The 144179-nt window shown below is 42.6% G+C and overlaps 6 protein-coding genes and 1 pseudogene across 7 annotated transcripts; 1 reads left to right on the top strand and 6 right to left on the bottom strand.

Annotated features, from left to right (window-relative positions):
- Nucleotides 1–25982: 25982 nt before the first annotated feature.
- LOC311000221 (frizzled-8-like) lies at nt 25983–28159 on the top strand. Its single transcript, XM_083990876.1, has one exon. It carries the CDS (start codon nt 26220–26222, stop codon nt 28038–28040), a length of 1821 nt encoding a protein of 606 aa, XP_083847002.1. The 5' UTR covers nt 25983–26219; the 3' UTR covers nt 28041–28159.
- A 7719-nt stretch (nt 28160–35878) lies between these two features.
- Nucleotides 35879–37214, bottom strand: LOC311000328 (gap junction delta-4 protein-like; the record flags this gene model as incomplete). Its single annotated transcript, XM_083991010.1, has 2 exons — nt 35879–36999; nt 37151–37214. 2 exons carry the CDS (start codon nt 37212–37214, stop codon nt 35879–35881), a joined length of 1185 nt encoding a protein of 394 aa, XP_083847136.1.
- Nucleotides 37215–39220: 2006 nt separating this feature from the next.
- On the bottom strand, nt 39221–58489 carry LOC311000923 (cyclin-Y-like). The gene is made up of 11 exons (XM_083991828.1): nt 58334–58489; nt 45887–45961; nt 45209–45226; nt 44909–44943; nt 44542–44636; nt 44410–44445; nt 43509–43566; nt 43101–43220; nt 42467–42633; nt 41322–41484; nt 39221–40456 (listed from the first exon to the last, which is right to left on the bottom strand). The coding sequence occupies exons 1-11, from the start codon at nt 58485–58487 to the stop codon at nt 40340–40342; spliced, it is 1038 nt and encodes a 345-aa protein (XP_083847954.1). The 5' UTR covers nt 58488–58489; the 3' UTR covers nt 39221–40339.
- A 2704-nt stretch (nt 58490–61193) lies between these two features.
- On the bottom strand, nt 61194–88029 carry LOC311000103 (uncharacterized protein; the record flags this gene model as incomplete). Its single annotated transcript, XM_083990738.1, is given in 5 exon segments — nt 61194–62915; nt 70634–71833; nt 81177–81774; nt 86289–87973; nt 87979–88029. Coding segments are annotated over 5 exon segments (5256 nt in total).
- A 1836-nt stretch (nt 88030–89865) lies between these two features.
- On the bottom strand, nt 89866–91524 carry LOC311000649 (tripartite motif-containing protein 16-like; the record flags this gene model as incomplete). Its single annotated transcript, XM_083991389.1, has 1 exon — nt 89866–91524. The coding sequence occupies one exon, from the start codon at nt 91522–91524 to the stop codon at nt 89866–89868; it is 1659 nt and encodes a 552-aa protein (XP_083847515.1).
- A 1845-nt stretch (nt 91525–93369) lies between these two features.
- Nucleotides 93370–98551, bottom strand: LOC311000104 (uncharacterized protein; the record flags this gene model as incomplete). The annotated part of the gene is given in 4 exon segments (XM_083990739.1): nt 93370–93742; nt 93744–95032; nt 96813–98495; nt 98501–98551. Coding segments are annotated over 4 exon segments (3396 nt in total).
- Nucleotides 98552–100321: 1770 nt separating this feature from the next.
- Nucleotides 100322–108674, bottom strand: LOC311000105 (annotated as a pseudogene). The gene is made up of 4 exons: nt 107052–108674; nt 103496–105333; nt 102135–102141; nt 100322–102063 (listed from the first exon to the last, which is right to left on the bottom strand). The product of its transcript is annotated as an uncharacterized misc_RNA (transcript).
- Nucleotides 108675–144179: the final 35505 nt, after the last annotated feature.

Raw genomic sequence — 144179 nt, forward strand, 5'->3', positions numbered from 1 at the left:
GCTGAGCAGTGCACAGTACAGCACATTGCATTCTGGGAGTGAGAGCCTGACATTGTGAACATTAAACACAGAGAACTGACTGCTGTGATTGAAATGCTGCTAATGCTGGACACATCAGATGCTGCTCCACCTGTAAAAACCTCCTCCTTCGAGCCGGAGTTGAACCAGCGACCTAAGGATGTCAGCATTGCTCAGCTCTCCTACAGTCCTCCGCTCTACCAACTGAGCTATCGAAGGTGTGTTCATACTGTCACGTTCTGTATTGTAGGAAGTACCAGCTTGTTTTTAATTTATCTATCAGGAAGCGGTTCTCTCAATGTAATTGAGTGAAAGAGCTTCTGAAATCATGGAGACACACCTGTGTTTGTGTTTGTGCGTTGTGGGGACATCAGTCGTTTAAGTCAATATGAGGACAATCGACTTTATGGGGTCAAAAGCACTATGACCTTCAATGGCCAGTTTAGGTTGAGGTTAGGAGGTGTGTTACAGGTATAACTCCAGTTGTGGGGACCTAAGTCTATTTACACAGTCACATTGTGGGGACTGTGTTCACTTTATGGGGACCCATGTCCAGGTGAAGTGGTTCCAACAACCTCACCTGTAAAAACCTCCTCCTTCGAGCCGGAGTTGAACCAGCGACCTAAGGATGTCAGCACTGCTCTGCTCTCCTACAGTCCTCCGCTCTACCAACTGAGCTATCGAAGGTGTTCAGTCACTGATGTAAAATCTACACCTCCACCTGTGAACGTCTCCTCTTCCTTCGAGCCAGAGCTCATGTCCATGACTGTGCCAGAGGAGAACATCCAAGTTTATTACAGATCTCCAGTTTGATCATGGTTTAAAGTAAATATAAAAAGATTGTGTTGTATTGTTGTCCTCATCTTTAATATAGAGCTTCAACAGCATGTTCATTGCTCAGCAGTCCACAGTACAGCAAATGAGGAAATCCCTTCGATAGCTCAGTTGGTAGAGCGGAGGACTGTAGGAGAGTAGAGCAGTGCTGAAATCCTTAGGTCGCTGGTTCAACTCCGGCTCGAAGGAGGAGGTTTTTACGGGTGCGGTTGTTACAGAGAACACCTTCCAGATAAAGTAAAAAAGTCTCTCTGCCCATACAGAACTTCTCCATAGTTAGCAGTCAGCTCTTGTGACTAATTTCCCATGTGATGTTCTTACTGATCTATTACTTCATCATGGATTTTGCAAAATATCCAAAAAAGGATTTATGGAAATATTCATCATTACAATTATTCAGTTACGTGGGATACAATGTTAGTCATCCTTAAAGCAGAAGTAAGCGATCCGGTCATTTTGGCTAACTTCTTGTCAGCCGATGGAGTTAGCAGTCCCCGCCCTCGTCCCTACGTCACCACATTCACGCGCATCCCTTGGCTGCACACACAGAGAGGACCGCCCCTTTATGCCGTTCTCTCTCCTCATTGGATAAAGGTTGTAGGATACAAGGAAAGTTTTCTCCTCAGCTTACAGCAGAGCAGAGTGACTGACAGACCCGTGTTTCAGACCAAACACTCTATATAAGTGATTGCTGTCGGAAGATATAACTACGTATTTAAGACTTATATTAACAAAAACATTCCGCTAACTTCTGCTTTAACAATAAAGCTTGTACTGGAGCAGGACACATTAGCCTCTGTATCCCTTCGATAGCTCAGTTGGTAGAGCGGAGGACTGTAGGAGAGCAAAGCAGTGCTGACATCCTTAGGTCGCTGGTTCAACTCCGGCTCGAAGGAGGAGGTTTTTACAGGTGAGGTTGTTGTTGTTGGACCTACATCAACTGGACATGGGTCCCCATAAAGTGAACACAGTCCCCACAATGTGACTGTGTAAATAGACTTAGGTCCCCACAACTGGAGTTATACCAGGGCCAAAAACACACCTCCTAACCTCAACCTAAACTGGCCATTGAAGGTCATAGTGCTTTTGACCCCATAAAGTAAATTGTCCTCATATTGACTTAAACAACTAAGTCCCCACAACGCACACACACAAACACAGTGTCTCCATGATTTCAGAAGCTCTTTCACTCAATTGCATTAAGAGAACAGCTTCCTGATAGATAAATAAACAACAAGCTGATACTTCCTACAATGCAGAACATGACAGTGCAAACATCCCTTCGATAGCTCAGTTGGTAGAGCGGAGGACTGTAGGAGAGCAGAGCAGAGCTGACATCCTTAGGTCGCTGGTTCAACTCCGGCTCGAAGGAGGAGGTTTTTACTTCTGTCACTGTCAGGATAACGGTGAATAAAACAGAAACAAGCTGTTGTATCCTCAGTACTCATGATTTTAACGACAAAAGAGACACATTTCTCTTCCAGAATCTTCTTTTGAATTGAAACAACACTCGCTCCCTCTCAATCACACACACACACACACATACACACTCTGCCTCGGCCCCATGGTCCTTTCAGTGAGTGCGGCCTCTCAGCTACTGACTGAACCCCCTTTGTTCGGCGGTGACCCTCTTAAGCGCAGGTTGAAGCCTGCAGCCATTCCACTTTGGATTTGGACCCTATCGCGTGTCACACGGCTAAGTCGACCAGGACCGGGCCTCTTCACTCAAACGCACGGCAACAAGTGTCTATTCACATCACAATGAAAGCTGCAGCAGGGTTTAAGCTAAAATAACTGGATCAGCGACGCTGCGAGCGGCCAGAGGTGAAGCTGCATCACCCCAGTTACAGATGCAGTAAAAAACAAACAAAAAAAACATTTTAGTAAAGTCAAAGACAAAACTACACAGAGAAACACAGAAAAAAAAGCTGCTTCTATTCAATTATTGCCAACTACAGTACCTGTCCATCCAATGACTGCCAATGGTTAAACACCAATTCTACTAAATCTAGTTACATTCAAATAGGTCCAAGTGGTAGGCCTAACTATGACAGAGATTTCCACTAAATAGTCCCAATACAACAAATGTGTTGTCAAGTAATCTGAGTACAGCTTTGCAACAGAAGAGTCTGGGTACTTAAAGGGATATTTCAACATTTTGGCAAATTCGCCTATTGCCATAATCCCTATAGTCATAGGAGTAGGTTCATTGCCTTTACTGTAATTGTCGGTGCATGCAGTTTTTAGATCGGCGGGGCAGAGACGTAAGCTCTCACCTTTCCCTCATCAAAGTAATCAAATACACAATCCAACAACTCCAAAACGCTCTGGTGGACAAGTTGTGACCTGCACATTCACCACGCTATAAAAGAATCATGTAACATTACAAGACGAGACCAGTCTAAAAAATTATATCCACAAAACCAAAACCAATGGAAATGTAATACAGTTTGAAAAGAATGAAAATGATGATTGGTCATCATCAAAAGACTAGCTAAGTTATATCTTTTTAAAGAATGGTGTTCTTGTATCAAGCATTTGCATGTATTACTGAAACAATTTAGAGGTTCTAATATGTGTCCCATACGACAGTGCTGGGTGTGGTGGGGGTGGGTTAGCTTTTTTAATATCGGGACTTTAGAAGTCAGGAGCTAATGTTTTGTTTCTGAAAATAAAAATTATGTGCAATTCAGTTTCCTTTTCTTTTATCGTCATATGTAAAGTATGACATCCCTGCAGCATACATATTCTAATATCCCATGTTCTCCTGAAAAAGGTGTATATAACCAACTCGTACAGTATATCGGCCTGTGTTTCATTCACTAACATTATTGATGATATAATCTAATAAAATTGACACTTGCAAAAAGAACCCAGCAAAATTAGCTCAATATCACTGCTGTTGAAATGATGTTGCATGAAGCAACACATTATCTCCTAGATCATTTGCGCTGGAAACACGTGAAAGTACAAATAAGAAGAAGATAACTTTTTTTACAGTAAAATTTTTCTTCTTTTTCTTTTTAAGAGCGAGTATCAAAGACCTGTTCAGATGGTTTATTTTTGGAGCTGCCTTCGACGTCTGCCGTCATATGACTGTCAGCCTGTTGCTGCTGGAACAACAACCTCTGACACCTACAAAGTGGAACGTGTCTTTGTCAGTTTCAAGTGGCTCTCTGTTGGTTTCATCAGCTTAATCAGGTCCAACTGTGACTGAGATTGACAGGTCATATGTCAAAAGTGAATGTTTCACAAAGAGGTGCAGATTTCCTGGAGTTGCTTTTCAAACCTTTACTTATTTATCCTGGAAAACTTCTCTAATCCCTCGTGCTTTTCTTTTTTTTTTTCATTTCCTTGATTTCACTCTTTCAGCTCCACACGCTGAGATCAGGGAGCAGCTCAACGCCACGGAGAAAATGTCAAAAGTAAATCAAGTAACAAATGATATCTACAGTACCTACATTATGTATGTTAATGTTGTTTAATGCATGTTCTGCATTAAATCAGTGGTTATCGCGCAAACTAATGCTTCATTGTGTCCGTGTGAATTTATGTAAATTAACTGTTTTTCTATTAAAGATGCACTTGATATATTTCACACATCAAAGTCAGAGTAGGATGTTTTAGTCTTTTAAGATTTGGGAAGACTTGGGAAAAACAGGACCCAAAATCCTCAAGCAAAATCTTATTCTGGTATTTGGGGAAAACCAAGATGCAAAAAATTTACATTTGAGGTGAGAATCATCAGATGATATTATCATCATCACTGTGGTTAAAAAACATACAAACAAAAAAACATTGTTATGCATAAATTGTGATTTTGTGACTTGTGTGTGATTGTGACTTCATACTTTGTTCATTTCACTTAAATCACAAATAGTCTTCCTGAAGCTGAACAGACTGTCTTAACAAAGTTTCTTCAGGGTTTTAGTACCAAAAAAAACTAAAATTCATATTTGCAAAATATTATTATATGCTGAATCAAATTACCCCTCCTTCCCAAAAAAAATTGGAACATGTTGAACCAGCAAATTTTACATACAGAAAACCATAAAAATTAAAATCTGTTACTTATTTTTCATGAGTTGGCTGAACAGTATTTACATTTGAGAGGATTTTGTTTCTTCTCTTCCCTTCTGCAGAATGTAGCCGGAGCTAACGGGTCTTTACTTTGACTTTCATGTGGCTGGTGGAGGTTTAGAAAGCGGAGCCAGAGGCTGCCGGGTTAGAAACTCTTCTCATCTGTTTTCTCCTGCTCCTGGTGACAAACATAAAACTCCACCACCGGTCAGATTTAATTAAATGAACTATAAAATCACTGTATTAAAATGAGTCCATCAGAGTAATCAGGACGTATAGGAGAAGTAGAAATTAGAAAGTGGAGTTTAAATAGAAAACCTAGAGTTTTTTTGCAGGGTGCTTTGATCTGGGATCAGAAGTTGCGACTACTCTCCACTCACATATTCTGATTCAAAGCAGTGAACTTCCAACAGCAGCAGCAGCAGCAGCAGCTTCCATCCCAGAGCCTCAGGCTGGAGTTCATGTCTGCAGCTGGAGGGACGAGTCGTTTGAAAGCACAGACCCTGAACGTCTCTCTATTAATATAAAATAATCTGTTTTCTCATTGTTGTGACTTAAATTCACAAAAAAAATATGAAATTACATGAGAAATCAGTGGATCACGACGATGCATTGTTCTCAATAATGGGAGTGTCTTGCCATGGTATCATTCAATGGTTAGATTTAGGAAAGGATTGTGATTTCAGTCAAATTATGCACTTTCGAAACACACATTATTTTGAACTCTGTTATTGTCTTGGTTTGGTTTTAATCTCAAAGTTCACCTCATTTGTTTATTGTGCAAAAACAATTTGCAATATTTTAGCAAGTTGGTTAAGGCTTTAAGGAATAAAAGGGAGTGCAACACAAGGTTACAACGATAGAGACAATAAAAACTGATGGTTTCACAAGGGAATCGAACATCGGTCTCCCATATCATATTATATTAATATCATATCATATTAATCTGTACACTACAGCCTCTTACTGATGTGGACTTTGTCTCTTTGCATGAATAAAAGCAGAACCCAGGAAGTGACACACCTGAATGGAATGCAGCCGTTTTTTTTTTTATTTGTTTTGTATTTGTAACAAATCAACTTGTTCTTTTCGTTTCCCACACAAATCATTTCCTCTGATGCAAAATGTGTCCGATTGTTATCTAGTTTGCAGTGACTAATGCAGATTTCACATTATTTCCTTCCTGTGTGTTTTCATTCGTTCGTTGGTGGTTACTACTACACGGTGCAGTGTAGTAAACACCATGAGAAAACATTAACAGCGTCAGCGTGATGAATGATCACTGGTGGGTAATCATTATCCAGAGAACTACTGTCGAGTCAGGTTTGTGCAGGAGGAGGCCGCGCTGCAGAATTGTTTTATTTGTGCAATAACTTTTACTTTTACAATCACTTTTTAATGTATTTACTGTCTGTGACTGACTTGACTGGTCCTGTACAGGTGAAACCCGTGATTTTTTTAAAAAAAGAATCACGAGGATGTTGACAGCAACCAAGAAAAACAAAAAGGGCCCCGGAGCCAGTTTAAGGATCAAGTCTCGCTGTGACTGGAAGTGATGTCCTCTAAACGACAGATGCCGTCGTCCTCCACATGACAAAATGTTGCTGTCACTCACATGTCACTCTGTGTCGCTTTGGCTCCGGGAGTCTCCTCACAACAGCAGCAGCAGCAGCTCAGTAAACACTTTGTGAGATACTTTCTTTTCAAACGCTGATGTTGAAAAGATGCTGAAGAGCGTGACTGACACTTTAAGTCTTAGGAGGAAAAAAAAAAAAAAAAGAAACCCCAACAAAAATATATTTAAAATAAATACAAAAGTCAAGTGTTTCAGATGAGATTTTCTACATGTTGGAAATGTTAAAAAACTGGATTTCTGGCATTGCAGAGGATGAAGAATTAATCGCCTCATTTAAAGCAGCAGTGAAGGTGTGAAGTAGTCCAGGACAGATTGCCCTCTGGTAATCATTATCCAGCGTTTTAAATCTTTTAAATCCCAGACTGCAGCTCAGCCATTAGCTTCACTGAGAGTGCCGGCTGTACAACCGGCGTAAAACATTTACCAGGCCGCGCCGAGCGACTCCTGCAGCCGCCGCTGTCCAGCCAATTATAATCAGATCCTGTCACAGCTCAATCACAGATCAGATAGATTAGATTTGAATCCTTTATGAGGATTTTTATTTTTTTTTTGCTTTGTCTTTAAATACTATGACACAAAATCTCTCCTGGTTGAGCCGTCACTTAAAAACACAGGTTGTTCTACATTAAAAAGAACGATAATAACAATATGTATGGTGATATATTTTAGTGGGTCACCTGACGTCTTGCTGACACAAACAATTCACACTTTCTGTGTTTGATTGTGAGAGTGCATGAAACAAATATGGCCTCATAAATGTGCGTTTATTGTGGTTCACACCTCCACACACACTGTGGCCTCGCTGCAGGTTCTGACATTTTATCGTACATGATTCAAACCAGACCGAAAAGATGTGTTAATGTATAGTCAGGGTATGTTTTATTAACACTGCTCTCAGCTGTAAATGTACATATGTAGTGCTTTTCCCTAGTGCACAAGACTGAAACTGTGCCAACAGACTCGCCTGATGAAACTGCACCGTACAAAGGTCATAAGACTATGCCATTGTTCTGGCTTTAATACAGGGCCAAAGGTCACACTGGATCAATGCAGCTCTGGTTTTCATTGAAAGCAGAGAAAGTTGTCATGTTGTGGACAGTTTAAACTCTGGTTTAACTTTCGAATGAGACACAGGAAACAAATGACAGAGTGTCTTTCTGTTGATAAAAACATTTAATCTCTGAGGCAGGTGAGTCTCTCTATGTATCACATAGCACTGTGATGTTGAGGCGTTGGCCTGGAAAGCCAATGGGGAGTCCCACAGGTTCAAATTCTGCTCACAGTGAGTCAGTTCGAAATGCTCAAAGTCTATATTTACTCTTTCCTGACAACATTTGGTGATACGCCAGTGTCGTCTCCCAGGAGAAGGACAATGACACATAAAGTAGCGCATGCTAACACAGCACAATTCAACCTTGTTTTTTGTTTGTATTAATGTTGTATTAATGTTATGTTTGTATTAAAGCTCCATACAGTATAAAGGTAGACATTTGTGTTAAAGCTCCATATGGTATAAAGGTAGATGTTTGTATTAAAGCTCCATACAGTATAAAGGTAGATGTTTGTATTAAAGCTCCATACAGTATAAAGGTAGATGTTTGTATTAAAGCTCTATACAGTATAAAGGTAGATGTTTGTATTAGAGCTCCATACAGTATAAAGGTAGATGTTTGTATTAAAGCTCCATACAGTATAAAGGTAGATGTTTGTGTTAAAGCTCCATATGGTATAAAGGTACGATGTTTGTATTAAAGCTCTATACAGTATAAAGGTAGACGTTTGTGTTAAAGCTCCATACAGTATAAAGGTAGACGTCCATGTGTAGTGTGATTATAAAGCAGCTGTGAAAGTATCAAAGCCTCAGTCCACAGAGAAATGCACACAGCCTGTATTCAGAAACTGAGCCTTAAAACCAGCCATCAGGACTTCCTGTCACTTTGTGATGTCACAGCAAAGCAGCCACCCAAAGCCCCGCCCCCTCACCACCTGGACCCACCATCTCACCCTTGCAGGATTTAGTTTCTCTGAGTGTTTTATTGTGGAATTTATCTGTTTTTATTGGATCGCTCAGATTTCAGTTGGCCAATCAGAAGAGAGGCGCCTCCTTCTCTTCTGATTGGCTGACACCGAGCTGTTGTTAGTACTAGCAGAGCTCCAGAGAGAAGCTGAGAGAGGAGGTGGAAAACTACGCTGAGATGGTTTTTGGTTCTTAAAACTACAAATATCTCTGCGTCTGGATCACCACACAGGAGAGGTGTAAATAAAGAGGCCTTTTAAAGGGATAAACCATCAACTTTTCCTCTCGCCCACACCCTGATGACAGTGGAGCTGTAAAAACAGAACAATGAAATGTACTATAAATCAACCATTTGTAATGTTAACCTGGTCTCACTGAGGAACACAACACAGTGACACAACAACCACGTCTTCATCATTCAATGTGCAGGAAACCAGGTAGATTGAAAGGTAGACACCCTCTATTCACACACTAATTTCCTCTTTCTTTCTCTCTTTCATCCTTACCCCCCCACCTCACCCCTTCCACCCTCTTCACTGTCCACTTTTCCCACCTCCTCCTCCTCCTCCATCCTTCCCTCTGCCCTCCTCCCTCCCGCCTCTTTCTCTCTCCCTCTCCTTCATTTGGCTGAAGCTAAATGTCTTGTGTGAGATAACATCACAGTAGGAAATTCCGCCTGTGTTGCCAGACTGCTCAGTTTTCTCCCCAGGGCTGGCAACAATGTGCGTCCTTCATAAGTGCCTCTGCAGCGCTCAGGATCTCCACTCATCCCCTGTGAGCCCGGTCAAAAGACCCGCCGGCGAAACCCAATGCCGCGCTCCCAACTCCACGCCAGAGCCACAGCAGCTAGCCAGCGGGATTACTGCAAAGACACCGAAAAAGTCCGACACATACACTCACACGACCACAATAATGTCCAGAGACCATTATCAGTCTGTGAGTCGGCGCTCACAAATCTGTGTCTCCAACTGTTTGTGGTTTTCTTCCAGATTCTCTTTGGAAAAAACTGGACCGAATAGACTTGAGCTGGTTCCAGACGTATCTCCTCCATCTTGAGAATGATCTTTCAATTATGTTATTTTAAAGACTTGACTTCCTGGGGTGTCAGGTCTCCTGCTAGCCTCCAGCCACTTGGACCGATGAAGACATAATCCAACACATGAAAACCAAACATGTCATTTTTACAATCTGTTTTTTTAAAAGATTAAACAAACTAGATACAACATGGATTAAAGTATGTTTAATGTTGGATTGCCACTGTATTTGTGCAAAGCTAAGCTAACTAGCATCTTGTATAGTATCAGACATGTAGTTCTTTTGCATAGAAACACAGCCCATAGCTACAAATATGACTCTCATTATTGTCATTTTGATTTTTCCAATCATAGAACCAGGTGTTTTACTTCAGTTCAAAGAGTGTTGCTGCTAGCTAGCAGCTAGCTAGCTAACACCCTTGAACACCTCCTCACACTTTGCAGCTTTGCATGGACAAATAACGTTTCTGATTGGTCAGAATACAGAAAGACAATAGGACTTTCATATTTTTTTATTAGAAGTTATGTCTCATAATTAAAATGTTAACATGATTTTAAACTCGTCTATCTGCTCTGGGCATCCTCACGATGCACGATGGTTGGTTCAGACAAACTCTTGCTAATGCGTCGCACCGACACATCTTTCTGTAGTGTCATTCATCCAGCAGCTAAATAAATAAACAGTCAGAGGAGTCACAAAAAGTTTAAAAAATTGTTTTTGAGACACTTGCCTGCAGAGGTGAAATCCCCAGAGACAAATTGTTTGTTTTGTTAAGACTCTGGAGTATTAAAGCCCACAGCGTTTCTGACAATCGCACAGGAGCTGCAGATGCTCTCTGAGACGTGGAGGTGCTGTACCCTGTCAGGCTTCAGCTGTGTGCTCAGTGAGTAAAAAAGACTTATGGCTATATGCTCTGAGTCTTTGCATTACAACATACAGTATACAGACAGAGTAATGGTCAGTTTACCGTCCAGATGTCTCCTTCAGCGTCTGTCGACCGTGACGCTCACAGCCTACATCATTTTAACAGGCCGTGTCAAACAGTATTTATCTGTTTCCTGCAATGTAAACACTGATTTAAATCCCTAAGTCTTTATATAGCACCGCATCGCTGGAGCGCCACAACACACAGCGTTACCGCGGTAACTAAACAGTTACCTTGCTCCAGCCCGCCGAGATTAGTGGGTTGTTGTTCGGGCAGGACGAAAGCGTTTGCGTGCCGTACGGTATAAAAGGGCTATGATACAGTATGTATTTAGGGCTGTGTCTCTAAATTTGGAGCGTCTGCGCCATGAGCGCTCGGAGAGAGAAGGAGTGTCTCGCTGTGTCAACGTCTGGGACCTTTTCGCAGCCGAGTTCAGGGGCCAAACTGTTCGCTGCACCCTGCCAGAAAAACATGTCCGCCGAGACGCATCAAGACTCCCCAATCCACTCAGATGCAGAGCGGGTTGCTGGTGCACAGCATGTGATTGACAGGGTCATTCCGCCAAAAGAGTGCCATTTGCTCATTGTAACTCTTAAAAATTAAACTTAATTTTTCATTCCATTTCAGTATATACTTTTTTTAATATAGGCCTACACATTTACTCACTCAAAATGAGTAGGCTACTGGTCAATCTCAGGTTACTTTATTTAATTTATTGCTGCTTTTATCATTGTATCTTTGAAGTATGAGTAACAGCAATGAGGGTGACAGCAATGAGTTTTTAGCATAAAATCAGCGATTGTGTGAAATCTAGCCAAATAGCATCTATACTAATAGCTTGACCACACAGAGCACATTCTTAGGATTTAACTGAATATTTTACTTTTGATATCAACAAACACTGAGATAATTTATGTAACAGGAATGAGTTTTGAGAGTGACCGTCCCTGCTACAATATCATTCAATTTCAGGAAGAATAAGTTACAGAATTTAATTTTGGTCTTCCCATGACTTTCAGAAGATCCAAATGATGTCACTTCCAGCAGAACATGTCACTGGTGGAATGTACCAACATTTTTAGAGTGTAGAATGTGTTTGGGTAACAGCACTGAGTGAAAACCTGGGGACAGGACTAAAATGTGAATTTTAACCAAAATATAATTAAGTTTTTATTTAAAAAATGTTATATAAGTGTAGATATAATGTGAAGTCACACTAATATGCAAAAAAAAATGAGATTTTAGAAGGATTTTTAGTCATTATGCATTGTGGTGAACAATAGCGTTTGGCTGTGGGGACAGGCAACAAAGGCTATGTTTCAGTGTTTTGACAGCCTTTTTATAGTAATTAAAAATTATATATCTTTAATTTCTACAGTGATTCATGTGTATGGTGCTTTGTTTATTAATTAAATGTAATTTATATTATATTATTACATGTTTTTATATATTTAATATGCTGGGGACAGAAATGGTACTCTTTTGGTGGAATCGGAACGCGGAGGAATTATCAATCATTAGAAAATTCAGCAGGAAATCCATTATTCTTCTTTAAACAAGTGTCATTTCTCCAGCATCTAAATCATGTCTTTCAGTAGCTTTTGAAACAAATTGAATAAAAACAATTTTAACCGCCCTCATTTGCAGACAGAGTCCCATCAGTCAGCGCTGCGGCCTGGCGTTTTTATGGCCGTCTGAGCGTTGGCGGCCCCCTCGCCTCGGGTTGGTTAGCCTTTGACAGCGCTATCTCGCAAATGAGGGTCCTCGCGGCTGCAACGCCGGTCGGCCGCCGCGCTAAACGCACCTGTTTGTCAGACTTATTTGAGGTGAGATAAGGTTAATTGCGCTCTTTATCATCGCTAAGTGACATTAGCTGGAGTTTGTACAGCACTTCCTGCTTCAGGAATGTCATTCAGGAGATGCAGAGCTCTGAGGTGAGATAAGTGAGTGGTCATAAACACATGCTGCATGTTCGCCTCTGATATGATATGATTCACTATATGCTATATGTCTCTTCTCTCCCTCCTCACACCCACCAGGTTTTTTTTTTTCTTTACAGCGTCTGATCTCCGCCTCCTCCTCCTCCTCCTCCTCTTTCCTCACCACATCGACCCACGCTCACCCCAATAATTCACTCCTGTCTGTCTGGGGTATAGGCGGGGGTGCTCTCAGTTTACTGTGAGCCTGTCGTGTGTGTGTGTGTGTGTGTGTGTCTGTGGCGATTTGGGTTGACAATGGGCGTGGGTGGAGGCTTCTGCCAGGTTTCGTCTGGGTCAAGGTCAACTCATCACCTTCCTGTGGAATGTGTCGATCCCTCAGGTACAAATGCTCGTACGTCCAGCAGCTTCAGAGCAGCAGCAGCAGCAGCACTTTGCATTTTGTTCACCGTCAGAAGGTGAAATAAGGGAGATTCTTTCAATTCGCTGCACGGTTAAAAGAAAAAAAGTGAAGATATGTAACTTTAAAAATGAGTAAACTAGTGATAGATTTGATTTTATTGAGATGTTGAGTCGCTTAAAGCAGAAGTAAGTGATCCGGTCGTTTTCGCTAATGCTGCGTTCCAGGCAGGCTTTTGAAATCATAAATTACAGCTTCAAGTCACAACTTACGACTTTGTAGCGTTCCAGGCAACCCACTCGTGTTTTTCCGACCTGTTTTACTGGTGAAAGTCACTATAACGGTCACTCGTAACTTCCGACCCGTGAAATCGTACCAGTACGTCTTTTTGTACAGTCTATGTACCAGATCGAACTGGTACGACTTCACAAAAAAAACGAGTTTCCTTGAACGCACCATAACAGTCCTCGTCCCTACGTCGCCACATTCACGGCGTCCCTTGGCTGCACACACAGCCCTGCATGCCGTTCTCTCTCCTCATTGGATAAAAACTGTAGGATACGATAAATGTTTTCTCCTCGACTCAGAGCAGAGCAGAGGGACTGACAGACCCGTGATTCAGTCCAAACACTCTATGTAAGTGATTGCTGTCGGAAGATATAACTATTTAAGACTTATATTAACACAAATATATCACTTACTTCTGCTTTAATGGTGGTGGCATGTCTCCTTTTGCACATGTGTTGTCAAAATTACACTTTTTAGAAAGTTTAAGGTCACATGTATTTTTAATTAGATGCAGGATTTTCAATTATTAAACTGGATGAAGTCAGAGCAAAAAGCTGTGCAGAGACTTCCATTCTCCACCAAACAGCTTTGGAGAGAAACTGAGGAACTCTTCACTGGTTTTTTGCCTGTTTTGATCACCTGGTCCAGTTGTTATGGAGAGCAGCATCACTAAGTGGCGCAGACAGTACAATAGGAGGAGGAACAACAACTCCCATGATGCCACAGTGCTTCATCATGATGTCACCAACCTCATCTTTTGTGGCAGAAAAATCACATATTGTTCCTTTAAAGCGACAGTAAAATACTGTAATACAACTCTAATCAGTTCAACATTTTGGCAAATTGGCCCATTGCCATAATCCCTATAGTCAGTAGGTTTGTTACCTTTACAGTATTTGTCGGTGCAAGCTATTTTTAGAACGGCGGAGCAGAGCCGTGAGCTGCTCAGAGCTACGCTACGGAGGCTAATGGGATTTCTTGGTTTCACTCATCAAACTCATCAAATACACAATCCAACAACTCCAAAACGCTCTGGTGGACAAGTTGTGACCTGCACATTCACCACGCTATGAGATAATAACAGAACGTTACCAGACAGAGTTGTTTTAGAGGCAAATTTATGCAAAACCGCTGATGTGCGTTGCCCTCACGGACAGTTTTTCAGCAAGCAGTCTCTGCATTTCCCTCTAAAACAACTCTGTCTGGTAACGTTCGTAACGCGTTGGATTGTGGATTTCATGAGTTTGATGAGGGAAACCAATTTGCCAAAATGTTGAACTATCCCTTTAATATAATATATGAGGCCACACACATTTGCATGCACTGATATAGTTGCACAAACACAGTAAATGCAGAGGAAACTGTTACTTAAGGAGCTAACATGAGTGGGGGGGGGGGGTGCGTGTGCATGTGCGTGTGTTTGTAAGTGAGAGAGATAGACAGAGACTGGTTGTGTGCATGACTTACTGTTTACCCTCTGTGCAGATGTGTGTGGGTTGTCTCTCTCCCTGAGTGTGTGTGTGTGTGTGTGGCTGAGTGTTTATTAACTTGTCTGTACAAATGTGTATATTAGTCAGATTTTTACCAAATGAGTAAAACGAGGCCACTTAAACCCTCCAGGAAATCAGCCGAGTCCTCAGACTCACACGCTGCGTACATGTTATTTTAAGCCCGAGTTACACATCATCTGATATCCGTCCTAAATGGCTTTTCCAGCTTCACTGCTCCCAGCACTCGGAGGTAGAAGGACAGCTGTAAAAAAAAAAAAAAAAAAAAGGAAGAAAGAAAGAAAGAAAGAAAAAAAAGGGGGCCAACAGGTTTACCAGCGGTATAAAGTAAAGAAGAGGAAGAAAAAACACAAGGCCAGTTCCACTAAAATGAGGGAAAGCTGCCAAATCCCCAATTCCCTGAGAAGGAGAGGGCACGACCCAGGCACTGCAGAGATGTTGGGCTACTTATCTCTTCTTAAAACATTTACACTCGCAGCTTCGGCTCTTCAGGGAAGTCGATCTCCGTAAACATCCAGGACTGCCACCACTTGATGAAGTGGACGACATGTTTCCGAGGGCAGCCGGCGTAAATTCAGGAGACGCTTGTTCAGTTCGAGTGTCTTGCACGTTGTATAAATACCTTTTATTTTCAGTCACACAGCAACATGTGTTGTCGGTGACGTTATTTATCGCTAATGTGATTTCAGCTCTTCTGGCTCGTTACTTCATCAGCCTTCGTATACCAGCTGTGGTGGATTCATACGGCCGCGTTAACCTGCTGCCGGCGGAGGCAAATCGTTTGCAGACTTTAGCTTTTAAAAATAACACGTGAAAAGGATCACTGCGTGTACAAGTCTGTAACTCTGTCGGATGTGCCGCTCATTATTTTTGATTTTCAGCCTTTAAATTGAGTGTTAAAAGTTTTTTTGTCTTGTGTTTCTCTGTGGCCCACACTCAGGTCAACTGCACTGCTGCTACCTTCATCCAGAAAAAGCTTTTGAACACTCTTTGATTTGACTGACTGGATATTTTATTATTCATTTCTGCAGTGGGTTGAACAGAGAGCTGCAGCGATGATGTTTTGTTTTTTTAGCCCAACCTGATAGCTGGTTAGCATCAGCCTATTAGCATCGCACAGAAGTTTTACACATTTTGGGGGGATTTGTGACAAAAAAATATTTTTTTTTACGTTTCTGATACTAAAACATTTTCTTCAGCACAACGGTCACAGATGAACACAACTTTTGTGAGTTTTGAATGAATGAATGAAAAATATTTAGGTCAGGTCATCAGTATAACTAGAAAATAACCGATCCGCTGAAGCTAGTGCTTATTTTCGCCTACCCTGTTTTGAAAACAGAAGTTAAGATATAGTTTTAAACCTCCAACTCACAGTTTGAGTTATCTCCAAGCTTTAACAAAAGTTATTTTCTTCTTACAAGGTTAGAAACTGTTTGCAAACTAGTTTTTCCATGCAGTTTCATCTAGCCACGAGTTAGCCACCGATCTTTTTTAAAACTCGATGACCTAAAATAAATCATCATTGGTGTGTTTCATGTCGCAGATTAAAAGCAATATGAGATTTTTGAAGCTATAATATTGATATATTCTTAAGGAGTAAAAGATTCCGATCTGAATTTGGACCATGAGTCGATATTCATCACGTTCAGATTGTGATCCCTCAAATTTGGTCCAAATGCTTTTATATTGGAGGCTCAACATTTTGCCGCCTGTGTAACAGTAAATAACTTGTATTATGCCAAATGGCCTCAGTGCAGCAAAATCAATGTATATGAAACAATTCAAAATCAGTAGTGTTTTCACAGTCCCCCCCATCAGTTCCACAGAGTTACTGTAATAGAAATGAGATAAAACCACAAGGTGAATGAACACAACAGTGACTTGATTTTTCCCTGGTGGGACAACAAATGTCAGGACATCATTCCTAAATGAAACCCAGGCAGTTTGTAGTTTACCTGCAGAGTTTGAAGACACAAAAAAGTCTTCACTTTGATTTTTATCGACTCAGATCAGAGGATTAAATCAGTCGTAATTCAGTTTTCTATCCAAAAGGCGTGTTGAAAAACTAAAGCTCTAATTTCCAGTGAGTGCACTTACAGCTGAAACACAGATGGTGCTGTGATGTCTATTTCAATGGGATAAAAGTGAAAAGTGATTGAAATAGTGTTTTAATTTGCCCTCAACAGCTTCTGCTCTGTGGCTAAAACAAGCCCCGGGTTGATGTGTGTTTATAAAACGACCTGTGACACACATGGTGCATGTGTCACCTCCGTTTGCCAGAGGCCAAACACTGATGAAACACTAATCGCTTTCAACGAGACCAACGTTTCCCACCTCGTCACTGTTTCTGCCATCAGAGCCGCCCCGTCCCTCCGAGGTGAGAGCCGCTCGTAAAACGGGAGCTGACCGAGCCCTGAGCCCTGTCGTCACGGCTCCTAATGAATCCCCGGGTCTGTGCGAGGCCCCGGTGTCGGCCCGGCGTGTTTAACCGCGGAGAAAAAGAAACCCGTCACCCCTGCCCTAAGAAAGAGCGCAATTATGAGAGCTCGCCGCTGCTGTTTCCAGAAGTAGCAATTTAAGAGCAGGCCTCCTGTCGCTGCAGGGCCTTAATGACGCCGGGAGAACAAGTGGCAATTTAGACGGGGGCTCCCTTTAATGCCCTCAGTGTGGGGTTAGCGCCCTCCAAATATACACTACAGTATGGAGGGATTATGGAGGGTGTGGGACTCAAACAGAGACACATGGTCAGACTGTGGCAGCTGAGCTGAGACAAGAAAAAACTAAAGCTTCAACACTTTAAGTTATTGCTCCACCTTCATGAGATGTAGGAATATTAAGAATTGACCAGAAACAGTTTAGTCTTTCTTATTTATATTCTGATGGAAAACTGAACGTAAAAACACAGGAAGTATTTGAAATCATCATCGTTTTCTCTTCCAGATGAGTTGGATTAACCAGGAGTTTCTGGAAGTGTTGGATTTGTTTTTAGAACAGTTAGTTCATTGTTTTGGTTTCTTAAAGATATTTTTTGGACATTTTTGCCTTTAACTGACAGGTTAGACTGGGGGAATGACACTAAGTACAGATCTGCACATCGGAAGGCAAACCGGCGATCACTCCATTGCCAACATGGGAAATACTCTTAACCACTCGACCACCCCCAGTTTATTACTGGTTTTATTAGTGAAATTGCATTTAAATGAACTGAAATGTACCTTTATGTTGATTTTTCTCTCTAATAACTCAGTGGGAGCAGAGGCTGAAGCAGGTATATATAATATCCACAAATGACAATTGATGAGTTTCTTTACTAAGGAGTTTGTCTAAGAGTGCAACAAAATTGTAAATTTGCAGCGCATGTGTGTTTTTGTGAATTTCTGCAGTTGCAGTGAGTTGAGCTCTGAAGGCTGCTGCACAAAACCTGTTGGCATCAAATTAGTACTTTACATGACTCTTTTCTCTGTTTTAAAGTTGAAAATGTACAAGAAAAAACTTCCATACCCCACCATCTTAGTGTAAACTCACCCGCTGCTCCAGGACAGACTCAAGGTAAAAAGGCCAACAGCAGTTGTTAGTAGTTAGCGATCTTTTAAGTGTTGCTTCAACCTTTGATCTGCCGGCTTTAGAAAAGTCAGAAAACAATAACTAATATCACCTCAGTCTTATCTTATCTCCTCCTGCCTTTTTCTTTTGAACTTCAGCCGATTAAACGATTTGTTTCTTTCTGTGGTCGAAAATTAAAGAGGTTTATTAAACGAAACGTCTTATATAGTCCATTTTATTTAATGTTTAAGACCTCGTAGCTCTTACTCAGTGTGTGTGTGTGTGTGTGTGGGAGGCTGACAGGCCTGGCTGTCATGATCCTAACCCAGCAGTAGACTGATTGGATGGGAGGGTTTAGTGTCACTGTTTGCTCTGGTTAATGAGCGGAAGGAAGGTGAGCCAGTACAATACATACACTGTCAGGGAGTGAGTGTGTGTATGTGTGTGTGTGTGTGTGTGTGGTGTTAAGGGTGACTGCCTTAAGCCTCATACCCCACGTCAGGCTAATTAGTAGTCTCTTTTTTTTTTTTCTAAGTAAACAGACCGGCCGGCAGCGGAGGAATCTAACCTGTGGAAGGAAGGAAGGGAGGGAGGGAGGGAGGGAGGAATCCTCCATCCATCACTGACCAAGAGCGGCAAAGTAAACACACATCCAGGAACTCTGATTTGTCCTGGTCATGGAGAGAAAATTGAAGACTTCCACCTCATAATGAGACGGTTAAATAATTAAACAAAACTGCTGACGGTGGCAAACGTCTCTCTCTTCCTCTGTGTCTCTGGCTCCATATCAACAGAATGAAGGTTCATGGAAATTTTGTTCCCATTCCCTGAGTCTGCTCTGCTGTATAAGCAATACGTGTTTTCCCCCAATATGGACGTATATACATTTTCCTGTAAGTCTTCATATATGGTTATTTATACTGGGATTATTTATCTGGCCACTGAGAACTGGGTGACAGCAGCGTTCCCTGTGAGATCAAGGGGTGGCGTCTGAAAGACTGTGTCCAAACTTAAAGGAAAGTAAACATCCTCAGAAGTCAAAGAGGGGGGAGAGAGGGAGAGGAGGGGAGAGGAAGGGGTTCCCATATCTTATCTTGAAGTAATACATCAGATCTAATTACACACAAGGCGACGACCCCTCATCTGAATATTTATTTGATTTCCAGCTTCAGAACGATGTTCAGAGAGAGTTGAAGGTTTGAATGGAGGTGGACCAGGAGGAAAATACAAACTTGTCTCTAAAGAAAAGTCGTTTTTTTCCCCCCCTTGTTATTTAACCTGTGCATGAAAAACATCTGGAATATATGTGAAGTATGGTTTAGTTGCTAAGAGGATTGTGTGAGGTTTTATTTCCTTCTCCTTGACTAAAAGTGTGATCTGCTTCTGCGTCTTTCAACCAGTCGACGCCACAGAACACACCTGCAACTTCACTTCATTTGATATCGGGGGCAGAGATTCACTGGATGCAACAGAGGAAGTGAGTGATGAAGGGCAGAAGATCTAAGGAGGAAGAGGATTAAAATGACTGTTTTTTATAAAGTTCTAGAAATAGGACGTGGGGAAACAGCAAGATAACAAGAGGAGTTGATGCTGCAGAAGAGACGACCAATGTGGGTGAACGTGGTTGGTAAAATCAATACAGGCGCTCTGGACATTGACCACCACAGAGCGCCCACAGAGTCCAAGGTTTGCTTTTAAAGGGATACGTCACCCAAAATCGATAATTCACCAATTTTCTACTCACCGTCATGCCAAAGAAGGGTTTGGAAAACTTTCATCAAAGTGTCAAAGAGTCATCAAAATGCTTTAGGAGTTCCAGGGGGGGTCCGGCTGGCAACGGATTTTCATATAATGGCGGCGGATAGAGTTCACTTTTGAATCGTCCAAAACACACACTATGAAACATCCAGATACCTCCATACTGCTCGTCTGTACTGACCCAAGTGTCGTGAAGCCGCCACATGAAAAAGTTGTATGGAAAAAAATAATTTGTTCTCTGTTTTTATCCTTGTTGTAGCAGCAGCTTCCAGTGGCTGGGCGAGATTTGCTGCGAGATGCTCATTTGTCGTTGTAAACCATTGGATGTATAAACACGGAAGAACATCTTGCAGCAAATCTCGCGCAGCCACTGGGAGCTACTGCTACAACAAGGCTAAAAACAGAGATCAAATAAAAAAAATTCCGAACAGCTTTTCCATGTGGCGGCTTCAGGACACTTGGATCAGTAGTGACGAGCAGTATGGAGGTATTTGGATGTTTCATAGTGTGTGTTCTGGACGATTCAAAAGGGAACTCTATCCACCGCCATTATATGAACCTGGAACTCCAAAAGCATTTTGTTGACTCAGAAAGTTCTCAAAACCCTTCCTTGGCATGATAGAAAATTGGTGAATTATTGATTTTGGGTGAAGTATCCCTTTAAATGCAGGAAACCCTCTCCTATAATCTACTTTTTTTTTTTTTTTTGTGAGTGACATTATATACAACATGTACAGTACAGTTCCTCTGCTGTTTAGATATGTTACAATGGTTGTGTCGCCCTCGTTTGGACGACAAGTTCATTTTAATCAACACACAACTGATCTAATCATGAGGGGCAGTTTGAGTTTGAGAGTGTGACAAGGCCAAACTTCCCATGAGGAGGTTACAAAGACAAACATTTCAGAGTTTCACAGCATGCCTCAGTAACTCTGTGAGAAACCCCCCCTCCTCTCCTCTCCTCTCCTCTCCTCTCCTCTCCTCTCCTCTCCTCTCCTCTCCCATCTTCTCCCCTCCTTCGCCTTTCTCTTTTAGCGTCATGAACTTTGAGAGCCCTGGGAGAATCTGGGGAGGGGGAAAAGCAGGAGAGAGGTTAGACAGAGGAGCGGTCGGGCGGCGGGCAGCTCGGGGAATGCAGAAATCGACTTCTAAACAGATGCAGTAATTCCATTTCCACCCTTTTAAATGTGGTATGCAGGGGGCCAGCGCGTAACCCTAGACCCGCTATCGCTGCTGCACACAGAAGGCGGCGGGTGGGTGGGTGGGTGTAGGGGGGCGTAGTCGACAGTTGGTGGCTGGGGCCGCCCGGTCTATCAGCCTTGTTAATCAATACGGGTTCCACTCTGATAGGCAGCGATTGGTGCAACCGATGCTCCGGGTGCTATTCTTCTTCTCCCCCCCACCCCAAAGGAGGAGGAGGAGGAAGAAGAAGGAGGAGGGGGAGGAGGAATCTGTTGCCTCTGACGTTCACCTGTGGTTCGCGGCTCAGCTGGAAACAACTGGCCCAGCGTGAGGCATCTGGATCAGACCCAGAAAGTTCCTGTGCTTACATGGGAATGTCTGGATGTCTGGATGTCATGAGGAAAATGTTCCACCTGTTCTGAGAGAATGACGCCCTGGTATGAAAGTAAAACCGAATCCTGGAAACTTTAAAGCAGCACAAAGAAAATGATCTTTATGTAGAAATCAACCATGAGGAGGAACTCAACATCTCAACTGAAGATATCCTGCATGGTACATCAACCCGTGGTTTTAAATCCAGCAGCAGAGCAGCACAAGAATTCAAATCTGAGACACACACACACACAATCAAAATGAACGGTGTTGTTGTTTGGACTTCAAACAAGAAATATCGCAAGTTATGAATCTGTATGTGAAGAAATCTGGACTCCACATCCTCCAATCTTCACACTGTATGATATCATTAAAAAAAGTCTCCAGATATGATCCAGAGTCTTCCAAGAACCTTAAAAAGGAAATCGAGGATTTTTGATGTTTTGGTGCAGCACCGTCGCTCTATGGACAACAACTACTGTATATTTGTTTTCCACTGGTCACTATAGGTATTCAATATGCAGACGATGATCTACTGTACATGTGCTACCAAACGCTTTAATGAATACTAAATAAAAAAGAAGTTGTCGATGTGACCAACTCATTACTATTTTTTCCTGTCCACACAACTGGTCTGGAGGAATAAAGTGAAACAGAGTTGCTGCTGCACACGCTATCTCGTCTCCTGTCCCATTTATTGTTTTATTAGATATATACAATATAGGGCTCGGCTACATTGTACATATATCTAATAAAACAATAAATGGAACAGGAGACAAGATAGCGTGTCCAGCAGCAACTCTGCTTCACTTTATTCCTTCAGACCAAGAGACACACCAACACAACAGCGTTAAAACAACACCACCTTCCATCTGTTACATTACAGAGCCGTGCATTAGCAGAAGAATAACGCATTTGTTTTCAAATGCTAACATTGATACTAACATCTATTCTGCTGTCAGTAGATCAGCTTGTTCTGTCCGAACTGATACAAATTTGTATCTGGAAGAGGAATATATTTTATCTCTCCTTGACCTCTGGTGTAAATGTTACATTAAACAAAACGTTAACATGAAGCATTGTTACTGCAAAATTGAATCATCTGCGGGTGGGGGGGGGGGGGGGGGGGGCTCTAGCCTGTGGCCTCCAGAGAGTCTAGAGACACCCCTGCTTACACACAAAACCTTGAGGAAACGTTGCTTTGTTTGGTTCAGTACAACGGTTTAATAAAGGAGCATCATTGTGTTTATAAAAAAGGGAAATTATGTGAATTAATTAAGCACAGGTTGGTCAGGATGCCGAAATGCTCCAACGCACTGAAAACTATTGAGAGCCAGTTGGAAGTGTGAGTCCTGAAGAGCAGCTTTATTTGTTATTGAGCTAATATTGTAGCAGCATTTCTAAATATTGCTTCTCTTGTCCTGTCTGTTCCTGGTCTGTTGTTCTTCCTGGAACGTGCTGTGGAGAACACGGAGCCCTGTGGGGCAAATCTGTGATTCTGGGGCCTTTTATAGATAAAAAACCGAGGCTGACTTGACTTGACAAGGGAAATATGTAACACATGTTTGTGTTTAAGCCAAAGGAAAGTTACAACTTAGCTAACGGCCGCGATGACACATGCAATGTTTTTTTGGCATTTGCTTGCAGTATCAGTGTGGTTGTAAATATCACCGCTGAGTTTCCGTGACACGTCCTCCCTGTTGTGACCGGAGGACGGCGTCACGTCAGCAGGCCGCACTGTGTTAGTGTAAATGCTGCAAACTCAATTTAGAGACGTTTCTGCGACTGCATGCCCACCACCTCGAAACTATACCTTCACACATTACACCCCACCCGGCTGGTTCTCTAAACGAAGCTAAAAAACAAGCGTCCTTTAGCAAATAACTGGAGTTTGGAGCTAATTAGTTGTGATAAAAAAAAAAAAAAACCTGTGGATTGGAAACGCGGCGCCCGTCTGCCAAACTGTCTCAGCTCCATTTGAAGCTGATGAATCCAATAAGAAGTGTGAATGACTTTAATTAGTGCTATCACAATGGTGTATCTGCCCATATTAGCTTATTTTCTCTGGGCTGAGCTCAGAAACTGTTTACACACACACACACACACACACACACACACACACACACACACACACACACTGTGTTGTTTGTTGGGCCTGGTGGTGCGTCGCAGTAATCGCCTGCTCAGCATGCTCTGAGGGAAACATTGGCACCAGCGTTAAGACAAACAGCCCCCTCCCTTTAGACCAAGACAACCCCCTGCTGTGGGCTAACAAGACCACATTAACCTCCCTTACCACACACACACACACACACACACACATACACACACTCCCTCTATTTTTCCTGCATGCAAACCGACAAGCAGACATATTCGTACAGTGTCATACATCAGCGTGTAGACACACATTCCTTCACACACACATGCATCCAGCTGTGGCCACATGTGCATGTTCACATCCACAGGGAGCAGACATCCGTCCCTGCAGCAGAGGTTGGACGTCGGTTTCTCAAAACAAACTGCTGCTGATCCACCTGAGCATGTTATTCCTGACGACAAAATAAAGGTTGTTTTTTTTGTGGTTTGTATGAAATTTAATTAAACCACAATAAAGACACACTATTTCTAAGAAAAAGTGTCAATGTCACAAATATTTAAGTCATTCAACACCACGTTTGTTGCTTTGTGTTGAAGTTGTGTTGAAGTTTGGAGCAGGACCAACTCTGCCCTACAAAGGCAAAGTGCAGCATCTGTAAAAATGCCAAACTGAGAAAAACAGCTTTGTGTGTTTTTCATTGTCATTGTCATTAAATTATGAATAACTACCAAGTCTATAATTGATTAGATAAAGGTGGACTGAATTAAATGTATTTTGTAGTTTGTCTTTCTGACCAATGTTGGCCGTTTTATGGCATATTTTGTGGCCAATTTTGACAGTTTTATGGCAGATGCTGTACTTTTGCCTTGGTTTTGGTGCAGATACGGCACTTTGCCTTGGTATATTAGCTACAGATACTGCACTTTTGCCTTGGTTTTACTCCAATGGAATTATAGAGTAAATTATAGATTGTAGGGAGTACAGTACTCTTTGCAGATACTGCACTTTGCCTTGGTTTCACAGTGCTTTTTTGGATGGACAGCAAAATAAAAAGCCCAATAACTCTGGAAATTTTAGCAGAACCAATATCAAATTCTACCAGATTGAAGAGAATATGCCACACTTTTGATTGGTCAAAAAAAGAAAAAATGCAGATACTGCACTTTGCCTTTGTAGGGCAGAACTTCACAAGAGACTTTGAGTATTTTGAAAAGCGTCATACAAATAAAATGTATTGTTATTATTATTATTATTGTTATAATTACAAGAGTCTAGACTGTGCTCTGCTGTTAATAGAGGGAGAACCTTAACGAAGCTGCCAGAGTAATGGCTAAATGACATGATAACTTATTATTATATTATATGATTATTTAGACCAATTCCCTTTCAGGGCCGTTGCTAGGAATTCTGGGCCCCCTGAAAGAATACTAAAGTGGGCCCCTGTCCCCTGACTTTTCCACTTTTTTTATACGTATTATCCTTTTTTATTTACTTTGTTTTGATGCTAATGCAGCATTACTATTAGTCAGGGTCTTAATGCAGAATAATTCAGTCATACAAAGATTAGACTACTGGGGTTTTTTGTGGACCCTAGCTGGGCCCCTAGAATTATCATCACCTTTCTCCCCTATACACAGCGGTCCTGTTCCCTTTTAATTTATTCAGGTGAATCCAGATGAGTAAGAAAAGAGACAGTTTATTTCTATTGTAAGTTTATAATAAGTACATTTTCAAGACACAAGCTCTAGATTTAAAAAATAAAAAGGCAAGTGTCAAGGTGACGTGTAGTCAGTCTGCAGAGATTTACAGTTTGGTTCAAGAAGACACTGTTGAAGGATTTGAACCTGCGACCTGTGACAGAGCACCACTTCTTGTCATGTAAATGACTTGAACACAAATGCACCAGTTTCAACTAATAAATACTCTAATGTCACATTGTCAAGTCAGTTTCAGAACTCCAGTCTTTAGAAAAGGAGTTCTTTATATTTCCCCCATGATAATTTAATTTATAACTCAGATGTATGTTAGTTTACTCCCCACTGTCTGCAGCCCTAATTACATTCCTTCCTAATGTCTCTATTGTCCCACAGCTCATCTCTCCCCCAGTGTGTGTGTGTGTGTGGGGGGGGGGGGGGGGGGGGGGGGGGGTCTCAGTAAACAGAGACAAAGTGATTATAACCCTTCCTCCAGGGTGAACATTTTAAACAAACACCTATAGAAGGATCCGTGGAGTGACTTCTTCTCCCCGCCCGCCCACACCAGGCGAGGGGGGGGAGTGTCCTCCCTCCTCCCGTATAAAAGCCCCACACAGCGGCCAGACTCACAGAGTGAAGAGAGAGTGACGGTGCTGGAGCCACAGACACACAGAGAGAGAGAGGAGGAGAGAGAGAGAGGAGACTGGCAGGGTCCCACACTGTGTGAAAGTAAAGCGCTTGTGTTTTGGATACAACAACAACAGACAGACACCACAGACCGTCACAGACCGTCTAGCATGAGTTCAGCACCGGCTCTGGATTAACCGGACTTGCAAAGCGCAAGTTCGCTCGCACTTTTTTTTTCTCTCGCTTTTTTCCCACGAAGCGACGATGGAGAGGAGCAGCAGCATCCCGGGATGGTGCGTGCTCGTAGCGCCGCTGCTGCTGCTGCTCCTGCTGCACGGCACGCGCTGCTGCATGGCCGCCAAGGAGCTCCAGTGCCAGGAGATCTCCGTGCCTCTGTGCAAGGGCATCGGCTACAACTACACCTACATGCCCAACCAGTTCAACCACGACACGCAGGACGAGGCCGGCCTGGAGGTGCACCAGTTCTGGCCGCTGGTGGAGATCAAGTGCTCGCCGGACTTGCGCTTCTTCCTGTGCAGCATGTACACGCCGATCTGCCTGGAGGACTACAAGAAGCCGCTGCCGCCGTGCAGGAGCGTGTGCGAGCGGGCCAAAGCTGGATGCGCTCCGCTCATGAGGCAGTACGGCTTCCCGTGGCCGGACCGGATGAGGTGCGACCTGCTGCCGGAGCAAGCCAACCAGGACACGCTGTGCATGGACTACAACCGGAGCCAGACCACCACGGCTTCCCCGCCCGCGGTGGCGGCGAAGCCCACCAACCGGCCGGTGAAGCCGTTCAACAACGTGAGGAAGAAAACTGGAGGCTACGGTCAAAGAGGAGGCGGTGTGATCCCCGGGATGAAGCACAACATTAACAACAACAAACAAGCCACTTCCCCGTGCGAGCCGGGCTGTTTCTGCCGCGCGCCCATGGTGCCGGTGAGCAGCGACGGCCACGCGCTGCTGCACAACCGGGTCAAGACGGGGCAGATCCTGAACTGCGCGGTGCCGTGCCACAACCCGTACTTCACCGCGGAGGAGAGGACGTTCACCGCCTTCTGGATCGGCCTGTGGTCCGTCCTCTGCTTCGTCTCCACGTTCGCCACCGTGGCCACGTTCCTCATCGACATGGAGCGGTTCAAGTACCCGGAGCGGCCCATCATCTTCCTCTCCGCCTGCTACATGTTCGTGTCCGTGGGCTACATCGTCAGGCTCATCGCGGGACACGAGGAGGTGGCGTGCAGCAGGGAGAACGGAGGCGCAGCCGAGCACATCCACTACGAGACCACGGGTCCCGCGCTCTGCACCATCGTCTTCCTGCTCATCTACTTCTTCGGCATGGCCAGCTCCATCTGGTGGGTCATCCTCTCCCTCACCTGGTTCCTGGCCGCGGGGATGAAGTGGGGCAACGAGGCCATCGCCAGTTACGCGCAGTACTTCCACCTGGCAGCCTGGCTCATCCCCAGCATGAAGTCCATCGCGGTGCTGGCGCTGAGCTCCGTGGACGGGGACTCCGTGGCCGGGATCTGCTACGTGGGGAACCAGAACTTGGACAACCTGCGGGGCTTCGTGCTGGCGCCGCTGGTCATCTACCTGTTCATCGGCACCATGTTTCTGCTGGCCGGGTTCGTGTCGCTGTTCAGGATCAGGAGTGTAATCAAGCAGGGGGGCACTAAGACGGACAAACTGGAGCGGCTCATGATCCGGATCGGGGTGTTCACGGTTCTCTACACGGTCCCGGCCACCGTCATAGTGGCGTGTTACTTTTACGAGCAGCACAACCGACAGACGTGGGAAATTACGCACAACTGTACGTGCCAGACGGACCCGAGCAGGCAGCGGCCGGACTACGCCGTGTTCATGCTCAAATACTTCATGTGCCTCCTGGTGGGCATCACGTCCGGAGCCTGGATCTGGTCCGGGAAAACGCTGGACTCGTGGAGAACTTTTTGCACGCGCTGCTGCTGGGGGAGCAAAGCCTCCGCGGGCTCCATGTACAGCGACGTGAGCACGGGACTGACGTGGAGGTCCGGGACCGCCAGCTCCGTCTCCTGCCCCAAACAGATGCCACTGTCCCGGGTTTGATCCCCGGGTTTTGGTGGGTTAAAGTTAAAGTTAAAGTTATCTTTATTGTCCCAGTTGGGAAATTGCAGATTTGCAGCCAGGATGTCCAAGATACATAAAAAAAAACATAAAACACACACAGAGCAATCAACCTCTGTTAAGAAAAGCAACACATAACAACACATAGTGGGCAGAGTAATTCATTTTCAAGTGCATACAGAGACAAAGTGCATTCAAACGAGGTGAGATAGAACAGACTGTGTGGTCAAGACAGCTGTCAATTATCTCCCAGTTTAACTCTGTTCAACAACATGATAGCAGAAGGAACAAATGAAGACCTAAATCTGGGTGGAGGAGGAGGAGGAGGAGGAGGAGGTGTCATTTGGCACTAAAGACTAAAACCAGCTCCTGTCAGCTCTTTTTTTATTATTTCTTTCTCTCTTTTTTTGTGGACACTGACTGATTCACATGATTTGATCTGGTTAAATTATTTTTAAAATGTGTCACCGGACTGACGTACAGGCCACTCGCACCCACCTAATGTGAACTGTTTGTTTGGATCTGTGGCCGTTTTCTCTTGTCAAAAGTTACAAGAGTCAGTTTGGAGAAGAAGAAAAAAAAGTGCTCCTTTCCTCGCCTTATCCAAATGACGTCCTCCTCCTCCTTTGGTGTATGGAGGGAGGAGGAGAGGAGGGGGGTGGGGGAGTGACTAATTGTGTTGGGATTGTCCATCAGCGTGTTTTAATTAGCACATTAATGAACGCCTAATGGCTTCTCTTTAAATAATGAGACCCCTCCGCAGCAGAACAATGTACCTGGCACTAAAGAATGCGGAGTCTTATCGCAGACTTAATTGAATGCACACAGCTGACAAGATCCCTTTTGTCGATACAGGTGACGTGGTTGGAGCTCCGAAGCGCTTCTGCTCCTTAATGTAAAGAACCGCTGTGTCTTAAAACACCACATCCACTCTGCTTTTTTTTTTTTTTTTTTGTCTCCCACGATGGATTTTACACGTTCATTAATCATTGCCTTAATACTGTCTCATATACGGGTTGCATTAGCGCGTAAAAGTGTATTTATATAATTATTGGTGTACATATATTGTACATTTTGTATATGGAAATTTACGAGATTGTAAATATGTATAATTCCACTTTGATAGAAGATTTTATTTTGAGAATAAAAACAAACTTTTATTGAATATTGCTGTTTTTGTGCTCGTCTTGGTCATTGTCGCCAAAAAAAAAAAAGTCTGTGCTGGTGTTTTACACTATCAAGTGTCTCTGACAGAGTCGTTGATATTTAATTAAAAGTTGGAAATGTGGGGGGGGGTTTGGCAGGGGGGGTTACAGAGGATGAGTGCGCGCTGGTAAACCTCTCAGCTGTGGCACATCCACACGCTGTGAGACACCGAGGCTCCACAGGTGGTCTCCTCGGTGTGACGCCCCCCCGGGCCTCAGTCTTAAAGCCTAATCCCTGAATGTGTCATTAATGTGTCACATTCTCCCACTTTACAAGTAAAGAGGAAAATCTACTTTACTTCCACCTCCATTACTTTTTCTTTTCTTTTAGAACAGGTGGATTTTCATCATTTTAAGTAACAACAGCTCGATACACCAGGAAATAAATAGCCTCCAGAATTGATCATTTCTTTACAATAAAACCACCACCAGGTAGATGTTCTGCTCCAGTTAAATAAATTATTTGTTTTGACATGTGTTGGAATATAAGCTTGTAATTCCATCTGGAGTGGACTCAGCTCAGGTGGCTCTTAAAGTGGGATTGTTTTTTTTAATGGTGTAAAACACCTGAGAGTCTTCATTACAGTAAGACGGTGGACAGGACTTGACCCCCTCTGTGCAGAGTGGGGTCTGTCCATAGTGTCTTCTCCAGATTGTGGTTAAGGAAAGCGAATAAGAGGGAGGGGAAAGGTGTTTTTAAACAGTTCTGTGCAGAAAAGAGGCTTCAAATATACCGAGACCAGTCCTGAAGTGACACAGAGAATAAAATGACACAACTTTACACACAACCAAAGCTGCTGCGCTGCTCTCGGACTCCGGAGAAGACACACACACACACACACACACACACACACACCGAGTTCCGATGTGGTGAAGTGAGGCGGATAAAGTGGCGTCACGCTGCCACCTGGTGGTCAAAGAGACGAACTGACAGTTTCCCGTAAAAATATATATCATTATAATAGTTTTTTTTTTTAAACAAGTGGAAATTTCTGGTTTTGGCATTTGATGATATTTTGCAAACAACAATTTTCTTGCAGTGGCATGTAGCCAAGTAATTGCTAATGAGTATAATATACTAAAGTAAACACACTTGACTAGTTGCTTCCAGTTGAGGCCCTAATTGTGACATAATCCACATAAAGTCAAATCACTCTCTGTCAATAGTCCAATCCATCAAATGAAGAGACGGCCGTTTGTGTTTGCTCGGTCCAATGAGGACAAATTGCTCTGCCACTGCTTATTAACCATGAGGCAACTCAATGTGTGTGGTGGGTGGGTGAGGTGAGGTGAGGGGGTTGGGCATGTTCCCTCAAGCCCCAAAGTAAAAAAAAAAAAAAAAAAAAATCAACAGAGGAAATGGGTTGAGAGGTTGTGCCCGATCCATCTCCTTCTAACATAAACAAGGATCCGGCTTGCTGGTTCAGGAAGAGCTCATCACGGACAGAGAGAGAGAGAGAGAGACGCTATTAGTGAAATCCGGGGAAACCAACTCCTGTTCATTTGCTCCAATTAGGATGTTTGTGACTGCAGTCTTTGTGTAATGATCTACTCGGCTGTCTGTCTCCAATTGGTTTGGAATAAATCATATTAAGATGTCTGGACGTCGCACACGGGCCGTTAAAGGTCACGTAGAGACGGGGGCTGTGATTTCAGAGTGTATATACAGAGCTGGGTGGGAGGTATTTATGTTTTCAATAACAGCTATTGTCAAGTCATGGTCGATTTACAGTCCTGTCTAAAACAAATATTTCTTCTAGGCCTGACTGACTGACAGGCGTTCTCACTGCTCTATGCCCAAATGCATGCTGGGATCAACCACAAAAAGAAGTGGAAAAAGTAGGCTACTCGAATTAGCACTAACTTAGCATGGATATTAGTTAAAGGGACAACGAGGAGTTTGTATTTGATTATAAAAAAGTCTCATATTAATGTGGATGAATCTACCTTACTTGTTAATGGGTCAATTTTTGATAAGTTTATAGTTTTGTCTTTATAGTTATTTTGTTAGTATTATTAGTGGTCAGCATTTCCTACTTTCGGTTTCGTGGACACTGCCCGGGAATAACGCAGCCGAATCGCCGTTTATGGTCGAAACTACGGCGGTATCTGATCTTCTTCGAACCTCCGACTTTAATTCTTGATCAATGAAAACATTCTTGGCAAATGTTTTTGCTTTCGTCCGTCTTGCACCGGTCCAAGAATTTCACCGTGTGCGAGGAGGCTCATGGGAAATGTAGTGTGAAAACACTTTGCTTCCCAAAACTCCTCGTTGTCCCTTTAAAGTAGCATGTTGATAGACTTTTGGTTCTTTACTGTGTTTCCTGTCAGTGAATTTAAACACGAACACACTAAAGACTATCATTCGTCTCACATGCTTGTGTGTAAAGTCATGCAGGGTGAGGGGGGTGCGGAGGTGAGTGGTCAAAGGTCATGTTTGTCATTTCTGGCATTCTCTGCAGGGGCAAAAAGAACAGCCTGAGAAAAAAAAAACCTGAAGTCCTGCTCCTCTGCAGCCTCCAGTATCACTGTAACCGCTCACCGTAGTCAATGTTTCCACTCTGAAACATATTTACCGATCTCGCCGACTTCACACGTGAAGATCAGTTTACTTGTCGCATGGAGTTTCACTCAAGTTTTGCGAAAACAGTTGCGTAACGTCTCCGGTGGCTCCTGCAGGAAGGAGTTCTCTAAAGTTTGACAAAATGACTCCTTTGAAAGGCGTGGGCGTTCGCCAGGCAGTAGATTAAAGAGAGATCCTCCTGAGCTGCGTTATAGTAAAGTGTGGGATCCGTCGTTTTGGGGGCTTCACTCATACGAGGCACTGAAAAGGATCTATTTCCATCTGCCTCCACCAAATCCCCCCGAAATGTCACAATGAGTTGCAGAAATGTCCTTTTGATCGAATGATAGCGAAAGAGCACGTGAGTTTTAAATCTACTCTGTGTGAATTTATCATTCTATTGGTAAAATTAGTTGATTTGTTGTTTAAAATGGCACAGGCCTACATATTGTATCCGTAATGTAGGTGCTTTTTTGTTTTCTATGTCAGGTTTGATTGCTTGTGCACCTTATTTCTCACTATATTTCAATGAAAACTCCATAAAAACAATTTGAATTTGTATTTTGCATTGGTGGGTATCTGTGAAAGTGTTTTGAGAGCAGCCGCACTGCTGAAACAAACTAATCTGCAAACAAGAAGTCAGAGCAGAGACAAAAACCCAGAAGCCGTTCTGTTTTCCTTTATACAAAACCAACAGTGGACCTCTCTGCTGCTCCTCTATCCTACAATCTCTCTCTATCATTAACATCAAAGGGAGGCCGAATGGATTTTGTTTTCCGAGCTGTAGCCACCAGGGACGACCCCAACCGACCACACACACACACACACACCCATCCATCTCAGAGGTGAAGAGGATGCTGGGTAATCGATATTTTTGATGCTTCTGACATCTCCTCTGATGTGCCGTCGTGGTCATCGTTGAGTTTTCCCTCCTACTTCTCAATCTCCTCCGTCTGTCACCCATGAGATCGGACGGTGTTATTTCACCTCAGGCTCAGGTTGATGTGTTAACTTCAGCCGAGGAGGAGATCAATGAGGAGGCAGAGACTCCTAATACACCCATCTGTACTGAACTGTGAGCACAGCTGTGCACCACAGGATGCACATATATGAAGGAAGCGTTTTCTCTCCACCAGTCAAGTAAAAGCATTTATTGAAGAAAACTCAGAGTGAACTGACTGAACATTTTAAATAGTCTAATAATCAACCATTTGAGTTGAAAAAATTAAATTGAAACCAATGAGGTGTTTCTAAATCCCTAAACAATAATTTATTTTTACATGCGATAGTCAAATATACATACTATAGCCCGGACTGAATCACATCTTGGCGATTGATATACATTGAGTTATTTTCATAAACGGTGTATTTCACATAAAAATAATATCTTGTTTTAGGCTATTAAACAACAGGACTTAAAATATCATCATATCGTCGTGATATTATTTTTGATCTTGAAAGAATTAGCCGTTAATCTGTAGAAATTATTTCACTTTACAGCAAAGGATTCAAGATTCTGCAGTTTTTCAGTCATAATCTGGCATAAAATAATAAATATAGTGATACTTGGATCATTTTCTGTCCTTTCTTTTATTTTCTGCATTACTCAGCATTGACCACTAGATGGCAGTGAAAGCAACACTATACTGAGGTTATTACTGTAATAAAGGGCATTCAGGGAACTCTGTTACATCAATTCATTTATTTACCTCGTATTTTTCACGTGTTGACAGATATCTCATGGTTCTTAACCCAGGTAAAAAAAAAATATATATATATATATATATATATATATATATATATATATATATATATATATATATATATATATATATATATATATATATATATATATTTTACTGTTTATATATATATATATATATATATATATATATATATATATATATATATATATATATATATATATATTTTACTGTTTAAACATGGCTGCGCTCAGGTCCAGCAGAACAGTAAGAGCCCCGACTTCAAACCCCAACATCCAACTCCTTTGGGGCACTAAACTTCATCCAGTATCAGTGGCCGACCTCATTGATGCTCAAGCAGTCTACAACCTTCAGAGAAAAGTGTGTGTAGATGTTCAACAGTCATGTCCACATGTTTCTTCATTGACTTTTTGACACTTTTAGACATGTGCCAATAAAAATCCTATAAATAACCTGTGTTTTAAAAGGCTGGTACAAGCACACTTATGGATTGCACAACAAAGCAGTGACATGGCAGACATCATGACAGACATGTTGGCTGGGATTTGAGCAAGGACAAATAACTAATAAAACAGCCTGTGTGTGTGTTTTGTGTTTGAGTGCTAGGTCGACACGCAGTGGGAAGGTCAAGCAGCCACAGACACATAGTGTCACCTCAGGGACAGTCCTCTGCAAATATGCGTGTGCAGGGTCACCAGGTTTGCATGTGCGACCTCTTGACCTCGGCCAGTGACAGTACAGTCCTTTCTCCCACCACTGCTAACGGTTCTGCACGTCTTGGCTGCCCCAAATACCACAGCAGAAAGAAGAATAGGAAGGGTATGAGGCATGTGTCCAGGTCACAGCTGTACACTGGGGCAATGTGACCCAGAGGTTGTGCTGCTGCATTCAGTATTGATATTTTTAAAAGCAAACTCAAGACCTGCGTTTTTAGTCTCAATGAACTTTGATTCTATTCTTTATTTATATTTTCTTTTTGTGTTTAGAAAGCTTTTTTTTTTCTTTTGAGATTTCATTTTTACTGCTTTTGGTTTTACTGACCAAATATCACAACTCTTGTAGAATGTATTTGATTTTACTATTTTGCTTTCCCTTTTATTAGATTTTTCATTTCATAACCTTGTGTCTTTGCTTCCTTGTGCATGTATGCAGTGAAGTATATATTGTGTTTCACTGTTTGTATGAAAATTGATACATGAATAAAGTCTGACTGATTGATTGAAATATAAAAGTAGTTTTGTTCCACAGTGAGACTTGTCAGATTTTAAATCCTGAGTTAATCACCTTTGAGCCTTCATATATGAAAGTTAAGCAGCTCAGGCCTGAACAAATACAATCAGAGCTGTTGCTGGGCTCATAACGAGGTGAAAAGACCCACAACACATCACTCACAAACTGGTTCATTGATTCTGATTCTGATTGTTCACCAAAAACGTATGCATCATCAGTGAACATCTCTCATTTGGTGCATTCATAAACAGGAGACGATGATATCAAACATATCTTGTATCATATAGGTCAGGTGTTAACTCTTTGCCTGCACCACTGAGGCGATGTTGGATAACAGAGGCGAGAGGGTTGAAGGTCTCGAGTCATCCGAGTAGGTTCGGTTTAAGTCGGGTCACGGTTGGGTTTGTGGAGCGGTCATGTGAGAGGTCAGAGGTCAGGTCAGTGTGCCTGTTGTGGCTGCCAGCACTCGGCAATCCAGACGACAGCTGAGCACTGCTAACTACAGCTTCATCAAGGTCAGTGTTGTTGGAGGAACTCGTTTTCTTCCAACAAAACAGAAACAGGTGAGCTGGGTAACAAATACATCTTGGACTGTAGCCTACAAAAGCAAAACAGCATGAATCAGTTGTAATTTAGCAAACTAGATAAGAACAGTTTTATTGAATCCACATATTTAAAAACAGCAGGAAGCATGCATCAGGAAAAACTACACATCATGAAAAAAACAAAGACTGAGACAAGGTGACAATTATTTGAAACATCATTGTGTGTAAAGTGCCGAAGTTACTGACTTTGGCCACTTGGGGGCAGTGGAAACAAGCTGAAAACACAATATGTGACTCATGGTCTCAGTTTGCGTAAAAGTCAGATATTTAGCTTTCAGAAAAGTTTGTTAAAATTTTTGCAAAACCAAAATAATGACCTAAAGGAGTCTAAATGGCTGTTTCTTTGTGGGTAGGTCACAAGTAGCAACACCTTTCATATCACACATAGTCATTTATGGTTGTTTTTTTCACAAACCTTGATTTACAACACAATTCTATACATTTCAGGTCAAAATGATAGTTGAATTGAAATATCTGGGAAGCAGAAGCCCAGTCACACCCATGCTCTCTTGTCCTGAGAGTCACTGCTGTCAGATTGTTGGCTCGGGGTTGTTCCTTGGCCCTGCCTTCTGCCCCCCATGGGTGTTGTTGTCTTGGGGTTCAGTGATGGTCCTCTGTCTGGACGAGGGGATATTGGCGGTCTCAGATGGCTGTGGAGGACAAAGTGAGTTGGTACAGGAGTGCTCACAGGAGTGGGTGAGTAAGTAATGTCTTTGTTTTCTGGGTTCCTCTCGCTGGTAGATTCATCAGCTTTAAGGCCGGGCCCTCCGTTCACTTTCGTGTGAAGGGGTTCGTCGTTATTCGACACAAAACCGGCAGCGTATTTTTCATCTTTGAGAGGATGTGTTGAGCTTCCACCTGGGCTGATTCTTCTGGTTGAAAGATCATTGTCCTCAGTCACAGTTGTGGTTGTGAGCATACTGCTTTGTTCTCCTTTACTTAACTCCTCTATCAGCATCTCCCTGTTCCTCCTCCACCTCACCATCGCCTTCATGGAGCTCACCAGGTCCAACAAACTCATCAGGATGGACAGGGAGGCCACACCCAGCATGAAGTTGAGCATCAAGGTCTTTTCGGTAGGTCTGGAGATGTAGCACTCAACACCGGATGTGCAGGGGGCCTCGTAGCAGAGGGAGCTCTTTGGGACAGATAAACCAAAGAGAAAAAACTGCCCAGCGCCAAAAACAACCTCTAAAAGGATCCGTAAAATGACCGCAAGGAAGTACGCGCAGTAGAAACGTGGTGTCCCCCATTCAAGTGGGAGGTCGTGGAGTGGAGCTTTGAGCAAGGACACTTCCCTTGAGGAGCTATCCAGAGTCCAAGGTGAACCTCCTCGACTCCCGTCCCAGTGGAAAGCTCCAAAGTGAGGATATGACAACAGTTTATGCATGACATAGGTGGCAAAGAGTACATGTGGAAGACAGAGGAGGATGAGGTGGAAGAGCCAGAGACGGAGGACAGATACGGGGGCGAACACGTCAAAGCAGACGTTGGAGCAGCCGGGCTGGATGGTGTTACAGATAAATCTCTCCTGCTCGTCACTGAAGAGTGGGAAACCGGCGAACAGGACGACCAGAAGACGTAAAACCAGCATCAGCATCCACCAGGTTTTACCTGCAATGGATAAAACATTGTGTAACTCACAACATGATGACAGCAGGTCTTTTAATGTCTTGTTAGAACCAAGTAATACTTTATAATGATGCCAAACAAAAGACAACTGACACAAGACAACTATGGTTTGACTAAGCAATGAAACACTTACCCATGAAGGACACATTTTGGCTGATAGTGATGAAGAGTAGATCTCTGGCGCCCATCGCCCTCATCATTCACAAAAACAACCTCAAACCCTTCCAAAACCAAGGAGGCGTCTCGGAGTTGTTGTCCCCGTCACCGCTGGTCCAAAACTACAGCGACGGCCCTCACAGCCTGCCACTAAATACAGTCACCTCTAATGCTCTGTTGCTGCCTCTCACTCATGTCTGCAGAGGCCAGGACCTGTGCAGTGAGCTATTCTTACCAGGCTACCATCAAAGCATTGTTGGGATGTCTAGGTACCAGTCAAACTTACTGGAAGCTGGTGATCAAACAGGCAGGCACGTAATGGACAACCATGAACTCAAGCCAGATAAGCTAATGACATTTAGTTGAACTCTTGATTCAATTTAAGGCAACAATGTCATCACAAGACAATTCATTATTCTAAGACACTGAGAAGTATTTAAAAAAATCTACAAAATGGATTGTTAAAGACTTGGAATTAGTAGACAAGAGCGTTTTTCTTTTATTAAAAACACAAATCAACAAGTCCTTAAATAATATACAATTGACCTGCGTCAGTTTCTGAGCTTTTTATACACTGTACAAAGTTCGTCTGCAAAATGAGTAGTGCTTCAGTTTTCTAAAATGACAAATGAGCCAAAAAAACATCAACAAAAACAAAAAACAAATGAGAAATATCGATCAGTTAATTGAGAGTATAGCAGTTAGTTTCAAAAATCAGATGCACAATGGAAACACAAACAAATAATGGAGTTGTCAGCTGTTTCAATACTGTGAAGTTCTTGGCTCAGCAGTCAGGGTTCATTCAGTCAACTGACATTGAAGTAAGTGTAAAAGGGGCACCTGTAGCTCATCTGTTTAAGCTGTTTAAGCTATATCAAAGCTCAGTCTTCTTTTGCAGCAGCTTGGGTTCAAAACCAACCTGGGCTCTTTCTGAATGTCATCTCCCCTTAGAGCAAAATGCCCGCAAAAAATGTACCTTTAAAAAAAGTGCACAAAAATGAAGCTTGGAGCATACACCATGGCTGACACTTTAATCCATAGACAGATTGTTGTTATTAGTCACCTTAGTGATTGTGGTGATCATACCTGTGACAATGTGACAATTAACACCAACGTTTGTACAGTTTTCTTTGGTTTAGGCTGCTATTGGAAAGTTAAGTTTGTTCCCTTTTCCTAAGCAAAGTATTAGTATCCTGTTCATTATGAAAACAACATGAAGGCATTAGCCAGGAAATAAAGAGTCTGGGGTGAAGCAGCCATTGAGCATGAAACTAAATAGACTGGAGATTGTAGTTGTTATATATATATTTTTTTTTAATTTAATCATCTTCCAAATGTACTGTGCATGTAATGTGTTATCTGACTCTACAATACCTGTATAAAAAACAAAGTAGAGCTGTGTGGCCTCTATATGGACTGGTCAGACCTGTGTACCCAGCCGTCATCTGTGTTTCTCCTGATGCTTTGAGATTGAGCTTTTAGTTTATTTCACTGTAAAACTGAGGTTGAGTTCGGTGCTAAATACATTTGTAAAGTGCAAAAATAACCCCACATCTGTTCTTTCTAATCAAGAGCCACTATTCTTACCTTTGCATTGTGACTTGTCATTGTATTCCTTTAGGTTGTTTTGGTTTTTATTTGACATGCCTATCTGTAATAATATCATGACAATATTATGATATTTTGAGTGCTGTTATTTAGTAGCCTAAAACAAGATATTACACTGTTTATAAAAATAACTCAATGTGTATCAATCGACAAGATGTGATTCAGTCCTTTAAAATGGGCTTTGCCTATCGTATGTAAAAATAAATTATTGTTTAGCGATTTGGAAACACCTAATTTGTTTCAATTTAATTTTTTCAACTAAATTGGTTAATTATTAGACTATTTAAAATAATTTAGATGGAACGACTTTCTAGTGATCAACAGTCCAATATGAAAGCCAAAACAATTCTTCTCCAAAAATATCACTAACAATTTGGAAATTTGGTCAAACTGACACTTTAATGAAATCATCAAATTCTGAATGGGTGTTTTTCAAATGTCCCCTAGGTGGCAGCACTGAGATGCACTTTATTTTCTCGAAGCTTCTGTGGGGCTTCGACAATCCAACTTGACGTGAGGAAAACTTGTGTTTGATAAACCGCTGAAACCTCAGAAGAAGCCGATGTTAAAGATTCAACCAACATCTGATGAATACTGAACGAGAACCTTGGGAAAAACATGCTCCGGTACATATAGTTGTGGTTGTAAGTGTTTGATTGTGCATGTCCCTGGAAAAGGACTGTACTGGTTGCACTATGGGAAATCTGACTGATTTCATCTGCAGTTTTCTCATCATGTATCGTGGTTTGTGTTTCAACTTTGAGGAGCATCAGACATAAACATACTAAACAGACTACCTGAGTATCAAGAGGTACGCTAGAAATACTGTAAACCTTGAATACAAAGATTTCTGGAAGGGAGAACTTGCTAACACTTTTATTATTCTAAGACCTGTCAAAAGGAAATAAATAATCGATACAAACCCCAGTGCTACGCTACTGTTTTTTTTTTTTTTGAAATTCTGCAGTTAGCATTCAGGCAGCTGCAACTTATGAAAAGTTCAAATAATAAAGGTCAATAAAAAATAAATAATATGCTTCATTGAAAAGTTCCAGTGCTGTCTGAGAGGCAGGTTGTGTCAAACAGATTAGTCCGACAAAACTAGAAAGCTGAACAGAGTCTTCACATTGAGGCAGGTTCACGTTGCCGTACCAAGAAGTTTCAAGGCTCTGTTTCGTTTCAGGACTTCCTTCAGTGGTCCACAGCTGGATTTTTCTCCACAGGTCAATAGAATATCAAGAACTCCTTTCTCTCTTTCACCGCTGACTTGAGGCACTGTGAAGGCATCAGGTAAAGTTTAGAAATCTCTCTGGAGTTCCTCACCTCATCTCCCATAAAGTACAGACGTGGCTCCAGTTTCTTGCCTCCAGTTTGAAGGTGTGAGGTCCAGAGGTTGATTTCAGGTTTCAGTCACTGTTCCGCTAAGTTCGAGGTCTTTATTATTATCTGGGCATCCAAACAGAAGCATGTAGTAGAGCTTTTTTTTCTTCTCTCTTTTCATCTGGTTAGCGTCTGTAGCCGCATGCTAAATGTTCAGCATGTGGCAGTTTGTTAGTGGTTAAGAGAGAATCGCAGGAACCCATCGGATGCCACATAGATTGTCCACGCTAGCCGAGCGCTTCCTCGCTGCTCTCCGTACGTCCTTGTACTTGTCGTCACAGAGCCTGGAGATGGCCTGGAGAGGAGACATATAGCATAGCAGGGGTTGTCTTTAACTAAATGTGCACTCACAAAAGAGCCAGAATGTGATTGAGTTCATATTCATCTACCAAAGGAGGCTATTTGTAATTTTTGCTATTGCTAACGTTAGCATCAACAGCTGTTACCAATCTTGAGGAAACAATGAGTTCAGCATCAAACTCACCATGAGCTTTTGTTTAGTTTCTATTTCTGTTACTTCTTTTCTGCTACTGACGTTAGCATGCTAACCAGCTGTAGCATCCAGACTAGTTTAGAAGCCCTCTTGTAACTTCTTGTCTTATTAATGCAAAGAAGGCTTAAAGGCATTTGTGAAGGTAAACACATCAATGCTTGAAAAAATAGAAAAAGCACACACATCCCTAAATCTAAATGCTGGGTGCCGGACAAAATAATATACTAATAATAAATGATAAGAAAAAGAAATAATTTATTATCAAGGGGGGAGTCACGTTTCGGGCTCAAGACCCTTCCTCAGACAGTCTGAAATGTATTATCACCCCCTTGGGTGATAATAAATTATTTCTCTGGAGCTTTTGTTGGTGTGCGGACTTTTCTTTTTCTTATCAAACACATCAATGCTAACATCAGTAATGTAGCAATAGCAAAACTTAAAAATAGCTCCGACTGTGTGACCTCATTCAGTCGTTTTGTATTGTTAAAAACTTTTTCAAGTGAGACATTTCAAACACCTGTAAACTGTGGATTCAATTTTACTGGGAAATGGCATATGGGTCAAGAGAGAAAAATGGGAAGTGAAAAGAAAAGTAAGAAGACAAAGATGTGAGGGGGAAAAGTGGGTGAAGGTTGGGTGGATGTGTAGCTGAACAGGAACATCTTACCTCTAGTTTCTGGGCCTTCTCCCTGCTGAGCGGCTCCAGGGGGAAGCTGAGGTTGTTGGTCTCCGAAAGCGACCGCAGGTCAAAGTAATACTTGGCGTAGACACTGGACGGCACGTTGATGTTGAACTGCAGCAGCTCCAGGAACTGCCGCTCCAATTCATTCCTGTCAGGGGGGTTCATAAAGTTTCTGCATCAGCAGGCTTTCAAAAATAAGACGCCTGTCCCGCCGGAGCAGATACCAAAATGTCACAAGTCTGTGCTTTTTATTTTAAGAGGCAGAGCACTGCTGAGCCTGTCGAGGATTCATGTTTCGGCCATTTCATTTGCATCCATAAGAGTTCTTGGATAAAAATAATGTTATTAAAGGGACAACGATGAGTTTTGGAAAAGCGAAGCGTTTTCACACTACACTACTACACTTATGATCCTCCGCGCACCGTAAAATTCTTTGCCCGGCGCAAGACAGACTCATGTTTTCATTCATCAAGAATTAAAGTCAGAAGTTCAAAGACGATCACATACCATCGTAGTTCCGACCATAAATGGCGTTTTGGCGGCGTTATTTTCATGACTAGCCATGAAACCGAAAGTAAAGAAACGCTGGTCGGCTCGACCAGCATTTCCGCCACCACTAATAATAACAAAATAACGATAGAGACAAAACGATATATTAATCGAAAATGGGCCCATTAACAAGTGTGGGTAGCGTAGATTCATCCACATTAACGTGAGACTTTTTTATAACCAAATAGAAACTCCTCGTTGTCCCTTTAAAGCAGAAGTTTAAGCGATCCGGTCGTTTTGGCTAACTTCCTGTCAGCCGGAGTTAGCAGTCCCCACCCTCGTCCCTACGTCACCACATTCACGCACATCCCTTGGCTGCACACACAGAGAGGACCGCCCCTTTATGCCGTTCTCTCTCCTCATTGGATAAAGGTTGTAGGATACAAGGAAAGTTTTCTCCTCGGCTTACAGCAGAGCAGAGTGACTGACAGACCCGTGTTTCGGACCAAACACTCTATAGAAGTGATTGCTGTCGGAAGATATAACTATTTAAGACAGATTAACACAAATATTCCGCTTACTTCTGCTTTAAGTTAAAAAGACTCCATTCGCCTTTGTACAAATATCTAATATTCACTCACATGTCCTCCACGGTGATGTCCTTGAGGATCTGGCAGTAGTCGACGTTCCAGACAGCCTGGTCGTCCCAGACCTTGGAGGCCAGCAGGATCGCACCGAGGACGATCCTCTTCCAGTTCCCCGGACAGATGTCGATCTCTGCGTAGGTGAGCAGCCTCTCCAGGTAGACCTGCACAGCAGCACAGACAAGGGTCACATCACTGAAAACTGGGCAAGGAAGTGGGACATAGGACAATGATTCAAAGAGACAAAAGACATTTTTAAAAGATGAAGGTGACAAGGAACCTTTATCATCATGACCTAAGAAGTTCTCAACAAGGTGAACGATCTAATCTGTGGAACTAATTTATGTTCCTGTGCTGCTCCATGTTGTCAGGACGTATATCATCTTCCTTTTCCCTCTATGACATCCTACATTCATCAGTGGTCCGAGTCCCACCAACACACACGCACACATAATGCGAGTTTGGATGCACAGCTGCATCACCAATTTATCCACATCCCTGGCTTGTCTCACTGCATCAGGCTGCAATTTCCCCCCCGGGGCCTAAACAGAAACTGCCTGAACTGGACGAACGCACATGTCCTCAAAAGATTCAAACAGGAGGACGAAGGGAGGGAGGTTAAAAATCTGACCAGAGTGACGATGGCACACTCAGCCGTGAGCTGAGCGGCGCTGAACAACGTCCTGACGAACCGGTAGATCTGCTTCTGCTCTGGGTCGTGCTGGTTGTAGTCCAGCGGCACCTCGGATTTCTGAGAGGGGAGGAAAAGACGTTAGAGAGAGGAAGGGAAGATGTTCACGGGGGAAGGAAGGAAGGAATGAAACAGGTTTGGGCAGAATGAGGAAAGAAATCTTTGGAAGCAATGGAGGGATATAAGATGATAGACAAAAAGGACAAGTAAGAAATGAAACAATGATAAGAGGAAGCTGGGAAGAAGAGACGAGGTACAGAAAGAAGGATGAGAAAGAAAACAAGAGAGAGAAGAAAAGAAACAGAAGGGCACTGAGAGTAGATGAGGATAGGGAATTGGAAATCTCACCGATAGAGGGTGAAGCTTTTCATCAAATATGTCCAGCAGCATTCCTCCGTCTGTGTCCCTGGAGGCAGAGAAGACAGTCACAGGGTTGACTCACCTCTGGTGATGGATTCAGCATTTATCAATCACAGATTTTATCAATGACAATCAGTTATTGAGGAGATGTCAGTGGTTCTGAAGATCATTTATAAAGTGTCAGTAAATGATTAATGAACTATTTAGATGGACAAACATGCTGAACTGATACAGACAATGATTGAGACATGATCTAATGGTCAGTGAGTGAGGTAATAGATGAACATTAATACGGAAAACCATGATTATTTCAGGAAGTTGCTACTTGTTAGTTAAAAATGTCAAATCAAATATCGAAATAGTTTGTTGATAATATGGTGATTTATAAATGCTCAATAGATCACAGATTAGCTTATTAACCAACATTACAACTGTTTATAACTCACAGACTAATTAGTATGATTGTAGGAAAGATGCTTTATAAATAATGGATGCTTAACTAATGCTATAGTGTCAGGTTATTAAAAGTGAGTAGTATTTTTTATTCACATATAATAATTAATATTAATACAGGGCTTGGCCAGTGTTCAAAGGGATTTTCATACACAAATAAAAAGCAACTATAAAAAGATACCTACATAAAACAAAATACTGCACATAGAAAAAATTACATAATTGAAAATTAATATTAAGTCCTTAAATTCACATTTCATCAGTGTTCATATCAATGCATCATTCTGTGCTTTAATCCAAAGGAGCTGAGACATTTACATAAAAACAAACAGTTTGACACAAAGACAACATGCAGACTGTGTGTTTCAGTTGTGCATCAGTTTCTGTGTTTACCACTGTTGTCATGTACGAACTGGAAATAACTGAGAGCTCTCACCTGTTTTTTATATGGTAGTAAATTGCCAGCGCTACACTGTGAAGAGAGAAGAAGTGACCGTTTGTGACGAACGTCAGGGAAACAGGACAAGTTATTCTTCATTTATCTTTTACCGTGACGATGTGTTCTCACCATTTGATGGTGTATTTGAGGTTGGGCTGGCTCACTGTGTTGTCGTCCAGGAAGATGGTGGAACAGGAGCTGTATTTCCGCCTCAGTGTACCATGCTGCACACACACACACACACACAGTGACTGTTATTAGAGTGTACATGTGTTTTTGTCTGACCCACATAAAGCCTGCCAGGGTATCATGCACAGGGGAAATGAGAGTCAGCGACATGAGGTCTAAAAAATGTGACAGCTTATATTTTCAGCTTTCTTTGTCTACAACATGTGGTGCGTTCAAACTCACAGGACATGCGACTTGTTTGTACTTAAAGGAGCGATTAACTGGTAAATGACATGGATTAGATATGAGGAGAAAAACAGCCACTCACATTATTGATGAAGACGCTCTTTCGTTTGTCTTGCACTGAAGAAACAACGAGAGGTTTGTCAGTAAATGTGATCGACACAAGAGCAGCAGAGAGACACAAACAGGAAACCCAGCAGTCATCAACCACAAGAAAAACACATTTTACAAGGTTAATCACAACTCACACACACACAAAAAGTATTTTGTCATGAGAGCTGAGCAGGGACAGAGAGAGAAAGTAGAGTTAACAGCAGAAAAAAGTGGAAAAGAAAAGATGCCGTTACACCATCACACCACTAGAGGGAGACAGAGTCACACTCACCGATCCTGTACGGCACCTCTGAAAAAAAGAGGAAGCACAAATGTTATTCCACTGACAGACGAGGGGTTTGAACAGAACAACACGCTTCAGATACGCTAAAACTAGTCAAAGATAGATAGATAAGAGGATGGTCGGTGTTTGTTGATTTGCTACATATTCAGGTAGAGGGTTGTTTTCCCCCTCGTTCCCTTGTTGTCAGGACCTCAGGGTCACGAGATAAATGAGACGGGTCCGGGAATTATTAACAAGGGGAGGGGGAAAAAAAACATTTCTTTTACACAAAAAAGCTCTGAAGTTTTTTGCTCACTGTTTTACTTTTTTTGTCAAACACTGAGGAGCTTTAAGATTACGTCATTCCTAATTAAATGATGTCAGAGGTGAACATCGGCCTGTGACTGAACAGCTCAACTTGTGATGAGGTGTCAAATGAAGCTGCTGCGCTGTGAAGGAAACACTGCAATTAAAGGATATGACACAGTGCAAAAATAAAAAATAAAAAAAACTTAGTAAGTGCAAACTGTGTGATTCAGGTGTTTCTCTTCAGCACAGTGGCACAGTGGCACACATCAGGAGTATAATATTTGCTATAGTATCTTTAGGGGATTAATACAATTTAAGAAATGATACTGATACATTCATTCAATCTTTTGTTAAAAAAAAAAAAAAAAAGCTGCTCACCATCGTTCTGGGATTTGCTGAGGAATATAGTGCTGGCCCGCGGATGGTCCGACGGGTTGAACTCCATGTTCAACTCTGTGGACAAACAAAAAGCGGGCGTGTTACTTTATGAAGTGACAACAATGATTTTAAGGCACATTACAAATGTTGCTGAACATATAATGACCAGGTGATAAAACATAATAATAACAGTAACTGACAAAACGCTGAAGACTGGAGAGCAAAACATACATAGGTAAAGATACTAAAGAAAAAACTGAGGATAGATGAGTTGTAATTATAAAAGGATAAAACCAGAAATAAAAATTAGGATACTTAAAGCAGAAGTAAGCGATCCGGTCGTTTTGGGTAATGCTGCGTTCCAGGCAGGCTTTTGAAACCGTAAATTACAGCTTCACGTCACGACTTACGACTTTGTAGCGTTCCAGGCAACCCACTCGTGTTTTTCCGACCTGTTTTACCTGTGAAAGTCACTATAACGGGCACTCGTAACTTCCGACCCGTGAACTCGTACCAGATCGAACTGGTACGACTTCACAGGTCGGAAAAACACGAGTTACGAGTTGCCTTGAACGCACCATAACGTCTTGTCAGCCGATGGAGTTAGCAGCCCCCGCCCTCGTCATGGATCTATTGGTCCTCGTCCCTGCACACACAGCCCTGCATGCCGTTCTCTCTCCTCATTGGATAAAACTTGTAGGATACGAGAAAAGTTTTCTCCTCGGCTCAGAGCAGAGCAGAGGGACTGAGAGACACGTGTTTCGGTCCAAACACTCTATGTAAGTGATTGCTGTCGGAAGATATAACTATTTAAGACTTATATTAACACAAAAATATTGCTTACTTCTGCTTTAAAGTGAAGTAAAACTGAAGACATGATGGTAAAGATGAAAGAATAAAATGTTGAAAGAGAGAGAGGATATTTGAAAGTGAATGAACAAAAATTAAAGAAGGGTATTGAAAGAAAAATAGTCCAGGAAATAAACATAGAAAGAAAGGATTAACCAGTGAAAAAGTGTTAAATATTTAAATAAATAGAAAGAAAAAGAAATAGGGTTGGTAGGTGCTGTTTACGCTTTCCACAGTAATGCTCATAAGGACCATCATGTTGTTGTTGCGTTTGACAATCAGCAAGAAAACAGTTCATATTAGTTTCGCCTTGAGAAATGAGCTGATTGACATTTTAAAGATGAATATTCCTGGTTTTATTCACATTCAAGTTCAAATCTTTCTCCGTGGTGATTATCCTCTGTTGTTCCATTGTTTCCTGCTGTGTGTGGCTCTGAGCTGATTTTCTGTTGCTGTGCACTCACACAAACACATCCAGGCATGATTCATGCTCCCATCCAGAGCTAATCTGGACTGCATCATGGCCCGAGGACATGAGCCATAGACGCGTCTCTGTGTGCGTGTGTGTGTGTGTGTGTGTGTGCATCTTATAAAGCATGAGGGAATCGCTCTGAAAATATGTGCCTTCATTGTGCGTGTGCCAAAACACTTTGTTCCCTTGTTTCTGTGCTTTTAACAGCAGCTACTTTCATATCAGAGGTTAATGTGAATCTCTCCTCCCTGAACGGCTGCAGCACACAAACAAAACACAGCCTTTAAAATCTGCTGCACATGAAAAGGTTGTCATATACGGTTGCATGTCCCAGTGTAAAGTTATAAAAGGATGCGCATTGTTAATGATGAACAGGAATAAGCATTAAATCAAGACGGAGCAGTATTTTGCACTAATGTCCCAAACTTTTCATCTGCACGATGAAAGCCAGAAGCGCTCTCCATCAACTGAGATATTTAAATGTAAACCCCACTCAGCCTCCGCTCTGCACTGCCCAACGCCCTGCCCTGCCTGCTGCGACAGACCCAGATTAAGATCCAGTCTATTCGATTACAGCGCGGATGCTGGAGGAGCAGCGCCGCTGATCATCCGTCTCTCTGTGGAGCTGCAGCTGCTGCAGGGAACTGGGATGAGAATAACAACTGCTGCTTGCTAACAGAAGTGTGACAACAATCCCCATCCAGAAAAAATGTTCTGGCTTTCAAACAGGCGTTTCTTTCTTCTCATCAGACCACCCTGCAGGCTCCCTCCACAGCTCCAGTAACAGAGCTGGACGCTTTAAGCAAAGCACCAAACTCACTGAAGTCATGATAATGATTTCAAAAGTTCTTGCTTTCCATCCATATTTCAGATTCTGCAGCACATCCAAATCTGTTTCCTGTCCTGCTGGTTTCAGAGACACAAACTGGACGTGTCATTAGTCCCGGCTGAAGGCCTCAGCAGCCCACCAGGCTGAACCCGCTGAGCCTGGATTATTAGACTTGTGTCAGGTTAGCACCTTATGCAACAGTAATTGGCCGTATCGCTGCATCCAGGGATGATTTCAACACTTTTCGGAAAAATTAAGAGCTTGAACAGTGGCTGACCTGGTTCCTCAGTGTGTGTGTGACCTCGGAGCATAAACAGAAGGGTTTTCCTTCTGTTGTCCAAAGTCCAAAACCAAACTGCTGGTGCAAATTAACACAGACAGCATCACTGCGCTACAAAGGCAAAGTGCAGTATCTGTAAAAATGCCAAACTGAGAAAAAACAGCTTTTTGTGTTTTCCATTGTCAGGTTTAAGCATCAAATTATGAATAACTACCAAGTCTATAATTGATTAGATAAAGGTGGACTGAATTAAATGTATTTTGTAGTTTGTCTTTTTGACCAATTTTGGCCTTTTTTATGGCAGATACTGCACTTTTGCCTTGGTTTTGATGCAGATACTGCACTTTGGCTTGGTTTTACTCCAATGGAATTATAGAGTAAATTATAGGATGTAGGGAGTACAGTACTCTTTGCAGATACTGCATTTTGCCTTGGTTTCACAGTGCTTTTTTGGATGGACAGCAAAATAAAAAGCCCAATAACTCTGGACATTTTAGCAGTACCAATATCAAATTCTACCAGATTGAAGAGAATATGCCACACTTTTGATTGGTCAAAAAAAAATGCAGATACTGCACTTTGCCTTTGTAGGGCAGAGCAGTCTAGTGGATCATATGTGCTGTGGTCACAAAACATACATAACAGACAAGCTGAGTGTCCTTTTAGTGTCTGTACTGAGGAAGTTTGTAATTATAAGTCTTTTATTCCTTGTGATAATGTAAAAAGAGTTCAAATATACCACACTAAACTATATAAACCTGGGCAATGTGCTGGTTTCATATCTTATGTGTAAAACCGTGGTGGTTGTAAATGCTCTGTGGGGCATTACGGTCTCGAGTGATTCATTACAACATTTCTGAAATAAATCTGACGGGACCAGACCCACTACTACAGAACCACCTACTGGAACTCCCAGGGTGCACAGCAGCAGGTGTCGAGTGTTGATACGTGATATTCACCACCTCAGGTAAACTTTAAAGAAGACTCGCAGTCGGCATCTGCACAGTGAAACAGGAGAAGCCCATCAGCCGGCAAAGCTACCTGTCTGCCTTCCTGCTCTTACATAATGAATAAACAACAGGCGCACCCTTGCTCTTAGCAGCCCCATCCATAATTGCACTATGGTGTTTGCAAACTAACCTGTTATATTTTGTTTTGGCTCATGCACACACCGACAGCACACACAGGCCTGCAGCACTGTGCTGCACGTAGTCTGGATTCTGCAGCTGATTCTTCCCAGCATCTTGCTGCGTCAGGGTCTGAACAATAAGCAGCAGCATCTGCTTAAATGTGGCCGTCTCAGCAACTCCACGCTGCTATCACTTAACAGTCTGGATACGTCACTGCTCGCCACTCCAACACCTTCAGAGGGTTGTGACATTTTCACACTGTCAAAATTGAGGCTTAGACAATAAAGAAGGATGACGGAGAAAATATTGGTCCAACAGGCCAAAATAAAAATAAATTCTCCCTGACAAGAATAAATCTGTCTTTTTATCTTTTCTTCATTAAGCACAACTGAATCTGCCTCAGATTATCGTTAACATCTCAAGTCACTGGCTCTGTCCCAAATCACCCTGTGGTGCTGTCAGTCATTCATTATCAGAAACAGAAAACAGAAACCTGAAGGAAGTCTGAACTCACAATCCAAGATGGCTGCTTTGTGCAACAATAGTGAATAAAACCTCTTTACCAGCCACTTATTTATCATTTTGTGTCCACCTAAAGACATGCTGTTGTGTTGCTTTCATGTATTGACAACAATTACAAACATCAACAATAGCTAATAAAAGTCCAAGTCTACTTTTATGGTCCAAAGTACTTCACAACAAAACAAACATAGGCTATATGTAAAGGGTTACAACTTAGGTATGGTAAATGGATCACACCATTATTATCCCCTGTACAGTACACTGAAAGCATCCCACAATGCAATGGAAAAGTACTGAACAACTGATGATCACTAGTGAAGCAAAGTATCCCATAATGCATTGTTTGTTTTAACATTTAAGCTATAGCGTCCGTCTTTATTAGCACTGTCCGTCTGCGTCCGTAAGCCCAAATGACTTTTAAAATTCCAGCTTTTACTCTCTGGGTAACCATAACGATTATAGCAACATTTCAATTTAAATACATCTTTAGATATACTGTAGTTCTTTGTTGTGTTACAGTTATCAGGCTTCACCGACTGGGATTAGCTGCCACAAGAGCAGCTCAGCCTCTGCAAACAGTTTGACTTAACATCTACGGTGTGAATGTTCTCCCAGTGTTTTTGTTGGAGTCTGTGGTAGCATGAACCCGGACTCGCTCCCATGCCACCATGTGAACATGTTCACTGTTCAGTCATGCATGCTCCTCCTCTCCACTGGTTTCATCTTGGATAAACTCTAAAAAGGAGCTACAAGTTAAGTGGAAATCACTTTGGAAAATAATAACCTGTAAAGTATGTCACCCGCAGTGCAGGGAACTCACTTTCATCCGGAAAACGATAAAACAGTATGTGACATATAATCATGATTTATCTTTTTCGTGTATATCCTGATTAATTAAACTATGACTATTTCATTGGTGTAGTAGGGAGCTACACACATTTATAATTAATGAGTATTGTGATATAAATAAATTTAGCTTATTTAATAATAATTTCATGAGCAAAGTCTAAGAAATATATATCCTGCTGCTAGTGCTCAACATTTGCTCCGGCTTCATTATCACGTCCCTGTTGGACAACAAGAGAACGTTATCTTAACCCCCATATACTGTGTCAACACACACACACACACACACACACACACTGACCATTGGCTCCAGCGGACTGGGCTAAACAAACAGAAATGACCTGTACACACATGCACACTGGCCCATATTCCTGGAAGAGAAAGTTCCCTGGGAAAGCACTTACCCTAGGCCTACACACACACACACACACACACCACTACAAACATTGCCCCTGGCACTAATGCTAATATTACTCTCACTACTATGGCAGCTGCTACTAATTGCTCTGTTACCACTTTTGTCAAAGCACAAATACTGAAAGTTTAAAGATATAGTATGTAGGAATTCCCCCCATCTAGCGGTGCGGTTGCATATCGGAACGTATTCTTGATGTTGCATTCACGTGAAATGGGGCAGACGTCAGACAGACAACAGACGCTGCATGTAACAGGATAAACAAGCGTCTATGTAAACAAGTGGTCCGCCACCACGAGGCAAAACAATACAGGTGACAATATGTTGTCATGGTGATGTCGTATTGTTTACCTGACAACACGTTTTACCGTCTTTCTCTCGTGGAGTAAAATGACATCCGGTTGGTTTGCCGACGGCCATCTGCCTGACTGCACCTGAATGCAACACCAGTGCCTCCGTCCTTCCTCACACTACACAGTGGTGACAGTTTTAACAGGCACTACCTGGAAAACTTTCTCCCCGAGCTGACAGCTCCGGTGAGTTTCCGTGGTTACCTACAGTCACGCTGCCACTCAACATAAAAAATGGCGATGCAACATGGCCGCCTCGGTTCGGTGCGTCGCCCACTTATGTATTTGTAACGACTTGTAACAACTCATTCTAAGGTACGAGAAAGCTTTCATTTGTATGCGGGTGTGATTCCACTTCAGTGAAATACGTGTTTATGAAAGCAATATTTGATTTTTGCTAATAAAAAGCCAAATAAGTTACATACTGGGGCTTTAAAACAAAGCAAGTCAATGACATAATCAGTGGATTGCAGGGCTGGTGAGTGAGTGTGAGAGAGTGTATATACTTTTTCTTCTACTTCTCCAGTCCGTTCTTTTTGTATATCAAGGTTAAACATACTTGAAGCGGCATTTCCATCTGTTTTTATCATTTAAGACGATACACATCAGTTAAAAGCCAATTGTGTGTCATCTTTAGTTAGAGTGACGGGCGACAGCAGCGGGAGAGCTATGAAAATATTGACAAGAAACATCCATGACAAATTGCTCAAGTGCCTCGGTTTCTTTTGATCTGGATAGAACAAAGTGGGATGTGACAGTAAATACAGACACATTACCCATCAGCCTTGATGTAAATACTGCATGAAAGCGCCCGAAACGCCGGGCGGCTGTCCAACAACCAGGGTTTGAAACTGGCTGGGAGGGAGAATCACAAGGCCCAGTCAGCTGACGCCTCCTCGGCAGCGTCGACCTGATGGCGGTTTTGGTTTTAATGGGTTGTTTTGTGTCGAGAGACGACGCGCTGTCCTGTAAGATCGAGTCCTTGTTCATGTAAATCAGCCTTTCAAGTGTTTCCTGCCTCCGACAGCTCAAAGCTAGCACGCCTTTCTGAAGTGATAATTAGGCATGGAGTAAATTAGTCTCTCATTACTAGTCAATAAATCAAACTAGGAGCCTCTCCTGTCAATAGCCCGACCCTGAGAGGAATAATGCATGATCAGCAAAGCAAATGAAGAAAGAACAAATCACAGTATTCATTCAGGTTTCTGGACATTGATTCAGATGTTTTTCACTACATTTCCTCCTCTAACCTTTAATAGAGTTGTTTCCCTCTCCCTATATCGACATGTTGACCTGAGCCCGTCGTCTGTCCCTGGTGAAACACATGACTGCCAACTGCTGCCGTTACAAAAATAGTTCATGAGATTTGATGTGGCTTTCCACAGTGGAAAGAAGTGTGCGTTTTGTGCCACTTCAGCAAAAACTGTGTCATGCTGTATGATTTCATTCTCGTTCGGCAAAACTTTCAAGCAGCCGTTAAGGTGGAGAAATGTGAGGTGTGATTAGACGACAGTGCAGCGTGAATGAGGCTGTTTTTTGTGTGTATATTTCTGTGCATTTCAAGCATGAGGACGACATTAATCTTCTGTCTTCTCCACACCAAGTTTTACACCGGCTCACGGTTCCTCACCTGATCACCGGTGACACCTGCTCCCCTATTAAACATCAGTGCAACGTGTGGCTGTAGCCTTTGTCCTTTCTTCTACGTTCTGACAGATGCAGATTTGCAGATTCTGTCACAAACCTGATCTTTTAAGACTCTTATGTGCTCTACTGCCTTATCTTTGTGGACTTTTGTCTGAGCCTGAAACCACAGCGTCTCTCTTGGAAATTTGAATTTAAAATATTTTACTAAAAGTAAAACATTCACAAAAAGTTGAATTTGAAAAAAGGGAATTTGGGGAACAACAGAACTGATGCACAGCATTTCAAGTTACATTCTACCTAATACACCACTGTGTACCTACAAATTGGCATTTCATACGATACACCAGCCTACAAAGTAATCGTCCTTGTGAAAGCATAGAAAATCCACATGACACTGCATGGGTTTTTGAAGTGACCCCACTTCCATCTTGACATTTACCAGCTCTCAGCCCCAGTCCAAGCTAAATTACTTCACCAAAAAAGCCATCACAACACAGAATGTGATGTTCTCTGTTATCCAGGCCATGCACATCCAAAAAGAGCTGAATGAAGGGCAATTTCAAAACCTTTCACATCACTACTGATGGACTGAAGATGGACGGACACCCTCATGTGTCTACACTCTTCTTGAATATGACAACTCTGGGTTCATCAAACCGACCACACCACGCTCGACTCTACAGCACCAGTTTCCTTCCATCCCTCCATACACTGTACCTAAATATAAGCCCATCAGCTGACAGTGAGCGCGACGCCTCACAGAAACAACAGTCATCTTAAGAGAGCAACACAGGGGGCTTTGTCAAAGAAAGGCAGATCATATGACGGCTTTGTCTCTCTTTCCCTCTCTCTCCGTCCATCTTCTATCTCCAGGGAGGGCAGTCATTGGCACACGGGTGTCTCTCTATACACAGAGTTTCTCCTTTACCACAGTGTGTTGTATATGTCAATAAAAAGTTCACGTTTACCCTCTGGATATTCACAACAATCAAGGTAGGAATTGTTGTGTTTCTTTGAGAAACAATACCTGTATCGAAAGAGGAAGTTTATACCAAACAAATGCAGATTTTTTTTTAAAGTTTCAATGACCTGTTTTAACTGAGTATAATAAGCGGCTCCACAGACATAAAGCAAACCCCCCGAGAGCATTACGAAAGCATAAATAACTTCAACCTGGTTGCTACCTGGTGTGGTCCTCCGTCCTCAAGACTGAAACAGTTTCTTCAAGACAGATTGTCAATCACATGCAAAATAAACATGACACAAATACACACAACACAACATTTGTTGCTTGGATTTTTTCAAGGTTTTCCATTGCAATTCTCTTTCCAGGTTTTCCATGACTCCTTCACTACAAAAGCTCAAATATCTTACCAAGAATATTTGTCTTATTTATATATAGTCAAAACAATTCTCATTATACTTAAAATAAGACTCATCATATTAAAAGTAGTTTGAAATAAGTAGAAAAATCTGATAGTGCAACAAGTTTTTCTTCCTTATAACAAGCACAAAAAACTTGCTTTCACTGGCAGATTTTCTACTTATTTCAAGTGAAAATTTGTTTGGAACAAGTGAAAATTATCTAAAAACAAGTTAATTTTTAGGTGATTAGTCTTATTTTAAGTGGAAAGAGATTAGTTTTGACTAGAAATGAGACATTTTGACAAGAAATACAACAAATATTCTTGGAAAGATTTTGAGTTTTTGCAGTGTTGAACCTTGTAATCTGACAGCTTGTCCAAACAAGAAATAATAATTCCCCAGTGCTCTAGATCCCCACACAACAACAAACTTTTCCCCACTTCCTGTCACTTTCCTTCCTGGTAACTGGAGAAATTCACTTTTTGGCAGCATGTTACTTATCATATGAATCCCCATGAAGCCCCATGAATATGTCATATTCATGGGGCTTCATCAGGACAACATTCATTTTGACAGCATCATGGTTATAATACGTAAAATATGACAAAAGCTACACTTTGGAAACAAATTGTTGAGTTAAATTGGATTACTTCATTAGGTTTCCAACCTCATTATACTGAATGAAATGTTTTGTTACATGCATCATGGCTCAAAAAATTTGAATTAGCACCTCACACATTAGTGAGAAATCAATTTCTTTGTTTCCTGACCTCAGGAATCCAAAGCAGTTTGCCAAAGTCCTTTTTGTTTTGTTTTGCTTTGTTTTATAGTTTGATTTTTGCTGGAAAAACAATAAATCAAAGTCGCTGAGAATGAGGACATCATGTTCCCGTTCTGTGTGACAGTCGGTGCAAGATTTTCCGTTGGGGTCATTTTTTTAATCCCTGTAAACTGAATTTGTCTTGGGTTTTAGTCTGTAAATTCAGAAAGAACAAATCATTTGAAAAAGTCATCTTGGCCCTTGGGAAATTATGCTGAAAATTCAAATTGTCATCGCTTTGCCTCTCTGTGGACACTGTAACCAATGATAATTGCAAAAATTAAAATGGTCTCCCACTTTGATTGTATTGTATCACTTTAACTCAAACATTGGCAACTTTTTATTGCACAAAAAAAAGAACAGTGCTCCAATCAGGAGCAGATGATGTCTCTGAAAGCAGAGCGTCACACTCTAAATTGAGGCGTTAATGCTTGGCAATCATCTGCCCCTGGAGGTTTCTCCTATCTGCTCAAACACAGCCTCACAGCTGCCTCTCCGGGCCTTTTCTTTTGGGGTGGGGGAATTCTTTTTTCTGACGGTGCAGATCCTAATGAAGCCCACTAATCTCCATCATACTGTCTGTGAACTCGTAACAGAGCCAACACATTAGACACGCCTCGGTTTCAATCACCGCACCACTGAGACAGACGGCCTCTCAGCACGAGTTTTCTTTAGCCCCGTCAAGAAGCGCCGGCTCACTGTCAATCATCCCACTTTGAATCTTCTTCATGTCACTTTTTCTCCTCTGTTTGGACATCATCGGCCTCCAGACTCAGACAAGCATGCATGCAATTAAACTAATGACCCATAACATTTATGCAGAAGAAGAAAAAACATCCACGCCTCGCGATGCAATGACGACAATAACATGACACCAGCCTTGCCACTGAAACTGCAGCCACAATAACAGCATAACCACCACCGCTGTAATACTAAGTACTTCGGTTAATAGCATCCAGAGTGCAAGTGGCATACACCCCTCAGGTTTAGAAGAGGAAATGACATGTCTGATCAATGGGAAGAAGGTCTTTCACCATGCTGACTCCACGCAATCAAAGGAAGGCACTCATTTTGATAGTGTAGTGGAGACGGGAAGGCTTCCACCAGCCACCGTCAGTCCTAATAGTCTATTCATGTCAAATGATACGACTCTGTGCAATGGTCATGCTTTCTTTTTTACTAATAAAGATTGTAACTACATGAAAGCTAAACTAAGGCTGTCTTAAATCTTTTTTTAAAAAGACATAAGGACATTTTCAACTGATTTTTTACGCTATAATCCTCCAAATTCACACACCAGAAAACTAATTTCACAGTGGAGCCCAGAAACTTGCGTGATCAAATGTGGGGAAAAAACAAATACAGAGCACGATCAGTGTCAGCACCTGGCTGTCCTGCTGTGGGCTTATGCAGCAAAAAATAATTAGAAAAGAAATTTAAATTAAAGAAATTAAAAGAATATGAGGAAATTCAGGCTGAGAAGGTGGTAAAGGTATGACTTACATACTTAACAACGCAAGGTACGCAACATCTGGTTGATGACGCATCCTGATCTACAGTACTCGCTCTCATTGGCCATTGCGAGTATTTCCATCAGAGCCAGCACAGTCTCATAAATATCAAACATTTTCAATATACACAAATGGAGATCGATCAAGTGTGTTATGTCTGTACGATTTGATGCTCTTGAAGGATTACTTTGATGAATAACTGTTGGTGAAGCCTGAATAAGGCCATGTCCCGCCTAATCATTGGCTGGTTGGCCTGCCTAATTGCAATACATTACATCTGTATTCTGCAGCAATTAGATGGCTGTTGGGAGGTTTGGATTTGAGCCTCTCTCTCTGGATCTCTCTATAAAAAAAAGGCCTCAAATAGATGAAGTTGTTTTCTGAATTTGTAGCATGGTTGTGTCGTTGCATATGTTTTCTTAAGTTGCAGTGCATTGAGCTCTTAGGGCCACCGTACCGAAACATCTGGAACAAAATGGGTAGATACTGTATATTAATACTGTAATAATCAGTGGCCTTGTAAACACATATACGGACTTTCTGGTTACGGCAAACCAAATCTGAAATCACGTCAAGCTGTGAAAGAGTCTGAGAAACAACTTCTGAAAAAAGAGAAGAAAAAAAAACTGGGTCTTGTACAGTTTCTGAGAAAATCCATTTATATGTAATGCCTGGCTGTTCGCTGAAAATAGGCAACCCATTTAGTAGGCACTTTCCAGTGTGAATGGGTCAATTGTAATGCATATTAGCATGTGTCAATGGAGGGGGCTGTATTCCATAGTTGCAGTTTCTTTCATACATAGGCTGAAAACAAAGACACGGCACAAAGGAGTCTGCCCTCATGAACAGGATGTTGTCTGCAGCTCCATATCTCTCTGCAAGGACACATGGGAGAAAAATGCACACATGACTTCTCCATGTGCCTGGCTGTACCGGCGGCTCATGCATTTTTCTGCAAGCCACTCAATATTAGAGATTGACAGATGACTGCGAGGCCAACAGTGATCATCCATCCAAACGGGCTGTCTAGGCCTTGTTAGTATAGTGACACCGACCACACCAAGCTGAAAAATAAGGACTGTAAACTGTGATCTGAATTCCATGAGCTACTCAATTGATGTTATGATTGATGCCTAAAATATCATCATATCTGGAGATCTTAAACATCACTTGACATCCTCTACCACACTATGTCTGCACTGTTTTCTTTGAGAAGTCAATAAGTGTTTTGTTGGATCTGCAATTGTGAAAAAAAAAGCCTGTAAAAAAAATCCAACCCATCTAAAGAAAAATCAATCCCAGCATCATCTATATAACTTTATCTCTGGATTTGCTCCGTCATCATCCTCAAACTTCATAGCAGCTTAAAAAATGCTGATCTTATTTTATTTATTGACTTATTATATTTTACCGTCGACGTTCTCCCTGTCGCTGATGTGCTGGAGGTTGCATCCCGTCTCCTCCCTGCTCAGCTCCGACTCCTGGTGGTACGACTCCAGCCTGGAGTGGGCATTTCTGCGGAGCTTGGGGCTGGCAGACACGCAGCAAGAGGTCGTGCTCCCCATCTCACCCCCTTCGACGACCCCCGCAGCAGGAAGGCTGGAGCGCTATCAACCCCCTTAATTTCCGCTGAAAACAGGAGGACGGGAGCGCGATACGAAGCTAGGGTCACCACAGATCAGCGCCACCAGAGCGCGTAGGATGCGTCCGTGCAGCGGCGGCGGCGCCCATGGATCCTCCTGTCAGAGGAGGGAAGCTGTCACACGGGATGGAAAATGTCACTTCCACCGGCAGCAGCAGCAGCAGCTCATGTGTATAGTAACGGAGCGTCCTGTCGCGAACATCATCACCAAACAGGACGCATCGTGCTCCGGCGGGCGTACAGCGATGAGTGGGGTCGGTGTTGTGGCTGGCTGTCAGGGAGATAGACCAGACCCGGCAGGGAGGGAGGGCTGCCAGTCCCGAGAAAAGGTTCCGGTTCAAGTGGGTGGGAACAAATGAGAGAGCAGAAGACGGAGGGGCGGTACAGCTGATTCACTGATTTATTGCCAGTGGATAGCCTACAGATTGTTTTTCTTTAATAGCCGTTTATTTCTACACCTCCCTCGACCATATGAGGAGGGAATAATTATTTCAAAATGATTACTCTTTATTTTCCATGTCAATTTAATTAATAAATAATCTATAGCCTACTTACTCAATCATTGCAATTCAAAAGGATGACATTTTAATCTGTATTTGTGTTTAATTTTGGAATCAAACAGATAAAGAGATACATATTTCAGCATGAGATTATGAAAGGATGCTAGATCACGTGACTTCTATATCAAGCAAGCCCAGAGGATAGTAAATGACCCCTCTCACATCCTTCACTCAGAGTTTGACCTCCTACCCTCGGGCAGACGATACAGAGTCCCTCACTGTAAACTCAACCGTTTTAAGAATTCTTTTGTTCCAACTTCCATCAAATTTCTTAGTGCTCTTACTATGGTGAATTTATGAGGTGTATGTGCTATGTTATTGGATATGTACAACATGTGTTATGTCATGGGATATGTGCAATATGTGTTGTGTCATGGTATATGTGCAATATGTGTTATGTTATAGGATATGTGCAATATGTGTTACGTTATAGGATATGTGCAATATATGTTATGTCATGGGATATGTGCAATATGTGTTATGTTATGGGATATGTGCAATATGTGTTATGTCATGGGATATGTGCAATGCTGTTATGTTTTGTATCTGCTGGGTTGGTATGGCTGAGGTTGTATGGTTTTGTTGTCATTGTGGCCATCAAGGCATTTATGGTGCAGCTACAGAGTCCAAGAGAAATTTATTAAATTTATTATTAAAAATGTATTATCAGACTCAGCACATGATTTAAAGTAATCAGTTTATTCATCTTTTTTTCTATTATGAACTAGCAAAAGATATGAGAGCAGTTTCATGGCTTCTCTTTAATGTGGAAATTGGATGGATGTCAGGGGTTAAATATCATTTGGTGGGGTCGAAGAAAAGCAAATCTCAAATCTGGTTACCTTCATGGACAAAAGTTATAGGAGAAAACAAAAACATGGGGGTGAAGAAGTGTTTCAGATGAGAGGGGAAACACCTTCAAGAGCCAAAGGAAGTCCAGTTGCCTTCGATTTTAGCACCTGACGAACATGGTTCAAACATATTGGATAAGATGGAAAAAAGGCCCAGACACAAGACAAGACGAAGAAGAGAAGTCACCCTGCAGCTGGTTTGTTATGTTTCCTAATGTTGCCTACTATGAGCCTCCATTATGGAGACTCATGAGGCCCTGGACCATCCTCAACCAGCTCAGAGAAAATTGATTTACTTTCAATGTTGCCACCTGCTGGTCAACACATGGTAATGCACTATTATCAAGTGCAAAATGAAATGTGTGAAACAGAATAACTAAACATTTACCCATGAAAAAAAACTCTGCTGTCATCCTTCATGTTTTATTATACTTATACTATAAACACTGACCACTTTCAAATTGTTTAAATTGTGGATCAGCGTTTAAATATCCTGGCAGATTGAGATTTATTTATTTTTAAACATCTCTAAGTAGACATGTATCACTGTTTGTGCGAACACTGTCATGATCTACGTGTCAACGTGTGATCACAAACTGTAAAAATGATACAGCATTCGGTTTATGTGAGAAAGATGGAAAACAAGGAAGTGTTTGTTTTATTCATTCAGTTTTATTGATGACGTGAAGCATCGGTTTGTTCACACATTGCTCTTGTTCTGTGATTTCATGAACAGATTCACTTCATCCACCCAATCACTTTGTTTCACCTGAATCTCAGAAAATCATCAATCACCCCCTCATTGATTATTATCATCAAAGTTCAAAGTTCAAAGTTATCTTTATTGTCCCAGTTGGGAAATTGATTTGCAGCGGGATGTCCAAAATACATAAAAACATACAATACCAATAAATACACATGACATTTACAGTTCGATAAAACCCTTAAAGACCTTGTGTGAACAACACCATTTGATCGGATAAACATCAATGTAAATGTGATTCTAGATTTCTTTCTTCACACAATGAGAACAAGAAAATAACCCATAGCCCATGATGCAATGGAAGACACAACACAACAAGAAATGACAAGAGGTAAAAGTCCCGCCCACAATGTTTGATTGACAGGTGATCTCTGTGCAGTGCAGAGACACAACAGCAATGAGCTTTTAGCAACAAACATGGAGACTAAAGAAAGTGAAGAACTAAAATACAGATTTTAACCAACTGCTCCTTCAATGATCTTTGTCAATTTGAGTTTACACAACTCTGCTGTGACTCCAAAGTCCCAATAAAGCCCAATTCCAGCATGTAGAGGCTGAGTGAATGTGGTCTGGACTCTGTGGAGGAGAGTCATGGTTTCAGAGACGCTGTAGAAGGACAGAATACCTGCACTGTGATCCAGGTACACTCCTACTCTGGAGGACTGAAGACTTGAGACTGGAGTGTCGAAGTTGTTGTGCAAAAACGCATAACTATTGTGGTCGCAACGTAATGCCCAAGATTTCTCATTGTGTCCAAATCTTCGTTCCTTTGGATCCCCTGCTCTGCTGCTATTCTTGTATGCAACTGCTACAAAAACCCCACCTCCTTTCCACTCCACCTCCCAGTAACAACGTCCAGTCAGACTCTCTCTACTCAGAACTTCATAATATTTAAATCTGTCTGGGTGATCAGAATGAGACCGTGCTTGACTCGTTCCTGTTACTTTTCTGTTTCCCTCAGATAATAACACACCTATGTCTGCTGTATTTGGATCCAGTGTGATTTCCTGTGAATATGTTAAGAAGTCAGCTCTGGTCCTGGGCTCTGGTGGTGACAGTGAAACATCCACTTGAGTCTTTGTCAGTGAGATGTTTGTCCATGTGTCTCCCAGAAGGTCCTGTAGTTTATCTCTGAGCTCTGACACAGCTGCTGTCACATCCTCAAAGTGTCTGAGAGGACGGATATTGAAGCTGGATGAGTGTGTAGATGGACTGAGTGCTGACAGTGAGGGGTAGTTGTGTAGAAACTGGGTGTGATCCTCTGTGTGTGACAGCAGCTTCAGCTCAGCGTCTTTCCTCTTCAGCTCAGTGATCTCCTGCTCCAGCTTCTTCTGAAGCTCTTTGACTCCACTCACTTGAGTTTCCTGCTGGGATCTGATCTGCTGCTTCAGCTCAGAGCTTCTTTTCTCCATGAGACGGATCAGCTGAGTGAAGATCTTCTCACTGTCCTCCACTGCTTTATCAGCAGAGCCATTGATGGCCTCCACCTCCTGTTGAAGCACCTTCACATCTTTCTCTGTGTCCTGGATTCTCTGCTGGATTTTCTGTCGACTCAGCTCCAGCTCTCTCTGCCTCTCAGTCCTTTCTGCTGCAGCTGAGACTGTGTCGTGGCCTTTATGTTCATCCATGGAGCAGAGATAACAGATACACTTCTGATCAGTGCGGCAGAAAATCTTCATCACCTCATCATGACGAGAGCAGATGTTCTCCTGGAGCTTCTTGGTTGGCTCCACCAGCTTGTGTTTCTTGAACTGAGCTACATCATAGTGAGGCTGTAGGTGATTCTCACAATAAGAGACCAGACAAACAAGACAGGACTTGACAGCTTTGAGTTTTTTTCCAGTGCAGACATCACAGGCCACATCTTCAAGTCCTGAATAGCAGTGATCAACAGGAGCATCTTGGATTCCAGTCTTTTTCAGCTTCTCCACTAAAGCTGCTAACATGGTGTTTTTCATCAGGACAGGTCTTTGTAAGAAGTTCTTCATACACTTGGGACAGGTGTAGATTTTCTTCCCATCCTCTCCATCCCAGTGGGTTTTAATACAGTTGAAGCAGTAGCTGTGTCCACAGGGAATAATCACCGGATCCTTTAGTAAATTCACACAGATGGAACAAGAGAGTTTCTCTCGCTCCAGCTGATTTCCTCGCTGCGCCATTTCACCTCCTGCAAGTCTCTGGACAGAAACAGCCTCTGTGCTCTAAAGGAAAACAAATTGCTGCTTTTGCTCTTGTTCATCTGTTGCAGTGAGTGAGAGGCATCATCTCCTGCAGTCAAGCCACCTTGTCTCCATCTGCCCTCATATTTACGGACCTGTGAAGGGGAGGGGACAAAGAAATATTGTGATGGGGTGGAGTTTATTGAGTGTTGAAGCTGAAAAAGAGGGGGGGGGGGGTTCAGGTTATACTGCATTAAACAAGTAGGAGTGGTTCATGGGAGCATTATTTATAACTCAACTAACAATACTTTCACTTTCTTCAGCTCACAACAGCTGGGAAGGTTACATTATCCATTATTTATTAAGTACAGATGAATAAAAAAAACCTTCTCATTCTGAAGTTTTGTAATATTTGGTCTGGCACCTGACTCCTAACAAGAAGGATCAAAATTTGTCTTGATATTTTTTTTTTTTGGAGAGAGGACACTTTGTTTGGCATAAAGTGTAAATAGGCTATTCATTCTATCTTAAACTGAACAGCAGACTAAGAGCCACAAGGAGCTTTTTCTCTCCATGAACAAAAAAAGAATCTCCCAACTGCCAAGAAATATTAAGCAGCCCAAGTAATTGTGAGCCCATTAGTTTCCAGCCCTACTTCAAGTGTCAGAGTTTAAAGTGCTTGTGATAACTTACAGTAGTAACATGTCTTTTAAGTGACAGTGATTGACCTATAATGTGCTGCAGTCAGTATAGTGTTTTATCTCACTGTCTGAACGCTAATAATGGTGCTGATTTCCACATCAGTGTCTCACTGCCAGCGTTTTTCTAACATAGCATAAGAAAACATTAGCATAACAACCATTTCCATAACAAAAATACAGCCTTAAAGTACAACTATTCTGCTGTCATTCAAATAATAACTAAAACGAATAACTCAAACTACATTATGATTTACCTTTGCTCTCCTGTTGGATGCCGTTGTCCTGTCTGCTACAGACACATACAGTAGCCTATCCCCAAAGCAGAGTCAACTCCCTGCCCCACTATTATGCCTTTAACCTTTTCACATGGCCCATCTACCCCCTGTTCTAGGATTTCTCCTTCCTATTTGTATTTTCTACCATATTTTATATCTCTTTGTAACCAGCTTTTATGCTCAATGGGATTAACGCTGTTTCTACTGTTGCAGCAAGTTTTGTCCAAATCAGATTCTTGTAGGCCTAATTGTTCAATATTTTCAGTACATTGACATTTTCGACTGAGGGTAAAGGGAGATTGAAGGGGGTTGAATGCAGAGCCCTTGAATAAAGACTTATTTCAGCCAGACTCCAAAAGGCTTGATGATTAGGCTATATGGTTCATGTGGATCTCAGGTAGTTGAACTAAATGACACACCCAGGTTAGTGAAGAAAAATGAACAAGGGACAGTTTCATGATCTGTGAAAGATAGAATTATGTTTACAGGGTGGATGTTTATGAATGTTGAAGAGGGAAACAAAGAAGGCTTTCAGGTTTTACCGCATTACACAATGAGGAACAGTTTGTGATAGTAGGGTGTGTTTGATAACATGCCATATTCATGACTTGGCTAGTAGACTACTTTTACTTTGAGCAACTTTCAACAGCTGGGATAATAGTTTGTGTAGCCTAGGCCTACTTGGCTACTTTTATTCATAGCCAGTCCTTTCGCTATTGACTTGAACTCTCTAAAGACTTGTCACTGAAATAGGCTCAACTACTTCTAAACTTCATACTGAATGTGTAATGTGTGTGTACAGTAGCTACTTCAGGACATAGTTGGATTTCATAAACTAATGTGTGCTTACAGTTTTTCTCTATTGGTTTGGCTCAATTCTTGAAACAGAAATTACATTCTCAAAATAACATGGACAAATCTCCAAACCACCTTGCAAATGTTCACAACAGAATGGCATTTCTCATTGATTTCATCAAATTGCAAATGTCTTAGTACATGTCTCAAGTGTCTTAGTGCATCTTTGCAAATGGTTATGTACAAGTACCCTAGAGTTAGCACAATGAGCATACATTTAGCACATTTTCCAAATGAATAGATCTTGCTGATCTAAGCTGATTAGTTGATTCTCAGTCTAATGGTTGCTCTCTCCAAAACATGTCAGCATGATTTCACTGTGTAAATCATCATATGCACAATAGTCTGTTCAACTGTCAAAATTAGTCAACATACTGTAGGCTAATACCATGAAAACCATATGAATTTCTTGCAGCATTTCATAAATTCATGACAGTAATCGACAGTCAGGTGAAATTAGAACTTGACTAACGAAGGAGGAGTTCCTACATCTCAGATGACCAATCAATCAGCTGTTTAGCTACCTGACTGGTGCTGTCTATGATTGTGAATGCTGCCAAACGCGTATATATAGAGCTTGGCTAGGGCCTGCATCGCGAGGGAAAATATCCGCTGTGATGTTGATGAAAATATGTGGCCAATCAGAGCGCAGCGTATGGATGGTCAGGAGGATGAAGATGGTGGCCAGGAGACAGAGGGTGATGACCAGTGAAAATGTCTCTACTCGTGAAACTTTGTTTACTGCACTATAGGCTTGGTATATTTTTTCTGTTTTTTTTTGTGTTCATTCATACATGTACAGAGAACTGTAGGCCTATACATTTTGTTTTTACAGTACATAATCTTGAGTTACTTTATGTAGGCTATATGTGAATAAAAATGGTTACAATTTCCTTGGCAATATGAGTGCAGTGTGTGTGATGTCAAACTTTGGAGGCTGCTCTTACTGTAAAGTCCTTTTCTTAGGTTTTATACATCTCTGCCATAGTGACAAAACATCTAAGCATTTTGACTTGCAGTGCTCACAGAATGCCACAGGGATGATGCATTTTGGGGGCACTGACTACTTACATGAGAAAGAAGTTTGGTTTTGACACATAAGTTAACTGTTTTGGGAGAGATATGAGGTTCTGCAGCTCATCCATGGTGTTATGCTGAACCATCCAGTTTATTTTTGGTAAAAGCACTAAGTGAATGCAAATGAGCCAAAAGCAATTGAGAAAGATCTTTGCCATTTTGATGGTACTGACACTTTACATGGTAAAAGAATCTAGTTTTGAAGCATGTGTGAACAGTTTTGGGAGAGATATGCGCTTTTGCTAGTGAGCTGTAATGTTGTGCAGAACTGTAAGACTGTTTGGCCAAATGGTCTTATAGTTTTAAGAATGTAATTTCTGTTTCAAGAATTGAGCCAAACCAACAGAGAAAAACTGTAATATCAATTAGTTTTAGTTCATTCTTAATTTGGCTCATCATAGATCAGTCCAATGCAAGACAGAGCGTTACAGAAAAACAAAGATTGGAACATTTCAAGTTGAATAAAAAAAAAAAAAACACAAAAAAACCCCACCGACGCCAGGGACACATCGGCCAATTTTCAAAGTAAAACCCCGCAAATGACAAATAGGTAGGCTGCTAAGGTATGTGTGTGCATTTACAGAGGCCCATTTGCCAATCTATCGGAGAAATGCGCGGCGCTTTGCAGCGCTTCCGCGGCCGGTTTGTCCCCGGCGTAACTGTAGGCTAACGTTAGTTCCGGTCAGACAACTGTTTTAATCACCGGGCTTCTTTCGGAGCTGCTCCCTAATTTGCTGTTGGTCTCAATTCAGACCGTCCACAGACACTGACTCCACACACCGTAGGTAGTTGTTGTGTTTCTTGTTATACTACGTTGTCTGTAACTACGGTGTAGCAACAACCTACGGGCTTAACGTTAATCGTTAGCAGCTTTTACCCGTCTCGACCGTTAGCTAGTAAGCGGCTTACTGTAACCCGTTGGCATGGGTACAGTCAATGGTACCGAACCGTTAGCAGCCAGCTAGACTTGACTGTTCGCAGCTAGCAACCGACTCGACCGTTACAGTAACATACACACAAAGATAATCGTTTTCCTTTTCTTTTGACTGCCGTCATTCAAAAAAATTAACATTGACATTATTAGTCCCCTGTTCTTCTCTTGGCTGTCATTAGCTTCAGTCAGGTGATCCCACATAGTTTCTTGTCCTAAAATGATCCCAAACCTTTGTTTGAATAGGCTAGCTTTTTTGAATGTCACAGCTAAATTTCCCAAATTGAATGTCTTTGTAATTATAACTGTTGAATATTTTCTGTAGACAAACATTTTCTGCTAAGGGTATAGATAAACAGACAGACAGACAGACAGACAGACAGACAGACAGACAGACAGACAGACAGACAGATAGATAGATAGATAGATAGATAGATAGATAGATAGATAGATAGATAGATAGATAGATAGATAGATAGATAGATAGCTTTATTGTCTGTCACGAGTGACAGAAATTCATCTTTGACAGGCTCGTATAAAAACACTTGAAAACAAACATTAAAAACAAAAACCTTGTGCAATCATGCTAAAAAGGAGGAGGGGGACTGTTAAAAGCAGCAAAGTGTTCATTTTTGATTGTTCTGGGTGGTCATTGCAGAGGGGATGAAGGAGTTTTTTGTTGATGTTTTTCCTGGCCAGTGGACCCTTATATCAAACGCTGCATTTGCATTTTTTCACAAACAAGGAAGCATATTATTAGTAACTTTTTATTAAAAGATAGGCACGAGGAACATGGCTTTATGATCTGTGAAAGGAGGGGACAAAGAATTATGTTTACAGGGTGGAGGTGGATATGGTATGAGGAGGGAAACAGGAGAGTTTTCAGGTTTTACCGCATTACACAAAGAGGAATGGTTTGTGATTGACAGGAGTTATTTTCAAGATGCGATATCTTCAACTTGGCAAGAAGACAACTTTCACTTTGAGCAGCTTACAACCGCTGGACAGGTAATCACTTAAAGCACCTTTGTATCTCCCACTGATGTGAAATGTCTCAAATTTAGGCTGGGGGACTTAAATACACTTCCCACTACTTTCTTTAAAGTTCATATTGAATGTGTCACATACCTCAGGTTGTGATCAGATTTGTCAAACAAATGTGTGTCATGTATCATGATCATAACAGTTGATTAAAAGTTAGTTTAAGCAGTGTTTCAGGTGGAAAATCAGTTAATGTCTGGATCTTCAACAGAACCAGTGATGATGATGGAGGGACCGGGCTGTCCAGGTGAACATGATGAGTCCATGAGAAGCAGGTGAGCACGGTAAGTGGAAGGAGGAAGTGAAACACCACACAGGCAGAACAAAAACACACAGGCAGAGAGACCAAGGGCCTGTCCCAGTACTCCACACTTGGCTGAGTGCGCTTGGTTACGCACACACTTGTGCTTGATGTTTTGCTGGTGGAACATATTTGCATATAGTGTGCAAGCATTGATAAGTGGCCAATCGCGCAGCGTTTAAAAGCAATCTGGACATACTTGTCAAGTGCAGCCTGTTATCTTAGCGCCATTGTGCACACTAGCACAACTCCAACACACACAGCAACAGTTTTAATAAACAGTGCTGCTGGATCACAGTCTCATCTACTCCAAAAGTGTCTCTATGTTCAAGATTCAAATCATAATGTAAGCCCAACTGTGTTAAGGCCAACTTAACACAGGATTAAACAGAGCGTGATGAAAAATATTCACATAAGTTATAATCAATAGAGAAAATTCATAATTACATGATAACAGGTCAAAATTGATCAGATGTAAAAGTAAACGAAGCCTAAAGACAACAAAACTGGAAAAGTATGAGATAAAAGTATATAAAATATATGAGATGAAAAGGTCATAATTATGAGATAGAAAGTCAAATTAATGTTATCGAAATTTATTCAATGGCATTTCCCAAACGTGGCTTGTGGCTTCCAGTGACAGCAGACTTCACCAGCTGGTGCATTGTGGGATTTATACTTGGCCAAATACCAAAGGGTGGGTAAAGTGCAAATCAAGCATGGTGCACTTTTGGTCGTTGGAGAAATGGGCCACACTTGCACACTTACACTAAGCCCATGAACGCGCACGCCAAGTGCCCAAGTGTGTAAGTGTGATCGAGTGTGCATATTGGGCCTGCCCCAACAGGGGAAAAAACAGATATTCAAGGGAGAACAACAGATTTTCTTTCCTTCCTGGTCAGCAGGAGGATGGCACCCTCTTGTGTTCTGCATCAGATTTTAAATCTTCACTCTGAAATCTGGAATGATGTGCAGGAAGATGAGACTGAACTGTATAAGACAACTGTATTTTCTCCTTTCTCCTCTTGTTGTTATTCCAGGTTCTACCATCTCAGAGCCATTGAGTTGGGATCTGCAATAGTAACCCACCTTCTGCTGCGTGATCCAATCTACCGCCTTCTGCAAAGTTCTACTATAATACTTTTGAGGTATTACATTTCATCAATAGGTAAAGTACCTCCCTTTCTCTTTATCTCTTTCTCTCCAAACCAACTAGTGGAGGCAGATGGCTGCTCAGCCTGAGTCTGCTCAGTTTTGTGCCTCTTAAACGTTTTTTTTTTCTCACCACTGTCAAGTGGGCTTCTTCTTGGTGGAAACTGTTGGGTAAATACTGTTATGAAGAGAAGGTCTAGACCTGCTCTGTGTGTAAAGTGCCTGAAGGGATGATTTCTGAGGGGAATCGTCGCTAAGTGTAATTAATGTTTTTGACCTGACTGTGGAGATGAACTAGCTGTTCAGGCCTAATGAAGATCACTGCAAACTGATTGAAGGCCACACGTAGAAAATACCAGTTATGCTAGAAATGGCAAATATACTGTTCACAAGAGCCTGCTGTCATTCACTGGGGCCACTAGATGGCGATGTTACCCTTGTCCGAGGAGCAGAGCTGCTGGAGCACAGTTACCGGAACTGAATCAACACACTGGTTCTGCAATGCATTCTAGTTTATTGATTTCATGCATGAAAAAAAATTACACAAATATGAATCATTACTTGAATGACATTTGTTAAGTGACTCATGAATAGATTCAGTTCATCCACACAATCACATTGTTTCACCTGAATAGCAGAAAATTGTGAATCATTTCCTTATTTATTATTATCATGATATTTACACTTTGATTAAACCTCATATCCCCTTAACAACAAATCAATGTAAATCTAACTCTAAATTTCTTTCTTTCCACAGTGAGAACAAACCTCAGTGATAAAGTAAGGTCTGGTGATTTCTCTGTTAAGGCCCAAACAACAACACAAACATATCAACCCAAATATCCAACAAATATTTAGAGCTCAGAGAAGTTTCTATTTTCATTTATTATTATCATGATATTTACACTTTGATTAAACCTCATATCCCCCTAACAACACATCAATGTAAATGTAACTCTAAATTTCTTTGTTTCCACAGTGAGAACAAACCTCAGTGATGAAGGAAGGTCTGGTGATTTCTCTGTTAAAGCCCAAACAACGACACACAAACACATCAACACAAATATCCAACAAACTTTTAGAGTTCAGAGAAGTTCCTATTTTCATGTGGAGAAATGTGAGTTTAGGTAAAGAAACATCATCATGAGCAGTGATCTCCTCCACGGCTCCAGCTCCACCTCAACAAACTCAAACATCAACACCTGCCCACAATGTCCTGCCCACAATGTTTGATTGACAGGTGATCTCTGTGCAGTGCAGAGACACAACAGCAATGAACTTTTAGCAACAAATATGGAGACTAAAGAAGGTGATAAACTAAAATAGAGGTTTAAACCAACTGCACCTTCAATGATCTTTGTCTATTTGAGTTTACACAACTCTGCTGCGACTCCATCACTAACCCAAACTCCAGCATGTAGAGGCTGAGTGAATGTGGTCTGGACTCTGTGGAGGAGAGTCATGGTTTCAGAGACGCTGTAGAAGGACAGAATACCTGCTCTGTGATCCAGGTACACTCCTACTCTGGAGGTCTCAGGACCTGAGACTGGAGTCTGGTTGTTGTTGAACCTAAATTCACAACAGTTTTTGATACAACGTAACGCCCAAGATTTGTCATTGTTTCCAAATCCACTTTCACTCGACCACCCTGCTCTGCTGATATTCTTGTATGCGACTGCTACACGAACTCCTCTTCCTCTCCACTCCACCTCCCAGTAACAACGTCCAGTCAGACTCTCTCTACTCAGGACCTGCTCATATGTGGTGAATCTGTCTGGGTGACTAGAATAAGACTGAGCTTGACCTCGTGTTACTTTTCTGCCTTCCTCAGATAATAACAGACGTGTGTTTGCTGTGTTGGGATCCAGTGTGATTTCCTGTGAATATCTTAAGAAGTCAGCTCTGGTCCTGGGCTCTGGTGGTGACAGTGAAACATCCACTTGAGTCTCTGTCAGTGAGACGTTTGTCCATGTGTCTCTCAGAAGGTCCTGTAGTTTGTCTCTGAGCTCTGACACAGATGCTGTCACATCCTCAAAGTGTCTGAGAGGACGGATATTGATGCTGGATGAGTGTGTAGATGGACTGAGTGCTGACAGTGAGGGGTAGTTGTGTAGAAACTGGGTGTGATCCTCTGTGTGTGACAGCAGCTTCAGCTCAGCGTCTTTCCTCTTCAGCTCGGTGATCTCCTGCTCCAGCTTCTTCTGAAGCTCTTTGACTCCACTCACTTGAGTTTCCTGCTGGGATCTGATCTGCTGCTTCAGCTCAGAGCTTCTTTTCTCCATGAGACGGATCAGCTGAGTGAAGATCTTCTCACTGTCCTCCACTGCTTTATCAGCAGAGCCATTGATGGCCTCCACCTCCTGTTGAAGCACCTTCACATCTTTCTCTGTGTCCTGGATTCTCTGCTGGATTTGTTGTCGACTCAGCTCCAGCTCTCTCTGCCTCTCAGTCCTTTCTGCTGCAGCTGAGACTGTGTCGTGGCCTTCATGTTCATCCAGGCAGAGGTGACAGATACACTGCTGATCAGTGCGGCAGAAAATCTTCATCACCTCATCATGACGAGAGCAGATGTTCTCCTGGAGCTTCTTGGAGGGCTCCACCAGCTTGTGTTTCTTGAATTGAGTTACATCATAGTGAGGCTGTAGGTGATTCTCACAATAAGAGACCAGACAAACAAGACAGGACTTGACAGCTTTGCGGTTTTTTCCAGTGCAGACATCACAAGCCACATCTTCAAGTCCTGAAAAGCAGTGATCAACAGGAGCATCTTGGATTCCAGTCTTTTTCAGCTTCTCCACTAGACCTGCTAACATGGTGTTTTTCATCAGGACAGGTCTTTGTAAGAAGTTCTTCATACACTTGGGACAGGTGTAGATTTTCTTCCCATCCTCTCCATCCCAGTGGGTTTTAATACAGTTGATGCAGTAGCTGTGTCCACAGGGAATAATCACCGGATCCTTTAGTAAATTCACACAGATGGAACAAGAGAGTTTCTCTCGCTCCAGCTGATTTCCTCGCTGCGCCATTTCACCTCCTGCAAGTCTCTGGACAGAAACAGCCTCTGTGCTCTAAAGGAAAACAAATTGCTGCTTTTGCTCTTGTTCATCTGTTGCAGTGAGTGAGAGGCATCATCTCCTGCAGTCAAGCCACCTTGTCTCCATCTGCCCTCATATTTACAGACCTGTGAAGGGGAGGGGACAAAGAAATATTGTGATGGGGTGGAGTTTATTGAGTGTTGAAGCTGAAAAAGAGGGGGGGGGGGGGGTCAGGTTATACTGCATTAAACAAGTAGGAGTGGTTCATGGGAGCATTATTTATAACTCAACTAACAATACTTTCACTTTCTTCAGCTCACAACAGCTGGGAAGGTTACATTATCCATTATTTTTTAAGTACAGATGAATAAAAAAACCTTCTCATTCTGAAGTTGTGTAATATTTGGTCTGGCACCTGACTCCTAACAAGAAGGATCAACATTTGTCTTGATTTTTTTCTTTTTGAGAGAGAGGACACTGTTTGGCATAAAGTGTAAATAGGCTATTCATTCTATCTTAAACTGAACAGCAGACTAACAGCCACAAGGAGCTTTCTCTCTCCATGAACAAAAAAAGAATCTCCCAACTGCCAAGAAATATTAAGCAGCCCAAGTAATTGTGAGCCCATTAGTTTCCAGCCCTACTTCAAGTGTCAGAGTTTAAAGTGCTTGTGATAACTTACAGTAGTAACATGTCTTTTAAGTGACAGTGATTGACCTATAATGTGCTGCAGTCAGTATAGTGTTTTATCTCACTGTCTGAACGCTAATAATGGTGCTGATTTCCACATCAGTGTCTAACTGCCAGTGTTTTTCTAACATAGCATAAGAAAACATTAGCATAACAACCATTTCCATAACAAAAATACAGCCTTAAAGTACAACTATTCTGCTGTCATTCAAATAATAACTAAAACTAATAACTCAAACTACATTATTATTTACCTTTGCTCTCCTGTTGGATGCCGTTGTCCTGTCTGCTGTAGACTCCACATACAGTAGCCTATCCCCAAAGCAGAGTCAACTCCCTGCCCCACTATTATGCCTTTAACCTTTTCACATGGCCCATCTACCCCCTGTTCTAGGATTTCTCCTTCCTATTTGTATTTTCTACCATATTTTATATCTCTTTGTAACCAGCTTTTATGCTCAATAGGATTAACGCTGTTTCTACTGTTGCAGCAAGTTTTGTCCAAATCAGATTCTTGTAGGCCTAATTGTTCAATATTTTCAGTACATTGACATTTTTGACTGAGGGTAAAGGGAGATTGAAGGGGGTTGAATGCAGAGCCCTTGAATAAAGACTTATTTCAGCCAGAGTCCAAAAGGCTTGATGATTAGGCTACATGGTTCATGTGGATCTCAGGTAGTTGAACTAAATGGCACACCCAGGTTAGTGAAAAAAAATGAACAAGGGACATAGTTTCATGATCTGTGAAAGATAGAATTATGTTTACAGGGTGGATGTTTATGAATGTTGAAGAGGGAAACAAAGAAGGCTTTCAGGTTTTACCGCATTACACAATGAGGAACAGTTTGTGATAGTAGGGTGTGTTTGATAACATGCCATATTCATGACTTGGCTAGTAGACTACTTTTACTTTGAGCAACTTTCAACAGCTGGGATAATAGTTTGTGTAGCCTACTTGGCTACTTTTATTCATAGCCAGTCCTTTCGCTATTGACTTGAACTCTCTAAAGACTTGTCACTGAAATAGGCTCAACTACTTCTAAACTTCATACTGAATGTGTAATGTGTGTGTACAGTAGCTACTTCAGGACATGGTTGGATTTCATAAACTAATGTGTGCTTAATATCAATTAGTTTTAGTTCATTCTTAATTTGGCTCATCATAGATCAGTCCAATGCAAGACAGAGAGTTACAGAAAAACAAAGATTGGAACATTTCAAGTTGAATAAAAAAATAAAACACAAAAAAACCCACCGACGCCAGGGACACATCGGCCAATTTTCAAAGTAAAACCCCGCGAATGACAAATAGGTAGGCTGCTAAGGTATGTGTGTGCGTTTACAGAGGCCCATTTGCCAATCTATCGGAGAAATGCGCGGCGCTTTGCAGCGCTTCCGCGGCCGGTTTGTCCCCGGCGTAACTGTAGGCTAACGTTGGTTCCGGTCAGACAACTGTTTCAATCACCGGGCTTCTTTCGGAGCTGCTCCCTAATTTGCTGTTGGTCTCAATTCAGACCGTCCACAGACACTGACTCCACACACCGTAGGTAGTTGTTGTGTTTCTTGTTATACTACGTTGTCTGTACCTACGGTGTAGCAACAACCTACGATTTAATGTTAATCGTTAGCAGCTTTTAACCGTCTCGACCGTTAGCTAGTAAGCGGCTTAACCCGTTGGCATGGGTACAGTCAATGGTACCGAACGGTTAGCAGCCAGCTAGACTTGACTGTTCGCAGCTAGCAACCGACTCGACCGTTACGTAACATACACGCAAAGATAATCTTTTTTCTTTTCTTTTGACTGCCGTCATTCAAAAAAATTAACATTGACATTATTAGTCCACTGTTCTTCTCTTGGCTGTCATTAGCTTCAGTCTGTCCCTCTGTCAGTGCTCCTTTCATTGTCAGTGCCAGTGCAGGTGATCCCAAACCTTTGTTTGAATAGGCTAGCTTTTTTGAATGTCACAGCTAAATTTCCCAAATTGAATGTCTTTGTAATTATAACTGTTGAATATTTTCTGTAGACAACCATTTTCTGCTAAGGGTATAGATAAACAGACAGACAGACAGACAGACAGATAGATAGATAGATGATAGATAGATAGATAGATAGATAGCTTTATTGTCTGTCACGAGTGACAGAAATTCATCTTTGACAGGCTCGTATAAAAACACTTGAAAACAAACATTAAAAACAAAAACCTTGTGCAATCATGCTAAAAAGGAGGAGGGGGACTGTTAAAAGCAGCAAAGTGTTCATTTTTGATTGTTCTGGGTGGTCATTGCAGAGGGGATGAAGGAGTTTTTTGTTGATGTTTTTCCTGGCCAGTGGACCCTTATAACGTTTGCCTGATGGCAGCAGCTGGAAGATGAGAGGAGGCTGTACCAGGAAGAGATGTTGAAGGTGAGTATGGATTCAATGAGAGACTAGTAAACCAGAGTTTATGTGTGCTGACATTGAAAGTCCTTAATTTCTTCAGCAGGTAGAGGCGGGGAGCATACATCAGTCCGACTGCCCAAAAGTCCGACGGCTCATTTCTCCGACTACCCATTCTACAGTGTTAAGGTTAGGTTTAGGGTAAGGTTAAGGGTTAGGGCTACTTAAGTCGGAGAAATGGGAGGTCGGACTAATGGACGCAAAAATAAAGAAATGTATGGTCGGAGAAATGGGTAGTCAGACAGACATCATGCCCCCGGTAGAGGCGCTGTTGTGATTTTTTGAAAATGGTGTCTGCATGCTGAGAGGAGATGCAGCCGTCCAGGTCAGTTCCAAGGTATTTAATAGACTCAACCTGCTCCACAAGCTGACCCTTCGAAGTGAGTTGCCTTTGAAAAAGAGTCGAATCAGATGCCGCCAAAATACTCGATCTTCTCTTGGTTCATGACAGTTATCAGTAGTTGGTAGCTCACAATTTCAAACGTGAAAAAATATAGAGATGATCAGTTGTCCTTAAATTGCATCAATGTATGTGCATCACTGTCTAGTGAGCTAAATTCTGTGCTGTTTGGGTGAATGCAGCCTGAGTTTCAGGATAACAGCTCCTACCCGGCATGTTGACAAAACTACAGCCAACCCTATGGTGGTTTATCAGCATGATGACATTGAAGATGAGAAGGTTTCAGATCAGATTTAATTTTTCAACATTTCTTTAATTCATGGTACATTCAGTAATCTAATGTCTGTACTCTTGGCAGCTACTGTGATCTTTATGACTTTCAGATTGGTCAGAAGGATTGACAGGTGACTGTGAGTGATTGTCATGAATCCAACAACAAATCTCTAATCCAGTCATATTAGTGTATTAAGTACTTTGTGCACTGTGCAGTTCAAATATACAGTGTACACCATGGTGAGGAAAAATTACATTCACAGCCTGAGCCAAATATGTGGCATGATCAAACGCTGCATTTGCATTTTTTCACAAACAAGGAAGCATATTATTAGTAACTTTTTATTAAAACATAGGCACGAGGAACATGGCTTTATGATCTGTGAAAGGAGGGGACAAAGAATTATGTTTACAGGGTGGAGGTGGATATGGTATGAGGAGGGAAACAAGGAGAGTTTTCAGGTTTTACCGCGTTACACAAAGAGGAATGGTTTGTGATTGACAGGAGTTATTTTCAAGATGCGATATCTTCAACTTGGCAAGAAGACAACTTTCACTTTGAGCAGCTTACAACCGCTGGACAGGTAATCACTTAAAGCACCTTTGTATCTCCCACTGATGTGAAATGTCTCAAATTTAGGCTGGGGGACTTAAATACACTTCCCACTACTTTCTTTAAAGTTCACATACCTCAGGTTGTGATCAGATTTGTCAAACAAATGTGTGTAATGTATCATGATCATAACAGTTGATTAAAAGTTAGTTTAAGCAGTGTTTCAGGTGGAAAATCAGTTAAAGGGATAGTTCACCCTAGAATGATATTTCGCTCATTATCTACTCACCCTCATGTTGACTAAGGGCTGGAAGAATTATCAGAGTCCACCGTCCCTTCTCTGAGTTACAGGGGGTCTCGGCGTAGCAGTGCATTTCAATGCAACGGTTGCAAAGGGACACCGGAGCTCTTCGTAAAAAAACACACACAAAAAAACATCCAAATACCTCCATGATGCTCGTATGTAATGTCCGTCTTGTGCTGAAGCCCCAAATTGCGTAATTGTCCCGAAAAAAATTAAATAAGTCTATATTTTAAGCTTGTTTGTAGCGGAAGCTTCTCGAAGCTCCTCTTCCTGGTCCGTCCAAATCTCGCGTGATTCGCAGTAACCGCACTGACGCCGGCGCAAATCACGCGACAGCCCTTAGTCAACATGAGGGTGAGTAGATAATGAGCGAAATCTCATTCTAGGGTGAACTATCCCTTTAATGTCTGGATCTTCAACAGAACCAGTGATGATGATGGAGGGACCGGGCTGTCCAGGTGAACATGATGAGGCCATGAGAAGCAGGTGAGCACGGTAAGTGGAAGGAGGAAGTGAAACACCACACAGGCAGAACAAAAACACACAGGCAGAGAGACCAAGGGCCTGTCCCAGTACTCCACACTTGGCTGAGTGCGCTTGGTTACGCACACACTTTGGTGATGTTTTGCTGGTGGAACATATTTGCATATAGTGTGCAAGCATTTATTAAGTGGCCAATCGCGCAGGGTTTAAAAGCAATCTGGACATACTTGGCAAGTGCAGCCTGTTATCTTAGCGCCATTGTGCACACTAGCACAACTCCGACACACACAGCAACAGTTTTAATAAACAGTGCTGCTGGATCACAGTCTCATCTACTCTGTATAATGTAAGCCCAACTCGGTAAGTAAAAAAAAAAACACAGGATTAAACAGAGCGTGATGAAAAATATTCACATAAGTTATAATCAATAGAGAAAATTCATAATTACATGATAACAGGTCAAAATTGATCAGATGTAAAAGTAAACAAAGCCTAAAGACAACAAAACTGGAAAAGTATGAGATAAAAGTATATAAAATATATGAGATGAAAAGGTCATAATTATGAGATAGAAAGTCAAATTCATTTTATCGAAATTTATTCAATGGCATTTCCCAAACGTGGCTTGTGGCTTCCAGTGACAGCAGACTTCACCAGCTGGTGCATTGTGGGATTTATACTTGGCCAAATACCAAAGGGTGGGTAAAGTGCAAATCAAGCATGGTGCACTTTTGGTCGTTGGAGAAATGGGTCACACTTGCGCACTCACACTAAGCCCATGAACGCGCACGCCAAGTGCCCAAGTGTGTAAGTAAGTGTGATCAAGTGTGCATATTGGGCCTGCCCCAACAGGGGAAAAACCAGATATTCAAGGAAGAACAACAGATTTTCTTTCCTCCCTGGTCAGCAGGAGGATGGCACCCTCTTGTGTTCTGCATCAGATTTTAAATCTTCACTCTGAAATCTGGAATGATGTGCAGGAAGATGAGACTGAACTGTATAAGACAACTGTATTTTCTCCTTTCTCCTCTTGTTGTTATTCCAGGTTCTACCATCTCAGAGCCATTGAGTTGGGATCTGCAATAGTAACCCACCTTCTGCTGCATGATCCAGGCTACCGCCTGCTGCAAAGTTCTACTATAATAGTTTTGAGGTATTAGATTTAATCAATACGTAACGTACCTCCCTTTCTCTTTCTCTCTTTCTCTCCAAACCCAACTAGTTGAGGCAGATGGCTGCTCAGCCTGAGTCTGCTCAGTTTTGTGCCTCTTAAAGGATTTCTTTTTTCTCACCACTGTTGTCAAGTGGGCTTCTTTTTGGTGGGAACTGTTGGGTAAATACTGTTATGAAGCGAAGGTCTAGACCTGTTCTGTGTAGGTTATGAAGTGCCTTAAGGGATGATTTCTGAGCGGAATCTTCGCTATGTGAAATTCATGTTTTTGACCTGACTGTGGAGATGAACTAGCTGTTCAGGCCTAATGAAGATCACTGCAAACTGACTGGAGGCCACATGTAGAAAATACCAGTTATGCTAGAAATGGCAAATATACTGTTCACAAGAGCCTGCTGTCATTCACTGGGGCCACTAGATGGCGATGTTACCCTTGTCCGAGGAGCAGAGCTGCTGGAGCACAGTTACAGGAACTGAATCAACACACTGGTTCTGCAATGCATTCTAGTTTATTGATTTCATGCATGAAAAAAAATTACACAAATATGAATCATTACTTGAATGACATTTGTTAAGTGACTCATGAATAGATTCAGTTCATCCACACAATCACATTGTTTCACCTGAATAGCAGAAAATTGTGAATAATTTCCTTATTTATTACTATCATGATATTTACACTTTGATTAAACCTCATATCCCCTTAACAACAAATCAATGTAAATCTAACTCTAAATTTCTTTCTTTCCACAGTGAGAACAAACCTCAGTGATAAAGTAAGGTCTGGTGATTTCTCTGTTAAGGCCCAAACAACAACACAAACATATCAACCCAAATATCCAACAAATATTTAGAGCTCAGAGAAGTTTCTATTTTCATTTATTATTATCATGATATTTACACTTTGATTAAACCTTATATCCCCCTAACAACACATCAATGTAAATGTAACTCTAAATATCTTTGTTTCCACAGTGAGAACAAACCTCAGTGATGAAGGAAGGTCTGGTGATTTCTCTGTTAAAGCCCAAACAACGACACACAAACACATCAACACAAATATCCAACAAACTTTTAGAGTTCAGAGAAGTTCCTATTTTCATGTGGAGAAATGTGAGTTTAGGTAAAGAAACATCATCATGAGCAGTGATCTCCTCCATGGCTCCAGCTCCACCTCAACAAACTCAAACATCAACACAACAAGAAATGAAAAGAGGTCAAAGTCCCGCCCACAATGTTTGATTGACAGGTGATCTCTGTGCAGTGCAGAGACACAACAGCAATGAACTTTTAGCAACAAATATGGAGACTAAAGAAGGTGATAAACTAAAATAGAGGTTTAAACCAACTGCACCTTCAATGATCTTTGTCTATTTGAGTTTACACAACTCTGCTGTGGATCCATCATCAAGGAGCCAAATTCCAGCATGTAGAGGCTGAGTGAATGTGGTCTGGACTCTGTGGAGCAGAGTCATCGTTTCAGAGACGCTGTAGAAGGACAGAATACCTGCTCTGTGATCCAGGTACACTCCTACTCTGGAGGACTGAGGACCTGAGACTGGAGTCCTGATGTTGTTGAAACAAAATTCACAACTGTTTCTGATACAACGTAATGCCCAAGATTTGTCATTGTTTCCAAATCCACTTTCACTGCTGATATTCTTGTATGTGACTGCTACACGAACTCCTTCTCTCCACTCCACCTCCCAGTAACAACGTCCAGTCAGACTCTCTCTACTCAGGACCTGTTCACATGTCGTGAATATGTCTGGGTGACTAGAATAAGGCTGATTTCTATCCATCAATGTTACTTTCTTGTTTCCTTCAGTTAATAACAGACGTCTGTATGCTGTGTTTGGATCCAGTGTGATTTCCTGTGAATATCTTAAGAAGTCAGCTCTGGTCCTGGGCTCTGGTGGTGACAGTAAAGCATCTAAATGAGTCACTGTCAGTGAGATGTTTGTCCATTTGTCCCTCAAAAGGTCCTCTAGTTTATCTCTGAGCTCTGACACAGCTGCTGTCACATCCTCAAAGTGTCTGAGAGGACGGATATTGATGCTGGATGAGTGTGTAGATTTTCTGAGTGCTGACAGTGAGGGGTAGTTGTGTAGAAACTGGGTGTGATCCTCTGTGTGTGACAGCAGCTTCAGCTCAGCGTCTTTCCTCTTCAGCTCAGTGATCTCCTGCTCCAGCTTCTTCTGAAGCTCTTTGACTCCACTCACTTGAGTTTCCTGCTGGGATCTGATCTGCTGCTTCAGCTCAGAGCTTCTTTTCTCCACGAGACGGATCAGCTGAGTGAAGATCTTCTCACTGTCCTCCACTGCTTTATCAGTAATGTCATTGATAGCCTCCACCTCCTGTTGAAGCACCTTCACATCTTTCTCTCTGTCCTTGATTCTCTGCTGGATTTTTTGTCGACTCAGCTCCAGCTCTCTCTGCCTCTCAGTCCTTTCTGCTGCAGCTGAGACTGTGTCGTGGCCTTGATGTTCATCCAAGCAGAGATAACAGATACACTGCTGATCAGTGCGGCAGAATATCTTCATCACCTCATCATGACGAGAGCAGATGTTCTCCTGGAGCTTCTTGGAGGGCTCCACCAGCTTGTGTTTTTTAAATGAAGGAGATTCATAATGAGGTTGGAGATGATACTCACAATAAGAGACCAGGCATTGCAGACAGGACTTGACAGCTTTGAGTTTTCTCCCAGTGCAGACATCACAGGCCACATCTTCAGGTCCAGCATAGCAGTGATCAGCAGGAGCAGCTTGGAGTCCAGTCTTCTCCAGGTCCTCCACTAAATCTGCTAACATGGTGTTTTTCATCAGGACAGGCCTCGGTTTGAAGGTCTGCCTACACTGAGGGCAGCTGTAGATGTTCTTCCAATCCTCTCCATCCCAGTGAGTTTTAATACAGTTGAAGCAGTAGCTGTGTCCACAAGGAATAGTCACTGGATCCTTCAGTAGCTCCAGACAGATGGAACAAGAGAGTTTATCTTGCTCCAGCTGATTTCCTTGCTGTGCCATTTTACCTTCTGCAAGTCTCTGTCCAACAGTTTCTCTGGACAGAAACAGCCTCTGTGCCTTTAAAGGAAAACAAATATCTGCTGCTTCTGCTCCTGTTCTCCTGCTGCAGTGAGTGAGAGGCATCATTTCCTGCAGTTCAATCACCTTGTCTACACATACCATCATATATACGGATCTGTGAAGGGGAGGGGACAAAGAAATATTGTGACGAGGTGGAGTTTTTTGACGGTTGAGTCTGAAAAAGAGGAGGATTTTCAGGTTTTACTGCATTACACAAATGGGAGCATTTTGTGGGGGCATTAGGCTTTATCATCAAATAAATGAATAACACATGTATGGACATTTCTCACTTTGTCTGACTGTCTCAGTGGATCTGACCCTGCACTGCACCCAGAGAGCAGGTGCTGTCAGTCTAATAACGCAGTAGCCCTAAACTCACCACAGAGAGACCTTGAACTCATCACAGAGCAGGATGATTTTACAATGGTCAACGATGCTTTTAGCGCTGTTAGAGACGCGTTTCAAGTTCATACGCAATACGTTTATTGTGACAGTAGCGGCTGTATGATGTGAGACAGAGCTCTGGGCCAAGTCCCGTGGATCTATGGAGCCAGATCACTGACATTAAAATTTGGCTGAAAACAAAATTTGGCATTGGTTGTCTGTTTTTTAAATTGGCATTTTTTTCGGTCTCACTAGTTTTCAGTTTCAATTTTATTTTTTTCAGTGTTAGTATTCTGTCTTTCAGTTTCAAGTTACTGGAAGGGTTTTGGCGTGGAGGGGAGGGGCTAGGGATGCGTGAGCACCTCCAGGTAGCGCGACCTCAGCTGCAGTCAAGTCAATCAATTTGAAACTGAAAAAAAGAAAACACTTGCCCTCTGGTCACAGTGCAGGGATCAGACCCACTGAGACATTCAGACAAAGTGAGAAATGTCCATAGACCTTCGCCACCACAGCAGCCACTGATCCCTGATCCTCCGCTACAGCAGGAAAATTTGCTTTCTCCCCGGGATGATGGTGGTACTGTCACAGCAAGTTCAGTCCAAGTCAGATCTTTGTAACTGTTCAGTGTTTCCAGTACATTGACATGTTCCACTGAGGGTAAAGGGAGTTAAATGGTTGAATGCAGAGCCCTTGAATAAAAACTTATGTTAAGTCCAAAAGGCTTGACGGCTACTTGGTGCATGTGGATCTCAGGTATTTCCCAGAACTAAATACTGTGCAAGTAGGTTAGTAAAGAAATGAACAAGGGACCAAGTTTCATTATCAGGGTGAGGGTTTAGGAATGTTGAAGAGCGAAAGAAGGCTTTCAGGTTTTACCGTGTTACACAATGAGTGATAGTTTGTGATAGACACGGTGTGTTTACGTTATCACAACATGACATATTCATGACTTGGCTAGTAGACCACTTTTACTTTGAGCACCTTTCAGCTCTGGGATAATAGTTTGAGTACTTTTATTGTATCTCTCCTTATAGTGCTTCCTTGTGTGACAGTTGACGGTCCTGTCACTATGCCTCCAATTAATCATGCGCCCTGGCTACTTGGTCACAGGACTATCTCTTTGGTCGAATGGTCACCACACATGATTCTTACCTGGGAGTCTGGGGTTCAAACCCCGACCGGGGCCTCCTTTGTCCTGCCACATTTAGATCAGACACTACTGTGTTTCAATCACCGGGCTTCTTCTAGCTGCTCCTTGCTTCTTTTCTGCTGTCTGTCTCATTCAGACTGTCCACAGACACTGACTCTACACTACTTTTTATCTAAAGGTAAAGTTGTAGTATTTTTTTGATATACTGTAAGTTGTCGGTGCCTTTCACTTTTGGCATTGTAAAAAAAAGTTGTCTGGTTTTTTATACTGTCATTTTATTTCAGTCTCACTGGCTTTCAGTTTCAATTTTCTTTATTTCAGTGTCAGTTTTCTGTCTTTCAGTTTCAAGTTACTGGAAGGGTTTTGGCGTGGAGGGGAGGGGCTAGGAACGCATGAGCACCTCCAGGTTTTAAAAAGGGATGGCAGTAGCGTGACCTCAGCTGCAGTCAAGTCAATCAACTTGAAACTGAAAAAAAAAGAAAACACCTGCTCTCTGGTCACAGTGCAGGGATCAGACCCACTGAGACAGTCAGACAAGTGGGAGATGTAGACGTGTTATAACTTTTACTGTAGTAACATGTCTTTTAAGTGACAGTGGTGATCGACCTGTAATGTGCTGCAGTCAGTATAGTGTCTTATCTCACTGTCTGTCACTGGTAGAGTTTACAGCTGCTCTGTCTGAACACTAATAATGTTGCTGATTCCCACATCACAGTATCTTACTGCCAGTTGTTGTAGCGATTTTCTAACTTAGCATAACAAAACATTAACACAACAAACATTTGCATAACAAAAATATAGGCTCAAAGTAAAACTCTTCCGCTGTCATTCAAACAATAACTAAAACTAATAACTCAAACTAGATTATGATTACCTTTGCTCTCCTGTTGGATGCCATTGTCCTCTGTCTGTCTGCTGTAGACTCCACATATATCCCCCAAAGCATAGTCAACTCCCTGCCATGTATCTCGCTCTATTATGCCTTTAATCTTTTCACATGGCCCACCTACCCACTGTTCTAGGATGTCTTTCTTTTAAACAATTGTATCTTTATATTTTCTACCACATGTTTTATATCTTTTTGTAACCATCTTTTATGCTCAATAGGATTAACACTGTTTACTGTCACAGTATTAAGTGTTGTTTGCCATTGCTTTGCATTGTCACTTATGAAAATGAAAAAACCCCAGGAAGAACAGCTGCTGCCTTGCAAAAGCTAATTGGGATCTTAATAAACCAAACCAAACCAAGCAAGTTTAGTCCAAATCAGATCTTTGTAGTAACTGTTCAGTGTTTCCAGTACATTGACATGTTCCACTGAGGGTAAAGGGAGTTAAATGGTTGAATGCAGAGCCCTTGAATAAAAACGTATGTAAGCTAGAGTCCAAAAGGCTTGATGGTTACTTTGTTCATGTGGATCTCAGGTATTTCCCACTAAATACCAAGTAGGTTAGTAAAAAAAATGAACAAGGGACAAAGTTTCATTTTCGGTGAAAGGAAGAGGACAAATAAATATGTTAACAGGTGAGGGTTTAGCAATGTTGAAGAGTGAAAGACGGCTTTCAGGTTTTACTGTGTTACACAATGAGGGATAGTTTGTGATAGACACGGTGTGTTTATGTTATCACAACACGCCATATTCATGACTTGGCTAGTAGACCACTTTTACTTTGAGAACCTTTCAGCTCTGGGATAATAGTTTGAGTACTTTTATTGTATCTCTCTTATAGTGCTTTCAATATTGACATGAACTCTCTCATAGGCTACTTAAATGTATTATGTAATTTTGAATAAAACTTTTTTAGTAATTGATGCATTTGAAGAAACAAACAAAACATTACTTGCTGCTACTGTGAATTACACACAACCTGAACGCACCACATAATTTTGCCTTGTAGTTTGAAGACTGAAGTGACTGAATGCTTCTCAGAAAATAAACCTAAAGCACATAACACTATTCAAAATGTCACATATGGTTGATCACTGGCTCTACAAGAAGAGTAGACAATTGTCTCTTAAACCAAACACAAACTACATAAAATTAATCTGTTGAACATTCATCATTTTAGATTGAATGAATTAAAAACTCTGTATGAATGACATCAGGTATTTTTAGTATGAACCTAATCAGACTAAAATCATCATCTTCACTAAAACCTTCAGACACTGAGTTGAGGAGCTTTAACCTCCACTACCTCCCTGGTCAGCAGGAGGACGGCGCCCTCTTGTGTTGAGCATCAGTTTTTTAGATTTCAGTTGTTCACAGGAAGACAAGGAAAAACTTCACTCAGCCTTTGGAAACAACATCAGTGAAGACACTTTTAAATATATGTGATATCACACCGAGTCAGTTTGTTCACAGGAGTCACAGCCTGTTACACTGATGCTACATTCAGGGCACGTGGGAAAGATGGAAGACAAGTAAATGTTTGATTCATTCATTTAGTTTTATTGATGATGTGAAGCTTCAATATGTTCACACATTAAATCAGTAAAGTCTGTTAAATGACTCTTGTTTAGTGATTTCATGTAAAGATTTAGTTCATGCATATAATCTTTGTTTCACCTGAGAAAATTATCAGTCATCTACTCAATCATTATTATCATGATATTTAAACTTTGATTAAACCTCATATCCCTCTAACAACACATCAATGTAAATGTAACTCTAGATTTATTAGTTTTCTCAGTGAGAACAAACCTCAGTGATAAAGGAAGGTCTGGTGATTTCACTGTTAAAGCGCAAACAACAACAACACACAAACACATCAACACAAATATCCAACAAACATTTAGAGCTCAGAGAAGTTTCTATTTTCATGTGGAGAAATGTGAGTTTAGGTAAAGAAACATCAACATGAGCAGTGATCTCCTCCACGGCTCCAGCTCCACCTCAACAAACTCAAACATCAACACAACAAGAAATGAAAAGAGGTCAAAGTCCCGCCCACAATGTTTGATTGACAGGTGATCTCTGTGCAGTGCAGAGACACAACAGCAATGCGCTTTTAGCAACAAACATGGAAACTAAAGAAAGTGAAGAACTAAAATACAGATTTTAACCAACTGCACCTTCAGTGATCTTTGTCTATTTGAGTTTACACAACTCTGCTGTGACTCCATCACTAACCCAAACTCCAGCATGTAGAGGCTGAGTGAATGTGGTCTGGACTCTGTGGAGGAGAGTCATGGTTTCAGAGACGCTGTAGAAGGACAGAATACCTGCTCTGTGATCCAGGTACACTCCTACTCTGGAGGACTGAGGACCTGAGACTGGAGTCCTGATGCTGTTGAAGCATAATTCATAACTGGTGTTGATACAACGTAACGCCCAAGATTTGTCATTGTTTCCCAATCCACATACATTCGAGCTCCCTGCTCTGCTGATATTCTTGTATGCGGCTGCTACACAAACTACTCCTCCTCTCCACTCCACCTCCCAGTAACAACGTCCAGTCAGACTCTCTCTACTCAGGACCTGATAACATGAAGTGAATCTGTCTGGGTGACTAGAATAAGACTGTTCTTTACTCGTTAATGTGACTTTTCTGTTTCCTTTAGATAATAACAGACATGTTTGTGCTGTGTTTGGATCCAGTGTGATTTCCTGTGAATATCTTAAGAAGTCAGCTCTGGTCCTGGGCTCTGGTGCTGACAGTAAAACATCCACTTCAGTCACTGTCAGTGAGATGTTTGTCCATGTGTCTCTCAGAAGGTCCTGTAGTTTGTCTCTGAGCTCTGACACAGCTGCTGTCACATCCTCAAAGTGTCTGAGAGGACGGATATTGATGCTGGATGAGTGTGTAGATGGACTGAGTGCTGACAGTGAGGGGTAGTTGTGTAGAAACTGGGTGTGATCCTCTGTGTGTGACAGCAGCTTCAGCTCAGCGTCTTTCCTCTTCAGCTCAGTGATCTCCTGCTCCAGCTTCTTCTGAAGCTCTTTGACTCCACTCACTTGAGTTTCCTGCTGGGATCTGATCTGCTGCTTCAGCTCAGAGCTTCTTTTCTCCATGAGACGGATCAGCTGAGTGAAGATCTTCTCACTGTCCTCCACTGCTTTATCAGCAGAGCCATTGATGGTCTCCACCTCCTGTTGAAGCACCTTCACATCTTTCTCTGTGTCCTGGATTCTCTGCTGGATGTTTTGTCGACTCAGCTCCAGCTCTCTCTGCCTCTCAGTCCTTTCTGCTGCAGCTGAGACTGTGTCGTGGCCTTTATGTTCATCCAGGCAGAGATAACAGATACACTGCTGATCAGTGCGGCAGAAAATCTTCATCACCTCATCATGACGAGAGCAGATGTTCTCCTGGAGCTTCTTGGAGGGCTCCACCAGCTTGTGTTTCTTTAATGGAGCCACATCATAATGAAGCTGCAGGTGTTTCTCACAGTAGGAGGCCGGACACGTCAAACAGGACTTGACAGCTTTGAGTTTTGTCCCAGTGCAGACATCACAGGCCACATCTTCAGGTCCAGCATAGCAGTGATCAGCAGGAGCAGCTTGGAGTCCAGTCTTCTTCAGCTCCTCCACTAAAGCTGCTAACATGGTGTTTTTCACCAGGACAGGCCTCGGTGTGAAGGTCTGCCTACACTGAGGGCAGCTGTAGATTTTCTTCCCATCCTCTTCATCCCAGTGGGATTTAATACAGTTGAAGCAGTAGCTGTGTCCACAGGGAATAGTTACTGGATCCTTCAGTAGATCCAGACAGATGGAACAAGAGAAGGTCTCCTGGTCCAGATGAACTCCTTTCTGCGCCATTTCACCTCTCACAGACGACGACTGTCTGAGTTTCTGTTGATCAGAAGTGAAACTAGTTTGAGCTCTGATCTAAACAACATGTGTCTCAGCAGTGAACGGGGCCTGTCAGCTCCTCCTCTTCACCACATGTTGGTTCCACCCATCTTCAAACTGTAGATCTGAAGGGGAGGGGACAAGGAAACACATGATCAGGGTGGAGCTCAGTGTGTTTGAGAGCAGGAAGAAGAGGGAGGTGATCAGGATTGACTTTGTTTCAGGAGGAGGAGCATTTTGATAATGTTTGTTTAACCTGTTTTTTGTTTTTTTCTATCTTCATACATTCCTCATTTCCAACCACTGATCACTTCAGGCTTCCACTGAAAAACATTTTTTGGTCTTGAGATGATTCCTCTGATGTCTGAATTAAATCTTCAGATGTGTTCAAATTTGTCTTCATTATTTTCCTGAATATCAATAAAAGAAATATCCATAAATCTTTCACATGTTTTAAAGTAATTTCAATGATCATAAATAAAACTGATTCAGCTGACCATATCATTTTGAATAAATATTTGTATTTTAGTTCTTGATGCATTTAAAGAAACAAACCAAACATGACCTGCTGCTACCGTGAATTACACACAAACTGAACGCACCAGATAATTTTGTCCAGTATTTAGTTTGGAGAATGGAGTGACTGAATGCTTCTCAGGAAATAAACAGTTTGATACATGTGATTAATTAATCTTATCTCAATTATTCCTAATGACCCAACAGTTTGGACACATAGCACCATTCAAAATGTCACATATGGTTGATCACTGTCTCTACGAGAAGAGTAGACAATTGTCTTTTCAACCGAACACAAATTACATACAATTTGTCTGTTGAACGTTTATCTTTTTTTATTGAATAAAACATCTGTGTTTTATTGAACTTAAAATATACATTTCTAATGACTTGACATCACTAACCAGGATGAACCTAATCAGCCTAAAATCATCATCTTCACTAAAACCTTCAGACACAGTGAGTTGAGGAGCTTTAACCTCCACTACCTCCCTGGTCAGCAGGAGGACGGCGCCCTCTTGTGTTGAACATCAGTTTTTTTAGATTTCAGTTGTTCTGCAGGAAGACGAGGAACAACTTCACTCAGCCTTTGGAAACTTAAAACAACATCAGTGAAGACACATTTAAATATATGTGATATCACTGAGTCAGTTTGTTTACAGAGTCACAGCCTATTAGTGCTGCATTCAGGGCACATGAGAAAGATGGAGGACAAGTAAATGTTTGATTCATTCATTTAGTTTTATTGATGATGTGGAGCTTCAGTATGTTCACACATTGATTTAGTAAGGTGTGTTACATGACTCTTGTTCAGTTATTTCATGTAAAGATTTAGTTCGTCCATATAATCACTGTTTCATCTGAGTCTCAGAAAAGCATTAATCATCTCCTCATTAGTATCATAATATTTACAATATATTTATACTGTTAGAGGGATATGACCTCATAAATGTAACTCTAGAGTTCTTTGTTTCCACACAGAGAACAAACCTCAGTGATAAAGGAAGGTCTGGTGATTTCTCTGTCAAGGCCCAAACAACAACACACAAACACATCAACACAAATATCCAACAGCAGCTCAGAGAAGTTTCTATTTTCATGTGGAGAAATGTGAGTTTAGGTAAAGAAACATCATCATGAGCAGTGATCTCCTCCACGGCTCCAGCTCCACCTCAACAAACTCAAACATCAACACAACAAGAAATGACAAGAGGTCAAAGTCCCGCCCACAATGTTTGATTGACAGGTGATCTCTGTGCAGTGCAGAGACACAACAGCAATGAGCTTTTAGCAACAAACATGGAGACTAAAGAAAGTGAAGAACTAAAATACAGATTTTAACCAACTGCACCTTCAATGATCTTTGTCTATTTGAGTTTACACAACTCTGCTGTGGCTCCAGTACAGTAAAGAAAAACTCCAGCATGTAGAGGCTGAGTGAATGTGGTCTGGACTCTGTGGAGGAGAGTCATGGTTTCAGAGACGCTGTAGAAGGACAGAATACCTGCTCTGTGATCCAGGTACACTCCTACTCTGGAGGACTGAGGACCTGAGACTGGAGTCTGGATGTTGTTGAACCAAAAATTATAACTGTTCTGCTCACATCGTAACGCCCGAGATTTGTCATTACATCCAAACAAACTTCTATCCCCTGCTCTACGGGTATTCTTGTATGCGACTGCAACACGAACTACTTCTCCTTTCCACTCCACCTCCCAGTAACAACGTCCAGTCAGACTCTCTCTACTCAGGACCTGACAAAACTTAATGAATCTGTCTGGGTGACGAGAATAAGACTGACCTTTACTCATCACTGTTACTTTCCTGTTTCCCTCAGATAATAACAAGAATTCGTTGGCTGTGTTTGGATCCAGTGTGATTTCCTGTGAATATCTTAAGAAGTCAGCTCTGGTCCTGGGCTCTGGTGGTGACAGTAAAACATCCACTTGAGTCATTGTCAGTGAGATGTTTGTCCATGTGTCTCTCAGAAGGTCCTGTAGTTTATCTCTGAGCTCTGACACAGCTGCTGTCACATCCTCAAAGTGTCTGAGAGGACGGATATTGATGCTGGATGAGTGTGTAGATGGACTGAGTGCTGACAGTGAGGGGTAGTTGTGTAGAAACTGGGTGTGATCCTCTGTGTGTGACAGCAGCTTCAGCTCAGCGTCTTTCCTCTTCAGCTCAGTGATCTCCTGCTCCAGCTTCTTCTCAAGCTCTTTGACTCCACTCACTTGAGTTTCCTGCTGGGATCTGATCTGCTGCTTCAGCTCAGAGCTTCTTTTCTCCATGAGACGGATCAGCTGAGTGAAGATCTTCTCACTGTCCTCCACTGCTTTATCAGCAGAGCCATTGATGGCCTCCACCTCCTGTTGAAGCACCTTCACATCTTTCTCTCTGTCCTGGATTCTCTGCTGGATTTTTTGCTCGAGCTCTCTCTGCCTCTCAGTCCTTTCTGCTGCAGCTGAGACTGTGTCGTGGCCTTTATGTTCATCCACAAGGCAGACAAGACAAATACACTTCTGATCAGTGCGGCAGAAAATCTTCATCACCTCATCATGACGAGAGCAGATGTTCTCCTGGAGCTTCTTGGAGGGCTCCACCAGCTTGTGTTTCTTGAACTGAGCTACATCATAATGAGGCTGCAGGTGATTCTCACAATAAGAGACCAGACAAACCAGACAGGACTTGACAGCTTTGAGTTTTGTCCCAGTGCAGAAATCACAGGCCACATCTTCAGGTCCAGCATAGCAGTGATCAGCAGGAGCAGCTTGGAGTCCAGTCTTCTTCAGCTCCTCCACCAAAGCTGCAAACATAATATTTTTCACGAGGACAGGCCTTAGTGTGAAGGTCTGCCTACACTGAGGGCAGCTGTAGATTTTCTTTCCATTCTCTTCATCCCAGTGGGTTTTAATACAGTTGAAGCAGTAGCTGTGTCCACAGGGAATAGTCACTGGATCCTTCAGTAGATCCAGACAGATGGAACAAGAGAAGGTCTCCTGGTCCAGATGAACTCCTTTCTGCGCCATTTCACCTTTCACAGACGACGACTGTCTGAGTTTCTGTTGCTCAGAAGTGAAACTAGTTTGAGCTCTGATCTCAACAACATGTGTCTCTGCAGTGAACGGGGCCTGTCAGCTCCTCCTCTTCACCACATGTTGGTTCCACCCATCTTCAAACTGTAGATCTGAAGGGGAGGGAACAAGGAAACACATGAACAGGGTGGAGCTCAGTGTGTTTGAGAGCAGGAAGAAGAGGGAGGTGATCAGGATTGACTTTGTTTCAGGAGGAGGAGCATTTTGATAATGTTTGTTTAACCTGTTTTTTGTTTTTTTCTATCTTCATACATTCCTCGTTTCCAACCACTGATCACTTCAGGCTTCCACTGAAAAACATTTTTTGGTCTTGAGATGATTCCTCTGATGTCTGAATTAAATCTTCAGATGTGTTCAAATTTGTTTTCATTATTTTCCTGAATATCAATAAAAGAAATATCCATAAATCTTTCGCATGTTTTAACTGTTTCATAAAGTAGTTTTAATGATCATAAATAAAACTGATTCAGCTGACCATATAATTTTGAATAAATATTTGTATTTTAGTTCTTGATGCATTTAAAGAAACAAATCAAACATTACTTGCTGCTACCGTGAATTACACACAAACTGAACGTACCAGATAATTTTGTCCAGTATTTAGTTTGGAGAATGGAGTGACTGAATGCTTCTCAGAAAATAAACAGTTTGATACATGTGATTAATTAATCTTATCTCAATGACCCAACAGTTTGGACACATAGCACCAAAATGTCACATATGGCTGATCACTGGCTCTACGAGAAGAGTAGACAATTGTCTTTTCAACCGAACACAAATTACATACAATTTGTCTGTTGAACATTCATAATTTTTAATTGAATAAAACATCTGTGTTTTATTGAACTTAAAATATACATTTCTAATGACTTGACATCACTAACCAGGATGAACCTAATCAGACTAAAATCATCATCTTCACTAAAACCTTCAGACACAGTGATCTGAGGAGCTTTAACCTCCACTACCTCCCTGGTCAGCAGGAGGACAGCGCCCTCTTGTGTTGAACATCAGTTTTTTTAGATTTCAGTTGTTCACCTGCTGTGATGGTCACTGCAGGAAGACGAGGAAAAACTTCACTCAGCCTTTGGAAACTTAAAACAACATCAGTGAGGACACATTTAAATATATGTGATATCACACTGAGTCAGTTTGTTTACAGGAGTCACAGCCTGTTACACTGACGCTGCATTCAGGGCACATGGGAAAGATGGAAGACAAGTAAATGTTTGATTATTTCATTTAGTTTTATTGATGATGTGGAGCTTCAGTATGTTCACACATTGAATTAGTAAGTTGTGTTACATGACTCTTGTTCAGTGATTTCATGTAAAGATTTAGTTCGTCCATATAATCACTGTTTCATCTGAGTCTCAGAAAAGCATTAATCATCTCCTCATTAGTATCATAATATTTACAATATATTTATATTGTTAGAGGGATATGACCTCATAAATGTAACTCTTAATTTCTTTGTTTCCACAGAGAGAACAAACCTCAGTGATAAAGAAAGGTCTGGTGATTTCTCTGTTGAGGCCCCAACAACAACACACAAACACATCAACACAAATATCCAACAAACATTTAGAGTTCAGAGAAGTTTCTATTTTCATGTGGAGAAATGTGAGTTTAGCTAAAGAAACATCATCATGAGCAGTGAACTCCTCCACGGCTCCAGCTCCACCTCAACAAACTAAACCATCAACACAATGAGAAATGACAAGAAAGTGATGAACTAAAATACAGATTTTAACGAACTGCACCTTCAATGATCCTTGTCTATTTGAGTTTACACAACTCTGCTGTGACTCCATCACAATAAAGATAAACTCCAGCATGTAGAGGCTGAGTGAATGTGGTCTGGACTCTGTGGAGGAGAGTTATGGTTTCAGAGACGCTGTAGAAGGACAGAATACCTGCTCTGTGATCCAGGTACACTCCTACTCTGGAGGACTGAGGACCTGAGACTGGAGTCTGGATGTTGTTGAACCAAAATGAATAGTGGTGTTCACAACGTAATGCCCAAGATTTGTCATTGTTTCCAAACACACTTTTACTCCACTTTTTTAATCTGTTGATATTCTTGTATGTGACTGATAGACGCACTGCTCCTCCTCTCCTCTCCACCTCCCAGTAACAACGTCCAGTCAGACTCTCTACTCAGGACCTGCTCATCCTCAGTGAATCTGTCTGGGTGACGGGAATAAGACTGTTTTTCACCACGTGTTACTTTTCTGTTTCCCTCAGATAATAATAGTTTTGTGTGTGCTGTATTTGGATCCAGTGTAATTTCCTGTGAATATCTTAAGAAGTCAGCTCTGGTCCTGGGCTCTGGTGGTGACAGTAAAACATCCACTTGAGTCTCTGTCAGTGAGATGTTTGTCCATGTGTCTCTCAGAAGGTCCTGTAGTTGATCTCTGAGCTCTGACACAGCTGCTGTCACATCCTCAAAGTGTCTGAGAGGACGGATATCGATGCTGGATGAGTGTGTAGATGGACTGAGTGCTGACAGTGAGGGGTAGTTGTGTAGAAACTGGGTGTGATCCTCTGTGTGTGACAGCAGCTTCAGTTCAGCGTCTTTCCTCTTCAGCTCAGTGATCTCCTGCTCCAGCTTCTTCTGAAGCTCTTTGACTCCACTCACTTGAGTTTCCTGCTGGGATCTGATCTGCTGCTTCAGCTCAGAGCTTCTTTTCTCCATGAGACGGATCAGCTGAGTGAAGATCTTCTCACTGTCCTCCACTGCTTTATCAGCAGAGCCATTGATGGCCTCCACCTCCTGTTGAAGCACCTTCACATCTTTCTCTGAGTCCTGGATTCTTTGCTGGAGTTTTTGTCGACTCAGCTCCAGCTCTCTCTGCCTCTCGGTCCTTTCTGCTGCAGCTGAGACTGTGTCGTGGCCTTCATGTTCATCAAGGCAGAGATAACAGATACACTGCTGATCAGTGCGGCAGAAAATCTTCATCACCTCATCATGATGAGAGCAGATGTTCTCCTGGAGCTTCTTGGAGGGCTCCACCAGCTTGTGTTTCTTGAACTGAGCTACATCATAATGAGGCTGCAGGTGTTTCTCACAATAAGAGACCAAACAAACCAGACAGGACTTGACAGCTTTGAGTTTTGTCCCAGTGCAGAAATCACAGGCCACATCTTCAGGTCCAGCATAGCAGTGATCAGCAGGAGCAGCTTGGAGTCCAGTCTTCTTCAGCTCCTCCACTAAAGCTGCAAACATAATATTTTTCACCAGGACAGGTCTCGGTGTGAAGTTCTTCCTACACTGAGGGCAGCTGTAGATTTTCTTCCCATCCTCTTCATCCCAGTGGGTTTTAATACAGTTGAAGCAGTAGCTGTGTCCACAGGGAATAGTGACTGGATCCTTCAGTAGATCCAGACAGATGGAACAAGAGAAGGTCTCCTGGTCCAGATGAACTCCTTTCTGCGCCATTTCACCTCTCACAGACGACGACTGTCTGAGTTTCTGTTGCTCAGAAGTGAAACTAGTTTGAGCTCTGATCTAAACAACATGTGTCTCTGCAGTGAACGGGGCCTGTCAGCTCCTCCTCTTCACCACATGTTGGTTCCACCCATCTTCAAACTGTAGATCTGAAGGGGAGGGAACAAGGAAACACATGAACAGGGTGGAGCTCACTGTGTTTGAGAGCAGGAAGAAGAGGGAGGTGATTAGGTTTGACTTTGTTCCAGTAGGAGGAGCAATTTGATACTGTGTGTTTCACCAGTTTCTTTTTCTATCTTTATACATTCCTCATTTCAAAGCACTGATCCCTTCAGGCTTCCACTGAGATGATTCCTCTGATGTCTGAGTTAAATCTTCAGATGTGTTCAAATATGTTTTTATTATTTTTCTGAATATAAATTAGTTTAAAAGAAATACAGTAAATTAATAATCCAGAAACCATCATAATTTTTTAATTGTTTAATAAAGTAATGTTGACATCTATAAATTAAATTGGTTAAATTTATTATGTAATTTTGAATGAAACTTTCATTTTAGTAATCAATGCATTTGAAGAGACAAAGCATTACTTGCTGCTACTGTGGATTACACACAACCTGAACGCACCACATCACTTTGCCTTGTGTTTAGTTTGAAGACTGAAGTGACTGAATGCTTCTCAGAAAACATTATTCAAAATGTCACGTATGGTCGATCACTGCCTCTACAAGAAGAGTAGAGAATTGTCTCTTTAACCAAACACAAACTACATAAAATTCATCTGTTGAACATTCATCATTTTTAATTGAATGAAATAAAAACTCTGTATTTCATTGAACTTTAAAAATGAATTTCTAATGACCTACAGAATCCTAACATCACTAACCAGGATGAATGACATTGGGTATTTTTAGTATAAACCTAATCAGCCTAAAATCATCATCTTCACTAAAACCTTCAGACACAGTGAGTTGAGGAGCTTTAACCTCCAAGACCTCCCTGGTCAGCAGGAGGACGGCGCCCTCTTGTGTTGAGCATCAGTTTTTTAGATTTCAGTTCCTGCTGTGATGGTCACTGCAAGAAGACGAGGAAAAACTTCACTCAGCCTTTGGAAACTTAAAACAACATCAGATCCTGGGGGAAAAAAAGACACAAGAAAAGATTTGATTGATTCTTTGGTTTTTATTGATAATGTGAATCTTCAGTTTGTTTATCTGTTCAATGGATATTGTTCAGTGAACACAGGTATCAATCAATCATCTCCTTATTGATTATTATCATGATATTTACACTTTGATTAAACCTCATATCCCTCTAACAACACATCAATGTAAATGTAACTCTAGATTTCTTAGTTTCCACAGTGAGAACAAACCTTAGTGATACAGGAAGGTCTGGTGATTTCTCTGTTAAGGTCCAAACAACAACACACAAACAGATCAACACAAATATCAAACAAACATTTACAGCTCAGAGAAGTTTCTATTTTCATGTGGAGAAATGTGAGTTTAGGTAAAGAAACATCATCATGAGCAGTGATCTCCTCCACGGCTCCAGCTCCACCTCAACAAACTCAAACATCAACACAACAAGAAATGACAAGAGGTCAAAGTCCCGCCCACAATGTTTGATTGACAGGTGATCTCTGTGCAGTGCAGAGACACAACAGCAATGAGCTTTTAGCAACAAACATGGAGACTAAAGAAAGTGATGAACTAAACTACAGATTTTAACCAACTGCACCTTCAATGATCTTTGTCTATTTGAGTTTACACAACTCTGCTGTGACTTCATTATCAAGGAGCCAAAATCCAGCCTGTAGAGGCTGAGTGAATGTGGTCTGGACTCTGTGGAGGAGAGTCATGGTTTCAGAGACGCTGTAGAAGGACAGAATACCTGCTCTGTGATCCAGGTACACTCCTACTCTGGAGGACTGAGGACCTGAGACTGGAGTCTTGATGGTGTTGAACGAAAATGTGAAACTGTTGTTGTCACAACGTAATGCCCATGATTTGTCATTACATCCATACCCACATTCACTCGACCACCCTGCTCTACTGATATTCTTGTATGCGACCGCTACACAAACTCCTTTTCCTCTCCACTCCACCTCCCAGTAACAACGTCCAGTCAGACTCTCTCTACTCAGGACCTGAGGCCATCTGGTGAATCTGTCTGGGTGACTAGAATAAGACTGATCTTTACTCATTAATGTTACTTTTCTGTTTCCCTCAGATAATAACAGAAATGTGTATGCTGTGTTTGGATCCAGTGTGATTTCCTGTGAATATCTTAAGAAGTCAGCTCTGGTCCTGGGCTCTGGTGGTGACAGTAAAACATCCACTTCAGTCACTGTCAGTGAGATGTTTGTCCATGTGTCTCTCAGAAGGTCCTGTAGTTTGTCTTTGAGCTCTGACACAGCTGCTGTCACATCCTCAAAGTGTCTGAGAGGACGGATATTGATGCTGGATGAGTGTGTAGATGGACTGAGTGCTGACAGTGAGGGGTAGTTGTATAGAAACTGGGTTTGATCCTCTGTGTATGACAGCAGCTTCAGCTCAGCGTCTTTCCTCTTCAGCTCAGTGATCTCCTGCTCCAGCTTCTTCTGAAGCTCTTTGACTCCACTCACTTGAGTTTCCTGCTGGGATCTGATCTGCTGCTTCAGCTCAGAGCTTCTTTTCTCCATGAGACGGATCAGCTGAGTGAAGATCTTCTCACTGTCCTCCACTGCTTTATCAGCAGAGCCATTGATGGCCTCCACCTCCTGTTGAAGCACCTTCACATCTTTCTCTCTGTCCTGGATTCTCTGCTGGATGTTTTGTCGACTCAGCTCCAGCTCTCTCTGCCTCTCAGTCCTTTCTGCTGCAGCTGAGACTGTGTCGTGGCCTTTATGTTCATCAAGGCAGAGATAACAGATACACTGCTGATCCGTGCGGCAGAAAATCTTCATCACCTCATCATGACGAGAGCAGGTGTTCTCCTGGAGCTTCTTGGAGGGCTCCACCAGCTTGTGTTTCTTTAATGGAGCCACATCATAATGAAGCTGCAGGTGTTTCTCACAGTAGGAGGCCGGACACGTCAAACAGGACTTGACAGCTTTGAGTTTTCTCCCAGTGCAGACATCACAGGCCACATCCTCAGGTCCAGCATAGCAGTGATCAGCAGGAGCAGCTTGGAGTCCAGTCTTCTTCAGCTCCTCCACTAAAGCTGCTAACATGGTGCTTTTCACCAGGACAGGCCTCGGTGTGAAGTTCTGCCTACACTGAGGGCAGCTGTAGATTTTCTTCCCATTCTCTTCATCCCAGTGGGTTTTAATACAGTTGAAGCAGTAGCTGTGTCCACAGGGAATAGTCACTGGATCCTTCAGTAGATCCAGACAGATGGAACAAGAGAAGGTCTCCTGGTCCAGATGAACTCCTTTCTGCGCCATTTCCCCTCTCACAGACGACGACTGTCTGAGTTTCTGTTGCTCAGAAGTGAAACTAGTTTGAGCTCTGATCTAAACAACATGTGTCTCTGCAGTGAACGGGGCCTGTCAGCTCCTCCTCTTCACCACATGTTGGTTCCACCCATCTTCAAACTGTAGATCTGAAGGGGAGGGAACAAGGAAACACATTAACAGGGTGCAGCTGACTGAGCAGGAAGAAGAGGGAGGTGATTAGGATTGACTTTGTTCCAGTAGGAGGAGCAGTTTGATACTGTGTGTTTCACCTTTTTTTCTATCTTCATACATTCCTAATTTCCAACCACTGATCAATTCAGGGTTACAATGAAAAACTTTGAGATGATTCCTCTGATGTCTGAGTTAAATCTTCAGATGTGTTTAAATATGTTTTCATTATTTTTCTGAATATAAATTAGTTTAAAAGAAGTACAGTAAATTAACAATAAGAAATTATCATCATTTTTTGATTGCTTAATAAAGTAATGTTAATATTTAAGAATAAAACTGGTTACATTTATTATGTAATTTTGAATAAAACCTTTATTTTAGTAATTGATGCATTTGAAGAAACAAACCAAACATTACTTGCTGCTACTGTGAATTACACACAACCTGAACGCACCACATCATTTTGCCTTGTGTTTAGTTTGATGACTGAAGTGACTGAATGCTTCTCAGAAAATAAACCTAAAGCACATAACACTATTCAAAATGTCACATATGGTTGATCACTGGCTCTACAAGAATTGTCTCTTTAACCAAACACAAACTACATAAAATTCATCTGTTGAACATTGATCATTTTAGATTGAATGAATTAAAAACTCTGTATGAATGACATCAGGCATTTTTAGTATGAACCTAATCAGACTAAAATCCTCATCTTCACTAAAACCTTCAGACAGTGAGTTGAGGAGCTTTAACCTCCACTACCTCTCTGGTCAGCAGGAGGACGGCACCCTCTTGTGTTGAGCATCAGTTTTTTAGATTTCAGTTGTTCACCTGCTGTGATGGTCACTGCAGGAAAACAAGGAAAAACTTCACTCAGCCTCTGGAAACTTAAAACAACATCAGTGAAGACACATTTATATGTGATATCACTGAGTCAGTTTGTTCACAGGAGTCGCAGCCTGTTACACCGATGCTGCATTCAGGGCCCGTGGGAAAGATGGAGGACAAGTGTTTAATTCATTCATTTAATTTTATTGACAATGTGAAGCTTCAGTTTGTTTATACATTGATCTGTGAAGTCTGTCAAATGACTCTTGTTCAGTGATTCCATGTAAAGATTCAGTTCTTCCTTATAATCACTGTTTCATCTGAGTCTCAAGAAATTATCAGTCATCTACTCATTCATGATATTTACACTTTGATTAAACCTCATATCCCTCTAACAACACATCAATGTAAATGTCGCTTTAGATTTCTTAGTTTCCACAGTGAGAACAAACCTCAGTGATAAAGGAAGGTCTGGTGATTTCTCTGTTAAGGTCCAAACAACAACACACAAACACATCAACACAAATATCCAACAAACATTTAGAGCTCTGATAAGTTTCTATTTTCATGTGGAGAAATGTGAGTTTAGGTAAAGAAACATCATCATGAGCAGTGATCTCCTCCACGGCTCCAGCTCCACCTCAACAAACTCAAACATCAACACAACAAGAAATGACAAGAGGTCAAAGTCCCGCCCACAATGTTTGATTGACAGGTGATCTCTGTGCAGTGCAGAGACACAACAGCAATGAGCTTTTAGCAACAAACATGGAGACTAAAGAAAGTGATGAACTAAAATACAGATTTTAACCAACTGCACCTTCAATGATCTTTGTCTATTTTAGTTTACACAACTCTGCTGTGCCTCCAGTACAGCAAAGAAAAACTCCAGCATGTAGAGGCTGAGTGAATGTGGTCTGGACTCTGTGGAGGAGAGTCATGGTTTCAGAGACGCTGTAGAAGGACAGAATACCTGCTCTGTGATCCAGGTACACTCCTACTCTGGAGGACTGAGGACCTGAGACTGGAGTGTGGATGCCGTTGAAGCATAATTCATAATTGTTGTGGTCACAATGTAACGCCCAAGATTTGTCATTGTTTCCAAATCCATTTCCAACCCCTGCTCTGCTGATATTCTTGTATGCGACTGCTACACGAATTCTTCCTCTCCACTCCACCTCCCAGTAACAACGTCCAGTCAGACTCTCTCTACTCAGGACCTGACCACATGTAGTGAATCTGTCTGGGTGATTAGAATAAGACTGATCTTTACCCATCAATGTTACTTTCCTGTTTCCCTCAGATAATAACAGTTGTCTGTTTGCTGTGTTTGGGTCCAGTGTAATTTCCTGTGAATATCTTAAGAAGTCAGCTCTGGTCCTGGGCTCTGGTGGTGACAGTAAAACATCCACTTGAGTCACTGTCACTGAGATGTTTGTCCATGTGTCTCTCAGAAGGTCCTGTAGTTGATCTCTGAGCTCTGACACAGCTGCTGTCACATCCTCAAAGTGTCTGAGAGGACGGATATTGATGCTGGATGAGTGTGTAGATGGACTGAGTGCTGACAGTGAGGGGTAGTTGTGTAGAAACTGGGTGTGATCCTCTGTGTGTGACAGCAGCTTCAGCTCAGCGTCTTTCCTCTTCAGCTCAGTGATCTCCTGCTCCAGCTTCTTCTGAAGCTCTTTGACTCCACTCACTTGAGTTTCCTGCTGGGATCTGATCTGCTGCTTCAGCTCAGAGCTTCTTTTCTCCATGAGACGGATCAGCTGAGTGAAGATCTTCTCACTGTCCTCCACTGCTTTATCAGCAGAGCCATTGATGGCCTCCACCTCCTGTTGAAGCACCTTCACATCTTTCTCTGTGTCCTGGATTCTCTGCTGGATTTGTTGTCGACTCAGCTCCAGCTCTCTCTGTCTCTCAGTCCTTTCTGCTGCAGCTGAGACTGTTTTGTGGCCTTCATGTTCATCCAGGCAGAGATAACAGATACACTGCTGATCAGTACGGCAGAAAATCTTCATCACCTCATCATGACGAGAGCAGATGTTCTCCTGGAGCTTCTTGGAGGGCTCCATCAGCTTGTGTTTCTTGAACTGAGCTACATCATAATGAGGCTGCAGGTGTTTCTCACAATAAGAGACCAGACATTGCAGACAGGACTTGACAGCTTTGAGTTTCCTCCCAGTGCAGAAATCACAGGCCACATCTTCAGGTCCAGCATAGCAGTGATCAACAGGAGCAGCTTGGAGTTCAGTCTTCTTCAGCTCCTCCACTAAATCTGCTAACATGGTGTTTTTCACCAGGTCAGGTCTCGGTATAAAGTTCTTCCTACACTGAGGGCAGCTGTAGATTTTCTTCCCATCCTGTTCATCCCAGTGGGTTTTAATACAGTTGAAGCAGTAGCTGTGTCCACAGGGAATAGTCACTGGATCCTTCAGTAGATCCAGACAGATGGAACAAGAGAAGGTCTCCTGGTCCAGATGAACTCCTTTCTGCGCCATTTCACCTCTCACAGACGACGACTGTCTGAGTTTCTGTTGCTCAGAAGTGAAACTAGTTTGAGCTCTGATCTAAACAACATGTGTCTCTGCAGTGAACGGGGCCTGTCAGCTCCTCCTCTTCACCACATGTTGGTTCCACCCATCTTCAAACTGTAGATCTGAAGGGGAGGGAACGAGGAAACACATGATCAGGGTGGAAACACTGGGATTGGCACAACAATTCAAGACTAAAGTCTGTTTCATGGATCAAAGGTCAATTACCAGAGATATCATACTGAACAATAAAGGAGTAATCAATAGTGTTGGTCACAGTTTTGTGATCAGGAGTCAGGATGTGTGTTTTGTGGTTAACAAGAACCAGTAAAAGGTCCTTCAGCCAATTTATCACAACTTAGCAGGTACAGTTGTGAACATTATCAAGTGTACAAGTGCATTAGGGAACTAAAGCACCAGGTGTGGCAGCAAGATTCAGGATTATACTGTAGAAACATTCAAGGGTTGAGTCATAAAAATTTATGGCAACAATTCATTCAACATTGCTCAACAACAAAGTGTTTTTAATTTCCTGGACCATGTCACCTCCTGCTGGTCAAACACTGGTATTACATACACTGCTCTGTTCATTTATAACAGGCAAAAGAAGCAGCCAGAGTCAGTATAATGTCTCTGGTGTTAATAATGAACATTAAAGAAGCTGTAACACAGGATGTGACAGCAGGAGGTCAGGAGATGAAATGAAAAGACAGAGAGAGTCTGGCTCAATAAAAATAATTTATTTACAGTGGCATGAATCATAACTTAACGGGTAGCATTGGCAAAAGCAACATTAGAGTCGACAGCTTGTATAAAGTGGTGTGAACGTCTGGACTTGTGTTGAGCATTACTTTTAAGATTTCATTTCAATCAGAAAAGTTTGTAAAATGATTCACATCATTCACACAATCACTGTGACTAACCTGAATATCAAAAAATCATTAATCATCTCCTCATTGATTATAATCATGATATTTACACTTTGATTAAACCTCATATCCCTCCAACAACACATCAGTGTAAATGTAACTCTAGATTTCTTTATTTCCAAAGAACAAACCTCAGTGATAAAGGAAGGTCTGGTGATTTCTCTGTTAAGGCCCAAACAACAACACACAAACACAACAACACACAAACACATCAACACAAATACCCAACAAACATTTAGAGCTCAGAGAAATTTCTATTTTCATGTGGAGAAATGTGAGTTTAGGTAAAGAAACATCATCATGAGCAGTGATCTCCTCCACGGCTCCAGCTCCACCTCAACAAACTCAAACATCAACACAACAAGAAATGACAAGAAGTCAAAATCCCGCCCACAATGTTTGATTGACAGGTGATCTCTGTGCAGTGCAGAGACACAACAGCAATGAGCTTTTAGCAACAAACATGGAGCCTAAAGAAAGTGATGAACTAAGATACAGATTTTAACCAACTGCTCTTTCAATGATCTTTGTCTATTTGACTTAACATAACTCTGCTGTGTCTCCATATTCATAGTAAAGCCGAACTCCAGCATGTAGAGGCTGAGTGAATGTGGTCTGGACTCTGTGGAGGAGAGTCATGGTTTCAGAGACGCTGTAGAAGGACAGAATACCTGCTCTGTGATCCAGGTACACTCCTACTCTGGAGGACTGAGGACCTGAGACTGGAGTCTGGATGTTGTTGAAACAAAATGTGACACTGTTGTTATTACAATTTAACGCCCAAGATTTGTCATTGTCTCCAAACACAAATTCCTTCCAGCTCCCTGCTCTGCTCATATTCTTGTATGCGACTGCTACAATAACTCCTCCTCCTCTCCACTCCACCTCCCAGTAACAACGTCCAGTCCGACTCTCTCTACTCAGGACCTGAAAACGTGTAGTGAATCTGTCTGGGTGACTAGAATAACACTGATCTTTCATTATCACTGTTACTTTTCTGTTTCCCTCAGATAATACTAAATGTGTTTCTGCTGTGTTTGGGTCCAGTGTGATTTCCTGTGAATATCTTAAGAAGTCAGCTCTGGTCCTGGGCTCTGGTGGTGGTGACAGTAAAACATCCACTTCAGTCACTGTCAGTGAGATGTTTGTCCATGTGTCTCTCAGAAGGTCCTGTAGTTTATCTCTGAGCTCTGACACAGCTGCTGTCACATCCTCAAAGTGTCTGAGAGGACGGATATCGATGCTGGATGAGTGTGTAGATGGACTGAGTGCTGACAGTGAGGGGTAGTTGTGTAGAAACTGGGTGTGATCCTCTGTGTGTGACAGCAGCTTCAGCTCAGCGTCTTTCCTCTTCAGCTCAGTGATCTCCTGCTCCAGCTTCTTCTGAAGCTCTTTGACTCCACTCACCTGAGTTTCCTGCTGGGATCTGATCTGCTGCTTCAGCTCAGAGCTTCTTTTCTCCATGAGACGGATCAGCTGAGTGAAGATCTTCTCATTGTCCTCCACTGCTTTATCAGCAGAGCCATTGATGTCCTCCACCTCCTGTTGAAGCACCTTCACATCTTTCTCTGTGTCCTGGATTCTCTGCTGGATTTTTTGTCGACTCAGCTCCAGCTCTCTCTGCCTCTCAGTCCTTTCTGCTGCAGCTGAGACTGTGTCATGGCCTTTATGTTCATCCACAGAGCAGAGATAACAGATACACTGCTGATCAGTGCGGCAGAACATCTTCATCACCTCATCATGACGAGAGCAGATGTTCTCCTGGAGCTTCTTGGAGGGCTCCACCAGCTTGTGTCTCTTTAATGGAGCTAAATCATAATGAGGCTGCAGGTGTTTCTCACAATAAGAGACCAGACATTGCAGACAGGACTTGACAGCTTTGAGTTTTATCCCAGTGCAGAAATCACAGGCCACATCTTCAGGTCCAGCATAGCAGTGATCAGCAGGAGCAGCTTGGAGTCCAGTCTTCTTCAGCTCCTCCACTACAACTGCTAACATGGTGTTTTTCACCAGGACAGGCCTCGGTGTAAAGGTCTGCCTACACTGAGGGCAGCTGTAGATTTTCTTCCCATCCTCTTCATCCCAGTGGGTTTTAATGCAGTTGAAGCAGTAGCTGTGTCCACAGGGAATAGTCACTGGATCCTTCAGTAGATCCAGACAGATGGAACAAGAGAAGGTCTCCTGGTCCAGATGAACTCCTTTCTGCGCCATTTCACCTCTCACAGACGACGACTGTCTGAGTTTCTGTTGCTCAGAAGTGAAACTAGTTTGAGCTCTGATCTAAACAACATGTGTCTCTCCAGTGAACGGGGCCTGTCAGCTCCTCCTCTTCACCACATGTTGGTTCCACCCATCTTCAAACTGTAGATCTGAAGGGGAGGGAACAAGGAAACACATGAACAGGGTGGAGCTCAGTGTGTTTGAAAGCAGGAAGAAGAGGGAGGTGATCAGGATTGACTTTGTTTCAGGAGGAGGAGCATTTTGATAATGTTTGTTTAACCTGTTTTTTGTTTTTTTTCTATCTTCATACATTCCTCATTTCCAACCACTGATCACTTCAGGCTTCCACTGAAAAACATTTTTTGGTCTTGAGATGATTCCTCTGATGTCTGAGTTAAATCTTCAGATGTGTTCAAATTTGTTTTCATTATTTTCCTGAATATCAATAAAAGAAATATCCATAAATCTTTTGCATGTTTTAACTGTTTCATAAAGTAATTTCAATTATCATAAATAAAACTGATTCAGCTGACCATATCATTTTGAATAAATATTTGTATTTTAGTTCTTGATGCATTTAAAGAAACAAACCAAACATGACCTGCTGCTACCGTGAATTACACACAAACTGAACGCACCAGATAATTTTGTCCAGTATTTAGTTTGGAGAATGGAGTGACTGAATGCTTCTCAGAAAATAAACAGTTTGATACATGTGATTAATTAATCTTATCTCAATTATTCCTAATGGCCCAACAGTTTGGACACATAGCACCATTCAAAATGTCACATATGGCTGAAGACTGGCTCTACGAGAAGAGTAGACAATTGTCTTTTCAACCGAACACAAATTACATACAATTTGTCTGTTGAACGTTTATCTTTTTTTATTGAATAAAACATCTGTGTTTTATTGAACTTAAAATATACATTTCTAATGACTTGACATCACTAACCAGGATGAACCTAATCAGACTAAAATCATCATCTTCACTAAAACCTTCAGACACAGTGAGCCGAGGAGCTTTAACCTCCACTACCTCCCTGGTCAGCAGGAAGACAGCGCCCTCTTGTGTTGAACATCAGTTTTTTAGATTTCAGTTGTTCACCTGCTGTGATGGTCACTGAAGAAAGACGAGGAACAACTTCACTCAGCCTTTGGCAACTTAAAACAACATCAGTGAGGACACATTTAAATATATGTGATATCACTGAGTCTGTTTGTTTACAGAGTCACAGCCTATTAATGCTGCAGGGCACATGAGAAAGATGGAGGACAAGTAAATGTTTGATTCATTCATTTAGTTTTATTGATGATGTGGAGCTTCAGTATATGTTCACACATTGATTTAGTAAGGTGTGTTACATGACTCTTGTTCAGTGATTTCATGTAAAGATTTAGTTCGTCCATATAATCACTGTTTCATCTGAGTCTCAGAAAAGCATTAATCATCTCCTCATTACTATCATAATATTTACAATATATTTATATTGTTAGAGGGATATGACCTCATAAACTCTAGATTTCTTTGTTTCCACAGAGAGAACAAACCTCAGTGATAAAGGAAGATCTGGTGATTTCTCTGTTGAGGCCCAGACAACAACACACAAACACATCAACACAAATATCCAACAAACATTTAGAGCTCAGAGAAGTTTCTATTTTCATGTGGAGAAATGTGAGTTTAGCTAAAGAAACATCATCATGAGCAGTGATCTCCTCCACGGCTCCAGCTCCACCTCAACAAACTAAACCATCAACACAATGAGAAATGACAAGAAAGTGATCAACTAAAATACAGATTTTAACGAACTGCACCTTCAATGATCTTTGTCTATTTGAGTTTACACAACTCTGCTGTGACTTCATAATCAGTGAAGCCAACTCCAACATGTAGAGGCTGAGTGAATGTGGTCTGGACTCTGTGGAGGAGAGTCATGGTTTCAGAGACGCTGTAGAAGGACAGAATACCTGCTCTGTGATCCAGGTACACTCCTATTCTGGAGGACAGAGGACCTGAGACTGGAGTCTTGATGGTGTTGAACCAAAATGTGAAAGTGTTGTTGTTACAATCTAACGCCCAAGATTTGTCATTGAGTCCAAATTTACATTGATCCCCCACCCCTGCTCTGCTGATATTCTTGTATGCAACTACAACACGAACTCCTCTTCCTCTCCTCTCCACCTCCCAGTAACAACGTCCAGTCAGACTCTCTCTACTCAGGACCTGAGGATATTTCGTGAATCTGTCTGGGTGACTAGAATAAGACTGATCTTTCCTTATCACTGTTACTTCCCTGCTCCCCTCAGATAATAACAGTTTGCTGTGTGCTGTGTTTGGGTCCACTGTGATTTCCTGTGAATATCTTAAGAAGTCAGCTCTGGTCCTGGGCTCTGGTGGTGACAGTAAAACATCCACTTGAGTCTCTGTCAGTGAGATGTTTGTCCATGTGTCTCTCAGAAGGTCCTGTAGTTTATCTCTGAGCTCTGACACAGCTGCTGTCACATCCTCAAAGTGTCTGAGAGGACGGATATTGATGCTGGATGAGTGTGTAGATGGACTGAGTGCTGACAGTGAGGTGTAGTTGTGTAGAAACTGGGTGTGATCCTCTGTGTGTGACAGCAGCTTCAGCTCAGCGTCTTTCCTCTTCAGCTCAGTGATCTCCTGCTCCAGCTTCTTCTCAAGCTCTTTGACTCCACTCACTTGAGTTTCCTGCTGGGATCTGATCTGCTGCTTCAGCTCAGAGCTTCTTTTCTCCATGAGACGGATCAGCTGAGTGAAGATCTTCTCACTGTCCTCCACTGCTTTATCAGCAGAGCCATTGATGGCCTCCACCTCCTGTTGAAGCACCTTCACATCTTTCTCTGTGTCCTGGATTCTCTGCTGGATTTTTTGTCGACTCAGCTCCAGCTCTCTCTGCCTCTCAGTCCTTTCTGCTGCAGCTGAGACTGTGTCGTGGCCTTTATGTTCATCCATGAGGCAGACAAGACAAATACACTTCTGATCAGTGCGGCAGAAAATCTTCAATACCTCATCATGACGAGAGCAGATGTTCTCCTGGAGCTTCTTGGAGGGCTCCACCAGATTATGTTTTTTAAATGTAGGTGACTGAAAATGAGGCTGCAGGTGATTCTCACAGTAAGACGCCAAACATGGCAGACAGGACTTGACAGCTTTGAGTTTTCTCCCAGTGCAGACATCACAGGCCACATCTTCAGGTCCAGCATAGCAGTGATCAGCAGGAGCAGCTTGGAGTCCAGTCTTCTTCAGCTCCTCCACTAAAGCTGCCAACGTGATGTTTTTCATCAGGACAGGCCTCGGTGTGAAGGTCTGCCTACACTGAGGGCAGCTGTAGATTTTCTTCCCATCCTCTTCATCCCAGTGGGTTTTAATACAGTTGAAGCAGTAGCTGTGTCCACAGGGAATAGTCACTGGATCCTCCAGTGGATCCAGACAGATGGAACAAGAGAAGGTCTCCTGGTCCAGATGAACTCCTTTCTGCGCCATTTCACCTCTCACAGACGACGACTGTCTGAGTTTCTGTTGCTCGGAAGTGAAACTAGTTTGAGCTCTGATCTAAACAACATGTGTCTCTGCAGTGAACAGGGCCTGTCAGCTCCTCCTCTTCACCACATGTTGGTTCCACCCATCTTCAAACTGTAGATCTGATGGGGAGGGAACAAGGAAACACATGAACGGAAGTACAAATAGGGTTTGTCTGGGTTGTTTGAAAGGGGAGAACAGCTGTAGTTGGGTGCCTGCTGGACATTCATGTTGACAATTTCCAGTTCTACCAAAGCCTAAAGGTGTTGGACTGGATTCAAACCTGATGGTTCAGGAGAACTCATGTAACTCACCAGCTGGATCGACTTCTGCTTTGTAACACAGAGTGTTATGCTGCTGGAAGAAGTCACTGACATAAGGCCATTGTTGTTGAAATAGTGTTGAGCACATACTCTCATTAGTACTTTTGATTAGTACAGATCTCCTCTATGGCAATAGTCTCATGCATCCCACCTTTGCGAGAAGATACCGGCCTTTTTTTTTTTCAATTAGCCCTCAAGTGTACTGTAGAGACAAATATACCAGAAAATGATGACATCAAATCATATAAAATGATAGAAAAACATAAAATCTATGGCCTAAATTATTTACAGAACAACTGGCTATTTTTCTGTCAATAAATAAGTCAACTAATAATTGCATTTCTCCCGTTGGAAATATGATGGTTATTGTTGCAGTCGCATGTTGGCATGTGAAAATAATAATGCCTCTTCTGTATTGTTGTGAGATGTTTTATTAAAGAACGTCAGAGCGGTCTGTGTCCATTTCTTTGCCTTTCTCCCTCATTCACAAGGTCTTTCCTGTCTGGGGCCTGTCAAGCATCACTTTTACCACTAGGTGGCGGTATAACCCTCTGTAGTTGATCACGTGTAAGCTCCTCTCATGTGTGAGGTCTGCTAAGTCGAGTCCTGGGTATAGGGATTCATTTTAGATTAGTTCAGTATATTTAGGAGAGGAGAAAAACCCAAAGTGCTTGTAAAAATTAAAATGTTTGATAACAAGTATTACAAATAAAATGCTAAAATACAAATGTGTGCTTGTGTGTGAGTTTCTGTTTGTGTGGGTAGAAATAGTTTTTTTTTTATTGTAATGACTTCTGAGCAATAGTAATAGTATACCTAATAGAACACATCACTATGAATAAACAAATCTGGACAACAATACAAAACAGTTTACAGAGCGTTAATTAAGTGCTTTTTCAGACATTATATTATCCCATTAAAAGTTGCATTCATCACATTAAATGTGTGTCATTTTGCCTCTTGTTTCCTTTGCTGTAGGAGGAGGTGTCGAGGATTTGTGGTTGTGTCTGTCAGCCATGTCGACATGCCGAAGAATATAAAAGAGCTTCATCTGGATTATTTTGAGCAAGCAATAGGCTAAGATAAGACAAAGTGAGATCTCGAGATCTCTAGATCTCTGATCATTTTGATTTTGGGGGACACATCTCTTCATCTGGTTGAGTCTTCTCTCTCAGTCTCATCTGGATTCACAATAAATGGGGAAAAATCACAGATAAAATGCCTCAGCTCACATTTGTAGATTGTTTTCGCTCCCCGCGAGTGAAATGGGCACTTTGAAGTAGTACCTACTGTATATTGGACGAAATTACTGTACAGCAGGGGTCTCCAACCTTTTTTCCTCTGAGAGCTACTTTTACAAAATGAAAATGGCCGAGAGCTACTCTTGTTTTGTAACATTAATTCTTTACGTTCGTAAAACAAAACTGTGTTTCCCACTCTTCATGCAAATAGTAGCCTATGTTTTAAGCCTCTAATGTCAATTATTATTGTCCCTCCTCTGGGTTGTCACAATACTAAAATTTTCAACTCGATACCGACACTCAGGAAAATATTCGATACTCGATACCATATTCGATACCACAGGGATAAAAAAAAAGAGAGAGAGAGAAATGCCTCTCTCTCACCTGCTTCTTTACTTTCTTATCAGATCTGCTCAAGGGAGGGGGGGTTGTAGGTTCTCTCTCTCTCTTTCTCGCTCTCTCTGTCTCTCTCTCACACACACACACACACACACACACACACACACGTGCGCACACACACACCTGCCTCTCTACTGTGCTCTGAAGCAGTGGGCTGCTTGTCTGTTCCTCTGAGCTCCTACATGACCATGGATCTGTTTGGGCTCCTACATGTCAGTTCTCAACGGGCCGGTACCGAGAGTTAACGCGCCGAGTCCGGGCTTCAGCCCCCGTGCGTCGGACCGCATCTGGTAATTTAATCTGTCAGAGGATCCGCGATGCGCGATCCCGTGAAAAACAATGAACACCAGACATATTCATGATTTTATAAAAAAAAAAAAAAAAAACGGACGCCCCGGACAGGACGTGAAAAGTGGACATGTCCGCGGGCAAAAGAGGACGTTTGGTCTCCCTGCCTGATAACGTTAATGGCTAATAATAAGACAGCCAACATTTATGCGTAGCCTACTGTAGCGACAATATTGTTATGCACTAGTCTACAACTAACGCACGTAGTGATGAGGAGGAGGGTGTGTCGACCATAGACTGTAAAAAGAATGGATGTAGCACCCGTGACGTCACCCATTGGTTTGGGGGAGTCTGTTTTGTGCCGCTACTACGGGGGTTTGAACTGCGCCATGTTGGATTTTACTTGCCATATTTGGAGAGGTGCGGCAGTTAGCCGGCCGAGAACCCGCCCACTGGCCTCAAAGCAGCGGTCTCCGGACCTGTCACTCAACGTTTCCGCGCCCTAATTGGCCAGAATTTTAAATCTAATCATAGTAAAATGGTAGAGTTTAAAAAAAAATGCGTGCGGGGGTAGAAACTATCTGTTGAGACCAACAAAATAAAATGTACCAGGCTGTAAATATGTTTTTTTAAGCTGTAAAGTCAGCTACTTTAACATGGGGCTCAATTGGAGTTGCTCCCTTCTGGAGCCAGCCCCCAGCGACAGCCGAGGGGATTGCAGTTTTTTGTCTGAGAAGTGAGCTTCACTTCTCAGACTTCTTATTATCACATGACATGCGGTGCGCTTGCTGCCTCCCAAAAAGTTTAGATCTTTCCTCTGTGTGCCGCCCGCTACAGCGTCACTTTGGTTGTGAGCACACATGACGCACATACACGTTACATCTGGGGTCCGCCCGCAATTCAGACATCCCGCTATTCTAACATGTCTCTATTTAGACATCCCGCTATTACGACATCCCTCTATCTAGACATGCCGCATATTCCAACACTTTTTGGTATCGCTATTCCGACACGTGATCTTTTTTTTTTCTTTTTCTTTTTTACACAGCTGCGATACCCAGGCGCGTCTCTCTCTCTTTTTTTCTTTTCAGCATGCCTATCACTGGTTTGATGAGGGAGTGATGTTCTTAAACTCAACAACTAAACTATCAAGTCGCAAACAAAACTGACACACATGATAAACAAACAGAACTATGCTGCAGTTTGTTTGTCAAGTTAACCTGTCACCTTCAGCACCACGGACAGCGCCAGCGCGGCATATGAGCCGCGGAGAAGCTGCAACTGTGAGCGTCTGCTCTGGGCTTAGGGCCTGGGGCCTCATTTATCAAAATTGTAATTAAGCAGTGTAAAACTGCTGCTACTACATTTTTTGCTTAGGCCTATGGCGAAAAGACACCCAAAATGTTTACACCTTTTTCAGATCTATCAAGCTGTGCGTGCACAACTCTCCGCAATTTCTCTTTGATAAATCAAACTGCATCCAAGAATGGTGCGCACTTGAACACACCGCATATTCCGCCCCCGGAATGCCTAGACACAACCATACATGGTCAGCACGTGCATATTAATTAGCCATGTGCGCTCTGTGGAGTGGCAACAAAGTGACAACAAAGACAACGGGCAGAGGGCGGGGGAAAGAAAAAGAGATAGCTACACGGCATTGGGCAATAAATCAGTCAGAAAAATGATCTTGCATTTTAATAAGCTACAATAAAAACAAAAACCTCCCAAATATCAACAAAAGGGAGCAGAAAGAAGAATCATCGTATGTAATCTGCCCGTTTATCCCTGAAAATCTTTTTTTTTCTTTTACCTATGTTAAAACAAAAGCAGGATTTCCAGGATAGTTACCATTACTTTGAACGCCTTTCCACTACACAGTTACAGCTCTACTGGACTCGGTTTAGGTCATTTTCCATTACAGCTGAGTCCTTTACAGTTCCTCCTCAGGGCCGCGTTGTCTGGGCGCATGACGTCTGTCCGACTACCCATTTCTCCGACCATACATTTCTTTATTTTTGCATCCATTAGTCCGACCTCCCACTTCTCCGACTTAAGTAGCCCTAACCCTTAACCTTACCCTAAACCTAATCTTAACACTGTAGAATGGGTAGTCGGAGAAATGAGCCGTCGGACTTTTGGGCAGTCGGACTGACGTATGCTCCCCGCGTTGTCTCACTCTTTATTCTCTCGTCAGCTCCAAACACACGTGCACCTCGTTAACTCAAGTGACAGAATAATAACAGTCTCAGTAGGCTGCAGATCAGCGGGTGCTCCTGCTGGTGTGTTTTTAAACTTGGAGGGTTTGTTTTTTCTTCTCTCTTATAGGCCTATGTATTTGTGTATGAGAAACAGTGTCTCAGATGAAAGAAAAAAAAAAATCAGAAGGACACGTTTGACTATAACATAATCGGAAAAGCGGAATGTTTGAAAAATAGTAAGCTACCGGTAGCTCGCGAGCGACGTGTTGGAGACGCCTGCTGTACAGTCTTTGTCACTGTACAGAGTAGACACTCTGTACTCACTAGCCTATAGCCTATAAGCACACCCCTCGCTTTCAATAATACACACGATATGTTGTGAGCCTCCGTCGTAGTAAAGCCCTCAGATCTACTCTTCATGTAATAACTGCGCCACCTTGTGGCTAAACATCAACTAGGCTACACTGAAGTCATCATAACTTCATAAGTTCTCATTTTCATTATAAATAGCCTACTATTACTGTTATGTGAAGCCGTGTCAGTCTTGACTGTGGGTGATGGGGTCCTCTATGTCTGCTAGTGTCTGTAGCCTACTAGCCTACAGTAATATTTTTGTCGACATTATCAAATTGAGGAACTTTTATTTTGAAGGGCACAGGGCAAGGAAGCACACTAGCCAATCAGAGGACCCGCCCACCCACGGAAACAAAATATTGAGTGGTAAATTCGTTTTGTTAAATAAGAACCAAAAACGAGAAAACAAACTGAAATTTTGATTTCCGTTTTTTTTTTTCAAAACGAAAAAACGGCTTGTTTCTGGTTTCTCCTTATGTCAATTATTCCCAGAAAACAGACTGATAAAACTTACCTCCGTCACTATAGTTGGGTTAAATTAAGAAATGACACAGCACTGCATTTGAGTCATTTATTTGAAAATATGTCAGGCTAGCTTTGCTGCAGCTTGGTTGACCGAAACCGAGCGCAACCAATCTACGGGGGACAGCTCATAGCAGGAATCGAATGAGTCCAACAACTACGTCACTAGGCTTTCTGCCGATCTCATAAGACTTCTTTTAATAATACAGCTCAAAATGCACGTGTGTACCAGGGGTCGCGTTAACCGGATATTTTCCGTCATTGACCGTTTTTTAAAACGGTGACGGAAAAATTTTGAGGCCATCCGTCATTTTGACAGATTGCAATTCACACCCATGGCCGTCTGGCCATGTGCATTTGTTTACAATGAAGCCGGCGGATAATCAATACATGGAGCGGTGGATAACGATATAAAACATATACAATGTCACAAAGTCACTACGGTGAGAATTAGATTAAAAAAAAAAAAACTAACAGCTGGCTGGTGCGCTCAGTAGAAAACGCTGTAGTGCCTCCTCTAGGCCTGTGTGGAGCGTGTGTGGCGCTGTCAGTGCTGCCACACGGGAGCGTGCCTATGTTCCCACAGCCCTATGTTCCCACAGCCCTATGTTCCCACGGCCCTATGTTCCCACAGTTCTAAGGTTTTCCTCAAAATTAGGCCCTATGTTCCCACTGGACTCTCTCTACCTATCTGGACTCTATCTATCTGGCCTGTCTAGCCTCTACCGGGTCTTTTTACTAAACTTAACCAACTCTTTTCTTCATTGCCTAAACCCAACCAATGGTGGGACCAAAGGGCTGTGGGAACATAGGGCCTAATTTTCAGTGACAACAAAAGTTAGAAATGTGGGAACATAGGGCTGTGGGAACATAGGAATGACCCCCTGCCACACAGAAACACTAACAACAGAGAAGAAGACAGAAAGCTTCCCCGCAGTATTCAAACTCCTTCAAGTGGGTTAAATGTTGACTGGGAGTCGTGTCAGTGCAAATATGACGGTCGATAATGATTTAACGGGCGAGATTCAGCTGCAGTGTCCGAGGGACCGACAGTAGTCAGCTGTTAAGTTACGTAGCTGTAGCTACACAGCGGTATGTCTCGGTACAGGTAGAGCGGTGGGGGTAGGACATCACCGTTTCACACACTCGCCGCATACAACTCTTCTAAAGGTAACGCTAAGCCTTCTTTTAATGTATTTTGCCCGCCGTGGCATTGTTTATTATAACACGTAAAGCTGAGTGGGGTTTGGTCCTGTCTGAATTTGTGCTGCATCTGGCTGTGTGGTCTATAGCTTCAGTTGTTTCAGTGATGCGCAATGGCTGCGTGCGTGCGTGCGTGCGTAAAAGAGAAATGAGAGGCACAGAGAGAGAGAGAGAGAGAGAGAGAGAGAGAGAGAGCTAACGCCAGTGCACTATGCGATGCCTATGTGAAAACGTGCTCCTTTGGATGTTTTGGTATAACACATGGGTTAGCATGTTGATTGTTGACAGAAAACTGATGTCATCATCAGGTATTTACGTTGTATTTAGATGTTGAGTGGCAGAAAGTGACCCCCGCATTCACTGATGACCCACGGTTAGATGTGCTCTGACGCCGACTCTGCTCCGGAGCATTCTCTGTTCAATTTGTTTGGACTTGATATGAATTAAACATGAATTAAAATTGAATGCTATTGAATATGGCATTATTATCATTTAAAAAAAATTAAAGTGACCGGTAAAAATAGATTATGACGGAATTTTTATGATCCCGTCAGTCGAAATGACCGGCGACGAAAAAGTCTAGCGCAACCTCTGGTGTGTACTACCACATTTAACGAATGCATTGAATAAAATGGCATTAGTAGCATTCCCTTTGAGGATGTGAGTTTTATTTTCACACTAATCCATCCATCTAGTCTGCGCAGGGACACCCAAACTTCCTCTGGCGCTTCCGGGAGGATCCCATGGGGCGTGTCCTGGGTCTCCCCCGGGGTCTCTCCCTCCCGGCGCGGATGATGATGATGATGATGATTATCATTATTATTATGATTATCATCAATAATCATTTAATAAAAGTATAATTATCATGTTATTATTTTTATCAATAACAATAATACAACCACAATAATAAAATATACACTATATTCTTCATCTATGATCTATCATTACCACAAGTGGACTTAAGACACAACAGAGTAGCAGTGGGTTAGCCAATTTTTTTTAATGAAGCTGAAATCGTGATGTCATGGTTTATGTTTACATAGTGTAGATGAACAATGCATGTCAGCAGAACCCCACCCCCCCCCCCCCCCCCCCAACTATTCTCAGATCTACAGACACATGTAACGGGGGGTTAGTAGTAGGGGTGTAAAGGTATACCGTACTTCGGTATACCACGGTGGTGAAAAGCCACGATGGTGATACCATGAGATTTCCAAGCTCACGGTGACGGTAATTAATTAATTATTTTAATATTATGCAGCGCTGCCGGCGCAACTCCACTTCACATGCAAGTCGGCCGGAAATAGCTCGCTCCTTCGTTGGTTTCTCTTTTTTTCCACTCTCCGGAGCTCCCCCACAGTTCTGGGACACACAGACAGACACACACAGACAGACACACACACACACACACACACACACACACACACACACACACACACACACACAAACACACACCAGGGTTGCAGGTATATGTAGATAGAAAGTTGTAATAAAGTTATTGACTTAAGAGTAATCTTTGAGAAAATGATTTACATCTGTCCTTGTTCCATAAACCTGGGTGCTTCCGTCACTGTCAGATGAATGTGAACAATCCTGCAGATCTGTGATGGTATCATCTGAGTGAGATCCATCTTCAAGCAGCTCATTTTCTTCATCTTCAAGCAGCTCATTTTCTTCATCTTCAAGTAGCTCATTTTCTTCATCTTCAAGCAGCTCATTTTCTTCAGATGAGGAGTGATCTGTTGAAGCTCCCTCTTTTGTGCAAATGTAAAATCTGAGTAGCTTCAGTTTAGTTTGTTCATACATTTGGCCAACAGTGTTATCCAAGAGAATCTTGTTCATTTTAAAATCACAGATGTCAAACGTGAAGTCTTCAGCTGGCCCTTTTGTGGAGTGCCCATCAGGAAAAAATAGGTCCTTTCCTAATTCCATGATCTGAGCAACAGTTGTTGTTTTTGCCAATGTAGCATGTCTTATGCCTCCACCATGGTTGGTCCGTACTTGACTGTATCCATTACTGCCAAAATGAAGCCATCCAATTTCAACCTTCCTTGAAGTCTTCTCTCCTGCCGTATTTCTTCGTCTGGCCATGGTATTTGGGGGATCATCTGGGGTACCACTCAGTGATCCTTTTGTCTTTGATTTCATTTTGCTTGCCCCTATTTTATCTTTTAATCTCTGTAAAAGAGTCTCTTCATTAGCGCTATGGCACTGTGTTTGTTCACAGAAAGATAGGACAGCTACTCGGTCACCATATGACGTTATGTATTTTGTCATTTGCTCATCAGTCATGATGCGCAATACTGCCTTGTCAACCTGTAAACACGAGAGAGAGAGAGAGAGAGAGAGAGAGAGAGATAATAGTGTCAATGCAGTGTTTCAGTGGTACTGGACAAAGCTGGTCTTACGGTAAGTACAGTAAAATATTGTACATAGAGATGCCGGCCTACTTCACACAAATTCCATTATGTCTATTTCTATAAATCAGAAATCTAGTTTATCCCTGCAAGTGACATCCCATTTATTTATTCAAATGTATTTACTTATTGACTGTAGTGGCAGATTCCTCTTTCCCAGTTTTAAAAGCCACCTGAATGATACAATCTTCACTGGCGATCTGACGCATATCCACTTTCATTCATTAAATAATTCCATTATTCACAGGTGTGCAGTTGATGTACCATTTATTTTGGCAGATGAGGATTCCATGATTCAACATCAACACATCATGGTTGAAAAACATTTTGCGTCCAGCTCGTCTCAACCTGAACAAAGCCAAAGGCTGACCTCCACACCTGTGCTGGCTGACCTATATAACTAAAACTCCACCCATAACCAAGCATCTTATGGACAGGTATAGAATAATCCATGAATTAACATAAACAACCCACTTACTTATATTAAAATACGGTAACACTTTATTTTAAGGGGTCCTTGTTCCTGTGTATCTACCTAATTAATTACAGTGTAGTTACCTATGTAACCGTATGTAATAACATGTACTTACATTGTAAATACATAGTGGGCCCTAGTTTCTTAGACCAGGTGAAGTCTAACCTCGGCGCAGCTTCGCCACGTCAACGGGGTGTGGCCCAGGTCCATTTCGCAAGTCTGGTGGGCCGCGCAGTCAGACTTAGACCAGCGCAGCCCCTCCCCTCGTCCCTCCTACCGGCGCAAACGGTGAAGAGGGAGGAGACAGGGCGGGAGGGAGACAGGAGGAGGAGAGAAAGGCGTGGAGTGGGTTTGACACAGCCGAGTCAGATCTTCACCAATCAAAGGAGCTCCTCTCCTCACCTTTAACTGCGCGGCGGGTGATGCACGCTGCAAGTTTGTCATTTTATACTTGGACATGGACGGAGGAGACAGCGACGCCAGAGGCCGAACCTCTCCCCGGAGGAAACAGCTGTGCGGTCCGGAGGTCCGAGCTCAGAGTGACCAATAATGAGTTTACTAATAATAATACAAATATCCTTAATCAGGTTTGATCTGATACACTGAGAACTCCTGCCCAATGTAAGAAACAACAACTAATAAACTAATAAAGAAACTCACATTTATTCAAACCCTGTGTAAGCAAGATGAGAGGTGTAATCACAACATAAACAAACACCATGCGTAACGGATGAAATCAGCGTAAAGGACGCTCTCTCTCTCTGTCCGTCTCTTTTTTTCTCTTTTTTTTGTGTGATAGAGATAGTATACTGTAGTAGGCTATATACTGACTATCTGATACCGAGGCTGTGGTGGACTAAGAGAGATGAAGATTTGTGTTTTGTTTTTCATTACGGCTGCCTGATGCGGTCGCTCGCGCTAATGAATTAATAAGTAAATAAATAAATAAAGCGTTCATCACAAGGGCAGAGTGGTATCTCAACACGGCAGAGACATGCAGTCATCCACCCTCAGTCCTGCTTTTGGGACATCCACAGCTGCTTTTCAGTGCCAGTTCGTCCCTGCTGTGTTAATTCAGGTGGAGTTTCCATTACGCGTGCCACAGCCTTTGATCTCTGCTTTGATCTGACGTCAGATGTGACGGGACAATCTATATAGATATAAATTCACGTGTTGATTCCATTAGTTGCATTAAATAGTGGTTATTGTGGATATTTATTGCATTGAAATGTGTCTGGAACTGTGGAAATCTGCCTGTGAGGTCTTGGTGACGTGTGTGCACTGCAGGTCAGTCAGTCAAACTTCCACTGCACCTGCTGCGCTCCGCCCTGCGCTGAGAATAGACCTGGTTGGAGGTGGCGAGCTTTCAGCGCAACCTCGGCGAGACATTTTCGCACAGAACTTCCACTGCACCAAGCTGAATCTGTGACGCCTCCCCCTGCTGCGCGGCCACGCCTATCTCAGCGCAGCGCGATCTACAAATCTCCCAATCTGACTTTGCGCTAGGCTGCGCTGGTCGAGACTTGCATTAGACCGGCTGCGCTACCTTGTGCCACCTGTGCTGCGCCAGCAAACTAGGGCCCCATGTGTTGCATCCGCTGTTAGTTCACCAAAATCTGTAGAGGAAGTGAGTGGAAAAACATAAAGATGACATATTACATATATGTAACCACAATCGAAATAAGTCCTGTGACTTTTGTGTTATCCTTGATATTATTTTAATCATGCTTTTAAATTTAAATTACATGTTAGGTCTGATAACTAACCATGCAGACGATATAGATCTTGCTTCTTGCGCAAAAGGGTTAGTGATGTTCTCAATATCGGCCCTCAGGTCTTCAGTAGATCCCGGAGTGTAGACTCTCTCTAAATAGGACAACAACAAAAATTGAGAGGTGATGTAATCAGTAACAGTCTCATTTGTAGCCACCTTATATTTTGTAAATAAAAATAAGTCATTAACATGAAAAGACATCAAAGTATTCCATGTTTTACCTGTGGCTGCCCATTTTCTGACATCACACACCCACTGCTGAATGGTTTCCTGATCGATATGGTGCTCGTTTGTGATGTTGCTGAGGGCGGCAGCTTCCACCTTTGCCCTGTCTGTGATCTTTTGAAGAGGAAAAAAAAAAACAGAACAAAAGCTCCACAATGATGAAACCACCAGTTTCAGCGAAGCTTTTGGTACAAGAGCGTCATCAGAACAAGGGAAAAAGTATAGACTCCCAAGAGGTTTGGATATTCAAAAAAAAAAACTATTGTGAGGTTACAATCTGTTAAAAGTACAGGCTTTAACCATGTAGTGTCAGATGAGAAGACAAATGTAATTTCCCTTACTTTGACATATCTGTGGGCTAGTGCTTGATGAAGGCTGACTGACTTCCTTCGATTCCAACCCATGGCCTGTTGAGTCAACATGTTCACTCTTCCTAGTTAAAACAAAAATGCATCTGCTAGCAAAAAAGTAAGAATTTACATAAAAATACTAAGTGATAAACAAAGTGCTGAACTACTGAAATATGTATTGTGTTGTACTGTGTGTTATGTCATAATATATTGTTATTATATATTACATCTACATTGTTGTTTGTATGTCTACTCACCATGTTTATGTTTTATGTTACCGTTTCTGTTGTGTTGTTTTGTTCTTGTCACTCTGTTTCCCCCAATAAAAATAAAAAGTGTGCTGTACTAGTAATTACAGTAAAGGAATACAATGATAACTTCTATAGGAAGGGAACTATGTAACAGTTTTTAAAATCATCTGTAAAAAAAACACTATTCAGGATGCCTTATCAATGAGTGTGTTGGAAGTGTAATACTAACCTGCCTTTGCCATGTATTTAGTGACAAGAGCTGCCCGAGAGAGAAAGCTGTTTACCTATAAAGCAAATATATCAAGTAATGTTTAGTCTCTTTTACATAAAAAAAACATCTTCCATTCTATTTATACTCGTTCAATCCATACAGTTACAAAAGTAACAACAACATACTTGCTCCACTTCTTCTCCCACTGTATTTCCTGCTCCATCCTGGCTTCTGCCACCCCATTTCACCTGCAGGACAGTACCGAAAGTTTTATGTTACATTGCTTTGATAGATGAAGTCATAAAAAGGTCTCTGACATCTCACATAATAGAAGCTTCATTTCGATGGTGGGAAAAAGTCCCCACACAAGCAGCTGAAAAATTAAATTCATGTACCTCGCATTTTGCTGTATGGCCTTTAGCATGCATAACGCTAAGAAATGGTCTCATTTCTGTCAGGAGCTGAAGCTCCGGTAGCCCCTCCGCTACTTTGTTGAGGTAGGGCCAGTACCTAAAAAGAAGAGTTGCATCTTATGATTGTTACAAATAACTTTTATTTGAATTGACTTGACAACAATATCAACCTAAAATCAATCATCACATCAGTAAAAAGATGAGGCACTGGCAATGGATTTGCAATGAGACAAAGATGATTACCTGCATGTAACATCCATGCAGAAGAATGTTACATTTGCCTTCTTTGCCATCTCTCTTTGGAGGAACATCGGATAGGCAAATATCTCTCCATGGAAATGGTTGAGTCCTCGCAAGAGAAACCCATGCCTGTATTAAACAGAAGACAAAGTAGTTGTTAATAAACTGACCCAGCAAAGCCTGGCTCAAGCACATAGCATCTATATAATCTGGGTGCCTAGACCAAAATATAAATTTTGCTGTTAAAAAGGATGGATAAATACCACTCCTAAATCAAGTGTGTATGGCTTACAATTCTAAGACTTTATCCTGACCTTGCATGCACGCATGCGCACACACACACACACACAGACACAGACACAGACACAAACACATACCTGCAAACTGCTACCTGAAGGCCTTCTTCGTCTATTTTGGCAGCAGACTTTTTGGACATTTCTCTGCCAGTTGTGAACTTGGCCATGCCACAAACAGCCCTGTCATTTGTCTATGAAGTAACACAAACATTTACACACACATTTGGAACAACCCTTCATATAAGGGTGGCTCTTCAGTCCTGTCCATGTTCAGTTAACCTGAAAGTAAATAATAGAAATCAATTAGCAGTACTCTCTTTATTATTTTCCGAGACAATCATAAAATAAACAGGTGTAATGTCTGTACCTACCCTTTCGACTTGGAAAGCCGATAATGTTTTCTGTTGCCATCACAACTTACAGCCAACATGTCTGGAAAACATGCCGGACAATCGAAATGACGGATGTGGCACATGTCCTCTTCTTCATAGTTGCAGTATGCAAATTCAAAGAAACTGCGCTGAAATGTATCAGCACAGATACTGCCTGTCTGTATGTATATTAAAAAGTAAAAATATTTTATTAGTATTTTTTTTAAAGAAATGCTGACAATCAACTATTTGGTATAAAGTGATATGACATTTCTTGTGTGTTTCAGTTTTATTCAAGCAGACTTCCAGCTTTTTCAGATCTGTGCTCCAACATTTTAAGAAAGGCCTGCCTAGACATGGCTGGTGCTGTCAACTTCATGGGCCCTAGTTTCCTAGACCGAGCGAAGTCTAAGCTCAGCGCAGCTTCGCCACGCCAACGGGGTGTGTCCAGGTCCATTTCGCAAGTTTGCTGGGCCGCGTGGTCCGACTTACGCCAGCGCAAGCCCGCCCTCGTCCCTCCTCCCGGCGCAAACAGCAAAGGGGGAGGAGAAAGGGCGGGAGGGAGACAGGAGGAGGAGAGAAAGGCCGATTCGGATCTTCACCAATCAAATGAGCTCCTCTCCTCACCTTTAACTGCGCCGCGGGCGATGCGCACTGCAAGTTTGTCATTTTATACTTTGACATGGACGGAGGAGACAGCGACGCCAGTGGCCGAACCTCTCCCAGGAGGAAACAGCTGTTTTGGTCCGGAGGTCCGAGCTCAGAGTGGCCGAATAATGAGTTTACTAATATACTTAATCAGGTTTGATCTGATACACTGAGAACCGGTGCTCAGTGTAAGAAACAACAACTAATAAACTAATAAAGAAACTCACATTTATCCATTTCAATTTATTATTCCCTGTGTAAGACAGATGAGAGGTGTACACTAATCACAACATAAACAAACACCATGCGGGATGAAATCAGCGTAAAGGACGCTCTCTCTCTCTCTCTCTCTGTCCTCCTCTCTTTTTTCTCTGTGATGAGAGATGCTGAGTATAATGTAGTAGGCTATATACTGACTATCTGACACCGTGGCTGTTGTGGTGGGCTAAGAGAGATGATGATTTGTGTTTTGTTTTTCATTACGGCTGCGTGACGAAGCAGTCGCCCTCTAATAAATTAATAAGTAAATAAATAAATAAAGGGGATCATCAGGGCACAGTGCGTAGTCTCAACACGGCAGCAAAATGCAGTCATCCACCCTCAGTCCTGCTTTTGGGACATCCACAGCTGCTTTTCAGTGCCAGTTCGTCCCTGCTGTGTTAATTCAGGTGGAGTTTCCTTTACGCGCCGACAGCCTTTGATCTCTGCTTTGATCTGACGTCAGATGTGACGGGACAATCTATATAGATATAAATTCACGTGTTGATTCCATTAGTTGCATTAAATAGTGGTTATTGTGGATATTTATTGCATTGAAATGTGCCTGGAACTGTGGAGATCTGCCTGTGAGGTCTTGGTGACGTGTGTGCACTGCACGTCAGTCAGCCAAACTTCCACTGCACCTGCTGCGCTCCGCCCTGCGCTGAGAGTAGACCTGGTTTGAGGTGGCGAGCTTTCAGCGCAACCTCGGCGGGACATTTTCGCACGAAACTTCCACTGCACCAAGCTGAATCTGACCTTGCCCTCTGGTGCCAGGTTTAGGTTCCCTCCTGTTAAGAGCAACAGATACAAGCACTCTTTTATCCCTGCAGCCATCTCCATTTTAAACTCTGGTCAGGGGAGGAGTTAACCAGCTCTTACCTGACAGAGCTCTTCTTTGGCTGGGACCCATGCTACATGCATTCAGTGTTTTTGCACCTTGTTTTTATTTTTACATGCAGTGTTGTTGCACTTTATATTTATACAGATATTGATGTCTGTACTACTGACATGCATCTTTCTATTGTTGACTTGTGGATTGTGCATTGCGGATCACCATCCCTGTGTTGATGGAACTATGTGGTTTGTGTAATTGGATGTGTATGTGTTTTGTCTCAGGGGTTGTGTTATCCCCATGTCCCTTGCTTGTCTACTGCAAAACCAATTGCCCCCCCGGGGGACAAAATGAATAAAAAGTTGAAGTTGGATTCCGGAGTTGAGGTGTGTCTAGGGGTTGGTCTCGAGTGAATTTCAAGCAACTCCCCTGATTTTTTTTTTCCTCTATGAGGTTTTCCGGTGAATCACTTATTATTTTTTCTCTGCACCGGGCAGAGAAGGCGCTTAACGTTTCCTTTTTTCCAAGGGCAGCCCGCATCTGCTGATATGTGTCACGAGCTGCTGCATGCAGCTCTGAAATCGCTGCCAGGTCAGCTATTGTTTTGCGGTCAACCCCCAGCTTCTGGTACACTGTCGTTCATGCCGGTCAAGGAAAGAGCCAATGGAGACGTCTGTGCCTGTGAGGATTCCGGAGTTGAGGTGTATCTAGGGGTTGGTCTCACAGGCATAGCGGAGACCTGGGTTCTCTGTTTAAGTAGAGCAGCTTGCAATTGTCCAAACCCCGCTCTCACCTCTTCCACAATGGCTCCCTCTCTCTGGCACTCAATAGATTGGTCTCTTTGAGTCTGTTGTTCTCTTGTCTGAGGCTTTGGTTCTGCGCTCTCATGGCTTCCAGGTCAGCTTTCAGACTTGCAGTCGCGCCGTCTTTCTCAGCCAGCAGTGGTGCTACTCTGGTTCTCTGCGGCAAGCTCCTCCGTCCTCTGGGCTAGAAGGCTTTCCAAATGCACCACCCTGGCCTTATCGCCACACCGCTCGTCATTGTAACCGTAATTTGAAATAGAGATAAGTCATGGGTTAGATAAGCAGCGATGCCTACCGTAGTGTTATACACATGTACTGTATAGGTTACACAATAACACTTCCCGCCTTTTTTGAGATGAGACGCTTAGCTGTGTGTGGCTCCAAAGATGACGTCATCCAACAGGTCAAGCATTAAAAGGAGGACCGACTGGCATGTGACTGCATGGCAGACGGCGAAAAATGCCCAGAGGGCAGAGGGATCTCCGACCATTTCAAATGACATTAAATCGTAACATGATTTTTGGGGGGGATTTGTTCTGTAAATTAATATGCATATTATTCTATTTTTATTTTAAAAAAAATGTATATATGGTTTTTGTTTTTTTTCATGAGAGGTACCGGAACACAGGGAGGCCAAAATTAAGAGGTGCCTAATCTTGTTCCGGCAGGATCCGGCTCAAATTAACCCCTGCTGGATTCGGTTTGATTTTGTCAGCATCCAGCAAAATGCCCTGAAGCTCTTGGTACTCTATGTATTTTTCTCTGTTTTCTTGCTCTACAGCCTCAATAGGGTAACTTGAAGCCTCTTTCCTTTAAAAACGTCTGCATGTACTGTAAAAAGACTGAATTGACGTGACGGTTAAGTGCCAAACCTCTGATTTTTGTATCCAGCCTTTTTCTACCCGACGGTGGGGCCGTTGTGAGCAACAGAGCCGACATGTGGAGTTACATTCTCAGTGGGTGTGTCTCTGAGTGGGGAAAAGCTGTTGGAAACATGAAGCGGTTGGTGGTGAAACACAGGTTTCCCTCGTGTTGTTGACGCCATCTCTCCGAATCAGACCAGGCTTTCCCCAGAAGGAGGTCGAGTTGTCTATTTAAGCCACATTGTTATCCACTTAGACATCCAGCCATGGAATGAACGCATGCAGCTAAACATGTCGTCACTGGCTAAATTGGGCAGCAGGCCAGAGAAAACTATGAGTCTGACATTGTTTTTGCGTAGTTGCACACCGAAGCCATGTTAAAGCAGAAGTAAGCGATCCGGTCGTTTTGGCTAACTTCGTTAGTTAACAGCCCCCGCCCTCGTCATGGATCTATTGGTCCTCATCCCTACGTCACCACATTCACACACATCCCTTGGCTGCACACACAGCCCTTCATGCCGTTCTCTCTCCTGATTGGATAAAGGTTGTAGAATACAAGGAAGTATACGAGACGTTTTCTCCTCGGCTTATAGCATAGATATATATACTGACTAGATGCCGCGTTCTGCTTCTCAGCGTACGTCAATAGCGCCGCCATCTTGGTCCGGGGTTCTGACCATAGACATAATATACATCTGACAAGCAGTCAGACCCGGTCAGACCCTTGTAGAACAAATTTCAGTGTATTTATGCATGTGGGTGTGTGTCTGAGTATCTAAGTGTATGTTTAATACATAAAAACAAAAATTATTAACTCATTGAGTGCCAACCACGTAATTTCTCGTTTTTCGTTCCCATGCGTTGAGTGCCAAAAACGAGATTTTTCGTTTTTTGCTTTTTTTTTAAATTATGAAAATAGACACTTTAATACACATTATATGTAAATTTGGGGACTCTACGACGAGGAGAACTGAAATAGATGACGATCAAAGTCACATGACAGCTCATGATCTGGAAGTTTTTATCATAACTCAGCTTCTGCAAACGGAGTTCTGCATGCAGCTGCTCTGCAGCTGCTCCGCTCTCACCCGCGCTGCTGCTCCAGCAGCTCGGAGCTGAAACAGGAAGCTCTCAGCCGACTGTCCCGCCCGGTCTTCATCTGGAGCAACACCGTGTCCTCCCCAAGGTCCTCCCGCGGTAAAATCTGATGGTCTCTGGGCCAAAGCAGACCGGCATCACCGACCCGTACCACAGAAGGACCGCGACCACCGGTGGGACCGGTGTTCCGGAGCCGCTGTTGCCGACAGACCCTCACGTTCCGCGGCGAGAGGCTGTGACACGCCACGGTGCGTCTGTGTTATTGTTGTTTAGTTGTTCACCCTCATGTTGACTAAGGGCTGGAAGAATTATCAGAGTCCACCGTCCCTTCTCTGAGTTACAGGGGGTCTCGGCGTAGCAGTGCATTTCAATGCAACGGTTGCAAAGGGACACCAGAGCTCTTCGTAAAAAAACACACACAAAAAAACATCCAAATACCTCCATGATGCTCGTATGTAATGTCCGTCTTGTGCTGAAGCCCCAAATTGCGTAATTGTCCCGAAAAAAATTAAATAAGTCTATATTTTAAGCTTGTTTGAAGCGGAAGCTTCTCGAAGCTCCTCTTCCTGGTCCGTCCAAATCTCGCGTGATTTGCGCCGGCGTCAGTGCGGTTACTGCGAATCACGCGATATTTGGACTCTGATAATTCTTCCAGCCCTTAGTCAACATGAGGGTGAGTAGATAATGAGCGAAATATCATTCTAGGGTGAACTATCCCTTTAAGAAAACCCTACGTCAGATTCATCAACGCGTTCGTAAGCCTCAGAATTGTTCGCAGCTGTGTTCCTACTTGATGAATGCCATCTCCTCGTAAGTTGAGGGCATGTGCCAGGTGAGTCTAATTAACATATGATTAGCATAGGTAACTGCCCCATCAATGCCCGTAAAAGGGCATGAGACTGCAGGGCCGTGTGCACACAGACCCCACAGGCACTGAGCAGAGAAGGTGAAGTGAGAAAGAAAGTTGAAATTCTCAAATGAAAATGTGGGAGGGAGGGAGCACCAGACTCCAAACGTAAAAAGAACTTAAAGGGATAGTTCAACATTTTGGCAAATTGGCCCATTGCCATAATTGCTATAGTCATAGCAGTAGGTTCGTTACCTTTAATTGTAGGTGTAAGCTATTTTTAGTACAGCGGAGCGCAGCAGCAGGCTGCTCAGAGCTACGCTATGGAGGCTAAGGGAATTTCTTGGTTTCCCTCATCAAACTCATCAAATACAAAATCCCAAAACTCCACAGCGCTTTTGTAGACAAGTTGTGAGCTGCACAACCACCACGCTATGAGATAATGACGGAACGATACGAAACGGAGCCGTTTTCGAGGTAAATTCATACAAAACCGCTGATGCGCGTTGCGTTCAGGGACAGTTTTTCAGCAAGCAGTCTCTGTATTTACCCTGTATTTACCTCGAAAACGGCTCCGTTTCGTATCGTTCCGTCATTATCTCATAGCGTGGTGGTTGTGCAGGTCACAACTTGTCTACAAAAGCGCTGTGGAGTTTTGGGATGTTGAATTTGATGAGTTTAATGAGGGAAACCAAGAAATTCCATTAGCCTCCATAGCGTAGCTCTGAGCAGCCAGCTGCTGCGCTCCGCCGTACTGAAAATAGCTTACACCTACAATTAAAGGTAATGAACCTACTGCTATGACTATAGCGATTATGGCAATGGGCCAATTTGCCAAAATGTTGAACTATCCCTTTAAATAGTGAAGTGGCGCTACTGCGGCAGGAATAAAACAAAGAAACAAACAAAAGGCTTATAGTTTATATTTTTATATGGCTATATTTAGTAGCGTCAGCAGTGGATGCAGCAGGGTTGTTATCAGAGAGAACACACTCTCACGTGTGCCATCATAAATATCATCATATTATCACATGTGAAAAAAACTGTTGTGTGTAGTATGAACACTTACAGTAAGTGCAGTATTGCAGGCCGCAATTAGGGAAAAAAAGCATCCCCCCCCCCCCCCCCCCCCCAAAAAAAAAGAGAAAAAAAACCCTGATATGAATGAATTGTCTATAATGTTTTTTAAGAGACTGCAATGATTTGTCAATTATTATTATTAATATATATGATTATTAAAAACATCATAAAAGATAAGAAAATAATTCGTATTCAAATCATATAATATCATACAACTGCAGAACAAAAGAAAACGCTGTAATCGGTTATTTTTGCAGAAGTCTCAGCACTTAAAAGTGCGTAAGTATACTCCTGACTGTTCGTAGATGTTGTTCTTAGTTAACTCTTTGACTGCCAGCCATTCTCACAGCAGCTTCCTCCAGCTTGCCAGGCATTTTCCAGCTTTCTGACTGATTTTCGTAGACCCACCATATATTATGTACTTTTACTACATACACATTCAACCCATCAAAGGAAAGATTAGGGTCTCTACTTTCCAGCAAAAAAACAGTTTGTTTCTATCTTGTTCCAGTCTTGTGAAATTGGCGGTTGAATATAGGTTAGTTTAGCCCAAAATGCCATTTTGGCACCAAAATCTTGAGAAAAAGAGGTTTTTGTGTCGGCTGTCATTGTGAGACAGAGAAATGCAACAACAAATACGTATGCAGTCAAACTCACACCAGTAAAGCAAGGACAAAAAGTTGCCTAGCGCTTAATGTCATCTATGGTGAACACACTGCAAGTGATATGGCAGGGTTTAGATGCATAATCTTTTCAATCATGTTGTAAATTCACAATAAAGCTTATTTGATTTATTAGGAATTAAAATGAATGAATGTTAATGAATGTCTTTATTTTCCCTTAAAATTAAACTTAAAGGAGCATTATCGCAAATCCTAATTCTTAATTCGGCCACTAGATGGAGCCAGGCGGAGCTTATCAGATATAAACAAGTGGGCAGCTGTCAGAGCGAGAGAGAGCAGCCTCGTTTAGTCCCCCACCGCCCCCCCCTCCTCCTCCCTCATCAGGCTGAATGAACGTGCAATCGCGGGAAAAAGAAAACTCGCGCACAACCACAACAACAGCAACTGCAACTTCCTCCTCCTTAATAACGCTGAGAGGACAGCTGAAGAAAGACACGGGACATGAAGACAAAGTGTTCTACCAAGCGATTCAGTGACTGTAAGCAGCCTAACACTGCTACATTACAATTTACTGTTGCATTTTTCCGGTTCGGAGGTCGGATTTGCGAGTTCCGAGTGCAATTGAACGCAGCAAGCGCCGGGCCGGCTTGGATCATAACAAAGACAAATTCTGCATTTGCCCCACGGACACTATACTGGTGGCGATTTTTTTTGTAAATTTAGTTATGGCTCCCCCCGACCTATCTTTTGCATATTTCATCTTATTTTATGCTATTACTGCTGTATTTGCGATAATGCTCCTTTAAAATGATTTCTATGAAACTGTCCGTAAAAATGACAGAAAGTTCTGCAGTTATTGCAGTCACTGTGTAATTGTCACTGACATTTTACTTGACACAATTAATGTACTTATACCTGTATCTTTTGTGTTCTCTCTTTACAGGATAAAAAGATGAATATCGCATCTGGATTGGCAGGGCTCCTTGTATTTTTTTCCTTGGGGTGTTTTGTTTGAGTTAAGTTGCGATGGCAGAAAAACAGTATTCAGCTCGCTGGAAAAGGGCGAAAAGATTGGAAGAAAAATGTTCACGGGACAAAACAGGAGCATTAGAGCTTGAACAAAAAAAGAAACAACCCTCTTCATTTTCATTCACTGACACGTCAACATCAACACTGACAACATCAACACTGACACATCAACATACACATGAACCCACAGAGAGTGGGGCTTCTGTAGAGCAGAATTCTGCAGAAGAGACGAGTAGTGATGTGGAACCTGACCCCCCACTCAGACATTCAGTTGCACAGTGGGCAACTGAATTTCAGGTGAAACACAAATGTAGTCAGTGCTTTGCTGGGGATTTTGAGGCAGCATGGACACCCAGAGTTGCCAAAAACAGCAAAGACACTGCTCAACACCTGTGAAAGTGTTGAACCTGTGTTGAAATCAGGAATGCAGTATGTCTACCTTGGCTGCAAAGATCAGCTCCTAAAACATTTGCAAATGTACCCACAACAGCTGATTTCAGATTTAGATTCCATTGACATTTCCCTCAATATCGATGGGTTGCCACTTTTTAAGAGCAGCAAAGACACTCTCTGGCCAGTACTTTGTCAACTGAATTTATATCTCCTCCCACAGTTTTCCCACTGGCTCTCTGTTTTGGCATGTCAAAGCCAAGTAACCTTGACTTTCTCAACAATGTTGTTGGTGACCTTCGCAGCATTTTGGAAAGTGGACTCGAAGCAGACAGTGGTTTGATTAGGGTATAAAGCTGCGTTGTGTCACATGTGATGCCCCAGCCAAGGCTCTGGTCAAGTCCATCAAGCTCTGTTCAGGGTATTATGGATGTGACAAATGGACACAAAAAGGACTGTGGGATGGCCATCGGGTGATCTATCCTGAAATCACCAATTTGACAATGAGAACTGATGCGTCATTCAGAGATCAGTCACAGGAGGAGCATCACCTGCAATCTGTGGTGTCACCATTTTGCTACCTCCCAACAAACATGATTGAGCACTTCCCTATAGATTATATGCACCAGTGTTGTCTTGGGGTCATGCGCAAATTAATCCTTTTGCGGGTAAGGGGACCACAGGCAGTCAGGTTGTCGTCTGGGCAAGTTAAAGAGGTCAGCTGTAAACTTCTGGAGCTTAGAGCGTGCATTCCCAATGTGTTTGCAAGAAAACCTAGAGGTTTGGAGGACACTGACAGATGGAAGGCCACAGAGCTAAGACAGTTTGCCCTCTATACGGGAAAGATTGTGCTTAAGGGCATAATTTCCGAGAAGCTCTACGAGCACTTCCTGGTTTTTAGTGTGGCATTGTCTATCCTTGTTTGTCCAAGACTGACGGCACAATACAGCCAAAATGCAGAGGAGATGTTGGTGTACTTTGTTGGCCAGGGAAGGAGGTTGTATGGGGATGCATTTCTTGTGTACAATGTTCACAGTTTGGTGCACTTGGCATCTGATGCTAAACTGTATGGCAGCCTTGATGAGTGCAATGCTTTCTCTTTTGAGAATTACTTGCATCAAATGAAAAGACTGATTCGTTCTGGCCGAAATCCTCTCTCACAAATTGTCAGTGTGTACACTCTTAGTGACGTAGAGTGCTGTGAAGTTGTGGATGTAGACTGTGTTGACAGTTGCTATGTTACTGCTACAGCGTGATGACGTCAGGGGCACGGGGAATGCTGGGTACGCGTGGTTGTTGTGGTTGTTCATTATGGGCTAATAAAGCTAACGGGTGTTTCACCGTAACGGTCCTCAGTCTCCCTCATTCATGCACATCTACATGGTGTAAGAAGTGAGCCGAACTTAATCTAAGATGGCACAAGGACTCCGCCGGATTGACCCGCTCGTCTTTAACGAGGATATCGCTCACAACTGGGAGAAGTTCAAGCGGGAATGGCACGTCTACAGCAACGCCGGGCTAGCAACGGCTAGTAAGAAAGTGAAAGCCTACACATTTCTCAACCTCGCCGGTCCGGAGGCACTGGATAAATTCGACACGTTTGATTTTGCGGACGACGAAGATCGCGAGGACCCTGCCGTGCTGGTAAAGAAATTTGAGGAACTATGCCTGCCGGTAAAAAACGTAATTATGGACAGACATGCATTCAACACTACTGACCAGAAACAGCACGAGTCAGTCCAGTCATATGTTTCCACGCTGAAAATAATGGCCAAGAAATGTGACTTCGGGACACTGCATGATGAACTGATAAGAGACCGGCTGGTCTGTGGTATTCAAAGTGACGCTGTCCGTGCACAGCTGTTGAAGGAAAAGAAACTGACACTAAATTCGGCCATTGAAATCTGCATGCTACATGAACAATCTGAGAAGGGCAACAGAGAACTAAAGAGGGAAGCAGAGGTGTGCACAGTGCAATTCAACCCATGCACAAACTGCGGCGGTCAACACGCACCTGACCGAAACAAGTGTCCAGCTCTCAACAAGCGCTGCAACACATGTGGAAAAATGAACCATTTCTCAAGATGCTGCAGATCGGGCAAATCGTTTGCCGCCAACAGGCCAGGGCAGGTTCCGCCCCCCACTGCACGCCGGGGCAGATACACACATGTGAGTGAACTTGACACGCAGCCAACGCAAGAGCCAACTGATGTGTTTCGCTGCGAGACTGTAGAAATGTTTTACTGTGAGAGCATAGACAAGCCAAAGGATGTGCATGAGCAAGATGAAAGGTTTGCTGAACTGTCTGTTTGCAACACTGGCAGACAACTGACTGTAAAGATTGACACTGGGGCCAAATGCAACGTCATATCCAGGGCTCTTCTTCAGCACATTGATCCTACTGCTCACATCAACCTCAGCAAAAGAGCAAATCTTGTAGCCTACGGAGGTCACATAATCCAGACTCTTGGTGCGGCAGACATGAACTTTAGCTGCGGTTTGCTGCGATTCCAAGTTGTGGACAGAAACGTCAAGCCATTGATGGGTCTCAGAGACAGTGTCAGACTCGGCTACGTGACTTTTGGACCAGAGGTGCATGCTGTCGTCCAGCAGGAAGCGCCAGAGCTGACAGAGTACAAGGACTTATTTGACACCAGCACCATCGGTAAGCTGCCTGTGGTGTATCACATGCGCCTGGATGACACCGTGCACCCCACTATATGCGCTCCGAGACGGGTGTCACTGGCCATGAAGGACAGGATTGTGGCAGAACTGCATAGGATGGCCCGACTGGGAGTCATCACACCGGTTCAGGAGCCCACTGAATGGGTTTCAGCCATGGTGGCTGCGAGCAAACGAGATGGTAGCATCAGACTATGCATTGACCCCGTCAACCTCAACAAAGCCCTCCTCAGACCACACCACCCGTTGAAAACTGTGGAAGAGGTGATCGCTGACATGCCTGATGCCAAAATGTTCAGCATTCTAGATGCTAAGTGTGGTTTCTGGCAGGTGCCGCTCAGCAAAGAGTCCTCAAAACTCACCACCTTCATGACTCCTGTGGGCCGCTATGCTTTCCTGCGAATGCCTTATGGCATCACCACGGGGAGTGAGGTTTTCCAAAGGTGCATGGAGCAGCTTTTTGAAGGACAGCCGTGTGCAATTGTGATTGATGACATCTTGGTGTGGGGCCGCTCGAGGGAGGAGCATGATCTACGTCTCCGCCAAGTCATGGACAGGATACGGACTGTCAATCTCAGACTGAACCCTGAGAAGTGCCGTTTCAGGGTCACGGAGGTTGCTTATGTCGGTCACTTGCTCACCAACCAGGGTGTTAAACCTGACCCTGCCAAGACCGCTGCCGTCCGCCTGATTTCCCCGCCGGAGGACAAGCGCAGTCTCCAAAGGTTCCTAGGCATGACCAACTACTTGGCCAAGTTCATACCAGACTACAGTGAGACCACAGCGCCCCTGCGCGAGCTGTTGCGCCAGGATGTAGACTGGTGCTGGCTGGAGCACCACACAGCGGCTTTCACCAAACTCAAAGAACTCATCGCAGGTCCCCCAGTGCTGCGGTACTTTGATGTGCACCAACCTGTTGTACTGTCAGCTGACGCCTCGCAGCACGGACTGGGTGCTGTCTGCCTCCAAAACGACAGGCCGGTGGCTTTCGCTTCAAGGGCCCTCACAGAGACTGAGTCACGCTACGCTCAGATCGAGAAAGAGCTCCTGGCCCTTGTCTACGCTTGCACAAAATTCCATCACTACATATATGGACGGGCTGTGACTGTCGAGACTGACCATCAGCCGCTCATTACCATACTAAAAAAGCCACTTCACACAGCCTCTGCACGCATCCAAAGGATGATGCTCCGCCTGCAGCGTTACAACCTCGACGTCATCTACAAGACGGGCAGGGAGCTCTACGTCGCTGATGCTCTCTCCCGTGCACATCTGCCCTCCACTGACCAGGCTGAGGAAATGGAGGAGTACGAGGTCATGGTGGTGGACATCCTCTCCTCACACAGGGTTGAGGAACTGAAGCGTGAGACGTTGGCTGATCCTGTGTGCCGGCGTCTCTCTGAGGTCGTTGCTGCAGGCTGGCCTGACACATATAGGGAGGTTCCACGTGACCTGAGGCCATTCTACGCCATGAGAGAGGAACTCACGACCGACAGTGGCTTGCTCCTTCGTGGACAACGGTTCATCATTCCACACTCCCTCCAGCGTTACTACATGCAACAGCTGCACCAGGGCCACCCTGGTCTCGAGGCCACAAAGCGCAGGGCCAAGGAGACACTGTTCTGGCCGACCATCTACAGTGATGTTGAAAGAAGTTTCCAGGTGTGCCCCCTGTAATGCTCTTAAGCCACACCAGCCTAAAGAGCCCCTTCAGCTGCATGACATCCCTGACCTACCGTGGTCCCTCACTGCAGCAGATGTTTTTGACTGGGAGGGAAAGGAGCATCTTGTGCTTGTTGACTCTTACTCTGGCTGGTTCGAGATAGACCGTCTCCCAGGAACAACCAGTGCCACACTTGTAGCCAAGCTTAAACGCCACTTTGCTACTCACGGAGTGCCACAGCAACTCATGACAGACAATGCTGCTTACTTCACAAGTAGGGAGTTCCAGGAATTTGCTCGCAAGTGGGACTTCTGTCATGTCACCAGCAGTCCCCTGTACCCTCAGTCCAACGGGCTTGCTGAGAGGGCTGTGCGCTCAGCAAAGCACCTGCTGGAGAAATGTGCACGAGATGGAACGGACATAGATGCAGCTCTCCTCAGCCTACGCAACATGCCCAGGGACAAGCTGCCATCGCCAGCTCAATGCCTGCTTTCTCGGCGCACCAGGGCTTTCATTCCCATGACCAAAGCCAGGTACTCACCCAGAGTAGAAACACAGGTCCAAATGGCCCTGACACAAGCGAGACAGAGAGGAAAAGCCTACTACGACAAGTCAGCTAGGCCGCTGGCTCCACTGCGGGCTGGGCAGACAGTGAGAATGCAGACACAGAGAGGACATGACAGGCTGGCAACAGTGCTAGGAACAGCACCACAACCCAATAGTTACCAGGTCAAGGCTGGAGATGCTACATATATCAGGAACAGACGCCACCTACTTCAGACACCTGAAACCTATGTGTCTAACTCCACGGCAGGGGATCCACCTGCTGTTGCCGCAATCGCACATCCACAAAGCCCACAACATGACAGTGTGGGACCAGCACTGTCACAGGGACAGCGGCCTATGATTGTTACTCGCTCAGGGAGAGCGTCAAGGCCCAGCTCTCTCTACAAGGACTTTGTCACAGACCAGCTCTGTGATGTGCAGGCACACTGACATTTGACCCCCCCTCATGTTGCAGCCTGTTCTGGCTGAATGGACTGTTGGACACTCTAAAAAAAAAAAAAAAAAAAAAAAAAGACAGATATGTTACATGTTTTGCATTTACACATTATATGCATAACCCATGTTCATTCTATAATGCTTGGGGTTTCTTTATATGCAAGCCTGTGCTATTTTCTATTATGTGCTCGTTGACATATAACTTAAGAAGGGGGATGTAGACTGTGTTGACAGTTGCTATGTTACTGCTACAGCGTGATGACGTCAGGGGCACGGGGAATGCTGGGTACGCGTGGTTGTTGTGGTTGTTCATTATGGGCTAATAAAGCTAACGGGTGTTTCACCGTAACGGTCCTCAGTCTCCCTCATTCATGCACATCTACAGTGGAGATGAGATCAGATGAGACCATGCCTGGGGAAAAGATGTTCCTCTGCTGTGTGTACAGTCGACTTGAGCCGTACTTCATCCATCCTTGTGACTCAAGATTGATCGTGTTTACACAGCCAAAGACACTCACACTCGGATGAAAACACTATCTGAAAGACATTTGGAAAAGTCCACTGAAACCACACAACCCACTAGCCTTTAGTCTCTGGTCTGCTTTGTGTAACTCCTAAAAAGTTCCCAAGAGCTCATCCCGTCTTCCTCTTTGCCTTTCAACCTACAGAGCACAGCTTCATAGGATGCTGTCTCCACCATTGCACCCAGCCACTCCCTCAGATTAGGAGCAGAGGTGGGTAGTAACGCGCTACATTTACTCCGTTACATTTACTTGAGTAAATTTTTGGAAAAATTGTACTTCTATGAGTAGTTTCAAAGCAGCATACTTTTTACTTTTACTTGAGTACATTTGTGAAGAAGGAGCGGTACTCTTACTCCGTTACATTGGGCTGATTCTGCTCGCTACTTTTTTTTTTTTTAATCGATCCGTCTGCTGCATGGTCTGTTTTGTTTATGTGGGGAGAGCAATGATTTAAGGTCGGGACTTCCCAGAGGCTCTGTGACTATCACATGACTGCATCTCACCAATCAAATGTAGCCACTAGCAACGTCTAACTCCGTTTCACCAATCAGGCAGAGCCTAAGCCATCACATGACCGCACACGCACTCCCCGTGGCAAACAGGCGGAAAAGAGCACAGAAACAAAACGATGGCGACGGCATGCAATTCCGAAGAAGCCGAAGAGGAGGAGGCACAACACCCCTGGCCCCACATACACCGTGTTCCAAATTATTACGCAAATTGCAATTAAGTGTTATAAAGATTACATTTTTTGTTTTTCAATTAAACTCATGGATGGTATTGTGTCACAGGGCTCTTTAGATCACTGAAATCAATCACAGACATCTGTGACCAATTAGTTTGCCAGGTGAGCCCAATTAAGGAAAAACTACTTATGAAGGGCGTTCCACATTATTAAGCAGATGACCATTTCCAAGCAATATGGGAAAGAAAAAAGATCTCTCTGCTGCCGAAAAGCGTGAAATAGTTCAATGCCTTGGACAAGGTATGAAAACCTTAGATATTTCACGAAAACTTAAGCGGGATCATCGTACTGTTAAGAGATTTGTGGCTGATTCAGAGCACACACGGGTTCGTGCAGATAAAGGCACAACAAGGAAGGTTTCTGACAGACAGAAACATCGGATTAAGAGAGCAGCTGCTAAAATGCCATTACAAAGTAGCAAACAGATATTTGAAGCTGCTGGTGCCTCTGGAGTCCCACGAACATCAAGGTGTAGGATCCTCCAGAGGCTTGCAGTTATGCGTAAACCTTCTATTCGGCCACCCCTAAACAATGGTCACAAGCAGAAACGGCTGCAGTGGGCCCAGAAATACATGAAGACTAATTTTCAAACAGTCTTGTTCACTGATGAGTGCCGTGCAACCCTGGATGGTCCAGATGGATGGAGTCGTGGATGGGTGGTGGACGGCCACCATGTCCCAACAAGGCTGCGACGTCAGCAAGGAGGTGGCGGAGTCATGTTTTGGGCGGGAATCATGGGGAGAGAGCTGGTTGGCCCCTTTAAGGTTCCTGAAGGTGTGAAAATGACCTCTGTAAAGTATGTGGAGTTTCTGACTGACCACTTTCTTCCATGGTACAAAAGGAAGAACCGTGCTTTCCGTAACAAAATCATCTTCATGCATGACAATGCACCATCTCATGCTGCAAGGAATACCTCTGCATCATTAGCTGCTATGGGCATAAAAGGAGAGAACCTCATGGTGTGGCCCCCATCCTCCCCTGACCTCAACCCTATTGAGAACCTTTGGAGCATCCTCAAGCAAAAGATCTATGAGGGTGGGAGGCAGTTCACATCCAAACAGCAGCTCTGGGAGGCTATTCTGACATCCTGCAAAGAAATTCAAGCAGAAACTGTCCAAAAACTCACAAGGTCAATGGATGCAAGAATTGTGAAGCTGCTATCAAATAAGGGGTCCTATGTTAAAATGTAACTTGACCTGTTATGACATTTTTGATTGAAATAGCTTTTGATTTAACTAACTATGCCCTCCTAATGCTGCACATTCAAAAAATGAGCATTTTCAGTTATTAACAACCTATAAAATGTTATAAAACTCTGTCGTGCGTAATAATTTGGAACAGTGCATTTTAAGTTTTTATTTTTGAAAAAATACTGTTATCATTGGGAGGTTTGTTCAATAACATTTGAACTCATTAAATAACAGTTGATGACTTGAAAATTATGCTGACTGTCATTTGCATTGACTATTTAGGAAAATCTGAGAAAAATATAATTTGCATTATAATTTGGAACACAGTGTAAAAGAAATGTTCACACTCCAGGCAACAACAAAAAAACAGCTACATTATGCATTGCCATTTGTGTCTCCCGAAACAAGTGGAGGTTTCAGCCTACCAAAGTTCAACTTCGAATTTGCGTAAACACATTGCGGTAAGTAGTATTCCCCCCCCCACCCCCTCTTATTTTTTCCCGCTGTCTTCGTAGGCTGACATTAGCCCTATTTATCATAAATAACTGTAAAATTAGGGCTGGGCAAGTTAACTCAGTCAGTCAGTCCCTCCTCCTGCTGGACTCGGTGTCTCTCTAGCGCGAGGCTGTGTGCAGCCACAGCCACGGTGCTCCGCTTTGATCTTTGCTCAGCTGATAGTTACTGTAGATCTTCACATATCTTCAGCAGCTGCAGGTGTGCTTTCTATATGACTGTTTTCGTCAAACTTTTCTTGGTGCTTTCTTGCTGTTGTGTTAGTAAACTCTTCTCTAGAGCTGCAGGTCACTATTGGGACAGAAAAGGTGGAAGAGGAGGTGAAAGACGAGTGGCTGGAAAATAAAGATCTTAATATAACTGTCCCTGGCTGATTAGCGATCACAGGGCGAAAAAAGAAGATGTACATCATCACACCTGATGAGATAAAGCGACGTATCAAGGGGGAAAATATGTGTGCACATGTGTTCGGAAGCTTAATTAGTTTCTATGAAATGCTTGTCTTGTCTGCAACAGCTCGACACAGTGACAGGTTGTTTTCCATAGAAGACATTCATTTTTGTTACATTCCCCTTCACAAAAAAATTCTCACACACATTTGTCCATATGTAAAGATGATAGTACATATCTATATAGGTGTCCATTGATCTCAGCATTGTGCTAACCTAAATAAATAATTTTAATACCTTGAGAGGTCTCGTTTCCTGTTTGTCTATCTCATTTTCAGGGGAGAATGGCCAACCTCCCTAATCTGGTGAAGCAGCAACCACCTAAAAAAAAAATGAAGACCTCCATGTTCAGTTGCCTAAGTGAAGGGAAGGCCACAGATTTGGCTGAAGGGTTTGCCGTCAGCCTGGCCCGACATCTCAAGCCTGAAATCTCAGGGTGTCACAGAAGACATGGCAGAAAAAATAAAGTAAGTATTTTGATGCATAGTATTTTCTATAATCGCTCTACATCTGTATTTCTGGAATTGCTGTTTTTTTCCCCCAAGAAAAGCTTTAAATGCCAAGTTCTAGAGCCATCTTGAGTTCCATGCCATTTTCTTAAAGGACAATTCCAGGCGAATTCAACTCGGGGGTGTATTTTCCTATTATTTTAGGTCTAAAAGAAGGAATCTGAAGATTTTCAGTTGAATCGCTCCTGTTTTGCGGTAGTTGCGTCTGTCCCCGCATCACCACGGCAGCGATGAATGGGAGTGGATGTAGGTTCCGCTGCTTAGGCTGTTTCCATCCCTCAAAGCCGCAATTTTTTTTACACAGACAGCGTCAGATGGCTACTCAAACATGAGTGGTCTCGCACGAGACCCAGTTGCTGTGCGCGATGTGTTCACATGCAGTGGGAAAGCTCCCGTTTGTGTCATAAACACAGGAATATCAACTCTTTACTTGCTTCAAGTAAAAAAAACTTCTCTGCGCATGTTTGAGTCGCCATCTGACGCTGTCTGTGGAAAAAAATGTACACTTGAAGCAAGTCAAGAGTTGATATTCCTGTGTTTATGACACAAACGGAAGCTCCCACTGCACCTGAATACACCAGCACTGCAACTTCGGGCTCGCGCGAGTCTCCGGGAGACTTTGAATTAGATCTAGTTTTACAAACATGTTGGCTTGCTTGAGGTAACTAAACTTCTCGTTGCATGTTTGAGTAGCCATCTGACGCCGTCTGTGGAAAAAGAATTGCGGCTTTGAGGGCTGTAAACAGCCTAAACAGCGGAACTTGTCAGGGTCCGTTAGTGTCTGTTAGGGTTTTAGTTGATTTTCTGTTCTTGTTGTGCCACTTCCTGTTTTATTTTGAAGTCCTTGTCTTACCCCTGTCTTCCTGTCAAGTTTCCCGCCTGTGTGATTGCTTTCCCCTCCCTAATGTGTTTCACCTGTGTCTAATTGTCTTCCCCCTCCTTGTGTATTTAAGCCGTGTCTCCCCTCCCCTCTGTGCCAGATCGTTTTGTCCCTAGAGTCAGAGTTCCAGCGTATAATTTCCTTGAGTATCTCCCTGTGTATGACCAGTTTTTGATTCGTGACCTAGATTATAGCCAGCAGATTACCTGTACCGTCGCCTATTATACTGCCTGCCTGGTTTTGACCCCTGCCTGTAATAAACGACTCTGATTCAGCCTGAGCCCTCCGGTTCCTCGTTTGTGTCCCGATCTGTACCTGACAGAACTTACATCAACTCCCATTCATTGCTGCCGTGGCGATGCGGGGACAGACGCAACTACCGCAAAACAGGAGCGATTCAACTGAAAATCTTCAGATTCCTTCTTTTAGACCTAAAATGATAGGAAAATACACCCCTGAGTTGAATTCGCATGGAATTGTCCTTTAAGTCTTTTTTGTTGCTTGTTTTTTGATATTTCTTCCGTAGACAGACCCTCCAGAAGATGGTGACCAATGCAAAGTCTGCATTTGACGAAAATTCTGCTTTCAGTCTGGAGACTCATTCATTTGGGCCCCAAGCTCTCGAGCATTTCCTAACTGCCCTGATTAACAATTTGGATAGTTTAAAGTTTTAGTTATATTTCTTTTCAAATTCCCTGATTAAGAATTTGGACAGTTTAAGGCAGGGGTCCCTAAACTTTTTGCAAAGAGGGCCAGATTTGGTGAGGTAAAAATGTGGGGGGGCCGAGTCGGCCGACCATTCAGCCTGACATCCTTTGAACCGTTAACATTAAATGCAAATTAACTATTTAATACTTTTTTTTCATTGCAAATGGAATTCTTTTCATTTCTTCACATAGATAAATAAATCTAAACAAGTTTTTACCAAAATCACTCTGCTTTTCATATTTGAAGACCACATAAAATGACATAAATGTCTGGAAAAAAAGGAAGCTTAAACATATCTAGGTTAATTTGAAACATTATTATATTTTATATTATATTATATTTTCAAAAATCAAAAATTGCACTTGAATAAGGGTTACCATTAACAAATAAACACAATATCATGGAAAAGTCAATTTCCAGTAGTTCAACCCCAACCAAGTATTGAGTGCATATAGATGGACATAGTTTTCAGAAGGCCAACATCTCTATATTAGAAATGCTTTAAAAAAAAATCCTTTGCAATATTTCCATTTTGGAGATACTGATTTTTAGGTCTTCACTGAATGTTAGTCATAATTATTACTATTAAAATAAACGGAATAAATAAAGACATGGGATGTTTCATTCAGTGTAATGGACATATAGGCCTATATGTGTTAGTTTCACTTTTTGAATTGAACACATTCTACATCGCGGAGGGCTTCCTTCACATCTGAAACGGGGCAGAGCTCCGTGGGAGACACCTGTCTGACACAGCAACGTATGTAGGGAACCGTGCATGTCCGTGGCGCACAGCTCCACAGTGCACGGGGGGAAAAAACAGCGTCGCCGTCGCACCGACTGCACGCGGATACGCGCCGCTTTAATGAGCGCGCATGTCGCGCGTCTACATTGGAGGTCGGCTGTCATCAGTGTAATCAGAGACAACCATGAATGAGTTCGCCTCAGTTTCACGTGATTGTCACTGTCAGCCTGTTAGAAAAACATTTTACTGACCCCAGCTGAGATGCTGAGACCCCCCCCTCCCAAAAACAAAAACTCTTCGGATTTGAACGATTCACACAAGTCACCTAATTGGTCATGAAAAAAGCGAGTTTTGCTTTTCGGCGCGCTGTTTGCATCCCTGATCTCATATTTAACACATTACATTAAACTGCACCCTTAAAGGGATAGTTCACCCAAAATTCAAATTTCACTCATTATCTAATAGCCGCATACGTTCCGGGACCTCTGCCCATCTCGTCATCCCCGAGCTGTCATGTGTAGGCTACTTTGCGTTCCGGCACCTTATGATTTACAAATTAAGCACTGCATATATGGTTGTGTCTAGGCATTCCGGGGGTGGAGGTGTGTTCACGTGCGCAACTGTGCACCATTCTTGGATCCAGTTTGATTTATCAAAGAGAAATTGTGGAGAGTTGAGCACGCACAGTTTGATAGATCTGAAAAAGATGTAAATATTTTGGGTGTCTTTTCGCCATAGGCCTAAGCAAAAAAATTAGTAGCAGCAGTTTTACACTGCTTACTTACAGTTTTGGTAAATGAGGCCCCAGGCCCTAAGCCCAGACCCTCACAGATGCAGCTCCGCGGCTCATCCGTGGTGCTGAAGGTGACAGGTTAACTTGACAAACAAACTGCAGCATAGTTTTGTTTGTTTATCATGTGTGTCAGTTTTGTTTGCGACTTGATAGTTTAGTTGTTGAGATTAAGAACATCACTCCCTCATCAAACCAGTGAAAGGCATGCTGAAAAGAAAAGAGAGAGACGTGCCTGGGTATCGCAGCTGTGTAAAAAAAAAAAAAGAGGACATGTCGGAATAGCGGTATCAAAAAGTGTCGGACTACCGGCATGTCTACATAGAGGGATGTCGTAATATCGGGATGTCTAAATAGAGACATGTCGGAATAGCGGGATGTCTGAATAGCGGGCGCACCCTGTGCAGCAGAGTAGAAGAGCTACTGTACTAGCCCTGCTAGCTGTCCGGATGCTAACCGCTACCGCTAACTAGCGGTTAGCATCCGCGGCTACGACCGCTTCCCAGCTCACTACAACCAGAGCCACTACCACAGCCCTCCTCCTAGTTACAACCGGTGACAGCCGAGTATTGACCCGTCGCTTCACTCAGACTGTTTACTTTTCTTGGCGGCTCTGACTACAGCTGCTGCTGCTACCTGTCAGGGGCAGGAGGCTGCGCATGGCTTCCACGGTGGTGCATTCAGGTTGCCTCGGAAAATTAAATGATCGATTTAACCATGGAATTTACCGATGTAGAAGGCTAGAAGAGATTCATCGCAAATTCAACCATAAATTATGTCCGATGTACCCTGAATCTACCAGTGCATTTGCATCGCATGCGTTTATATCGGACCACCGATATGAATCGGTGAATCTTCACATCCCTAGGACTAAGGGCTGGGAGAAGTCCTCCGTGGCTTCTCTGAGTTACAGCGGGGTTTCGTGCAGCACTGCATGTCCATATGACGGTTGCGGTTGGTGCACCCCCCCCCCCCCCCCCCCCCCCAAAAATGTGGTTATGTAAAGACTCATAGGCGGCGCTATCACCCTAGATTGTCACA

This window comes from Trachurus trachurus (genome assembly GCF_905171665.1).
Source record: "Trachurus trachurus genome assembly, chromosome: 17".
Lineage (NCBI taxonomy): Eukaryota > Metazoa > Chordata > Actinopteri > Carangiformes > Carangidae > Trachurus > Trachurus trachurus.

Excerpts from the sequence above, each read along its gene's own strand:
- LOC311000221 (XM_083990876.1), top strand. The coding sequence starts at position 26,220 with ATGGAGAGGAGCAGCAGCATCCCGGGATGGTGCGTGCTCGTAGCGCCG.
- LOC311000923 (XM_083991828.1), bottom strand. The coding sequence starts at position 58,487 with ATGGGGAGCACGACCTCTTGCTGCGTGTCTGCCAGCCCCAAGCTCCGC. Across the intron at positions 45,962-58,333 it reads CGACAGGGAGAACGTCGACG|AGTTGAACATGGAGTTCAAC; the intron begins GTAAAATATAAT and ends GTTTGTCCACAG. Across the intron at positions 42,634-43,100 it reads AGTGTGCCATCGTCACTCTG|GTCTACCTGGAGAGGCTGCT; the intron begins GTCAGATTTTTA and ends GCTGCTGTGCAG.